This window comes from Sabethes cyaneus, chromosome 1 (genome assembly GCF_943734655.1).
Source record: "Sabethes cyaneus chromosome 1, idSabCyanKW18_F2, whole genome shotgun sequence".
In the NCBI taxonomy this organism is placed as follows: Eukaryota; Metazoa; Arthropoda; class Insecta; order Diptera; family Culicidae; genus Sabethes; species Sabethes cyaneus.
This window is the reverse complement of record NC_071353.1, coordinates 68,141,153-68,285,331: the sequence shown is the minus strand read 5'-3', so window position 1 is coordinate 68,285,331 and position 144,179 is coordinate 68,141,153. Positions and strand designations below refer to the sequence as shown.

Sequence of the window (144,179 nt, the reverse complement as noted above, 5' to 3'; positions counted from 1 at the left end):
GAGCTGAAAAGAGGTTTTCATTTCTAAACCTAAACCATAGATCAGCCACAGGTTGAATAAAATCAGCTATAAAAGCGTTTGATTAGCCTGAAATTGTTACTTGGGTGTCTACCCTCCAGTCTCCTTTCAGACCAAGACTGCCGAATGTCACGTCGATGATCGACCCCGCACCGTTCCTACTGGAGGTACTTGTGGTGCCGACATTGGGCAGATGTACATTGAGCTTTGCCAGAACTTTAAGCGGAATGGTAAATAGTTGAATAATGCGCTCCAGAACCTCACGGCTTATTTTATACATGCAGCTATAAAATAGATACCACGAAGGTCCACAGCCTCTTATTCGGCAACTTCTCTCCCTATCTCCTCGTGGTACCATCCGGGATACGTTCCTTAGTGGAAATCGGACAACCGGTCGAAATTAGGGTCGTATGCGGACAGGGAAGGAGGCACTCATGCGAATACTGAGTGTAAATTTTCCGCCAGCAAATGATGGATCTCGGTACGAACAGGTTCGAATGAATCTATAAATACTAGGAACCAGGGCAGAGGGTCCAAAGCCCCAAAACGAGGATGGTTTTTATAGCTATTATTCATGGCTATAATGTAAAACGTGAATGTATAAACCCCTAATCTAAGGTGTCATGCGACGTCGCGGCACGTCAGGTCGCGGCAATTTCTCCAAGGATCTGAAGTAGAGCTTGCTCATGCTTCGGAGAGCCTTGAATGCAGCGACCAAAACGCACAACGACCTCATGGCGCGTGCAGGAGAGGCGAAGAAGGTGACCGTGAAGACGTCGAAAACAGTACAAATGAACGCCTGCCCGTTGACGGAGTATTGCAACGTGGCCCAGGAGGCCACGGAAAGCGCTACCAGCAGCGGTAAGGCGTCCGCCAAGCGTTTGAGACAGTCCCCGGGGGATAGCACCCCTGGTGGACCGAAAAAACACCTGATCGATAAAAGATCTCAAGCTAGCGGGTTGGCATGAACCAGCGGAAAGCTCAAAGACAGGTGGCCCGTGGACCAAGGTTAAGGCCAAGAGGAAAGGCACAGGAGGCTGCAGTAACACACAGCTCCACCTAAACCGGCAAAGAAGCGAGCGAAGAAGGGCGACGTTTTTATCCTGAAAATCGACGGGTCGAAATACTCGGAGGTTCTGAAGGCCATGAGAGGAGACGCCCTACTTAAGGATCTGGGCGCGGACGTGCGGAGCATGCGCCGCTCTCGCACGGGAGATATGATCCTCGAGTTAAAGAGGGACGCCACCAAGAAGAGTTTCGCATACAAGTCCAAAGCGGAAGGAGAGCTCGGGAACGCAGTCCAGGTTCTTAAGCTGGAGAGTCACACCAGAAGAGACCAGAAGCTTTCAAAGAGCAAAGTGGAGTGGTGGTGGCAGCCGAGGCGGTTCGCCTACGCAAGGGCCCCGCCGGGATCCAGGTAGCCACCATAGACTTCCGCTGACTGACGGAAACGAAACCCTGAAAGATGCTAGGCTAAAAGTGGGGTGGTCGGTATGCCTACTGAGCGTGCTTAAGCAGACGGAAGCTTGCTGATGCTTCGAGCACAGACATAAAGCCTGGAACTGCAAGGGGCCAGATAGGGAGCCAGTTGTGCAGGAGATGTGGCAGTGCTGGCCTTAAAGCAAAGGACTACGCGGAGTCTCCCAAGTGCCTGATCTGTACCGGTCCACAGGACGCAAAGCACGTAACGGGAGGTTCAAGGTGCGCGGCCGGTGTGCCGGCGACTAAGCCACGTTCATAGTACAAGTGACACTACTCAACCTGAACCACTGCAGCACGGCTCAGCAGCTGTTACACCAAGCATTTTCTGAGTCAGCAATGGACATTGCCATAATCTCATCTCGCGTCCCTGCCGGAAACGGTAACTGGGTCTCGGATAGGTCTGGGGCGGCGGCTATATGGACGACAAGCAGGTTCCCGGTTCAGGAGGTTGTGTCAACTGCAGACGAGGGATTTGCGGTTTCCAAAGTGGGTGGAGTGTTCTACTGCAGCTGTTATGCTCCGCCGAATTGGTCTATCGAGCAGTTTACGCGGATGGTGGACCAAGTATTAGTTGTGCTGACTGGATTAAGGCCGGTGGTTGTGGCGGGCGACTTTAACGCTTGGGCGGTAGAGTGGTGAAGTCGTCGCACGAACCATAGGGGTCGGATTCTGCTTGAGGTTCTGGCAAAGCTTAACGTAGATTTGGCCAACGTCGGCAACACAATTACCTTCAGTAGAAACGGTGCGCAGTTTATCATCGACATGAAATTCGGCAGTTCTGCTCTGATAGGAGACTGGATGATAGACAATGGCTACACTCTGGTCACTGTGACATCAGGCGGTTCACTATGGTGTCGGTTAGATAACGAGGCGGTCATCCATAGTAACGTGGGCGACGGCGGTTTAGAAGTCGGGGAGAAAGCGACGGTTACGAACGAGGAACTCATTGGGATCACTAAATCCCTAAACGTGAGCAAGGCACCGGGACCAGACGGAATCCCTAATTTGGCCATTAAAGCGGCTATTTTGGAGGCTCCTGAATTATTCGGAACAGTAATGAGTAGATGCCTGGAAGCTGGCCACTTCCCGGACAGATGGAAGCGACAAAACCTGGTCCTATTGCAGAAGCCGGGAAAACCTCCGGGTGTCCCCTCGTCATACAGGCCGATCTGTCTGCTCGATACTGCCGGCAAGGTGCTGAAGAGGGTTATCCTTAACAAACTCGTACAGTACACGGAGGGTACAAACGATCTGTCAAGGAACCAATTCGGCTTCCGAAAAGGCAAATCTATGGTGGATGCCATCTTGTCTGTCACTAAGACAGCCGAGGTGGCAATCCAGCGTAAGAGGACGGGTATCCGCTGTTGTGCAGTTGTCACGCTCGACGTGAGAATCTGGAAAATTATTTCCAGAATCGGGTGCTATACTACAACGCGGAAGAGTGTCAGAAGTGCGTTCCAATCACCGTAGGGGTTCCGCAAGGCTCCATACCGGGCCCGGTGTTGTGGAATGTCATGTATGACGAGGTGTTGAAGCTGAAGTTCCCGGTAGGGGTGGTGATTGTCGGCTTTGCGGACGATATCACCTTGGCAAGTCTACGGTGAATCTATCAGAGAGGTTGAGTTGACGGCTGCCCACTCTATAAGCATTGTCGAAGATTGGATGCGCTCCAGGAAACTGGACTAGCGCATCATAAAACGGAGGTTATCGTGATGAACAACCGCAAGTCGGTGCAGCAAGCACATATCAGCGTTGGGGATTGCACTATTTCTTTAACGCGGTTCTTAAAACTCCTGGGAGTCATGGTCGACGACAAGCTCAAGTTCGGGAGCCACGTCGACTATGCCTTTAAGAAGGCTTCCACGGCTATTTCGGCATTGTCTCGTATGATGTCTAATAGCTCTGCGGTATATGAGAGCAAGCGAAGGCTTTTAGCCAACGTGGTCCAGTCCATACTTAGGCATGGCGGACCGGTGTGGTCATCGGCGTTAGGAACCAAAAGCTACCTAGGTAAGCTGGAAAGTACCTATCGTCTCATGTGCTTGAGAGTGGCGTGAGCGTATCGCAATCTGCGTCTTAGCGGGTATGATGCCTATTGGCATCATCATCAGTGAGGACGTTGAGTGCTTCATCTAACGTGGAACTAGAGGCATACGGAGTACCACAAGATCGGCCTCGATGACCACATGGCAGCGGGCAGGGTTTGATTCCACAAAGGGTCGGTGGACACACCGACTTATTCCGGAAGTATCCGGGTGGGTCGGCAGGCGCCACGGCGAAGTCATCTCCCACCTGACACAGAAACTGTCAAGGCATGGTTGTTTTAGACAGTATCTGCACAAGTTTAGGCATGCGGAGTCCCCCGCGTGTCCCGAATGCGTGGATGTAGAAGAAACTGCAGAACATGTTTTCTTTATATGCCCTAGTTTCGTGGGCGCGAGAAGCAGCATGCAGGCAGTGAGCGGACTGGACACTACTCCGGACAACTTAGTCCAAAGGATGTGTTCTAGCTCGGAGTCTGGGGAGCGGTCAATGCGGCTGCTACCCAGATTGTACTTGAGCTACAAAACCGCTGAAGAGCCGATCAACGCCGAGTAAATAGCCTAACTCCCATAACTCAGTAGTTATCTAAGAGGGTGCGTTAAGCACAATAGCCCCTCCTTGAAGTAATACCGATAAGCTGGTACCAGGGGGATTGAGGGTGGAGACTCGAGTAGGGTTTTAGTGAGTCTGGGTCCTCACGCCCCATTAGGGGGGTCCAAACCCCACTCCCTCAGTTGTCTTCTCAGGTGACTGATACTCGGTCTACCATCCGCGTAAACTGCTCGATTGACCAACTCGGCGGAGCATAACAACTGCAGTAGAACACTCCACCCACTTTGGCAACCACAAATCCCTCGTCTGCAGTTGACACAACCTCTTGAACCGGGAACCTGCTTGTCGTCCATATAGCCGCCATCCCGGACCTATCCGAAACCCGGTTACCGTTTCCGGCAGGGATGCGGTATGTTTTTTTTTGTATTGTTTATGCAGGGAGAAAATCTTCATGGACAGCGCCTTCACAATGCCGAATAGGATTCACATGGTGCCAACATGCACCTACCTACTAAAAACTAACCTGCTGCCCGTTCCTGAACGCTTCCCGGAACTACCATTAGGTTTTACTTCAAGAGGGAGGACGTGCCTAAGTACTCCGACTTATCCGAGGCGTGTGTGGGTTCACACAACACCCTTGTCACTTCATACCGCCAGTACCCTTCACCTAGGGCCTGGGCTGCCCAATCAGCCCATTACTGACCCTAGCTAAGCAACGTCAGGCCCTGTTGTTGCAAACGTTCTAGCCGTTGCAACTCCATTATCACCTCCGTTGCCGCCCTATCGACGGCACCCCATGCGCGCTGCTCACCGCACATTCTCCGCACGACGTTGTCGGCGTTGATGTCTTCCCCAACGACCGCCAGCATCACCGGTCGAGTGGTCGTGAAACGCGGGCAGTGAAACATCACATGCTCCGCCGTTTCCTCGGCTACCGTGCAAACGGGGCAAAAGGGTGAGCCTACCCGCCCACGCGTATGTAGATACTTCCTCAAGAAACAAGATGCACCGTACCGCAGCACCGACATGGCAACGCTGGCCATCAGGCGTCTCTTACTGCTGCTACGACCGTAGCCGTTCGGCATGATCTTGGACAGCGCAGTAACCGCCGTTGACGCTTTACCACAAGCATAATCCACGTGGCTGGTGAAGTTCAGCCTGTTGTCTGCCACAACACCCAGGTACTTCACACTTCGTTTGGAGACAATCACCTGTCCTCTAACGATTATTTTGGCCTCTAAGGCCGACTTGCGGTTACTGATCATCATTGCTTCCGTCTTGTGGTGGGCCAATCGTAGATTGACGCCCACCATCCAACCCTCTATTATGCTTATGGCGTCCGATGCCAGCATTTCCACCTCCTCTAGGAACTCGCCTACCACTGTAAGAACGTTATCATCGGCGAAGCCAGTGATCTCGACCCCAGCGGGTAGTTCGAGCCTCAGCACCCCATCGTACATGGCATTTCAGAGCGTGTGGCCGAGAATCGAACTCTGTGGAACACCCGCTGTCACTTTGTACTTATTCGCCCCATCCGCCGTGTCGTCCGGTTCTCGAAGTAACTTTTAAGCAACCTGCATAGATGATCCGGTACCCTCATCCTATGCAGCGCTAACGCAATTGCACCCCAGTTAGCGCTGTTAAAGGCGTTTTTGACATCGATTGTGACTATGGCATAATACCTGTCGCCTCGCCTTTTCCGTTTCTTAGGCTTCTCGGCCCTTTCCACCACGGACTTTATGACCTCTACAGTGGACTTCTCCTTACGGAAACCAAACTGCGTGCTTGCCAGTCCGACATCACTTTGCACCACAGGCGTCAGCCTGTTTAGGATTACCCGCTCTAGCAATTTGCCTAATGTGTCCAATAGGCAAATTGGCCTGTACGACGAGGGATCACCAGGCGGTTTCCCCGGCTTTGGCAGTAGTACCAATCTTTGGACTTTCCATTTGTCCATTTGTCGCATACCTCTAGGCAATTCTGAAGCGTCTCTCTAAACATATCGGGATATGCTTGGATCACAACTTTGAGTGCCTCGTTCGGAATCCCGTCAGGACCGGGCGCTTTCTTCGTTTTTAAACCCCTAGCAATTACGATGAGTACCCTATTCGACAGCCCAAGCATTGAAGTCTCCTCTAATGACAACGGGCTTGCGGCCCGTGAGTTCGTCGGTGAGCACGTCTAACATCCGGTCAAACTGCTCCGGCAACCACCTAGGTGCCGTTTCATAGTGGTTTAGGTTAATCTGCACCATTATCGTTGCAATGCCCTCCTATAAGCCGCACACAGTGGGCCACCTGTGGCATGCTTATTTCCCGCTTCGGTTGTGCAGAGTAAGCACCTGGGGGGATTGCTACATCCCCTGGCGCTTAGACCGATCGGGGGCCTTACACTCGCCTGTGGTATGCGGTATGGGTAAAGGTAACTGTTAGGTACAACAGCTGCTGGGCCGCGTAACAGTGATTCAAGTTTAGTTGCGTTACTTGCACTACGCCCGTGTTTTAATCTCCGGCGCTCCTGCCGGTCAGTTTGGGCCTCCTGTTGTGTGCTTAGCGTCCCGTTGGTCAGTACATATCATGCACTTGGGCGGCGCAGTACCGTCCCTCGCTATATGGCCCGTACCGCCACCTCTCCTACCACCGGCACCTCTCCTACACAGGTGACTTCGGTCTGGCCCCTCTCTCAAAGCACCGGAAGCAGTGGCCATCTTCGCCGCACCGCCTGCACAGCTTAGACCGATCGGGGGCCTTACACTTGCCTGTGGTATGCGGTATGGGTAACGGTAACTGCTAGGTACAACAGCTGCTGGGTCGCGGAACAGTGATTCAAGTTTAGTTGCGTTACCTGCACTACGCCCGTGTTTTAGTCGCCGGCGCTCCTGCCGGTCGCTTTGGGCCTCCTGTTGTGTGCTTAGCGTCCCGTTGGTCAGTACATATCATGCACTTGGGCGGCGCAGTACCGTCCCTCGCAATATGGCCTGTACCGCCACCTCTCATACACAGGTGACTTCGGTCTGGCCCCTCTCTCAAAGCACCGGAAGCAGGCCTCCGGCTGCTGGAACACACTCAGTTGGCATATGAACCATTCTAGTTTATTAAAGCATTGTATACTACTGTCACTTTAAAAATAACTTTTATGTCCGTTATTTTTAGAGGTGCGAATTAAGCGAAGGAAGGTCGTTCATTTCGATTTTTTCCCGATTTTGGGCTTTCGCGAACACAACGTATATTCGCTATGAGTCAGGTAAGATACTTTATTAGTCCCATATTTAAATACGCCCTTTTGAAAAAAACAGTAGAGATCTTAAAAAAATGATAACTGATATCATAAAATGACATCTATGCACATTTATCCAAAGTTTCAGCTAAATCGAAAATGACAAATAAATGAAAAGAAATATTTTATTTTCACCATTTACCATGGAATAATTCACCACAATGTAAGTAAATATTGATTTTTCATATGCAACGGTGTCTAATAAATGCATTATGGTGTCTAATAAATACATTGTAATAAAAACACCATGTTCCCTCAAAGCATGTACTAAAAGACGATATAAAACAGGTTTGCTTGGAGATAGCAACGATATCAGTGCGTGATGGAAACCTTATCAGTACTGATGGCCACGGATTATTGGCTCAAAGCAGCAAAAAACACAGCATGAATCATTTTCGTTTGCCTTAGACAAGCAGTTTCATTGTGAATTCATAGGGAACAGTTTAGTTTATGGGGGTCCACTCTGGAGACACCTTTTTTCGGCTGGCTATTTTTAAAAGTTATATGTAAAACATGGCAGATATTGAGCCAAGAATTGATTTTATAAAGTTAAAATGCTTTCCCGAAATAGACAGCCAGAATAATAACAGCCAAATCGTCACAGCGGCATTTCTTGAATCGGCCAATGAAGTCATCGATGGCATCGGTAAGTCATCATTACGATTGCGAATGAAACATCGATTAATACTTTGTGTAAGTATGAAATTATTTTACAGCTGCTTGTTATTTTTTACTTGCAGAATCATTTGGAAGACTTTTTGTGCCAATTGTCAGAGATATGCGTGGTAACGTAAAGGTTTGTACACGTTATTGATAAAAAATCTCGCGTTTCTGTTACTAAATTTATTCACAGAGGCTGGAAGCCAAATATAATGAAAATGATCGAGCTTTCTATTATTTGGAAGACCTTATTCTTTTCGATAAAAATGGAAAAACAAACTCTTACGATACCGTAACCGACGCGTTACTTTGGCTAAAACGAGCACTTGAGATGATAGAAATGTTTTTTAGAAACATGTTAGAAGATGTCTCATGTAGCGACAATGTAAAACAACATCTCAAGAAAGCATACGATGACGCACTTCTACCTTATCATGGCTTCTTGGCTCAAAAAGGTTTTCAGGTGAGTAATTCTGTGAATGAATTTTTATTATGATTTTTAAAATAACGTATTTTTTACACCGTACGTATCCCACGTGTTAAAAATGAGGTGTATCAAATTTATTACTCGAGTAATTTATTATTAGGTACATCTTTTAACAATATATAGGGTAAAAGCTTTATTTAATAAAATAATATTACCTAGTATTATTGAGATCATGAAATTCAATTTCATTAAATATATTTACCTCTAGCGCAATTGGTTTAAAAATTTGTAGATTATCTACTGAATAAATAAAAAATTGAATTTCCGGAACGTTGACGTATTTAAACCTTGAGGCATTCTAAACGTTCGACCAATTTGCACGCCTGGCATTGTTGATAGACACTATATGATTCCGAATTATAAATTAGTGATTTTTTACATTCAATTTTATGTAGAAGTCAGTATGTACGTCAAAACCAGCTGTTCTTCCACTAGAACTAGGCCATAGGTCGAAAAAATAGATGCCATCGCTTAATGGGGTGAAAATACCCTTCCGTGCCCTATATTGCGAAATCACGCTCTTTAGTTTAAATGTGTACCTATATTTTTGCGACAGCAATGTCCGATTTTTCTGGAATGTCTCTTACAGAATTAGTCGAAGTAATGAAGATTTTTATGAAATTTTCATTACAGCTCTACCGATAATTGTTATCAATATATAAACAGATAAGGCAAAGTCTTCGATGCAATTTCCAGCTTTTTATTCTTTACAATTATAAATTTTTATACATACACATTTATTTATCTTTTCAGATTCTTAATCATTACGTACCGTCGCGCACAACGTTGCTGGGCTCTGCAAAAACAAACCAGCAAAATATGGACGCATTAAATAAGTTCCTATCAACGTTTCGAGCCAACATTGATTACTTGAACAAATTTTTTGAAACACATGATTTTAATAAAACATATAAAGTATAATGTTAAAATGGCGTTTCACATTTCACATTTCAATTATATGTACGTTCTCTACGAATGGATATTTCCGGTCTGAAATTGCTCTCGGCGAAAAAATGATGCTCGACGAATAGCTGAAAAGCTGCATAGTATTTGTAAAAATAATAAGCAGCATTGAACCGCTTGGATGACAGTGCTGATTATATATTTCAGTATGGCTTCATTGATGATCATGTAAAACTGCAACGGTACTTGAATGAATACAGACAATATCCAGAAACCAGCAAAGTCGGGTATCTGTAACAAAAAACTTTAGTTGGAATAATGAAATATCTAAATTGTTATATTTTACACACTTTATCCAAAAGATTTCCAGAATAACCAAGAAACAGACGAATACATTCAACTGGAGCTGCTATAGCCAATGCTATACTTGATAATATTCGAGAAATGCTTGAAAGACTATAATACTAGACATAAAATAGTAACGATGGATTACTTTTAACATTTCTTTAAAAATTAATACCGAAAGTGTAACTAACTTCGTAATACAATATAATTATGCCAGAAGCGAACCAAATTCCACTAAAATAAACATTAATTACCAATAGCAGTTGTACACAAACATTGGCAAAATATCTTTCCTCTGTAAAGAAAACAATAACATGTGAGCAACACCGGTAAATATGTAACAATTAAAACTAACCATGAAAATCAGATAAATGTTTATGCTTGTTATTTTGATTATTATCGTTATTCACGATTATGACACTAGAAAACTTCTGTTCATTCAATTCGCTCATTTTTTAACTATTAAAACTCAAAAAGGTCGATTTACTTCATCGTGATAGTAACTATGTATGATTCTATTACCTCATTAGCTACGACTGTAACCATGGTTACCGGTGTCAACAAACCAACTGAACTATCACTAAATGAATATAAGGAAGAAATGAGATTACTCACCTTGACTTGTCAAGCTCTTCAAGCTTCAAGCTGATTGTGCGAAAACTCATCCATATGATCCATGTACCTATAGGTAAATTTTTCCATTCCAGATTACGTGAAACTTATTGAACCCATTTTGTACCAGCGAACATAAAAACGTCCTCGTATAAAGCAATATTACTTCAACAATAATTTTATATTTTTGCACATACTTGGATGTGTTTTTGTAGTTTATTGTCAATATTTTTTTGACGTAGGGCTACATCTTACGGCAAGGTTTGAGATAGGGTGTCATTCCAAAGAATAAAAAAATACGAACTTCACGAAAAAATGAAAGATTTTGAGCGCTAATAGCTTAGCGGTTTCCAAATCAATTTACAATATTTTTGCATCATCGATCGCAAAATCTTCTACGCATCAACCCCAATAAAGAAACCTATTGATTTCAAAGTATGCACTATTGAAAAACTGAAAATAATGAAGCATTGCCTAACCGGAAATCCCCGCTTCGTGATTGGTTGGATGTTGGAAAAGACGCCTTCATAGTTTTAACGTGATTTTAGAAAAAAATCAAAGGAGTTGTGCACAAGACACTACCGCATGGTTGACGTAGGACTACCCAGTCCAAAAACATCCCATCAAGAAGACTGGCATCTCTTCCTCGCGCCCAAGCAACAGCAACAGCAAGTGACAAGCAACAGCGCACCCCTCGTAACAAAAGTTGAAGCTGTGTGTACATGTATTAGTGGGATGCATGCGAGCGTGGCAATGCATTGAATACGTGTTTGTGTACATCCATATTTTGATTTACACACACTAGTGTGTATTAGTTCAACTTTAACTCGGCAGATAGCATTGCTGCCTCTCGACTTTTGGCAGAGTTGCCGGTCTTCGCGATGGAATATTTTTGGCAAGTCTCTTTGTTGCATGATGGTCCATCGTTGGACCAAAAATGTTCTTCCACATCAATTCTCTACCAGAGCAGCTTCCATAGAAGCATAAACGCAAACTAAATACTAAATATGTGAAACTAGCTGATTGCCCGATCTTACTCGGGACCCCTTCACTCAATCACATGTACATCTGTTTTTGTAACGAAAACTCTCATAATGCAAGAAACAATACCCTTTTTCTCATTTGGATATGTCTACTCCCTTTCTCAGTTCCTCTCACGTTGTCCTCCAACCACTTATCTGTCTTCTTCTCGGTAATCCCTATAAAACGACACAAAGCCTTTTTTACGTTTTTGGACCTTCTCCTTTTTAATGGCCACCCTATTCACCCTTTCAGAAATAAAACTACAAGGTATACAGCCCTAAGGGTTGTACGAATGGGTGACGTAGTATAGTAACGTAGTATAGTATAGTCATATCATTACATCAAGGATTAATGGAAACTGCATTTCTGGCATATGTGTTTATAAAAATCTGTGAGTGCCATTGTTTAAGTGACTGTTTAAAAGAGAAGAGCGAAATATTCAGATGCAATTCTTCCCCACCACAGTCGAGCCCATGCAGCCAGCGTTCATCAGTCATCCTGGTCCTGTGTGTGGGAGTGGTGACGGGGTCTTCCAGCCTGCTACGTCCGGCAAGTATACTCACTATCCTGAACTTCCGATACCTGATGTCGCTTTACGTCCTAGCAGTTCGGCTTCATGGCCCGACACGAGCATCACGGGTAGCGGTTCACATCTCACGCCGGCCAGCAGTGTCACAACGCAGTCTGGTGTGCCAATCGTAAGGACGCCTGCATCCGATCGCGTGCCTTCTGTGTACTACCAGAACGTCAGAGGATTACGGACTAAAATTGCTCGGCTGCGCTTAATGTTATCAAGTTGTGAGTATGACATAATTGTCTTCACGGAGACGTGGCTGCGGACAGATATCGGCAGCCATGAAATTTCGCCTGACTATGCTATATTCCGTTGCGACCGTAATGAACTGACCAGCAATCACTCACAAGGTGGTGGAGTGCTGATTGCTGTCAATAACTCTCTGGATTGTGACTCCATAACTCTTCCTAACTGTGACGAGCTCGAACAAATTGCAGTCCGTATTAAGTTGCAGCATCGTTTACTCTACATAGTTGCTGTATATCTTCCTCCCAATTCGCGTACCGAGCTATACTCAGCTCACGTAAGAGCAACACAGGGTATCTTGGATTGTCTTTCAGAATCGGACATAATCTTATCAATAGGCGATTTCAATTTACCTGACTTAAGGTGGAAGGCTGACGATGATATTAATGGGTATATTCCTTCGAGTGCCTCAGCTGAAATTGAGTTACACTTTACAGACGCAATGTTTTCCAATGGCTTGAGACAAATTAATCATATTGTCAACACGAATGGTAGGCTCTTGGACCTGGTATTTACCAATACTCCAGAATATCTTGATATAGTAGCACCGCCCTCTCCACTGTTGCCTGTCGACTATCATCACGAACCATTCATTTTACTACTTGACGAGATGGACGCGACAATACCTGACGACCAAGTTGATCAGATCAGATTTGACTACTCTGCATGTGACTATGATCTGTTGAACTCTATTTTTGCGGACATGGAGTGGGACAATCAATTTTTTAACACTGACTCAGTTGACCAGATGCTACTTGCTGTCTATGATTCACTTTTAGGTGTTATCACTAGTCATGTGCCCAAAAAAAGACAAGCGTTGGTCTCCAACTTCAAGCAACCGTGGTGGACCCCTCAGCTCCGAAACCTTCGTAACAACCTCCGTAAAATGCGCAACCAATATTTCATTACTAAAAGCGAATCTGATAGAGCTAAACTTCGGGAGCGTGAGGATGAGTATAAAGCTGTCCTTACCGCAACATATGACAACTATTTGCAAAGGATTCAGTCTGCTGTTAAACAGGACCCCTCCTGTTTCTGGAATTTTGTTAAGAAACGCAAAACTGGCAACAATATTCCTACGTCGGTCAACTTCGAAGGAACAACTTCTCATTCGAGCTCAGAATCAGCTAATCTTTTCGCTACGTTTTTCGAGGGCGTATTTGGTAAAGCATCACCCGTCCAACGACACAACTGCTTCGAGCATATACCGTTCCGTGATATTAATCTACCACTAGTGCAGTTTTCTATAGACGAGGTTCGGAAAGCTCTTGAAGATCTCGATTCAACGAAAGGACCCGGAACAGACAGTCTACCACCAGTATTTTTAAAAAAACTGCGCCGTTTCGCTTGCATCGCCGATTACCGCTATTTTTAACCGCTCAATCAGTAGTGGATCGTTCCCAATTGCATGGAAAATGGCGTCCATCGTGCCGATCCATAAGTCCGGAAGTTACAAATCGGTCACCAATTACCGTGGCATATCCATACTTTGCAGCCTCAGCAAGGTATTCGAAAAACTACTCCATACAACTATATACAGATCAGTCGCACCGATCATCTCTAACAGCCAGCATGGATTTATGAAGCATCGTTCGACAACATCAAATCTTATGTGCTACGTCACGGCGATTTCACGTGAGCTAGAAGCTAAGCGGCAAGTGGATACTATCTATTTTGATTTTGCGAAAGCTTTTGATACTGTACCACACAATCTCATTATTGAAAAACTGAACTACATCGGATTTTCCTCATGGTTTACCGAATGGCTTTACTCATACTTATCCGATCGCAAAGCATTCGTTACAGTAAACTCCGTGCGCTCCAGAACATTTGACATATCGTCTGGTGTCCCTCAAGGCAGTGTGCTTGGCCCGCTCATCTTTATAATTTATACTAGCTGACCCGACAAACTTCGTATTGCCACAAATTAATCTGTGTTGTACATAAATCATGAATCTCGGATGATCTTTGTCACAATCTCGAGTTTTGCAAGCCCCCCAGTGGGCGGCGCTTCCGACGGCGGGTCACCGGCAACACTCGCGACCGTCTCGTCCTGAATGATCTAGTGTTACTATAGATAGTTTTTGTGGTCTTGTATTGACTAATGTTTTATGGAAGAGTCTCGAATTTCTCGAGTTCGATTAGTTTTTGAGTTTCGCAAAAATTTCTGTTTTATTTGTATGAGAGTCCATATCCCCCTACCACAGGGGTGAGAGGTTTCTAACTATCGTAAAATAAATTCAAGACTCCAAAATCTCCCACATGCCAAATTTGGTTCCATTTGCTTGATTAGTTCTCAAGTTATAAGGAAATTTGAATTTAATTTGTATGGGAGCTCCCCTCTTAAAAGGGGCGCTGGTCGTAATTCACCATAGAAAAAATTTCTGCCATCTAAAACTCCCACATGCCAAATTTGGTTCCATTTGATTGATTAGTTCTCGAGATAAGAGGAAATTTGCATTTCATTTGTATGGAAGCCCACCCTCTTAAAGGGGAGATGGGCCTTAACTCGCTTTCTAAAGAAGAGAGGGGTCTCAATTCACCATAGAAAAAAATCTTGCGTCCAAAACCACTTACATGTCAAATTTGGTTCCATTTGCTTGATTAGTTCTCGAGTTATGAGGAAATTTGTTTTTCATATGTATAGGAGCCCCCCCCCCCCTCTTAAAGTGGGGAAATCCATAGAAAATATACCATAGAAAATGTTCTTGCCTACAAAAACACCCACATGATAAATTTGGTTCCATTTGCTTGATTAGTTCTAGAGTTATGTGGAAATTAGTATTTCGTTTGTATGAGAGCCCCCCCTCTTAAAAAGGTAAGGGGTCATAATTCATCATAGAAAAAATGGTTGCCTCCAAAAACACCCACATGCCAAATATGGTTCCATTTGCTTGATTAGTTATCGAATTATGAGAAAATTTGTATTTCATTTGTGTAGAAGCACCCCCTCTTAAAGTTGGGAGGGGTCCTAATTCACCATAGAAAATATTGTTGCCTCCAGAAACCTCCACATGCCAAATTTGGTTCCATTTGCTTGATTAGTTCTCGAGTTATGAGGAAATTTGAATTTCATTTGTATAGGAGCCCCCCCTCCTAAAGTGGGTAGGGGTCCCAATTCATCATAGAAAATATTCTTGCCCTCGAAAACTCTCACATGCCAATTTTGGTTTCATTTGCTTGATTACCTCTCGAGTTATGAGGAAATTTGAATTTCATTTGTATAGGAGCCCCCCCTCCTAAAGTGAGGAGGGGTCCCCGTTCATCATAGAAAAAAATTTTGTCTCCAAAAACACCCACGTGTCAAATTTGGTTCCATTTGCTTGATTAGTTCTCGAGTTATGAGGAAATTTGTATTTCGTTTGTATAGGAGCCCCCCCTCTTAAAGTGGGGAGGGGTTCTAATTCACCATAGAAAATATTCTTGCTCTCGAAAACTTTCACATGCCAAATTTTGTTCCATTTACTTGAATAGTTCTTCAGTTATGATGAAATTTGTCTTTCATGTGTATAGGATCCCCCCCTCCTAAAACGGGGAGGGATCCCAATTCATCATAGAAAAAATTTTTGTTTCCAAAAACACCCACATGCCAAATTTGGTTCCATTTGCTTAATTACTTCTCAAGTTATGAGGAAAATTGTGTTTCTTTGGTACAGGAGCCCCCCCTCTTAAAGTGGGGAGGGGTCCTAATTTACTATAGAAAATATACTTGCCCTCGAAAACCTTCACATGCCAAATTTGGTTCGATTTGCTTGATTAGTTCTCGAGTTATGAGGAAATTTGTATGGAAGCCCCCCCTTTTAAAGAGGAGAGGAGTTATAATTCCCCTTATAAAGAGGGGAGGGGTCTCAATTTACCATAGAAAAAATTCTTGTCACCGAAAACACCCACATGCCAAAATTTGTTCTATTTGCTTGATTAGTTGTCGAGTTATGCAGAAATTTGTGTTTCATTTGTATGGGAGCCCCCCCCCCTCTTAGTGGGGGGAGGGGTTTCTAACCATCACTAAAACCTTTCCTGGCCCCAGAAAACCTCTACATGCATATTTTCATGCCGATTGGTTCAGTAGTTTTCGATTCTATAAGGAACATACGGACAGACAGACAGACAGACAGACAGACAGACAGACAGACAGAAATCCTTCTTTATAGGTATAGATTACTGACCTGGTCGAGCTGCTGTCATCATCGAAATTATCGTTTGCCGACGATCTAAAAATCTTTCGGGTGATTGGTGCCCCTGCCGATTGTGTCGCATTGCTAGTCTGGTGCAGTGACAACGGCATGCGTGTTAACAGCAGTAAGTGTAAAGTAATATCATACAGTCGCCGTAACACCGTTTTTCTTCATCAATACAGCATGGGACCGGATTGTCTGGAACGTGTTAACTCTATGCTCGACCTAGGCGTTACTATTGACTCTAAATTGAGGTTCGACGAGCATATAAGTAGAGTCACTGCTAAAGCATACACCGTGCTTGGTTTTATGCGACGCCATGCGTCTGGATTCACTGACGTTTATTGCCTCAAGACGCTATATTGCTCTCTCGTACGCAGCATTTTGGAGTATGCTTCCCCGGTTTGGGCTCCTGCACACGTAACACAGATCCTTGCGATTGAGCGGATTCAGAAGAAATTTGTGCGATTCGCCTTGCGTCAGCTACCGTGGAATGATCCAGTCAATCTTCCCAGTTACATAGACCGTTGTCAACTGATTAGCCTGGATACACTCGCAGTCCGGCGCGTCAAACAGCAGCGTCTGTTTATATTCGACCTAATAACAGGCAATGTGGATTGCCCGGAACTCCTGTACCAGATACCGTGGAATGTACCTCCTCGTCGGCTTCGCAATCCACCGTTATTGGCCATCCAATTCCACAGAACAAATTATGGTGTGAATAATTGTTTTAATGTCTGCTTGCGTTCCTTCAACGATGTTTGTAATGTGTTCGATTTTACTCTGTCTAGAAATGTGTTTAGTAGTAGAATCCGAGGCTTAAGTTAGTTATTAAGTAAACAATCTGTACGACGTAGTCGAAGATGGTGAAATAAATTAAATTAAATTCATTGAATGCAATGGTGACTTTGAAAATACGTGGATGGGGGCTCATAAGTATAACGCCTGCAACCATTGAGACATAGCGGTTTCTTTTAAGGGGGGACCCTACTCTGGAGGACCGAAAAATGATAGATTTTCGCAAATTTTTTTCAGATGCTAGAATTATAGTTAACTGTTGGGTATTTTGATTATTGGTTAAGGTATATTTGAAGATATATTTTGTATTTTTTGGGTACCAGAATAGTGATTATTATGCTAGTGGCAGAAGGCCGCGTGAATGCCCTCTATAAAATAGTTCCTTGCTGGCGGTACGTGCCGGGAACCAACGGAGTATCGTAGAACGGATTTCAAGGATGGTTTTGAAGCTTTATGGTAATATTTAAATTGTTACGTAGTGGTTTTTGAAAATTCGAAAAATTACCAAAATGGCGGCAATCTTTCCAAAAGAAAGATATTTTTCCATCAATAATCGCAAAATAAAAGCTCATAAAAAATTGAACAGTTGAGATATCAAAAAACGGCTACGTAAGAATTTAGATAATTCATTTTTACGTGCTGAAAAAAAATTTCAGCCAAATCGGTCCACTACATTCTGAGTTACACGTACCACCAGCTAAAAAAGCGTGGTTTTGGGGAAAACGCGTTCAAAGTTTCGTACAGCAATGGACTTCGTTTGAGGTGACTCCACAATATTCGCCGTAAGTTTTCAACGAGATCAGATCAGATCAGATCAGATATTAAAAAATCCTTTTGGCATGACATTTTTGAAGGTGTAAGCGTCTCGAAAATGCAAAAAAATCAGAGGGGTTGTGTACAAGACACGACCGCATATATAGGTGACGCAGGACTACGTAAGTCTCTTTGTAGTGATAGTAGCATGTATTCTTGCTTGTAATCATTCGATTCTTCATGTATACATGCTATATGCAACATATATACATGCTACAAGCGTTGTATGTAACATTTATCAAAGTAGTAACATTGAATACGTTCAATTCTCAAAAGATTGTGCATTTGAAAACAATTTAATAAAATCAAGAACACAAACTATTGATTTGCTGCTACCTTACTGAAATTAAAGATTGTTTTTATTATCCGTGGTTTCCCACGTTGAAAGGATTTTACCAATTCAATCCTATTTTATCAACAGCACATCTTTTCACTACACTTCTAATGAAACGGCAAGCATGTGTATTCATACAGAGACGTATTATAACCGAACACTACAGCTGTAGCACATTTTTCCAGCACAGATATCAAATTCGCCGAGGTTTAATCGTCACGCAGTAAAGAATTTGCGATCTGTTGGGACAACGAACTTGTGTCATTTTTTCTGGCACACTTCCCTAACACAGACATCATATTGGACTAGGTTTAATCGCGTTCGTAAGAAATCTGTTGGCACGAGGGGGCTTTGTCGCTCTCTCTGGCGTACTTCCCAAGCAAGGACATCAAAATGGTCTAGGTTGAACCGCGGTGTTAAGAAATCTTGTTGAAATGAGGAAACTTTGTCACTTGTTTTGGCTTACTTCCCAAGCACAGATATCAAATTGGTATAGGTTTAGATCATCGTAAAGAATCTTCCAACCAATCACGAAGCGAGAATTCTGGTAAAACATAGGTTCATTATTTTCAATTTTTCAATAGTTCAGCATCAAGAATCCATACTTTTCTTCATTTGGGTCAATTCTTAGAAGATTTTCCGATCGATTGGTGTAAGAATATTGAAAATCGATCGGAAAACCGCTGAGCTATTAGCGCTCAAAACCTTTCATTTTTCGTGACGCTCGCATTTTTTCATTTTTTGGAATGACACCCTATCTCAAAACTTGCCGTAAGACGTAGTCCTACGTCAAAATAAAATTCGATTTTTCCGACTTCCCAGAGTAGGGTCCCCCCTTAAAATTCACCTGTGTGCATCACAAAGGTTTAAATAATAATGAATGACCAGCCCACAGATTATTGTATGAAATATGATTATGCGTAGCTTGATATGTTTCAATAATCTTGCTTTAACTCGCTTGTGACCCTTGAAAGGACCATTGGTTATAAATAACATTAAAGCCAAAGCACGTTCAACGTAAATATGACGTGCCATTCGAATATCCTTCTCTTTTGACATGAATGGCAACATGCACGTAAGTTATCGGCGTCGATTCACTGTCTCTTGCTCCGAGAAGGTTTTACTAATTTACTTTCACAGTTTACCGCTTGTTACATAGCAGAAAATATGGCACATATGCGAAATTTCTATCTAATCTAATTTGTTTTATTTGTACGAGAGTCCTTATCGTCCAACCACAGGGGTGAGGGGTATCAAACCATCATAAAGTAAATTCATGCTTCCAAAACCCCCACATGCCAAATTTGGTTTCATTTGCTTGATTAGTCCTGAGTTATGAAGAAATTTGTATTTCACTTGTAAGGAAGCCCCCCGCCCCTCTTAGAAGGGGAAGGGAACTCAGTACACCATAGAAAAAATTCTTAACTCCGCAAACCTCTACATGCCAAAATTGGTTCCTTTTGCTTGATTAATTCTCGAGATATGAGGTTTGTATATTGTTTGTATAGGAGCCCCCTCTCCTGAAGAGGGGAGGAGTCTCAATTCACCATATAAAAAATTCGTGCCTTCTGAAACCATCACATGCCAAATTTGGTTTCATTTGCTTGATCAGTTCAAGATTTATGAGAAAATTTGTATTTTACTTGTATGGGAACCTCTTAGAAGGGGAAGTGGTCTCAGTATATCACTTTAAAAAATCCTGCTTTCTAAAACTTTCACATGCCAAATTTGGTTCATTGCTTGATTAGTTCTCAAGTTTTGAGGAAATTTGTGTATCATTTGTATGAGAGCCCCCCCTCTTACGCCCTCCATAAAATTGCTCTCTTACCCCCTTCAGGAAATTGCTGATCGTTTTATCTATCCAACGACATATAAATTGTTCAGTTTCGTTCAGTATTTTAGTAGTTATTAGCATTTGAAATCTTTCATTCAAACGTTACACTTCTATTTTCGTTTTTACGAAGTGCACCCCGGTCCCAGTATAGTAAACAAAGACGCCAAAACAACTTGTATAACTGCTATCGTCCCAAATGCCAGAGAAACGCACCCCTTTACCCATTTGAGACCGTCTCCCTCTTTTGCCAACCCCCCAGTGCTTTTTCTTTTATGCCAAAAACATGTGTTTGACAAACGACGTTTGATGAAGAACAGTCCACAAGTTCCAATCCAGAAGAGCTATGACGAAACATACATTCATACTCACGTTCTTCATCCCCCTGCTTGTCGATTCTTTCCCAGTCAGTTCCGTCTTCTGTTACGTAGCTAATTATGCATTGGTTTGCTCTATGAAAATCACCAATGTTGCTATTCATCGATAAAAGTACTGATTCGGTTCGAAACACACTCAAAGGTGATTCCATAACGTCAAATTCTTTGGCAATGCTTTTCTAGCTGAGAATTATTAAATGCGAATGAGAGAAAAGCGAATTACCACTCACTCTTTTTCATGGAATGATTTGATCGCTAGTGATACCAATCAAAAACGAATACCTCGCGTTTTGACTCATCGCGATGAGTAGCTTTGATTTATCAATTTTGGAAAACAGTCAAAAGCGCTATCGGGTATTGAATTATACCGTCAAAAAAACATGTACCTAACATTTTTGTTGGGTTTTCGACTATTAGCACCTGAGATACTTGCAACATACATTTTTGCGGCAAAATACATAAATGCACTTCAAAACATCAACGTTCTTCTACACCCAGAAGACTTTTAATCTCATAAACTTATTTTAACATGCTATTCATATTTTTTCAACATTCACGTTGAGTGCACCAGGATCAAATTTTGAACATAGCCGACGATATTTTTATTATCAGCCTTCATCGTTAGTCACACAAGAAGTAGATGTATTATTTTTCTTAGCTTCGAACTTTCGAGGCACCAATTAATATTAATAATATTGCACCAGGTTTGCATTTCATTGAAACTAAATCTTGAAACCATCTTGTTTGCCCGTGTGTCGCTTGAAGTTACTGGTTGTGTATGGCGTTGCAAGTATATGTTGACGTTTGACAAGTTCATAATTATTATATGTGACACGAATAACGTTTTATATTTGAACAAGCAATATTTCTTTTGTAATTTGCCAAAAAATATGTTTGTTTACGTTTCATCGCAAAATACATTCTCGGTTGGATGACAGCGATTAACGATGATTATAGCGATGAGTGTGAGACAGAGATACCGAGCGAGAATTTTCGAGCGTAATCAATTCATATTTTGCTCACCAGTTTTTGCGTCGGCGATTCATCGCGAGCAATCAAGACACGATAGAGTTGCCAGTTGATAAGATTTAAATCGCTGATGAGCAGGTGATGAGCCTTCATCGTGATGAAAATTTGCAACATTGAAAATCACTTTAATGGAAATTAAACAAAGGTCTTTTTTATCATATTTTCCTCTTGGGTGGAACCCCCTATTTTCTCAAAGTTATTTGCACAACTGCAATCGGTTTAAATGCAAGAGGAATGCATCCCCTTTTACTTGGCCCCTCGTTAGGGCCCCTTTTGGTAGCCTCCCAGTGCTGATTCCCTTATTTCAAATGTACTAAGTTTGATGAAGAACCATCCAGGCGTTTCGGAGTTAGGGCCTCCCCCATTGTTATGAACCTCCGCCCCCTTATGTAAACCCCCTACGTTCTGAGTCCTTTATGTCAAGGAACATATGTGCCAAGTTTGATGAAGAAGCATCCAGGCGTTTCCGAGTTAAGACCTCCCCCCTTGTACGATCCCCCTCTGTTACGACCCCCCCTGTTATGAATTCCCCATCGTGTTTTCACCCCCGTTTAATTCTAATTCCCTTATGTCAAGGAACATGTGTGCCAAGTTTGATGAAGAACCGTCCAGGCGTTTCGGGGTTAGGGCCTCCCCCCTGTTATGAACCCCCCACCCTTTTGTCAATCCCCTTAGTACTGATTCCCTTATATCAAGGAACATGCATGCCAAGTTTGGTAAAGAACCGTCCAGGCATTTCGGAGTTATGGCCCCTCCTGTTACGAACACCCCCCCCCCCTCTTATCAACCCCCTAGTGCTGATTCCCTTATATCAACGAATATGTGTGCTAAGTTTCGTAGAGATCGGTCAAGGCGTTCTGGAGTTATGGTGGAACATACATACATACAAACAAACTCGCACTCAGTTTCATTATATAAATAAATTTTTCCTTACAGTTTATCCGAATACCATCTACTGATTATACAAAAACGGTAAAAAAAATTTTCACTTTTTCATGTTTAAAAATTAATTTCCTACAACTCACGCTTAGACATCATTTTGGAGTAAACCTTGTTATCCGAGATTTGATTTTTGAAACATAGTACCTAATAATATAAATACACTCTTTTTAAAAGTGATTCTTGAGCCTAAAATTACCCAATGTGTGTGGAAAGTGCATATTTCCTGTTATCAAAAACGTAGGTGACGCTTAGAATAAAAAGTTCAAGTTTTGTCATTCACCCCTTTCACATAAACACATCTGCTAAAATTTGAAAATTACAGAAATGTGTTTTGTTCCGCCTTCATAAAATCGTAAATATCTCAGCGAGATTTAAACAAACGTCCATATTTTCTTCGGAAAAGTTGTTTGTCATAAAATTTTTCATCTATTCAGTATAGCTATGTTGCTCTGAGACACTATTTGATACCCTGCTTTGCCGTTTATTTAAATGAAATTTCGAAAATTTTAAAAGGCGTCGAAAAGCAAAGCGCACAAACCTCCGCTGTACAGCCTCGGTACGATCAACTTTATTTTGGTAATGTGGCTTCCAAATTTGGCAGCAATACTCGAGAGAGACCGCCTACTTAGCTTCGAGGTACGATGCTGGTCTAACAATCCGAACAATCTCGGCTAGACGGTGCTTGCTTGATAGAGTCAGTAGGATCGTTACACTGGCCCCGTAATTTTCCTGTACTCTAAACAGCCGGCTGCGAAGTCTGTCGATAAAGAAGGGTAATGTCTAATGACGGTTTAAGCCCACGACTTTGCTTTTTACTCGAGAGATGAACGCACCAGCGAACAGTATAAGGATTTTAGACAATAGATGTTACTGAAATCCTTAGCGATCCGGAACATGAAACCTAGATTTCTAGAGGCTTTCCCGATTACATATGAAATATGCTGCTGGAACGATAGTTTGCTATCTATTAGCACGCCTAGATCTTTGATGCAGTTAGTCCTTCCAATGCTAGTACCTAAGAGCTTATAGTCGAAAGAGATAGGTTCTTTTGTCTTGAGAAAGTAATGGCGGCACATTTACTCGGATTAACTTTCATATGGTTTGTGCAACACCAGTCTGCAAAGTTGTCTAACTGTTGCTGAAGCACGTGGGCGTCGGCGATAGAGCTGATTCGATAGAAGATTTTCAAATCATCGGCGAAGGACAAACGGGGAACTTTGAGTTTAAAATTCACATCATTGATGCATAGAAGGAATATCAACGGTCCTAGGTGGTTGCCTTGGGGAATTTCCGATGGAGCAGAAAATTCATCAGAATAATTATCACCAATTTTCACTGCTAGCCGACGGCCAGTGAGATACGAACGCAACCTACTGATAACTCAGAATGATTATAGTTATCTGTTATATAGGAAGTAAACGATAAAAAATTGGTCACAGCAGAGCGCTTTGGCATAAACCCGTGCTGGTCCTCAACAATGTATTGTTGGCAAAATCCAAAAATGCAATCCAATACAGCAACCTCAAAAAGTTTACCAACCGAGCTCAGGGCAGATATACCACGATAATTTTCAATGTGCATTTTATCCCCTTTTTTATAGACGGGAAACAAAAACGAAGATTTCCAAAAAGTCGGGAACTTGCCTTTAGCCAAAGACATATTAAAAATACGATGCAGTGGAGTCAGTAAGCTGGCAGTGCATTTTTTCAGCAAAGCAGATGGAATGCCATCAGGGCCAACAGAGTAAGACGCTTTGAGTCTAATTATAGCTGACTTTATCATCGATTCGTCTAACTCGATTTGGGTGAACGAATGACCAAAAAGGGTACAGATTCTGCAGCAAAGTCAATTTGTTCCAGGTTCAAAAACTGCTCCGAAAAAACACTTCTGAATTTAGCGGCAAAGAGAACACTAATCATCTGCGGTTCGGAGCTCCAGCGCCCATTATACATCATTGAGGAAGGTAGTCCAGACTCATTCCTTTGATTATTTACAAACTTCCAGAAAGACTTCGGGTTCGATTTCAGTTTTCGTTGCATAGAGCTGATGTAGGACCGATAGCATAATTGGCTCATACGTCGATATTTATGGTTTAGTCTCACATAATAAGCCCTCAACATCACAGTGCGATGCCTTGAAAAACGACGGAAAGCTGCTCGCTTTGCGATTTTCAATGCGGTTTGTTTCACCTACTTTAACAATTCTAAAAATATTTTTATGCATTTACTTCCGAAAAATGCCATTTTTTCAGAAAACTCAAATGTGCGACCCCTAAATCGCGTCAACCAATGTTGACGAAAGTTTTGTTGAGACACCCTAAGCTATCATTTGAGGGGTGTGCCCCCGGGTTTTCTAATACAGTGCTATTTTGGGACACTCTACTGATGATGTTTTGTGTTGCATTTCAGTGTGACTAAAAGCACTGTGCATAAAACGAAAAGCTGAGGAATTGTAAGTTGAAATAACTAATATTCAATAAAATGGCAGAAGTTAGATCAATTAAATAAATTATTAAAAACGATGGATTTCAGTCCCACAACTACCTGATAAATGCAATAGAAGTCATAAGTTCATACCCGAAAATACTCAAACGTGATTGGCTGGAAACTTATGTATATTCACAAAAATTATTCGACTTTATGTAAAAAATCCAGCAGTTAACTGTAAAGACCCACCTTTATGTGAAACCCACAGGATAGGCACACGTATTGTGAATCGATTGGTATATAATCCAGCAAAATCCGTTTAGAATTGATTGAGCTTTTACCGTTCAAAATCTGTCATCTTTTTGTGTCACGATCATTTTTGTTTTCGTACTTTACGGCAAGACCATTCTAGGCGAATTTGAAATAGGTTACGCGAGGGTATTTCCAGCCCATTAAGCGATAGCCTGAACAATATTTAGAAATTACGTTGAAACTATATTTATTCGATTATTTATTTTATACCAGTTGACAGAATAATATTTACTGAATATCGGCGTGTATTTTGGTCTTAATGAAACGCTACTGAATTTGAGTCATAGTCGCGAGAAATGATGAAGTCGCTGCGGCTAGTGATGTCCGATTTTTACAATTAATCGATTAGCTGATAATCGATGACTTTTTGAGCGGCCAAAAATCGACATCGATTAATCGGCGCTATATAATCGATTAGTCGAAATAATCGATTGGTTATAATCTTTATGTCCCGATACCAGAAATAAGAATACTTGCTTACACTAGTTACACTTTCGGCTCTATCTCCATTGTTGTCCATCCAATCAAAATCGATTTCTATGCAACTGACGTTAAAAGAACTATATTAGATTGGTCGGTAAATAGGTTTTTTTTTCTTGAGCTGTTTTCTTTTCAGTTGGATACCAGGCTTACGACTTGACACCTCTTTATCGACAAACTTCACATTCGTATTATAAGAGGGTTATTAGAGTAGAATGGGACAGTTACGAAGTTACGAACAACTCTACTGATTCTATCTAGCAGCATCGCCTGGCCGAGATTTGAACATACGAATACGACGACCGGTTTGTTAGATCAGCATCGTACCTCGAAACCAACTAAGTGAAACCAACTAACTGGCCAATCGCATGTGGTTAATTTAGTAGCTAAGCGCCAGCCACTGTAATAAATTAAATTTGCTAAAAATTGTTGAATAATAAATTTCAAAAAATCCGGCATAGTCGATCGGCCAGGTAATCGATTATCTAATAATCGGAACATAAAGCAATCGATTAAAAATTAATCGATTATTTTGACAGATAATCGATTAGTTCGATTATTCGAGAAGTTATCGGACATCACTAGCTGCGGCTAAATTGGGCCCATTTTCTAAAGTGGTGTCTGTGTTTTTTAAATCCGACCGGCCGAATAAGCCAGCACAGGGATTAAATGCTTTTTAAAAACAGATCAAAAGAGAGACCGATGGATAACGTGTCGGTATAGCCTATATTCCGGCTCTTTGAAGATAATTAGTTTTGCAGTGACAACAACTTACTGCTGGCGCTACGCGCTAGTGTATCATTGAATCGTAACTGCCTCACACTTTGGTAGTAGTGTAAATAGAGCACTATATGCTGAAATTAAAAACGAAATGCTGCAAGTGCTAGTGAATGAAACATGATTTATATTTTCATATCAGAAGGGAATTTTTGTGTTCTTCCGTGATAAAAAGAAATAGAATTGTTTTGTGAAACCACAGCTGTTTAGTTTCTGGAATAAGTAAACGTCATCATAATTGTGTGTTTTCCAAACCATCATCAAGAACGGATACGCGTAAGCGATTGCTGATGGTGTTTTCAGCCTGATTACGTGCTAGCGGAAAAACAGTGGTTTTGATGTTTATTGAATAAAATTTAACAAATTACTTACATTTTTATGAAAATAGTTATAACACATTAAAGCCTATGAGTGCTACATTCGTTTCAGTATAGTTATACAGTTGGATTCCGATTTTGGCATGCCTCGATTGTGGCAACAAAAGTATTCGTTTTTGGCAACACAAGATATTTCACTTCCTAAAATATGCTTAAATATCTACTAGTTTCTACGTACATGCTTTAAATGACCTTGCTTGAAAAAATGATGCCCTTAGTATGTTCGTGAAAAAAAGTTGTGTGGTTTATGTTTATGATATTTTTATTGCCGTAGGACTACGCTTTACCGCAGGGTGTCAATAACTTATTTGCACCGGACTGATAGCTCTTGGTGGCCTTTTTAAACATAAAATGGTTGCAATCGTTGATTAATGATATTCAGACAATTTCTAACCTTAATTTTTTTCATATCGAAAAAGGGTCTCGATTTTGGCACGGTTTCGATTTTGGCAACATAGGTGACACGCATTTGTTGCCAAATTCGAAATCCTATGGTATAGCGGCAAAGCTTTTATTTGGGAAAGCGCAGCAAATGTATGCCGAATTTTGTAGTGTGCTGGCAATACCCTCCCGTACCCCGTGCCGTTTCATAGGAAGCGTAGCGAAAAGATGTGCTATTGATAAAATGTGATTGAATTGGTAAAATCCCTTCAACGTGGGGGAACCAGTGCAGTGGTAATAAAAACAACTTTAATTTCTTTAAGGTAGCAGGAAAGCAATAGTTTGTGTTCTTGATTTTGTTTAATTGTTTCGAAATGCATATGCAAATAACTCTGAAATCTACTGAGGATTGAACGTATACAATGTTACTACTTTGATAAATGTTACATACAACGCATGTTGAGAGACTCTGATTTTTGATTTATAGAAGAAATATAGGTAGACAAAAAATTTTTTTTTATGCAAGCTTTCAAAGTTGCAAGTTTAGAAGTTTGAAATAGATGTCGTTCTGAAAACTCTTATTTTATTATATTGCCTTTCTACTATCTATATATGGGTCATTCCACGCCAAGTGTCCGAGTGTTCGGATTTTTAACAAATTCGGACAGATTGTTCGTTTTGGTTCAAAAAGTACTAGAGTCCATTGACCAAACTCGTGATTTTAGTCATGACTTTGAAATGCGGTCAGGCATATATTAATATTTTTTTGAAACGATGATTCTACAATTAATGAAGGGACGGTAAGGGAAAGTAATGAAGAAGGATTTTTTGGGAATGGAGGGGAAAGAGTGGAAAGAAAGGGGGGGGGGTAATAGGTAGCTACGCTTAACAAGTTGTCATTGTGACTCCTATCTTTTGTCCAATGCTGGAAGGTGCATGGGTCGAACCAATCTATAACCAGAGATTATAACCGGATTTGAACCCACAACATGCCTAGTGACACGGGCGCGGGCCTGACGTAGGACTACGGATGTAGACCAATTCGTCTCCCAATGCTAAAACCGGTGATTTCTGTTCGAATTTCATATATAGATGCCCAAGTTGCGTATTAAATGATTGTGTTCTTACATGTGAAAAAATCATAATTTCAACTCTTCAGCGAATTTTAATGGTGGACCTGAAAAGGTCCGTTTGTTAATTTCGAATTCTCAAATTTCTGACTCGTGGTGTCCATTGTCTAATTTTATCCATCAGATAAGTTATTGGTGTGTGAATTAATGGTGAAAATACTGTTTACCGGACAAACGCTACTGGTAGGATCTGTAATCAAGATAGACTTTTATGTTTATGATGTTATGTTATGATGATGTTATGCGTCGCAAGCTTGCTGCTTGCCGATGTGTCGCCAACCAAAGCCGCTATCCGAATGACGATGCGAACCGTAAGGCAAGCAATGTTTCAAATAAAACCTTTAAAATGATGTCACGGATGTGACTCGAAAGCTGCCTGTCCGATGTGTTGCCAACCAAAGCCGTTGACCGAATGACGATGCGCACCGTAAGGCAAGCAATGCACATAGGAGTAGGTAGAACAAAAACGTGGCCAAAATTATTTCAATAGGTTTTAAGTCAGTAAATATATGAAATAGCTCAAAAAAGTTATTATTTATTCTTTTTGGTTGATAAAACTTGTAAGTTACAACTTGTCTTCACCTAGCAGTGACTTACGTGCTTTTTGATATACACCTTTGGTGTAATATTCCAATTATAAGTATCAAGTGAAATACCCCTTTGCTAAAAAATTTCATCGTTGTTGTATTTATTCCACCCCATCGGCAGGCAACCATGTTTTCGCCGCCAACATCTCGTGTGTGCGAAAATGAGATAGCATGTTAGCACTGCGTTTCACTTAACTGCCAGCAGTCTGATTAGGGCCCGCTGTCAAATTTTGAGCCCGGGACATCCTCACGCTGTTACTTATTGCAGCTCGATATAGAGATGCCAATAGAGTGATTTATTCAGCAAAATGTAAACCGTAAGTCCTACTTTTACAATTTGGAAACCGCTATGAATTCGAATCAAAACTTCATTTTGATTTTTCCACAAGCGTGAAGCTGTGCGATCTGCTCTGCAAATTTGCCTTAGTATAGGTATTTGTTACTAAAATTTCTTCTTCTGATTGGTAGTAGTTTCGTTTAGCGTTCTTCAAAAATGAAAAACAAGGATAACTTTTCTTGTTTACAGAATATATTATATTGTACTGCTTTTTCGACCTACTGCTTAGCTTCGACGAACTTAGCTAAATCCTATTCTGTAGACTGCTTTTGAACCTCAATCAACCTTGTTTGTCGGACCACTTCACAGTGGTCCAAACAGCGAAATACGTGATCGTTTGATATAGCGCCGAAACGTGAAGTTTTTCGCATATAGTGTCTTTAGGAACATTTCTTGGTATAATAAGCCCCTTCTTGTGAGAGAAACCTTTGGGTGATTAATTCCCTTAAAAGTGAGATACGAAATTTATTTTCTCGTACATTCAAGATACAGGTTTAGTACTTTCGGCAAAGTTGTAGTAAATATTAATACAAACAACTTTGTCAAAGGCACCATACTAGTATCTTTTCATGGAAACTGTCTATGAAGCGTTATTCGTGGACAAATTCTTCAAAACAGTTTTTAAACCCTGGCTTATTCTGGTCAACTTTTATGTGTTCATTGTGTTCTAGAAAGTTGTTTATCTTGCTAAAATCAACGTTTTTGTAGAACATTATTATACGCGATTTTCTGCAATTTCGGAGATTTTGAGCATTTTTGATGAAAAATAGTACTAATTTGAGCCTCAATATTTCCCAAGGTGGCAAATGGTGGCAGACCAAACAACTCCTACTTAAAAGTACAACAAAAAACCTTTAAAAGCAAGTGTCAATTGTCTGTATCCGTTTGTATCCTCAAAAGTTATAGTTGTTTTAAAAATCCATCTCAGTCATGTTTATAGAACAATTAAAATGTACTTCGGATGCAATAAACGCCATTTTGTTTACGTTGACAATCTCTTTCCAACAAGTTGAGTTACCAGTAATTTTTTCGCCTATTTTCGAGTCGAAAATGAATGTAGACTTAAAATTATTTGCCGCAATTAATCAGAGCAAGACTTCCAAATAACTAACTTGAGTCTATTTTGTTCAATACCTTCGATTGGTGTCTTTTCAAAAGATCACACTCATAATAGGCTGGTACCGAATGGCCGAAACACAAATGGTCGAATCATGAATGGCTGAAATCCAAATGACCGAATTTCAACAACGAATTTTCTCGGAATGAATAAATAACTATTTAATTAGAAAACACGAATTAACAAGCAGTTAACAATTAACTTTACTCAAACCAAAAATAAAATAAGCAACACATCTTTTTGTTGTACTTTTAAGTACGAGTTGTTTGATCTGCCACCATTTGCCACCTTGGGAAATATTTGAGCTCAAATTAGTAGTATTTTTCATCAAAAAAGCTCAAAATCTCCGAAACTTCAGAAAATGACGTATAACAATGTTCTACAAAAACATTGATTATAGCAAGATAAACAACTTTCTAGAACACTACGAACACGTAAAATTTGACCAGAATAGGTCAGGGTTTAGAAACTGTTTTGAAGAATTTGTCCACGAATAACGCTTCATAGACAGTTTCCATGAAAAAAGTTGCAAGTTTAGAAGTTTGAAATAGATGTCGTTCTGAAAACTCTTATTTTATTATATTGCCTTTCTACTATCTATATATGGGTCATTCCACGCCAAGTGTCCGAGTGTTCGGATTTTTAACAAATTCGGACAGATTGTTCGTTTTGGTTCAAAAAGTACTAGAGTCCATTGACCAAACTCGTGATTTTAGTCATGACTTTGAAATGCGGTCAGGCATATATTAATATTTTTTTGAAACGATGATTCTACAATTAATGAAGGGACGGTAAGGGAAAGTAATGAAGAAGGATTTTTTGGGAATGGAGGGGAAAGAGTGGAAAGAAAGGGGGGGGGGGTAATAGGTAGCTACGCTTAACAAGTTGTCATTGTGACTCCTATCTTTTGTCCAATGCTGGAAGGTGCATGGGTCGAACCAATCTATAACCAGAGATTATAACCGGATTTGAACCCACAACATGCCTAGTGACACGGGCGCGGGCCTGACGTAGGACTACGGATGTAGACCAATTCGTCTCCCAATGCTAAAACCGGTGATTTCTGTTCGAATTTCATATATAGATGCCCAAGTTGCGTATTAAATGATTGTGTTCTTACATGTGAAAAAATCATAATTTCAACTCTTCAGCGAATTTTAATGGTGGACCTGAAAAGGTCCGTTTGTTAATTTCGAATTCTCAAATTTCTGACTCGTGGTGTCCATTGTCTAATTTTATCCATCAGATAAGTTATTGGTGTGTGAATTAATGGTGAAAATACTGTTTACCGGACAAACGCTACTGGTAGGATCTGTAATCAAGATAGACTTTTATGTTTATGATGTTATGTTATGATGATGTTATGCGTCGCAAGCTTGCTGCTTGCCGATGTGTCGCCAACCAAAGCCGCTATCCGAATGACGATGCGAACCGTAAGGCAAGCAATGTTTCAAATAAAACCTTTAAAATGATGTCACGGATGTGACTCGAAAGCTGCCTGTCCGATGTGTTGCCAACCAAAGCCGTTGACCGAATGACGATGCGCACCGTAAGGCAAGCAATGCACATAGGAGTAGGTAGAACAAAAACGTGGCCAAAATTATTTCAATAGGTTTTAAGTCAGTAAATATATGAAATAGCTCAAAAAAGTTATTATTTATTCTTTTTGGTTGATAAAACTTGTAAGTTACAACTTGTCTTCACCTAGCAGTGACTTACGTGCTTTTTGATATACACCTTTGGTGTAATATTCCAATTATAAGTATCAAGTGAAATACCCCTTTGCTAAAAAATTTCATCGTTGTTGTATTTATTCCACCCCATCGGCAGGCAACCATGTTTTCGCCGCCAACATCTCGTGTGTGCGAAAATGAGATAGCATGTTAGCACTGCGTTTCACTTAACTGCCAGCAGTCTGATTAGGGCCCGCTGTCAAATTTTGAGCCCGGGACATCCTCACGCTGTTACTTATTGCAGCTCGATATAGAGATGCCAATAGAGTGATTTATTCAGCAAAATGTAAACCGTAAGTCCTACTTTTACAATTTGGAAACCGCTATGAATTCGAATCAAAACTTCATTTTGATTTTTCCACAAGCGTGAAGCTGTGCGATCTGCTCTGCAAATTTGCCTTAGTATAGGTATTTGTTACTAAAATTTCTTCTTCTGATTGGTAGTAGTTTCGTTTAGCGTTCTTCAAAAATGAAAAACAAGGATAACTTTTCTTGTTTACAGAATATATTATATTGTACTGCTTTTTCGACCTACTGCTTAGCTTCGACGAACTTAGCTAAATCCTATTCTGTAGACTGCTTTTGAACCTCAATCAACCTTGTTTGTCGGACCACTTCACAGTGGTCCAAACAGCGAAATACGTGATCGTTTGATATAGCGCCGAAACGTGAAGTTTTTCGCATATAGTGTCTTTAGGAACATTTCTTGGTATAATAAGCCCCTTCTTGTGAGAGAAACCTTTGGGTGATTAATTCCCTTAAAAGTGAGATACGAAATTTATTTTCTCGTACATTCAAGATACAGGTTTAGTACTTTCGGCAAAGTTGTAGTAAATATTAATACAAACAACTTTGTCAAAGGCACCATACTAGTATCTTTTCATGGAAACTGTCTATGAAGCGTTATTCGTGGACAAATTCTTCAAAACAGTTTTTAAACCCTGGCTTATTCTGGTCAACTTTTATGTGTTCATTGTGTTCTAGAAAGTTGTTTATCTTGCTAAAATCAACGTTTTTGTAGAACATTATTATACGCGATTTTCTGCAATTTCGGAGATTTTGAGCATTTTTGATGAAAAATAGTACTAATTTGAGCCTCAATATTTCCCAAGGTGGCAAATGGTGGCAGACCAAACAACTCCTACTTAAAAGTACAACAAAAAACCTTTAAAAGCAAGTGTCAATTGTCTGTATCCGTTTGTATCCTCAAAAGTTATAGTTGTTTTAAAAATCCATCTCAGTCATGTTTATAGAACAATTAAAATGTACTTCGGATGCAATAAACGCCATTTTGTTTACGTTGACAATCTCTTTCCAACAAGTTGAGTTACCAGTAATTTTTTCGCCTATTTTCGAGTCGAAAATGAATGTAGACTTAAAATTATTTGCCGCAATTAATCAGAGCAAGACTTCCAAATAACTAACTTGAGTCTATTTTGTTCAATACCTTCGATTGGTGTCTTTTCAAAAGATCACACTCATAATAGGCTGGTACCGAATGGCCGAAACACAAATGGTCGAATCATGAATGGCTGAAATCCAAATGACCGAATTTCAACAACGAATTTTCTCGGAATGAATAAATAACTATTTAATTAGAAAACACGAATTAACAAGCAGTTAACAATTAACTTTACTCAAACCAAAAATAAAATAAGCAACACATCTTTTTGTTGTACTTTTAAGTACGAGTTGTTTGATCTGCCACCATTTGCCACCTTGGGAAATATTTGAGCTCAAATTAGTAGTATTTTTCATCAAAAAAGCTCAAAATCTCCGAAACTTCAGAAAATGACGTATAACAATGTTCTACAAAAACATTGATTATAGCAAGATAAACAACTTTCTAGAACACTACGAACACGTAAAATTTGACCAGAATAGGTCAGGGTTTAGAAACTGTTTCAAAGGGTTTGTCCACGAATAACGCTTCATAGATAATTTCCATGAAAAGATACAAGTATGGTGTCTTTGACAAAGTTATTTGCATTAATATTTACTACAACTTTGCCGAAAGTACCAAACCTGTATCTTGAATGTACGAGAAAATAAATTTCGTATCTCACTTTTAAGGGAATTAATCACCCAAAGATTTCTCTCACAAGAAGGGGCTTATTATAACAAGAAATATTCCTAAAGAAACTATATGCGAAAAACTTCACGTTTTGGCGCAATATCATACGATCACGTATTTCGCTGTTTGGACCACTGTACACTTGCATCATCATCAACATCATCATCATCATCATCATCATCATCATCATCATCATCATCATCATCATCATCATCATCATCATCATCATCATCATCATCATCATCATCATCATCATCATCATCATCATCATCATCATCATCATCATCATCATCATCATCATCATCATCATCATCATCATCATCATCATCATCATCATCATCATCATCATCATCATCATCATCATCATCATCATCATCATCATCATCATCATCATCATCATCATCATCATCATCATCATCATCATCATCATCATCATCATCATCATCATCATCATCATCATCATCATCATCATCATCATCATCATCATCATCATCATCATCATCATCATCATCATCATCATCATCATCATCATCATCATCATCATCATCATCATCATCATCATCATCATCATCATCATCATCATCATCATCATCATCATCATCATCATCATCATCATCATCATCATCATCATCATCATCATCATCATCATCATCATCATCATCATCATCATCATCATCATCATCATCATCATCATCATCATCATCATCATCATCATCATCATCATCATCATCATCATCATCATCATCATCATCATCATCATCATCATCATCATCATCATCATCATCATCATCATCATCATCATCATCATCATCATCATCATCATCATCATCATCATCATCATCATCATCATCATCATCATCATCATCATCATCATCATCATCATCATCATCATCATCATCATCATCATCATCATCATCATCATCATCATCATCATCATCATCATCATCATCATCATCATCATCATCATCATCATCATCATCATCATCATCATCATCATCATCATCATCATCATCATCATCATCATCATCATCATCATCATCATCATCATCATCATCATCATCATCATCATCATCATCATCATCATCATCATCATCATCATCATCATCATCATCATCATCATCATCATCATCATCATCATCATCATCATCATCATCATCATCATCATCATCATCATCATCATCATCATCATCATCATCATCATCATCATCATCATCATCATCATCATCATCATCATCATCATCATCATCATCATCATCATCATCATCATCATCATCATCATCATCATCATCATCATCATCATCATCATCATCATCATCATCATCATCATCATCATCATCATCATCATCATCATCATCATCATCATCATCATCATCATCATCATCATCATCATCATCATCATCATCATCATCATCATCATCATCATCATCATCATCATCATCATCATCATCATCATCATCATCATCATCATCATCATCATCATCATCATCATCATCATCATCATCATCATCATCATCATCATCATCATCATCATCATCATCATCATCATCATCATCATCATCATCATCATCATCATCATCATCATCATCATCATCATCATCATCATCATCATCATCATCATCATCATCATCATCATCATCATCATCATCATCATCATCATCATCATCATCATCATCATCATCATCATCATCATCATCATCATCATCATCATCATCATCATCATCATCATCATCATCATCATCATCATCATCATCATCATCATCATCATCATCATCATCATCATCATCATCATCATCATCATCATCATCATCATCATCATCATCATCATCATCATCATCATCATCATCATCATCATCATCATCATCATCATCATCATCATCATCATCATCATCATCATCATCATTATCATCAAATAAAACTTTTCCTGCCGATGTGTCGCCACCGAATGAAGATGAGCAGCCAAAGGCAGGCAAGCAGACGCAGCAGTAATGTTTCAAATACAACCTTTCCTGCCGATGTATCGCGGCCAAATGACGATGGGCAACAAAAGGCAGGCAAGCAGAAGCAATGTTTTAAATATGTACAACTTTTCCTGCCGATGTGTTGCGACCGAATGACGATGGGCAGCAAAAGGCACGCAAGCAGAAGCAGCAGCAATGTTTCAAATACAATCTTCCCGGCCGATGTGTCGCAACCGAATGACGATGAGCAGCAAAGGCAGGCAGAGTCAAGCAGAAGCGATGTTTCAAATACAACCTTTCCTTCCGATGTGTCGCGATCGAAAATCGAATGACGATGCGCAGCAAAAGGCATAGCAGCCAAAACCACCTTCCACAGAATTTGGCACCATTTAGGCTCAAGAATCACTTTAAAAAAGGGCGTATTTATTTTAATAGGTATTATGTTTGAAAAATCGTATCTCCCGAAACTAGGGTTGCTCCAAAATGATGCCTAAGCGTGAGTTGCAGAAAATTGATTTTTCAACCTGAAAAAATAAACACTGAAATTTTTTTACCCTTTTTATACTATCAGTAGATGGTAGAATCAGCATGGTGTATTCAGACAAATATTAATTCTAGTAATATTTATTCTAGTTGCTAACATGGTAATATAACGCGGATAACATATGAAAACGGCACGTTTATTGTAAAAATATAAAATATATTAAACTTTTTTTTAAATATCTTAAATACGGCTGCATTTAGAAGCTAATTATTATTTTGATCACGTGTTGTCAAGCACATATGAAGTTGTTCTTCAAATTCAAATCACATATATGTATAACGAGAAATATAAGAATAATAATAAGAAATATAATAATAATCTTAGGTTACAAAATATTCATAAAAGTCGTTGTTCTACAAAATCCTTTGATAAATGTTGCACCATTTCAGAAAAAGTCTCAAAATGTATCAAATCACCACTATTTTTCCAAAAAAAAATCGAGGTTACCATTTCCTGTATATTTTAATTTTACATTTTTTCCTGACTTTGGAGCATAGTGAATTTCTTTTGAGTGTTCATTTTTTCATGTTTAAAACTCAATTTTCACAAAACTCACACTTAGGTTTCATTATGGAGCAAACCTAGTTTCAGGAGATACAATTTGTCAAACATAGTATCTATTAAAATAAATACGCCCTTTTTAGAGGTGATTCTTGAGCCTAAATGGTGCCAAATTTTTTGGAAGGTGCATGTTTCCTCTTATCAAAAACGTAAGTGATGTTTAGAGTAAACAGTTCAAGTTTTTTCATTTACCTCTTTCACCTGAAACTGCTAAAATATGAAAATTATAGAAATGTGTTTTGTTCCGCCTTCAGAAAACGGTGAATATCTCAGCGAGATTTACAGATACATCCTTACTTTCTTCGGCAAAGTTGTTCGTCATAAAATTTCCCATCTATACAGTATAGCTACGTTGCTCTAAGACACTGTTCGATACCCTGTTTTGACGTATATTTAAATGAAATTTTTAAAATTTTAAATTTTTCCCGAATTCAATAAATTTTTGTAACCAAATATGACTCCAGACATGCCACCATAACTTGAAAAAATGAAAAAATAATTAGGTACCTTGTTTCATCTATTATAACATTTCTAAAAATATTTTTTTGAATTTACTCCTGAAAAATGCCATTTTTTCATAAAACTCAAATGTGCGACCCCTAAATCGCGGCAACCAATGTTGACGTCATATAAAAGTTTTGTTGTGACATCCTAAGCTATCATTTGAGGGGTGAGCCCCCGGGTTTTCTGACATAATGCTATTTTGGGACACTACTGTTTATTCATCTATGATATGATGTTACAAAAAATTCAAACATGCATCACAATATTATTTTGCCGGTTAGAGCGCATGACCATAACACAAGGTACACTAATAACTTGGCAAAGTCCCGAGCACTCAGTACCCTTGGTCAAACGCGAATATCTTTTTACGGTATAATAAAATTCCAGATCACTTTAAGCTTATCAACAATAGACTGCTATTTAAGAAAAGCTTGAAACAGTATTACAAGTCTAAAGTCAATACATTCATAATTTACTCTCGAATCAATCACAGTTTAATGTTCGTAAATACACTCTATAAATGTTTAGTTAAAAATATTTCTTATTTGCAACCTGTATTGTAAAATCCATTATTTATGTTTATTTAGATTTTTGGGATTCCTTCAAAGGAACAAAGTTCCTATGGGAATCCCCTTTTCGCAGTTATTATGTCTATTCATCACTTCCTAACACACCAATTAATTACACGTTCTATTTTATATTCCAATATATCTTTTTTGTTCGTTGTTTATTTTCGTTTTTCATTAGTTTAAATGAGTCCATTATCAGGGGGTTCGTACTTTAAGCTTTTTGGTGTGGGGGTAGTGGCGGGTTATTAAAAAAAAGGTTTTGTAACTTTTAAAAAAAAAAGTTTTTGTAACTTTAAAAAAAAAAAGTTTTTGTAACTTTTTAAAAAAAAAGTTTTGGAAACTTTTTTTATCCCCTTTGCGTTTTGTTATAAACTTGGTCTCGTTTGTAGTTATCCTAAATATCCTAAATTCCTAAATTGTAACAAAATCCGCACTAGGCATATCACAAATATATCAAATTATGAGTTACAAAACCCAGCATTCTCCTGATTTATAACTAAAATATAACAAAACGTAACAGAATGAGATAGAATCTTTGTAAATTTTATGTGCCGCAAGTTTTCCTATCACATTTATAACACAACTAGCTGACCCGACAAACTTCGTATTGCCACAAATTAACCTGTGTTGTACATAAATCATGAATCTCGGATGATCTTTGTCACAATCTCGAGTTTTGCAAGCCCCCCAGTGGGCGGCGCTTCCGACGGCGGGTCACCGGCAACACTCGCGACCGTCTCGTCCTGAATGATCTAGTGTTACTATAGATAGTTTTTGTGGTCTTGTATTGACTAATGTTTTATGAAAGAGTCTCGAATTTCTCGAATTCGATTAGTTTTTGAGTTTCGCAAAAATTTCTGTTTTATTTGTATGAGAGTACACAGGGGTGAGAGATCTCTAACTATCGTAAAATAAATTCAAGACTCCAAAATCTCCCGCATGCCAAATTTGGTTCCATTTGCTTGATTAGTTCTCAAGTTATAAGAAAATTTGAATTTCATTTGTATGGAAGCTCCCCTCTTAAAAGGGGAAGGGGTTGTAATTCACCATAGAAAAACTTTCTGCCATCTAAAACTCCCACATGCCAAATTTGGTTCCATTTGATTGATTAGTTCTCGAGATAAGAGGAAATTTGCATTTCATTTGTATGGAAGCCCACCCTCTTAAAGGGGAGATGGGCCATAACTCGCTTTCTAAAGAAGAGAGGTCTCAATTCACCATAGAAAAAACTCTTGCGTCCAAAACCACTTACATGTCAAATTTGGATCCATTTGCTTGATTAGTTCTCAAGTTATAAGAAAATTTGAATTTCATTTGTATGGGAGCTCCCCTCTTAAAAGGGGAAGGGGTTGTAATTCACCATAGAAAAAATTTCTGCCATCTAAAACTCCCACATGCCAAATTTGGTTCCATTTGATTGATTAGTTCTCGAGTTATGAGGAAATTTGTTTTTCATTTGTATAGGAGCCCCCCCCCTCCTCTTAAAGTGGGGAAATCCATAGAAAATATACCATAGAAAATATTCTTGCCTACAAAAACACCCACATGATAAATTTGGTTCCATTTAGTTGATTAGTTCTAGAGTTATGAGGAAATTTGTATTTCGTTTGTATGAGAGCCCCCCTCTTAAAAAGGTAAGGGGTCCTAATTCATTATAGAAAAAATGGTTGCCTCCAAAAACACCCACATGCCAAATATGGTTCCATTTGCTTGATTAGTTCTCGAATTATGAGGAAATTTGTATTTCATTTGTGTAGAAGCACCCCCTCTTAAAGTTAGGAGGGGTCCTAATTCACCATAGAAAATATTTTTGCCTCCAGAAACCGCCACATGCCAAATTTGGTTCTATTTGCTTGATTAGTTCTCGAGTTATGAGGAAATTTGAATTTCATTTGTATAGGAGCCCCCCCCCTCCTAAAGTGGGTAGGGGTCCCAATTCATCATAGAAAAAAATTTTGTCTCCAAAAACACCCACGTGCCAAATTTGGTTCCATTTGCTTGATTAGTTCTCGAGTTATGAGGAAATTTGTATTTCGTTTGTATAGGAGCCCCCCCTCTTAAAGTGGGAAGGTGTCCTTATTTACCATAGAAAATATTCTTGCCCTCGAAAACTTTCACATGCCAAATTTGGTTTCATTTGCTTGATTAGCTCTCGAGTTATGAGGAAATTTGTATTTCATTTGTATAGGAGCCCCCTCCTAAAATGAGGAGGGGTCCCAGTTCATCATAGAAAAAATTTTTGTCTCCAAAAACACCCACGTGTCAAATTTGGTTCCATTTGCTTGATTAGTTCTCGAGTTATGAGGAAATTTGTATTTCGTTTGTATAGGAGCCCCCCCTCTTAAAGTGGAGAGGGGTTCTAATTCACCATAGAAAATATTCATGCCCTCGAAAACCTTCACATGCCAAATTTGGTTCCATTTGCTTGATTAATTCTCGAGTTATGAGGAAATTTGTATTGCATTTGTATAGGAACCCCCCTTCCTAAAGTGGGGAGGGATCCCAATTCATCATAGAAAAAAAAATTGTCTCCAAAAACATCCACGTGTCAAATTTGGTTCCATTTGCTTGATTAGTTGTCGAGTTATGAGGAAATTTGTATTTCGTTTGTATAGGAGCCCCCCCTCTTAAAGTGGGAGGGGTCCTTATTTACCATAGAAAATATTCTTGCCCTCGAAAACTTTCACATGCCAAATTTGGTTTCATTTGCTTGATTAGCTCTCGAATTATGAGGAAATTTGTATTTCATTTGTATAGGAGCCCCCCTTCCTAAAGTGGGGAGGGATCCCAATTCGTCATAGAAAAAAATTTTGACTCTAAAAACACCCACGTGCCAAATTTGGTTCCATTTGCTTGATTAGTTTTCGAGTTATGAGAAAATTTGTGTTTCTTTGGTACAGGAGCCCCCCCTCTTAAAGTGGGGAGGGGTCCTAATTTACTATAGAAAATATTCTTGCCCTCGAAAACCTTCACATGCCAAATTTGGTTCCATTTGCTTGATTAGTTCTCGAGTTATGAGGAAATTTGTATGGAAGCCTCCCCTTTTAAAGAGGAGAGGAGTTATAATTCCCCTTATAAAGAGGGGAGGGGTCTCAATTTACCATAGAATAAATTCTTGTCACCGAAAACACCCACATGCCAAATTTTGTTGTATTTGCTTGATTAGTTGTCGAGTTATGCAGAAATTTGTGTTTCATTTGTGTGAGAGCCCCCCCTCTTAGTGGGGGGAGGGGTTTCTAACCATCACTAAAACCTTTCCTGGCCCCAAAAAACCTCTACATGCATATTTTCATGCCGATTGGTTCAGTAGTTTTCGATTCTATAAGGAACATACGGACGGACGGACGGACGGACGGACGGACGGACGGACGGATGGACGGACGGACGGACGGACGGACGGACGGAGGACGGACGGACAGACAGACAGACAGACAGACAGACAGACAGACAGACAGACAGACAGACAGACAGACAGACAGACAGACAGACAGACAGACAGACAGACAGACAGACAGACAGACAGACAGACAGACAGACAGACAGACAGACAGACAGACAGACAGACAGACAGACAGACAGACAGACAGACAGACAGACAGACAGACAGACAGACAGACAGACAGACAGACAGACAGACAGACAGACAGACAGACAGACAGACAGACAGACAGACAGACAGACAGACAGACAGACAGACAGACAGACAGACAGACAGACAGACAGACAGACAGACAGACAGACAGACAGACAGACAGACAGACAGACAGACAGACAGACAGACAGACAGACAGACAGACAGACAGACAGACAGACAGACAGACAGACAGACAGACAGACAGACAGACAGACAGACAGACAGACAGACAGACAGACAGACAGACAGACAGACAGACAGACAGACAGACAGACAGACAGACAGACAGACAGACAGACAGACAGACAGACAGACAGACAGACAGACAGACAGACAGACAGACAGACAGACAGACAGACAGACAGACAGACAGACAGACAGACAGACAGACAGACAGACAGACAGACAGACAGACAGACAGACAGACAGACAGACAGACAGACAGACAGACAGACAGACAGACAGACAGACAGACAGACAGACAGACAGACAGACAGACAGACAGACAGACAGACAGACAGACAGACAGACAGACAGACAGACAGACAGACAGACAGACAGACAGACAGACAGACAGACAGACAGACAGACAGACAGACAGACAGACAGACAGACAGACAGACAGACAGACAGACAGACAGACAGACAGACAGACAGACAGACAGACAGACAGACAGACAGACAGACAGACAGACAGACAGACAGACAGACAGACAGACAGACAGACAGACAGACAGACAGACAGACAGACAGACAGACAGACAGACAGACAGACAGACAGACAGACAGACAGACAGACAGACAGACAGACAGACAGACAGACAGACAGACAGACAGACAGACAGACAGACAGACAGACAGACAGACAGACAGACAGACAGACAGACAGACAGACAGACAGACAGACAGACAGACAGACAGACAGACAGACAGACAGACAGACAGACAGACAGACAGACAGACAGACAGACAGACAGACAGACAGACAGACAGACAGACAGACAGACAGACAGACAGACAGACAGACAGACAGACAGACAGACAGACAGACAGACAGACAGACAGACAGACAGACAGACAGACAGACAGACAGACAGACAGACAGACAGACAGACAGACAGACAGACAGACAGACAGACAGACAGACAGACAGACAGACAGACAGACAGACAGACAGACAGACAGACAGACAGACAGACAGACAGACAGACAGACAGACAGACAGACAGACAGACAGACAGACAGACAGACAGACAGACAGACAGACAGACAGACAGACAGACAGACAGACAGACAGACAGACAGACAGACAGACAGACAGACAGACAGACAGACAGACAGACAGACAGACAGACAGACAGACAGACAGACAGACAGACAGACAGACAGACAGACAGACAGACAGACAGACAGACAGACAGACAGACAGACAGACAGACAGACAGACAGACAGACAGACAGACAGACAGACAGACAGACAGACAGACAGACAGACAGACAGACAGACAGACAGACAGACAGACAGACAGACAGACAGACAGACAGACAGACAGACAGACAGACAGACAGACAGACAGACAGACAGACAGACAGACAGACAGACAGACAGACAGACAGACAGACAGACAGACAGACAGACAGACAGACAGACAGACAGACAGACAGACAGACAGACAGACAGACAGACAGACAGACAGACAGACAGACAGACAGACAGACAGACAGACAGACAGACAGACAGACAGACAGACAGACAGACAGACAGACAGACAGACAGACAGACAGACAGACAGACAGACAGACAGACAGACAGACAGACAGACAGACAGACAGACAGACAGACAGACAGACAGACAGACAGACAGACAGACAGACAGACAGACAGACAGACAGACAGACAGACAGACAGACAGACAGACAGACAGACAGACAGACAGACAGACAGACAGACAGACAGACAGACAGACAGACAGACAGACAGACAGACAGACAGACAGACAGACAGACAGACAGACAGACAGACAGACAGACAGACAGACAGACAGACAGACAGACAGACAGACAGACAGACAGACAGACAGACAGACAGACAGACAGACAGACAGACAGACAGACAGACAGACAGACAGACAGACAGACAGACAGACAGACAGACAGACAGACAGACAGACAGACAGACAGACAGACAGACAGACAGACAGACAGACAGACAGACAGACAGACAGACAGACAGACAGACAGACAGACAGACAGACAGACAGACAGACAGACAGACAGACAGACAGACAGACAGACAGACAGACAGACAGACAGACAGACAGACAGACAGACAGACAGACAGACAGACAGACAGACAGACAGACAGACAGACAGACAGACAGACAGACAGACAGACAGACAGACAGACAGACAGACAGACAGACAGACAGACAGACAGACAGACAGACAGACAGACAGACAGACAGACAGACAGACAGACAGACAGACAGACAGACAGACAGACAGACAGACAGACAGACAGACAGACAGACAGACAGACAGACAGACAGACAGACAGACAGACAGACAGACAGACAGACAGACAGACAGACAGACAGACAGACAGACAGACAGACAGACAGACAGACAGACAGACAGACAGACAGACAGACAGACAGACAGACAGACAGACAGACAGACAGACAGACAGACAGACAGACAGACAGACAGACAGACAGACAGACAGACAGACAGACAGACAGACAGACAGACAGACAGACAGACAGACAGACAGACAGACAGACAGACAGACAGACAGACAGACAGACAGACAGACAGACAGACAGACAGACAGACAGACAGACAGACAGACAGACAGACAGACAGACAGACAGACAGACAGACAGACAGACAGACAGACAGACAGACAGACAGACAGACAGACAGACAGACAGACAGACAGACAGACAGACAGACAGACAGACAGACAGACAGACAGACAGACAGACAGACAGACAGACAGACAGACAGACAGACAGACAGACAGACAGACAGACAGACAGACAGACAGACAGACAGACAGACAGACAGACAGACAGACAGACAGACAGACAGACAGACAGACAGACAGACAGACAGACAGACAGACAGACAGACAGACAGACAGACAGACAGACAGACAGACAGACAGACAGACAGACAGACAGACAGACAGACAGACAGACAGACAGACAGACAGACAGACAGACAGACAGACAGACAGACAGACAGACAGACAGACAGACAGACAGACAGACAGACAGACAGACAGACAGACAGACAGACAGACAGACAGACAGACAGACAGACAGACAGACAGACAGACAGACAGACAGACAGACAGACAGACAGACAGACAGACAGACAGACAGACAGACAGACAGACAGACAGACAGACAGACAGACAGACAGACAGACAGACAGACAGACAGACAGACAGACAGACAGACAGACAGACAGACAGACAGACAGACAGACAGACAGACAGACAGACAGACAGACAGACAGACAGACAGACAGACAGACAGACAGACAGACAGACAGACAGACAGACAGACAGACAGACAGACAGACAGACAGACAGACAGACAGACAGACAGACAGACAGACAGACAGACAGACAGACAGACAGACAGACAGACAGACAGACAGACAGACAGACAGACAGACAGACAGACAGACAGACAGACAGACAGACAGACAGACAGACAGACAGACAGACAGACAGACAGACAGACAGACAGACAGACAGACAGACAGACAGACAGACAGACAGACAGACAGACAGACAGACAGACAGACAGACAGACAGACAGACAGACAGACAGACAGACAGACAGACAGACAGACAGACAGACAGACAGACAGACAGACAGACAGACAGACAGACAGACAGACAGACAGACAGACAGACAGACAGACAGACAGACAGACAGACAGACAGACAGACAGACAGACAGACAGACAGACAGACAGACAGACAGACAGACAGACAGACAGACAGACAGACAGACAGACAGACAGACAGACAGACAGACAGACAGACAGACAGACAGACAGACAGACAGACAGACAGACAGACAGACAGACAGACAGACAGACAGACAGACAGACAGACAGACAGACAGACAGACAGACAGACAGACAGACAGACAGACAGACAGACAGACAGACAGACAGACAGACAGACAGACAGACAGACAGACAGACAGACAGACAGACAGACAGACAGACAGACAGACAGACAGACAGACAGACAGACAGACAGACAGACAGACAGACAGACAGACAGACAGACAGACAGACAGACAGACAGACAGACAGACAGACAGACAGACAGACAGACAGACAGACAGACAGACAGACAGACAGACAGACAGACAGACAGACAGACAGACAGACAGACAGACAGACAGACAGACAGACAGACAGACAGACAGACAGACAGACAGACAGACAGACAGACAGACAGACAGACAGACAGACAGACAGACAGACAGACAGACAGACAGACAGACAGACAGACAGACAGACAGACAGACAGACAGACAGACAGACAGACAGACAGACAGACAGACAGACAGACAGACAGACAGACAGACAGACAGACAGACAGACAGACAGACAGACAGACAGACAGACAGACAGACAGACAGACAGACAGACAGACAGACAGACAGACAGACAGACAGACAGACAGACAGACAGACAGACAGACAGACAGACAGACAGACAGACAGACAGACAGACAGACAGACAGACAGACAGACAGACAGACAGACAGACAGACAGACAGACAGACAGACAGACAGACAGACAGACAGACAGACAGACAGACAGACAGACAGACAGACAGACAGACAGACAGACAGACAGACAGACAGACAGACAGACAGACAGACAGACAGACAGACAGACAGACAGACAGACAGACAGACAGACAGACAGACAGACAGACAGACAGACAGACAGACAGACAGACAGACAGACAGACAGACAGACAGACAGACAGACAGACAGACAGACAGACAGACAGACAGACAGACAGACAGACAGACAGACAGACAGACAGACAGACAGACAGACAGACAGACAGACAGACAGACAGACAGACAGACAGACAGACAGACAGACAGACAGACAGACAGACAGACAGACAGACAGACAGACAGACAGACAGACAGACAGACAGACAGACAGACAGACAGACAGACAGACAGACAGACAGACAGACAGACAGACAGACAGACAGACAGACAGACAGACAGACAGACAGACAGACAGACAGACAGACAGACAGACAGACAGACAGACAGACAGACAGACAGACAGACAGACAGACAGACAGACAGACAGACAGACAGACAGACAGACAGACAGACAGACAGACAGACAGACAGACAGACAGACAGACAGACAGACAGACAGACAGACAGACAGACAGACAGACAGACAGACAGACAGACAGACAGACAGACAGACAGACAGACAGACAGACAGACAGACAGACAGACAGACAGACAGACAGACAGACAGACAGACAGACAGACAGACAGACAGACAGACAGACAGACAGACAGACAGACAGACAGACAGACAGACAGACAGACAGACAGACAGACAGACAGACAGACAGACAGACAGACAGACAGACAGACAGACAGACAGACAGACAGACAGACAGACAGACAGACAGACAGACAGACAGACAGACAGACAGACAGACAGACAGACAGACAGACAGACAGACAGACAGACAGACAGACAGACAGACAGACAGACAGACAGACAGACAGACAGACAGACAGACAGACAGACAGACAGACAGACAGACAGACAGACAGACAGACAGACAGACAGACAGACAGACAGACAGACAGACAGACAGACAGACAGACAGACAGACAGACAGACAGACAGACAGACAGACAGACAGACAGACAGACAGACAGACAGACAGACAGACAGACAGACAGACAGACAGACAGACAGACAGACAGACAGACAGACAGACAGACAGACAGACAGACAGACAGACAGACAGACAGACAGACAGACAGACAGACAGACAGACAGACAGACAGACAGACAGACAGACAGACAGACAGACAGACAGACAGACAGACAGACAGACAGACAGACAGACAGACAGACAGACAGACAGACAGACAGACAGACAGACAGACAGACAGACAGACAGACAGACAGACAGACAGACAGACAGACAGACAGACAGACAGACAGACAGACAGACAGACAGACAGACAGACAGACAGACAGACAGACAGACAGACAGACAGACAGACAGACAGACAGACAGACAGACAGACAGACAGACAGACAGACAGACAGACAGACAGACAGACAGACAGACAGACAGACAGACAGACAGACAGACAGACAGACAGACAGACAGACAGACAGACAGACAGACAGACAGACAGACAGACAGACAGACAGACAGACAGACAGACAGACAGACAGACAGACAGACAGACAGACAGACAGACAGACAGACAGACAGACAGACAGACAGACAGACAGACAGACAGACAGACAGACAGACAGACAGACAGACAGACAGACAGACAGACAGACAGACAGACAGACAGACAGACAGACAGAAATCCTTCTTTTTAGGTATAGATTTATTTATAAATAAATAAATAAATAAATAAATAAATAAATACCACGTGGACAGCTTAGAGGGGGGTAGGGGGTATGAAAATGCCCACGCTTGTCCACGGAAGGGGGGGAGGGGGTATGGAAAATGTCCACGTGGACAAGTTTTTTCATACAAAAAATAGAAATTAGAAACAGCAATATTGAATTAATTCTACATATTAGCATTAGCAACCATTGATTAGTGAATGTTTTTGGGCTCAAACAAAGTTTTGTCTTCTAAGGCATGTTGACCTAAACACCTGAATCTTGTTGAAAAGATTAAGCCTGCGCTAGTACTCATAAATGTTGATTGCCTAGCCTGACATTTGATGTAATGCAATAAAAAAGATATTATTCTTTTTTACAACCCTTGCCTCCATTGGGAAAGGAAGAATCCACGAATATTCACCAGTCACGTGACTCATTTATCATTTAGGTCGCGCTTGTACCAAATGTGGATTGCGTTTAGCATCAATGGGTAACGTATTTCCAAAAGGATTCGTCTTCAGAATATTTTACGAATCATTTCGCGTCGAAAAGGTTTAGTGTTGTGTTGAAGTAGATGGCCAAGCTGAGGTGCTCCGGTTAGACAAAGATAATCTGAACAGAGAAGAATCGTCAAGCGAAAGCAGAGCTGCCACAAATACAGATATTTATGCAGGCATAAATTTGGGACCCATCAATTACTTCAGTTGCTGTGCTTTCTGGCTCTACTAATGTTCCTAAATTTTAAAGTGCTCCATAAACTATTTATGTTATTTAAAACATCAGATCGAGAAAATAAAATACTCCGGAGAAAACGGTAGGGTCCCAAATCCATGCATACACAAATATCTGTATTTATGGCAGCTCTGAGCGAAAGTCGGGCTGAAACGGACTTTCTTGCGGTCGATAATAATAGTAGACAAGATCAAAAGAATTAAGGTAAAACGGTACTGAATCCTAACATGACCGGAAATGTATTGGCGTCCATGTAAGGATATGGGATACTCCGCCAGTGAGGGACCACGCTGATGAACTAGCACGTGTGACTCCATAAAAAGAGTGAACAAGTGATGGGGAAATTGGATCGGGACCCAAACTGTCTGTCACAAGCCAGGATAAAGGAGGAGTGTTGAGATTTGTCTTTCGGTGTGCAGCGCTGGATGGCTCCATGACAAACACGTGATGGATCCATCTAGATCTGCACCGAGTCTCTTCCGCGGCAAATCTTGTAAAAAACCGTTTGCTCCCAATGTAGCAAGCAACATTGGAGCATGCTGCATTCTGAGTAAATTGCGGAGGAGGACCCCAATCCTCGGTGTAACGCGACCCGTGCCTAAGGATGAATGCTTGGGGGGGTCTAATTAAGTCTCCCAAGGTCGAACGGAGCCTGCATGGTACCAGGGCACCCCGTGCAGTAATTTGCTCCCTCTGTTCTAAGCTGGTAACGGACAGCTGATTCTTTCTCCCAGCAAATTAAGACCATTGAGATGGAAACAAATAATAAAACTTTTAATATAAATATAAATAACAAATCAAGTGGGGGATCAGCACTCAGGAGGGACCCTGACATCGATAAGACCCAAGAGGAAACTGGCGATGCTGATATAATCAGTCAAATCCCAGGACCCAGTTGTGTCAACGGTGCAGGACTAAACCCAAAACAGCCCGGTCGTACCACAAATCGTATAAAATTACAAAGAAAAAATGTTAAATTTGTCCAGGTGAATCTTCACCATGCAAAGGGAGCAACTGCTGTACTTTGTAGAAGATTCACAGAAAGCAACCTGGATGTAGCACTGATCCAGGAGCCCTGGACCTATAAAGGTAGGATACAAGGAATTCCTACAAAGTCGTGTAAATTGATTTACGCCGAAGGTGAGCTCACGCCAAGAGCTGCCATTTTGGTAAGTGAAAACATAAAAAGTTTTCCAATTACAGAATTGATTACAAAAGATCTCACAGCAATAATGATGGAGGTTCCAACGACCCATGGCACGACTGAAATTTGCGTAGCATCTGCATATTTTCCAGGAGATTTGGGTGAAGTACCTCCACCAGAAGTGGTAAATTTGGTTTCTTACTGCAAGAAACAAAACAAAGCACTTGTAATTGGATGTGATGCAAACGCCCATCACACTGTTTGGGCCAGCACAGATACCAATAACAGAGGTGAACTCCTTTTAGACTATATATCATCAAATGATATAGATATATGCAATAAAGGGGAAGAGCCAACTTTTGTAAACGCAATAAGGCAAGAAGTACTTGACTTAACACTATGCAGTCCAACGATGACTGATAAAATAAAAAATTGGCACGTATCGGATGAAGAATCTTTGTCCGATCACAAGCAAATCATGTTTGATTACGAAGCTAATCAGCAACTTAAGGAAATTATAAGAGATCCCAGGAAAACAAACTGGGATCAGTATAATTTGAAACTGAAGGTTGGAGTCAAGAACTTGAAAGGCTGCTCAAGGACATGTAAAGAACTTGAGGACAACTCAAAACAACTTTCAAACCTGATCCAACAAGCTTATCACGAAAGCTGTCCTGCAAAGGAACGCTCTACGAATAGAGATGTACCTTGGTGGAACAAAACTTTGGAGAAATTTAGAAAGAAAACTCGGAAATTATTTAACCGGGCAAAAAGAACACAACAGTGGGAGGAGTATAAACAAACTCTCACTGCCTATAATAGGGAAATACGAAGATCAAAGAGGATTCACTGGAGGCACACATGTGAAAACATTGAAAATACTCCAGCAACTGCTAGATTGCAGAAAATCCTCGCTAAAGATCATTCTAATGGGTTAGGTACTTTGAAAAAAGAGGATGGCTCTTTTACTAACTCAACTAAGGAAACGTTAGAGTTAATGATGAGAACACATTTTCCCTGTTCAATCATTAATACATGCGGAGACCAAAGTGCACCGGCATTGAGAACTGTAAATCTTGAAACCAGGACAGACATTCTCGAAATAGCGAGTGAAATGACTGGGTTAGATAGAAACAGGAATGATGCTTGTACTTTGGCCAAAAAAATTTTTACAAGAAGCAAGGTTGAATGGGCGATTGACACTTTTGAACCCTTCAAATCACCGGGTAGGGATGGAATTTTTCCTGTACTACTACAGAAGGGCAAGGCGTTTTTAACACCTATTCTAACAAACCTTTTTCAATCAAGCCTGATACTAGGTCATATACCAGCAGTATGGCGACAAGTACGGGTCACGTTCATTCCGAAGGCTAATAAGAAGGATAAGACTTCACCAAAATCCTTCAGGCCGATAATCTTATCGTCCGTTGTGTTAAAAACAATGGAAAAAATAATTGATGAGCATATAAAATCATCATATTTAGCCAAAGATCCTTTGAGCGAATATCAATTCGCATATCAAGAAGGCAAATCTTCAATAACAGCAGTACAAACTGTTGTAAAAAAACTAGAAAAGTCTTTTGAAGCGAAAGAAATTTCACTAGGTGCCTTCCTTGACATAGAAGGCGCATTTGATAATTCATCTCATAATTCAATGATTACGGCTATGACGAAACGTGGTTTCGATATATCCATTATCGACTGGATTAGCGAAATGTTATCAAAAAGGGAGATATCAGCAAGCCTTGGAAGCTCATCTATAAGCATTAGAGCAGTAAAAGGTTGCCCACAAGGAGGCGTAATATCACCTCTACTGTGGTCTTTAATAGTTGATGATCTTCTTCAAAAGTTGACAGCGCTAGGCTTTGAAATAATTGGCTTCGCAGATGATATAGTCATAATTGTTCGAGGAAAATTTGATTCTATTATCGCTGACCGAATGCAAATGGCTTTAAATTTGATTTCATCATGGTGTGATAGGCAGGGTCTCAGCATAAATGCCAATAAAACTACTATCATACCATTTACGAGAAGGAAAAAATTTACATTAAATAACATCAGATTGAAAGGAACACTTTTAAAACTTTCAGACACTGTTAAATATCTTGGAGTATTTCTTGACAGAAAACTCAATTGGAACACACATCTAGAGCAAGCAGTAAACAAAGCAACAAATGCTCTATGGATATGTAAAAGAACGTTTGGTAAGCAATGGGGACTGAAACCGAAGATGATCCATTGGATCTATTCGGCCATTGTCAGACCCAGGATTACCTATGCTTCGTTGGTCTGGTGGCCAAAAACGAAAGAGAAAACTACCCAAATAAAGCTGGAAAAACTTCAAAGGCTAGCCACTCTCTCAATAACAGGTGCAATGAGAAGTACACCTTCGAAGGCATTGGATGCTTTACTCTATATACTTCCATTGCATCAGTTTATACAATTAGAAGCTGAAAAAAGTGCTCTGAGGATCAAAAGATCAAAGAACCTTTTTGAAGGGGATTTAACAGGTCATCTCAGTATTCTAAAAACTATTAGTATAAATCCTCTTGTAACCAGTAATGAAGATTGGATGGAGAAAAAATACAACTTCAACCGAATATTTCGTGTATTTGAGCCTAGACGTGATTCCTGGGAAGATGGTGGTCCCGATATTCGTCCAGGCTCGACAGTTTTCTATACAGATGGTTCAAAAATGGACAATCAAGTGGGAGCAGGAGTCACTGGCCCAGGAATAGACATGTCAATTTCTATGGGCAGATGGCCAACTGTATTCCAAGCTGAAATACAAGCAATTCTAGAATGTACGACTGTGTGCTTGCGCAGGAACTATAAACATTCAAATATATGCATCATGTCCGACAGCCAAGCAGCTCTAAACGCTCTAAAGTCGGCGACATGCACATCAAAACTTGTCTGGGAATGTATTCAATCACTCCAAAAATTGTCTCGTCGTAACCAAGTCAACTTGTACTGGGTCCCAGGTCACTGTGGAATTGATGGAAATGAGAGAGCTGATGCACTAGCAAGACTCGGATCATCTCATCAATTTGTAGGACCTGAGCCCTTCTGTTGCTTATCTGCTTCTGCTTTAAAAATGGAGCTAAAAGCATGGGAATGTACGAAAGTGGAATCAAATTGGAATAACACTTTCAATGCTAGGCAGTCGAAACGTTTCATCTCTCCAAACGTTTCAATTACTCGCAAAATACTGGAGCTTTCGAAGAAAGATCTAAGCATTTATACTGGTCTTATAACAGGACATTGTCCGAGCCGCTATCATCTGAAGCTAATGGGAAAACTTCATGATGATATATGTCGCTTCTGCGGCATAGAAAAAGAAGACTCGGAACACCTGTTATGCCGATGTCCGGCAATTCTCAATAAAAGATTAAGGTTCTTCGAAAGAGGGCTGTTAGAACCCTCTGATATTTGGAGAACAACTCCCAGCGCAGTAGTGCACTTCATCCGAAGTGCATCACCGGGCTGGACAAATGCTATTAGTCAAACAATGACAATCACTTCTGCTAGTGGTGCGTCATCTTGACAACATAGCTATAATAAAACGGGGAATATATCACAATAGATCAAACAAATGGTCGCAGTGATAAAAATACCCAACATGGAAGGATATGGGTGCCATCGATGCGGCCATGATGGGATTCAGTACCGTTTCACCTTAAGGTCCTAACATTTTGCATACGGATTTTAATACAATGCATGGAATGCATGGGAAAACTCCAATTTCCGCAACGACTAAAAATCCGTATGCATTGTGTCGGGGCCTCCAGATTGGAGTTTCCTTTCACGTAAGTGTTTTCAATAAATACTGCATAAATCAAGTTGAAAACTAATAGCGAATTTGTTTATTCAATCCAGGTTGGAACTGGATGAATTTTTTGTGTTCATTTGCTCCTATCTGACAGATAAAATTCATCCAGTACCAACCCGGATTGAATAAAAAAAGTTCCCTATAAATTTAGCACAATGCATTTCTGTTTTGTTAAATTCGGTATTAGAAAAAAATTGTCCACGTGGACAAACAGGGAGGGGGGTGGTGGTTGAGCCAATATCCACGCTTGTCCACGGAGGGGGGCGGGGGGGTTGAAAATAGGTGTAAATCCCACTTGATACTGCCCTACAAATTCTCTTACTTTTGGGGATAGACGACGCAACAAAATCTGGGAGAGCCTATAGGCGGCGCTGACAAACGTAATGCCGCGGTAGTTACAGCAATCTAGCCGGTCGCCCTTTTTGTAGATGGGACAGACTACACCTTCCATCCACTCCTCTAGTAGTCTTTCCTCCTCCCGAATCCTAGAAATTATCTAATGAAGCGGCGTTGCTAGCGATTCTTGGCCATTTTTGTAGAGCTTTTGTAGATTTTTGTAGTGTGTCGGTCCTTTACGGCGGCTCTATTATTCTTCAGCTGACGGGTTTCTCGCCGGATCTCTTCGAGATCGGCAGCCGTCACGCTGTTATCGTTCATAGGCACTATGAGGTTAACTCCCGTAGCGTCTTCTTCTGCTATATCGCCGTTGAGGTGCTCATCGAAGTACTGCTTCCTCCTGTCGACCACCTCGCGCTCGTTTGTGATTAGATGGCTTCCCTCGTCCCTACACATGTCAGGTATAGGTGTGTAACCCTTATGAGTTTGGTTCACCTTCTCGTAAAACTTGCGCGTGTCGTTAGCCCACAATAGTTGTTCCGGCTCGTCACGATCTTCGTTCTCCTTTTGGCGCTTTTTCCTCTTCAGGACCGTGGTCAACTTATTCCGCGCTTGTCGATACTTGACCAAATTCTCTCTCATGGACATGCTTTGATAATTTTTCCAAGCTTGTTTTATTTCTCTCTATCGCTTGTTGGCATTTCCCGTCAAACCAATCATTTCGTGCACTCGAGGTTTCCATACCTAGCACCGCGGTTGCTGCCTCGTTGACGGCCGAGCGTATCCTACTCCATCCGTTTTCGAGGGTCGAAGCATCTAGCTCCACAGAGGAAGGCAGAGCTTCATCCAGTAGGTGCGCGTAGTTTTCGGCAACTAGCGGGTTGTTTAATTGCCGAATGTTTAACCGAGAAGGGCGTCTTTGTCGCGAGGTATGAACCGTCGATAGTTTTGAGCGCACATGTACTGCTACTGGGTCCGAGTTGATATTCGCACCCCGTAGGGAGCGTACGTTGGTGATGTTCGAGAAAAACCGGCCCTCGATGAGGATATGGTCTATTTGGTTCGTAGTTCGTTGGTCAGGTGATCTTCAGGTGGCTCTGTGGATATCTTTGTGAGGAAGCTGCAAAGTTGATGTATCGCTTGTCGTTATCGTTCGTATCGGTGTGCAGGCTATGGGGCCCGATCACCGATCTATACATTGCTTCCCTGCCGAACTGGGCGTTGACCCGATGCCCGATGACGATCTTGATGTCCCGTCGTGAGCAGCTGTCGCACATTGCCTCCAGCTGCGCATAGAACGCTTCCTTCTCGTCGTCGGGTCTACCTTCGTGTGGACAATGCACATTTATGATGCTGGTTCAGGAAACGGCCTTTTATCCTTAACTCGCACATCCGTAGTACTTATTTTATTTCACTTATATTCTTATGAGTCCGGTAAAACAGTAATCTATTTATATAAGAGGCTTATGTCTGTCGCCAAAACGAGGGGCGCGATATGTATTTTCGTGGTAACAATCGCCCACATTAAGCAAAAACCCAAACCAATCATACCAGATTACATTCAAGACGAGCAAAAATAATGTAGTTGCACCTCATAGAGTTACATAGCGTTAGCGTTACATAGCGTACCTCCAATTTGCTCTCAATGGATGCTCTAAATTCGAATCGGCTGCTCGACTCAACTGCTCAACCTGATTGCTCGATTCAACTGCTCGACTGGACTACACGATTTGATTGCCCGACTCAACTGACAGCTTGATTTAACTGCTCGACTAGACTGCTCGACTTGACTGTTCGACTCGACTGCTCAGTACAACTGCTTGACTCGATTGCTTGATTCGACTGCTAGACTCGCCTGCTCAACTCGATTGCTTGTCGCGATATCATATGGTCGGTGTTAAATCAGACCGAACCAAGTTGCAAAATTTTAAAAAATGAGTGAATGATAGCAAACGATCAAGAATTTTCTAAGCAGCATTTTACTCTATTCAGACTACATAAATGTTGCAAACAGCCAGAAGTTTTTATTCAGTTAAATAAAATCCAATACGACCATAAAAACTATTTGTTTCTGTTTCTGGCTATGACTCTTTTAGGTACAACTTCTTGTTATGCAATGTAAGAACTCAAAGAGCTAATACAAAGATTAAACATCCTCGCAAACATTGGCCAATGGAATGTATTCGCAGTCTTCGAAATTCTGAACAGACATTTATATTTTCCGGATCGTAAGATTCGGGCTCAACTAGTATAATATAATCTTTGTTGTAAAACATGTTGTCTGTCGACGATATACCGACGATCATCTGAGCCGAAGATGTTAAATTTGGACTCATCTGCAAAATTAACATCTTACTGAGAAGATGTTTGGCTCAGATGGTTGTCGTTTTTGATGGAGTCAAACGAAGAACTAGATGTAAAAAACCTGAAAGCAACGGTTTAACACGGCTGGGGCGGAGTGATGGCGAGGGGGTGGATCTATGCTGAAGGTGTTGGCAGTTTAGTCTTCATCGATGGCATAATGGATCGAAATGTCTATTTGGACATTTTAAAGCGAAATTTGAAGCCAAGTGGCAATAAAATGGGATTTAGTCAAAGGTTCAAGCTTTACCAAGGTAATGATCCAAAGCACAAAGCACTACGCACATGGTTACTGTACAACTGTTCAAAAGTTATTGATACTCCACCACAATCTCCAGATATCAATCTCATTGAAACCTTTGAGAAAACCTCGACAAAAAAGTTGGAACCACAATCACAATTTCACAAAACACAATCACATTTCTAACAAAATCGATCTTACAATGCACTTGATGGACAAATGAGACAAAATTCCCACCGAATACACTAAAAAGCATGTTGGTGTAAGAATTCGAGCTTATATCTCAAGCATGTTTGCTTATTTGACTCGTAGCTCTTAAACACTAAGAAAAGACAGAAAATCCCACAAGGTTTATGTTTTGGCTTGAACAATGCCGATACGAATCAGTGCAGGGAAAAATGGTAGACACAAGCAAACCCATGGAATACGATGGAATTCTTTGCTATTGGTACTTATCGCTATCTGGCAATCATGCAATTCAAATTCATAAACAATAATATTTAATGTTTCGTATTTATAAATGATTTCAATCATTTTTCTATTGAATAGAACTTTGATCACCGGTGCATTCCTTCGATGAGTGAACTAGGTGTAGAAATTGTTTGATCAAGGAAATAAACCTTCATACACAGTTATTTTTTTACCGTACTTCGTAATTTTTTGAGAAAATTATAACTACTGAACGTTCGGTAAAAATTTCGGTGGTAGATATCAAGGTTTTCGGATCTTAAGTAATGTTTTTACCGAACGTTTAGCTGTTCGAATTAGCTGTTTAGCTGTTAGAATTTCGTCAAAAAATTACGGTGTTCGGTAAAAAAAATTAAGTGTGTTACGTGTATTTCCAGATAATTCAACATGAGTATGGAAAGTAATAAAAAATCTTAGTACCGTAATCCAGAGGCAACTTGATCACATTTTTCAGAAACCCATTTTTATTTCCGTCATTTTTAGTTTATTTCATTCTGAATTATTTTACTTGTACTGATGCCAAGATAAAAAACTAATGGAAATCTCTGTTGAAATATTTTATTTTAATAGTTTAAAAATGGTTTACCAATAAATTCAAAACTATCGTCTTTAATAGTTTAAAAATGTTTTACCAATAAGTTTAAAACTATCGTCTTGAGGTGACTTTGGTTAATCTATTTTTTCATCATTCTGTAAAGTTATTTGTACTAAAATGCTTATAAAATTATTATTATCTTTGATTATATGGCTATTTAAATGAAAATTGAAAAGTTGTATCCTCATTTTCACATCTATACCTATAAAACCGCATTTCTGTCTATATGTACCTTATAGACTCGAAAACTAATGAACCAATCGGCGTGAAAATTTGTATGCAGGAGTTTTTGGGACTGGAGAATGCTCTTATGATGGTTTGAGACCGCTCCCCCTTCTGGAAGGATGGGCTCCCATAAAAATGAAATACACATTTCTGCATAACTCGAGAACTAATCAAGCAAATGGAACCAAATTTAGCATGTGGGGCTTTTTGGAAGCAGATTTTTTTCTATGATAGTTTGAGACCCCTCCTAGTTAGTCTCGGTACATGATGCTGGCCTAATAGGCCAGTCATCGTTTGTTCGAATTTTGGCTGAGAGAGGCTGTTTTAGAGTCAATAGGATCGTAGTAACTGTCCCTGCAATTGTCCTGTACTCTAGCAGCTGGCTGCGAAGTCTTTCGTACAAAAACAGAAGGTCAAGTTTCGATAACGGAATGTAGCACCTTGGCTTTACTTGGCTTTGCTTTTAGTTTGAGACCCCTTCCCCCTCTAGGAAAGGGCTCTCTCATACAAATGAAACATAAATTTGTGTATAACTCGAGAACTAATCAAGCGTTCATAGCAGCACACAATACAGTTGAACGCGAACAGGTATGGCAGCATACCAAAGCCTTGGGCTTAAACGTCTTTCTAAAGCGGGGTACGCTGCTGAAAAGAAATGGGTTAAAAGATAGATAGAACAAGAAATCGATTTCTCTAATGATTTCTTATGCAGTACCCACCTCGCAAGTAACATTATTTCACGTTCAGATGGCGCAGTTTTACACGCAAGTGAATTAACACGTCACTTTTGCGTACGGAAAAATATCCGGCGCAATTATTACAAGAAAAAAATGACGGGTAGTTGCATGCATTGGAGTTGTCAAAAGTGACGCGTTCCCGCTTAAGACACAAAGTTGACGATGTACAAAACGCTAATCAGATCGGTAGTCCTCTACGGACTTGAGACAGTTACTTTGCTTACTGAAGACATACGTGCACTTGCCGTATTTAAACGAAAGGTGTTGCGGACTATTTTTGGCGGAGTACAAACGGATAGCGGAGAGTAGTATAGGCGTATGAACCACGAATTACAGGTACTACTTGGAGAGATTCCCATCGTACACCTGGCGAAATTTGGGAGACTACGGTGGGCCGTAGTGGGTGTGGGTCGTAGTGGGAGATTGGGGTGGAGTACGTCGCAAGGATACCGGACGACTGTGCAGTGAAATCCGTTCTCGTCAAGAACCCCGCCGGTACCAGGAATAGAGGAGCCCAACGTGCTAGATGGCTCGACCAGGTTGAAGCCGACTTGTGTGTGTCGAGATGCGCAACGAATTGGCGACGAGTAGCCCAGGACTAAGTACAATGGAGAGGAAATCTTGATACAGCAAGAGCCACCCTGGCTCTCGGGGCTAAGTAACGAAATAGTAGTAACGAAAATACATGGTAGATGGACATGTGGTACTTGTCCATCTACCATGCATTTTGAGACTTGTTTCCATATACATTTTAAGCCTGTTGCGCGACCTCTAAATATTCACCGATTTGGCTCATAATTCCAGGTAATAACTGAAGATGAGCCAGAAATTTGGAATAATTAAGCGTTAGAATATAAATGAGTCTCAAGTCAACAAAGGTATAACTCCCTAATTGGTATGAAAAAACCTAGACGCCGACTCCCACACATACTGAATGCTTTGCGATGATAACCTACAAATCCAGCCCATTGAATATATGTATACCATCGTTTACTATTATTTTTTACTTCTAACAAAAGCTATATAGGATACGTGAGGGTATTTTCAGCCTGTTTCTAAATTCAGCCTATTTGCAATTTCTTTCGCCGATATATGATTCTAATATGTTACAACTATTCTCTAAAAAATGTAAGTAATCTACTGCTTTTCATTGAAAGAACATTAAAACCACCTGTTCTTCCACTAAAACTAGGCTTATGCGGAAGAAATAGAAGCAATCACTTAATAGGATGAAAATACTCTCCCTAACCCTACGTATGCAGTGCTGTTTCGATTAAATCACAGTAAAAAATCATGTTATTTTTCGAAATGCGTTGTCTTTAAAACTAATCGAAATGGATTTTTCAAGGCTCTTTATTTTTTCCATAATATCCATAAATACTACGAATGATCGCTTAATTTTCTAACTGTGGTAAAGTCGAAATGTCATGTAAATTTATATATATATATATGGAATATGTACCCATACTTGATGATAGCAACAATTTCGATTTGCTCACTTGGAAAAAGCTCTCACAGAGCAGTTACCTACGGAACAAAACAAATTCATTTACCAATAATACTTGAAGCTAGCCATCCTTGATGGGAACGTGCGAGTTTATTTTTCTTTGATAATAAAAAGGTTACAGAGTGATACCCCTTTGAAGCGGGCATTTTGGACGTGATGATAGGAATCCGGTAGAGCAGCGAAAACCAGAGTAAAAACGTCCTCTTTTGCACTATCAACGTGTTACCAAACAGATTACAATTAAGTTCATTACTTAACCCTCATAGTATCGACATCTTCTTTGGACGGACAATGCGGTTTTGTAATTGATACAGGTTTGTTGAGCTAGAGTTCTAGCGCGGTATTGCGTGCACCATATACAACCATTATTGTAGACGAATTTTATTTTATTTTTTATATGTTTTGGGTCATACCATGTCAAGTGACCACACCGATTGCAAACGACAATCTTCGATTTGAACTGAGATAGACTTACCTAATTGTTCATTCCGACCGCACATTCAATTACCCAGTTTTATATCGATTGATCATTCCTCCTTGCAGTGGCTTTTCACTATTTCTCCTTTCGCACATTCTCCTAATAAATGCTTATTTTTCACATATGAGCAATAGGTACTTCGTGCACAAAATATAGTATATGAATTGATTATACTCAAAATACCTACTTTGAAACACAAAATATTTACTACACAAGTATTTCGCAAATACGTATTTCGTATCACAACCTTTCGCAGTAAAGCTGTGTGAGATCTCGCGAAATTTCGTGTTTACCGAAATCTAACGAAACTGAGCGAAATTTACCATACTGTTAACTGTAGTTTAATGGTGATGTACCATAAAATCAAGGGTAGATTTCGTACGATTTCGCTAAATTTCGGTAAACACAAAATCTCGCACAGCCATATTTCTCGGTGAATTTGCATCAAAATTGGCCTTGAAACACGACACTGGTTTAAACCGTCAGTCATCGTATGTTCGAATCTCGACCGGAAAAAGTTGCAAGACTCAGTGGGATCGTAAAACTAGCCCCACGCGATTATGTTGTACACAAGGGGCAAGACACTGTTGAAAATATATTACTTCTCTCTTTGAAAATATTTTTTCAACTTTAATATATTTATACCGTTCCCTAATATAATATAACATCGGCTGTTGATAGTATTATTTTTCTTCGAGCTTGGCTCATTTGTGTACAATTAACTCCTGCGAATCGTACAATCCTTGTGTAATTTTCTCAAATTTTCTCGGCTTAAACCAAAGTATCTGCAAATATGGGAGAGTCAAGATAAAATAATACCAATATATTTAACATTTTTTAAAACAGTAGTTCTTTTACTATTGACGAAGGGACGGTAGAAGAAAGTAATGAAATTTTTGAGTGAAGGAGATAGAGCGTCCCTTCGTCAATTGTAAAAGAACTAATGTTCCAAAAAGAATTAATTTACATGCCATTTCAAGGTCAAGACTAAAACACGAGGTTGGTCTATCCCATAGGAACGGAGCCTTCAACCCGGAGATCCGCGTTGAGAATCGCGGCTAACACGCTAACGGACAAACAACGTCACGTGCAGTGCCTTGTAAGTGTACGTCACGCGCTTAATAAGAGGGTTGTGCAGTCTCCTTTTGTCCAGCGCCTCTATGGTTCGTTAGGTACATTGGTACCAGAGGTCCTTATTCTTATTTCTTTATTTATTACATCAGCACACTTACATGGTCTTAATGATGGTCTAACTTCTTAAAACTAATGGACATTAAGATCGATTCGCTCTAGAAGTTGAGGGCAATCTATTTTACCTCGAAAAGTATCAGCAACTAGCAGGGCTTTAGATGCATCTCTCCGTGTAAAGAGAGAATCTAGGTTGATCATCAGACATCGATTTTCGTAGCTCGGTAAGTGATACGGATTTCGCCAGGGCAGCCGGCGAAAGACTAAATGCAGAAAGCGGCGCTGGACGGATTCGATTCGTTCAGAACTGTTGTGGTAGTTCGGGTTCCAAACCGCAGAACAGTACTCCAGAATCGATCTGACCAGGGAGCAGTCAAATATTGCTTGCACTGTGAAAAAAGTGACTCCAAGACGATTAGCTCGAACAATTTCGAGATGGCACTCAACGATGTAATTCCTCGGTAATTGTCCACATCTCGCTTGTTGGCTTCTTTGTGCACAGGAAACATATAAGCAGATTTCCAGTAAGACGGAAAAATACCGCTGGAGATGGACTTCTGGAATACAAGCTGTTGTGGTCTAGCCAAACAAGAGGTGTGCTTCTTCAAGAGAGCGGATGTAATTCCATCAAGCCCGGGATTGATGGAGGACTTCAGTTGCGTAACGGCAATGGAGATCATCTCGGTGTTTATCCCCAGATTACTTAAAGCTTAACCGTACGATGGGACGTTCCTTGCAGCGCAGTCGACATCGTCGCTGGTTAAACTTTCATGACTAAACAGGCCAGCAAACTTTTCAGCGAATGAGCTGCATATGTCTGTAAAACTTGAGGCAGTTTCATCGCGATAGATTATAGAGGAGGACATATTCCTTGCGTTACTCGTTCACAAACTTCCAGAAACCTTTGAGGTACGAGCTGAGTTTCCTTTAAATACTACGTTGATATTGATGAAAACAAACACGTCCTAGCAAACATTTTCGTACGTATATCAAACAAATATGATATATGTACCGATATATATCTAGAAAAATCGCATTCGATGCACGGAATCACCATATGCGTACTGTTTTGGAGGCGATATACGTACTGCAAATTATATGAAAACAATTCACATTCATAAGTATTTGTATACGATGAAATCCGACTCAACATGATCAGTTCCATAATGCTATACAATTCTGTGACGAAAATCGTATGTGAATCAGTAACTATCATTTTGTACGAATAAATGTAAACTAGGGTGCGCTTTATTAAGCTTTATGTACGATCTTGAGTTTGTTTAGCGATATTTAAGATGATTTTTACACATTATTATACGATTTGTGGTTTGCTGGGGAGTGACTCGCTTGAACTCGTGATTTACTCTAACGTAGTGATGCTGTAGTGAGAGCGTATGGTGTCTGCAGAACTTTCGTAGAGCGGCTCTTTTCAGTGATTTGAGTTTTTGCCATTCACTCGTTTGCCAAGGAGCACGTGATCCGGAACGACTTACTTTTTTCGGGACATGTCTATCAATGGCATACGACAAAACATTTGAAATGGTTTGGGCGGCAGTATCGGCGTCATGATCGTTATTCATATTATCCCAATCCATTGATGATAGCAAGGCTGCGATGCTGCGATGATCTGCTCTGAAAAAATTGTACGTAACAGCAGCGGTGGTGATGTCAAGATCTCTAGTATAGTTGTCTTCCACAGAGATGATTTAATGGAAGATGATGAGGTACATCTTTAACTAAAGGCAGTGGAGTTGTTGAGAGGAATGGTGCGGCATCTTGTGTTGAAAAGAAACAGAGGTCCAGGCAGCGGTTATGCTCGTGAACCGCTGATTAATTGATTTGTGACTGGGTGGCGGCACTGTAACTGTCGAGAATACAGGTGGCACCAGTATGGAATACAGAAAGAGTTGGGTCATGATATGTACAGGAAACCGCCTTGCGATTGCTTCCACGTTGTGTCAGGCAGATTATAGTCCCCCAGTATCATAATCTGGTCGACTGGAGCAGCCCTGGTCGATCACAGCGAAGACAGATTCGCAGTGCGCATTGATAAGAGCGATGTCACGAGTCCGGTCAGGCGCGATATACACAACGCATAAAAACAAGTTCCGGTCATGTAGCGCAACTGAAATCCAGGTCTGCTCCAAATCTTCATAGTTGGAGCCGAACACTTGACTAAAAAGTGTACGTGAATCGAGCCAGGTCTCGGTTAAGACGATGATATCATAGCTCAGATCGGAAACGGCTATACGATAGTCAGTGACACGAGTGCCGCCTACATTTTGGTAGAAGATCACATGCTGTCTTCGTTCTGGTAACTAGCAGGCGATTACGGTCGTCAAGGAATCGACAGTTCTGCGTCGTCCCTGGAAGGCAGGAGCGTTGGCATCTAACGGCCTAGAAACACAAAGCGGGTCAGTGGTGCGATATGGGCTAGCAAATTTGTACTTGCCTTGAGTGCAATTTTGGAAACCCCGTTCCCCGCAACTGCACGTAGGACCAGGACGACTGTTGAACGCTGGCAGCGAAGGCGCAACTACTGTGGGGAGGTCAGGAGTTTCCATAATGCTAGAATCGGTGCATCCCGGTAGCTGGCGGAATAGTGGTGGAGCTGGTGAAAAGTCGGTAACTGCATGGGTATTTATATTCAGATGAATCCCATTAACGTCGGAGTTCAGTAGGTGCCCCATTAACGTCGCAGGTGGTACGCTGTATAGCGCATCAATGTGCAAACATAGCGCACCACGTGCCACGTAGTTGCGACACACAAAACAAGAATAAAACCGAATGTCGCTCGTCGATTATTACGGTTTTCAACTACAACAACAATATATGTACATACACCTAAAACGAGACCTGGCAGATTTTGTTCCAATATTGTCATTTTTTATTGCAAAATATGTCATATGCACGCAAAAAAAGATGTTAGAAACAACAATATCAGTATCATACTTAGTTTTGGATCGGAAAAAAAATTTAAACTGAATTCATACTCCTTTTGTTTCTACCAGAGGGCTGATATGACGTCACATTCTCGTTGCTCACATGAAAAAGGCGGCAAACGCAAAGCGATTTCACAAAACGAATTTAACTAACCATTTTCACAGGTTCATGTATTTCGCATCAATTGCCTGACTGACATTGGCTATGTGATGCTACAACCTTGGCTAAAATCAAACTAAAACTAACAAAATTTAATAATTTACACATCCGACTCGATTGTCAGCTTGATCCCATCTATGAAGCTGTCAGCTTGGGCCCGCTCTATGTTGGCTACATTTTTTTATACAGGTTGGTTTTGGAAGTGTCATTTCCGTGGTTTCTACTAGATCATTAATAAATAGGGTTGCCAAGTGACCGGTTTTTGACCGGCCTGACCAATTTTTCACTTGCAAAGTCAGTGATCGGTCAATCCTGCAGAAAGGCCGGTTTTCCGACCTTTGAAGCCAGATTTGTACTTTTTGCCTGATTTGTTAAATTTTCTAATGAATTTACTAGCAATCCTGAGCAGTGGATCATTGAAAGTAGCCAGTTTTGCAGTGACAATACTTTGCTTCTGGCGGTAATATAGGGTACGGGAGGGTATTCCCAGCAGAGTTGCCATTTTCGTAGATTTTTCTGTAAAATCACAGATTTTTTCGTCATTTTAAAGCACAGAATCCAGGGGTGTGAAATTGTCAAAATTTTGCGGACTAAACATCCATGGACGGCGACAACTTGGAACCAGCCAGTATACCGAAAATAACAGCTAATATTAGTTGAATTATAGTTAAAAGGCTGTGTTTAACTGCTTCTAATTAGTTCCAGTAGTCTTAAAATGAATAAACCTTTAAGTAGGCACCAGAACCAAAAGTACCAAAACCATTGAGTGGGACATGGACAATGTATGTAGTTTGACAGCCACACCACCCCGCTGACAGAATCTGTGATCACAGATGACAGATATTTTTGAAAATCACAGATTTTCACAGATATGCTACATGTTGAAGAAAAGTTTATCAATTTTATCACTGGAAGCAAAATGGCACAAAAAATCGGGAGGTAAAGTTACAAAACCGAAATTACTGCACATCAAAAACAAAATTTACGAAGAGTATGGATGATATTGAATGAACCATATTGTTCAAAAACATTAAAATGCTAATTTTTCTTCATGGGAGCATAATTATGTAACACAGATTTAGTAACAGATTTTTTTCGATAGTTTTACAGATTTTCACAGATTTTTAAACAAGAAACACAGATTTCAAAATGGCAACTCTGACCCAGCACGCTACTAATTTCGGCATACATTACCTTTTTTGGCTACACTAAAAACTACAATAAAAACTTTGCCGATATATAACAATACTGAAACGAATGTAGCACTCATAGGCTTTAGAACTATTTTCATAAAAATGTAAGTAATTTGCTAAATTTTATTCAATAAACATCAAAACCGCTGTTTTTCCACTAGCACGTAACCAGGATGAAAAAAAACTACAAGGTATACAACCCTAAGGGTTGTACGAAAGGGTGACGTAGGACTATATCAGATCATTAGATCAAAGACTAATGTAAACTGTATTTCTGGCATATATATGTGTCGTGTCCGTCGGTTAATTCCAACCGAGCCCTCCGGAATACGGAACAACGTCCGTCAAAGTCTACGTTCGTCCAAAAACTGACTCTTGTTTAGAGTATGCTATATCTTGCCACAGTATGCGTAACGATATATTTCTCTCCTTGTCTCTTACCGTTCGTATGACGGTATTCTTCCTATGCAAGGGATTTCAGTTACACTCAAGTAAATAATTCAGTTTCATTAGATTTGCTTAACGCTGATTCATCTAACTCGGCTCGTTCCCTACAATATGTTTATAAAAATCTGTGAGTAACAATGTTTAAGTGAATGTTTAAAAGAGAAGAGCGAAATATTTAGATTCAATTCTTCATTGAATGCAATGGTGGCTTTGAATTGAGACAGAGAACTCTTTTAAAAATCACTTGTGTGCATCATAAAGGTTGAAATAGTAATGATGTGAATGACCAGGCCACAGATTATTGTACTAAATATGCTTATGAGCAGCCTTTAAAAGTGGCCTTTAAAAGAACCATTGGTTACAAATAACATTAAAGCCAAAGCACGTTCTTCGCAAATATGCCGTGTCATTCAAATGTCCTTCTCCTTTGACATGAATGGCAACAGGCACGTAAGTTAGCGGCGTCGATTCACTGCCACTTGCGCCGAGAAGATTTTACTAGTTTACTTTCACAGCTTACCGCTTGTTACATAGCAGAAAATACGGCACTTACGCAAAAATTTCTGTTTTATTTGTATGAGAGTCTTTATCCTCCTACCACTGGGGTGAGGGGTCTCAAACCATCAAAAAAATATAGTCATGCCTCCAAAAAACCCCACATGCCAAATTTGGTCCCATTTGCTTGATTAGTTCTCGAATTATGACGAAATAAGTATCCCATTTGTATGGGATCCCCCCTTCTTAAAGAAGGCAAAGGGCCAAATTCACTATAGAAAAAATTCCTGCCTCCAAAAACCCCCATATGACAAAACTTTGCTTTCATTTGCTCAATTAGTTTTTGAGTTATGAGGAAATTTGTGTTTCATTTGTATAGGAGCCCCCCCCCCCCTGTTAAATGACGGATGGATCTCAGTGCACCATAGAAAAAATTCCTGTCTTCTTAAAGCCCCACATGCCATATTGGGTTTCTTTTGCTTGATTAGTTCTCGAGTTATGAGGAAATTTGAATATTATTTGTATGGGAGCCCCCGCTCCCCTCTTATAGAAGGAATGGGTCTCAATTCACCATAGAAAGAATCTTGCCTTCTGAAACCCCCACATGCCAAATTTGGTTTCATTTGCTTGATTAGTTCTAGAGTTATGAGGAAATTTGTATTTCATTTGTGTGGAAGCCCCCACCCCCTCTTGAAAGGGGGAGGGGTCTCAGTACACCATAGAAAAAATCCTGCCTTCTGAAACCCCTACATGCTAAATTTGGTTCAATATGCTTGACTAGTTCTCGAGTTTTGAGGAAATTTGTGTTTCATTTGTATAGGAGCCCCCCCCCCCCTCTTACGCCCTCCATAAAATTGCTTGTTTATCCCTCCATAAAATTGCTGATCATTTTATCTATCCAACGACACATAAATTATTCAGTTTCGTTTAGTAGTTATTGGCATTTGAAATCTTTCATTCAAACGTTACACTTCTATTTTCGTTTTCACAAAGTGCTACCAAGTCCCAGTATAGTAAACAAAGACGTAGTTCTACGTCAAAACAGCAGCAATCGCTTACGCGTATCCGCTCTTGATGATGGGTTGGAAAACACACAATTATGATCACGTTTACTTATTCTAGAAACTAAACAGCTGTGAATATGCTATCACAGAATAATTCTACTTCTTTTTATCACGGAAGAACACAAAAATTCCCCATTGATATGAAAATATAAATCAATTTTCATTCACTAGCCATTAGCAGCATTTTGTTTTTAATTCCAGCATATGGTGCGTTATTTACACTACTACCAATATGTAAGGCCTAAACGCCTGAAACGCTTCTATCGTGTTGACATAGCTGTGTAGTATTTGAGTGACAACCACTTGCTTCTGGCGCTAATGTATATTAACGATACAACGATCCATTAGGGATCCATTAGATCCATCCATTAGCGACTTCATCATTTCTCGCGACTATAACTCAAATTCAGTAGCGTTTCATTAAAACCAAAATACACGCCGATATTCAGAAATAATATTCTATCAACTGGTATAAAAATCTTGTCTCGAATAAATATAGTTTCAACGTAATTCCTGAATATTGTTCAGGCTACCGCTTAACGGGCTGGAAATACCCTCCCGTACCCTACATTAAATCACAGACTAATAGACGTAACACTGAAGCCTCATTCCATCGCCAATAAAAACGATCATTTCAAATGTTCACTTAAGCCAAGACTCAAACAACAGTCGCTGCGCGAGAACGCCGCTCGCTTGCACTGGCGCTGTTGTCAGATAATATACAAGGAAATTTATAGTATTGCTAAATTTATAGCAAGCTGCTTTGCGTAGCGCAAAGACTGCACTAGGTGATGCTAGTGTTTTTTCCAAGTTTTAGAGGTGTCATTGAAACGATGTTTTGATAGAAAATTTGTTCGAAGTGTTACGTCTGTTAGTCTGTGATTAAATTGTCCACTAGCACCAGAAGCAAGTAGTTGTTAATTTGAAACTAGCTATTTTCAATAATCCTTTCAATGTACGTTGTGGTTTCGACTGCGATGTCCTACCATTTGCTTCTCCACTACTGACTGATCATTCCATTTACACGAGAAACTGTCAACCGACTTACGGCGGCTTACACCCCCCCCCCCCCCAGACTTGGTAACCCTACCTATATTCAATAATTTACACGGGAAACTATCAACCCACTCCCACTTTCTCTCTATGCCGGTTACATGCTACCGGCGACTGTCTAACGCACATTTTACATTACAGACAGATCCAGACAGAAAATATGCTGCCACAATTCCCTGCATTTTTTGAAGGCAACCCTAAATGTATGTGTTATGTATGTGTATGTATGCATACATGTGTGTATGTATGCATACATGTATGTATGTATGCATGCATGTATTATGAATATATGTATGTATGTGTGTATGTGTGTATGTGTCTATGTATGTATATGCGATTTGGGATTTTAAAATTTGCATAGAAATACAAGAAGAGTGAGAAACATTTCAATTGTCATTTTCTTTACTTGCTGTTATTCGCAATCGCACGAGCAAAGCAAAAAGCGAAGAAAAATATTTGATTTGACCATACTGCTGGTATAGCGGTGTATAGGATTGAAAATGCTAATGTGTTGATTTTCCCAAATAAATTTATACCAATTTCAAACAAATTTTGCGCATCAATAGTTGCTTTTCCAATCAATAGATGCTAGAGCTTAGAAATTTTATAAAGATGTCAGTGCGTTTTTTTCGTCCCAGGTTTGACAGTGTTGTGGGGTTTGTTTTGATTACTTATTCGCAAGACCCAGAAGCAAAAAACTGCAAAAATGACAAAAATATATGTTGTACAGAACTGCTATCATTTTCCTGCTTCGGAAAAGTCGGGCATTTCCGGTTTCCGCAAACAACTGGTACAAATTACGAGTAATAAACCCACTAGCAATAAAATTAGGTTACAACTGGAATCAAAACAAAACACACAAAAACGTCAAACCAGAGTTGAGGTTAGGCACCGTGCAAAGGTTTATAGGTTGATAGCACATAATCTTCGGTGTCGGTAAACTGAATTCTCGTAGTTTTTTCTTTTATCAATATTTCGGTTTTCCTAAAATTGAAAATCATAACCACTCCAAGTATTAAAAAACGAGAATAGAAAGCATCTAAAAGTTAATCCATAACTATAATCCAATAATACTCAATTATAACACAACAACATGATAAAAAAGAGCATATAATATTACTTATAACCCAATAATTGCCACGACAGAAGTAATTAAAAAAGAGCACTTAACCAAATCAAATTTTTAAAGTACACAAAAACAATAACATCAATGAATGGGAGGGTCCAATAGGGCACTTGTTTGAAGCAGTGTGCTTAGGGGAGTGAAGTGGTCAACTTCCTAAGGTTAACCTTGGCCCGGCTAACAACACATTGTGGATGATGAGCGGACCCTTCTCCCCACCTATTGGGGTCATTCTGCATTGGGAGGGCTTACTTAACGATTGACTCATGCGATCTAGTTTCTGGAAGGACATTCCTAAACACCCCTGGTACGTGCAAGCGATGTTGGTTGCCGACCGATTCGCTTTTAGCCCTTCATACAGGACCTGGTGAACGTGACCAATGGTTATGTTTGTACAATTCCCCTTGTCAGATAAGCCCATTGCTATGAACAGTTGTTTTGCTACGATAGGTGGTAGTCCCCATACATACATACATACATATATGTTTCTATAAATCACGTAAATATTATAAAACTAAATAAGGTGTTCATAATGTAAATTAAATGACGCTTACAAGTATTTACACACCCTAGGAAAGAAAATATAATTTTTGTACGCAATATGTTGCGAATTTTACTGGTAAATAAGGATTTTGAAAAATAAGGAACGGATATTTAACCTTTCATTACGTCGATTTATAGGCATGTTAAAACCTAACAGAATTCACTCGCATTAGTATGCCACTTGATGAAAAACTTATGAAACTTTTTCCATCGTTTGAAAGATCTTTGCTGAAAAACCGGCGTTAATTCGAAAAATGATGTAAAAAAACCGCGTTAATTCCAAAATCGTCATAAAAAACCATGTTAATTCAAAAATCGTCATAAAAAACCGCGTTAATTCAAAAATCGTAAAAATAAACCGTGTAAAAAAAGACTTGAGTGTAATAAACATTTCGCCGAATACCATTTTGCGGAACACCACGTCTCGGTTGACCATACCATATAGAACGCGTAATATAGAATTAAGCGCAATACCATTTCACGATAAACCTTGCGAGGGATGTACCATTTCACGGAAAATCTTTTCGCTGAAAGTACCATTTCGCAGGGGGTTCCTCTCCTCGCTACTCGCTGTCCTCATTCGGACCCAACTGAAGGAAAGTAATAGAGGTTAGTAGACCTAGGAAAATAAATAAACCAAGATAGAGGTGATCTCTGCGAGGGGGCCGCCTCCCCACAGTGGTCGTCCTTAGAGTGACTATATACAGAGTGGCGACAAATCACGCCAAATGTATGCAATGCGATTTTTCCAAGGTTTTTCTTTCTCTTTCCGGCATACGCGTTGGATAGGCCGTCTGCTCGATTGGAATGACACTGACAGATAATTATCATTCCAATTTTGACATTGTCGCCACTCTGTATATAGTCACTATAGTCGTCCTCAATACTCGCGGCCAGTGCTGAAAACTGTTGACAGAAAACGAACAGAAACGACAGAAAAAGAAAAAAACATCTGTTCATTATGTATTCCCTCTATGGTAGCACAAATATCAAATCATAGCACTCAGAGATATTTGTTACCTACATATATTAAAAGGTTGATTTTGAATTTGCGCGCACTATACTGTCCCTATGCAGTCTTGTGAACTACATTCAGTTATTGAAAAAATCAGCATTTACCAAAAGGAATGATTTTTTCACTAATGCCACTGGACACACAGGCAATTGACATGCATTGAGTTATGTACGCAAAAATCAAGTTTTAGGATTTTCAACTTCAATTAATACGTTAACTGTAATCAGAATTCAGAATAATGGTACAACTAAGAAAAACTCTTATTGCATATACCTAAAAAAATTAAATTCTAATAGTGTTGAACTTAAGGCACGGTCCTGCTACGCAGCCATGTTCTTGGAGTCAACATCTAACCATTTGCGTAAATGAAACAGCATGACACCGCTATACGTTCTGTTCGTTTCACACTGCAAAGCCGGTATGCTGGCAGACGGGTAGTATTTTCAAATTTTAGCCAGATTTTTGCAAATAATACCCACGCCGGCAGTAGATGTTGGCTACTGTCAAACATATTGAGTAGGGATAGGGTTGCCAGTCCCTTGACTTAAGGTGAAGGTCGTCAGAAGCCAGCTGCATTTTTACTTATTTCAGTACTTTTTCCAGGAGTAGTTGCTAGTAGTAGGTAATAATCTGTTTTGAACAATTATGAAACGTAGAATCGCGTATCTATTTTTGCTGTTGAACTAGATCCGACAGTAATTCTATCACATAATATGTTGTCCTATACGATGAATTTTATTATCAAAGTATTTTATAAGTAATAGTAAGAGCTGACCCGACAAACTTCGTATTGCCACAAATTAACCTGTGTTGTACATAAATCATGAATCTCGGATGATCTTTGTCACAATCTCGAGTTTTAGAAGTTTCTGAGGAGTTCAACCTTAGATGATTCATTTTGGCAGTTACGTAACTATGAAAGCATCCCAGGTAACCAATAAGCATCACCAATACTATTCAAATGTAGGCCAATAAGCATTTAAGTCGCCTTAAATGCTACTTAAAAGCTTTTTTGGCAAAATATACAGCTACTTTACTGATAACCTTCTTATAGTGCTGACAATGCTAATTTACAGCTAATTACCGACACGAAGAATTGGAATACAATTTTAGATGACAATTTACAACACCTATGCAGTCAAAAAGCTAATATACAACAACGTGCAGTATAAAATGCCAGATACGCCGATTTCCTGCTTATGTTAATGTTTATTAGTTACCAGTACCATGCCATACCATGGGTAGTTTAATATACAAATTAATAATTTTTCCTCACAGTAAAGTAGAAAACAACTCCCCTGCCCCCTCATTGCATAGCCAGAAAGCGGATAGTAATAGTCGCCATGATTGTACAACATTTCGCCGAATATCATTTTGCGAAAAACCTTAAGCGGAATGTACCATTTCACGGAAAACTTTTTTGTGGAAAGTTTCGCGATCCTCTCCTTACTCACTGTTGCTCGTTCCAGGAAACCCAGGTAGACCTAGGAAAACAAATAAACCTAGACAGTAGTGATTTCTGCGGGGAGTTACCTCCCCCCAGTAGGCGGCGCTTCCGACGGCGGGTCGCTGGCAACACTCGCGGCCGTCTCGTCCTGAGTGATCTAGTGTTACTATAGATAGTTTTTATGGTCTTGTTATTGACTAATGTTTTATGGAAGAGTCTCGAATTTCTCGAGTTCGATTAGTTTTTGAGTTTCGCAAAAATTCCTGTTTTATTTGTATGAGAGTCCATATCCCCCTACCACAGGGGTAAGAGGTGTCTAACTATCATAAAATAAATTCAAGACTCCAAAATCTCCCACATGCCAAATTTTGTTCCATTTGCTTGATTAGTTCTCAAGTTATAAGGAAATCTGAATATCATTTGTATGGGAGCCCCCCTCCTAAACAGGGGAGGGGTCTTAATTCATCATAGAAAAAATTTCTGCCCTCTAAAAGCCTCACATGCCAAATTTGGTTCCATTTGCTTGATTAGTACTCAAATTATAAGGAAATCCGTATTTCATTTGTATGGGAGCCCCCCTTTTAAAAGGAGAAGGGGTCGTAATTCACCATAGAAAAAATTTTTGCCTCCAAACACCTCCACATGTCAAATTTGGTTCTATTTGTTTGGTTAGTTCTCGAGTTATGAGGAAATTTGTATTTCATTTGAATAGGAGCCCCCCTTCCTAAAGTGGGGAGGGGTCCCAATTCATCATAAAAAAAAAATTTGTCTCCAAAAACACCTACCTGCCAAATTTGTTCCATTTACTTGATTAGTTCTCGAGTTATGAGGAAATTTGTATTTCGTTTGTATAGGAGTCCCCCCTCTTAAAGTGGGGAGATTTTGCCGAATACCATTTTGCGGAACACCAATTCTCGGTTGACCATATTCGGTTGACGCGGAATATAGAATTTCGCAGAATACCATTTCGCGAAAAACCTTACGCGGGATGTACCATTTCACGGAAAATCTTTTCGTAGAAAGTACCATCGCACAGGGGTGACCCAACTGAAGGAAAGTAATAGAGGTCAGTAGATCTGGAAAAATAAATAAACCTAGATAGAGGTGATCTCTACGGGGGGCTGCCCCCAGCAGTGGCCGGCGCTTCCGACGGCAGGTCGCCGACAACACTCGTGGCCTGTGGCCGACTCGCGCTGAATTATCTAATGTTGCTATTGATAGTTTTTGGTGGTCTTGTTATTGATTAATGTTTTATGAGTCTAAAATTTCTCGATTTTGATTAGTTTTTGAGTTACGCAAAAATTTCTGTTTTATCTGTATGAGAGTCCTAGAACCTTAGAAAAAATTCTTGTCTCCAAAAACACCCACATGTCAAATTTCAAATTTGGTTTCATTTGCTTGATTAGTTCTCGAGTTATGAGGAAATTTGCATTTCATTTGTGTGAAAACCCCCGTCTTAAAAGGGAGAGGGGTCATTTTTCCCCTCCTTTAGAGGGGAGAAATCTCAATTCACCATAGAAAAAATCTGCCTACAAAAACACCCACATGCTAAATTTGGTTCCATTCCCTTGATTAGTTCTGGAGTTATGAGGAAATTTATTTTTCTTTTGTATGGGAGCCCCCCTCCTAAAAAGGTAAGGGGTCCTAATTCATCATAGAAAAAATTCATGCCTCAAAAACACCCACATGCCAAATATGGTGCCATTTGATTAATTAGTTTTCGAGTTATGAGGAAATTTGTATTTCACTTGTATTGGAACCCCCCCCCCTCCTAAAGTGGGGAGAGGTTTCAATTTACCATAGAAAAAATTCTTGTTTCCAAAAGCACCCACATGTCAAATTTGGTTCCATTTGCTTGATTAGTTTTAGAGTTTATGAGGAAATGTGTATTTCATTTGTATGGAAGCCCCCCCCTATTAAAAGGGAGAGGGATCATAATTCCCCTCCTAAAGAGGGGAGGGGTCTCAATTCACCATAGAAAAAATTCATGCCTCCAAAAACACCCTCATGCCAAATATGGTTCCATTTGATTAATTAGTTCTCGAGTTATGAGGAAATTTGTATTTCATTTGTATAGGAGCCCCTTCTCCTAAAGTGGGGAGAGATTTCAATTTACCATAGAAAAATTCTTGTTTCCAAAAACACCTACAGTCACCCCAGTATTATGAGCCACCCAGTATTATGGGCCAGTCTATGCTTTACGTTAGTTTTATACATAGCAAACTAATATTTAACCATCGATTATGAGTTGAATAGACAGAAGCAACATTCCGCTACATGCTTGACAGCAATACACTTAGTTCCAATGCGTTAATTTGCCTAATTTTCCGAAAGTTGTCAGTTGGCTCCAATCGACCGTCGATTTGTTGTTATTTTTGCGGTTGTTATAAAAAGTCGGTTGCGAATTATAAGCTGAATAGCGGCGTAAATTTTTGTGCCTGGGCTCAAAATGGTTGGAAATCGAGGGAATAGGTATGTATTCATTGAATTACGGTGAAACCACCTAGAAAAATTTATTTCCTGCTTTAGTATATCAAGTTAAACAATGGCCGATAATACTGGGAGCAAAATTGACTTTTCCCAGTATTATGGGTCAAGCATATAGATCAACAGTACTCGCTGGTTTTGACTAAAATTGTAATTTGTTTTCAGTAAAACGAAAAAACGTGCAAGGAAAATCAGAAAATTGAAAAAGAAAAGGAAAATACAAAGATCGAAGCACTATGATCCTGATATATTGCATCACGCTCTTGATCCAGCAAGACAATCCGAAAAAGTTCAGGAAGTTACAAGGGATCACAATCTACCGTATAGTACAGTTCCGCGTTATTTTTGGAAACCACCCAAAACTAGTAAGCCAGGACCAAATACTTTTCCTCTTCCTGAACTTACTTTACTTAGTTGGCTTGCCGTCCTAAGACAAAGCCTGATGAACAAAGTTTCTCCAATGCATTCGGTTGTGGGCTAACGCTCTCCAATTCCTCGGACACCGTGTACTCTCCGACAGGTCTCGCTTCACCTAGTCTAACCATCTTGCTCGCTGCGCCCCTGTTTATCTTATTCCTACCGGATTTGAGGTAAATGCCATCTTTACAGGATAGTTGTCCGGCATTCTTGCTACTTGCCCTGCCTATCGTATCAATTTAGCTTAAGTCGCCTTTTGTATATTTGGTTTGCTATAGAGACCATCACCTTGATAAAGCCCTCTGTGTGATTCGAATGAACTTGACAATCCATTCGAAATCCGAATACAGCACTGACTACCATCCATCAGAGATTGAATCAGTTTGATGAGCTTCTTGAAGAAGAAGTACAACAAGATCCCTAAACCGCGAGAACTACACACACACACACACACACACACACACACACACACACACACACACATACACACACACACATACACACACACACATACACACACACATACACACACACGCACACACACACACACACACACACACACACACACACACACACACACACACACACACACACACATACACACACACACGCACGCACACACACGAGCGCGCGCGCGTTTTTCTCGAAATAAAACCAATTTTGTTTTACTGACCCATAATACTGGGAACATTGACCCATAATTCTGACCAGGTTTAAAAGTGGCCCATAATACTGGGAATGGAATATACTTATTGGATTGTGATTTTGGAACAAGATTGCCTACAGGACATCAAATTATGATACATTTATAACCAATTAAGTTATAAATAAACTGTAAATTATTTAAATCTGTGTTTCTTCCAATAATTTTGTAGCATCATCATGCTTAACTGGCCCATAATACTGGGATGACTGTACATGTCAAATTTTGTTCCATTTGCTTGATTAGTTCTGGAGTTATGAGGAAATTTGCATTTCATTTGTATGGGAGCCCCCCTTCTAAAGTGGGGAGGGGTCTCATTTCACCATAGAAAAAATTCTTGTCTCCAAAAACACCCACATGTAATATTTTATTCCATTTGCTTGATTAGTTCTCGCGTTATGCAGAAATTTGTGTTTCATTTGTATGGGAGCCCCCCCTCTTAGTGGGGGGAGGGCTCTCTAACCATCATAAAAACCTTCCCTGGCACCAAAAACCCCTATATGCAAATTTTCACTCCGATCGGTTCAGTAGTTTTCGATTCTACAAGGAACATAGAGCAGACAGAAATCCATTTTTATAGGCATAGATTTGTATGGGAGCCCCCCTCTTAGTGGGGGAGGGATCTTTTGCCATCGAGAGAACCTTCCCTATCCCCAAAAACCCCTACATGCAAATTTTCACGCCGATCGATTCAGCAGTAGTTTTCGATTCTAAAAGGAACATAGGGACAGACAGAAATCCTTTTTTTATAGGTATAGATTATCGACACTCTGCGACCGTTAATTTAATAGCATAAATAATTGTCAATTTCATGCTCAAATGTTTACGTTGACATCACTCCTATAGGTATACAGCCGTTTCCTTGGTAACGTACAACAACGACGGTCGTGAATTCAAAATTTCAATCGAAATAAAGTGAAGTTTTTCATATCAATTCAAGAAAACAGTTTGGGCAAAATCATTACCATATCTAACTAAATAACTGTTCGGGTGGTTTTCTGTGCATAAAGTTAAGTTTCGCGAATGATGTGATGAATGGACCGACCGAAAAAATTAATGAAAAATCGATGGGGAAAAAGAGCAAATATAGTGATGAATTTAAATCGGACAGAAATCTCAATATTTAGTGTAATTTATCACCCAAAAAGTAATAGAACCTATAGAATGCTATGTTTAGTGCTTTGAGTTGCAAGATCTTATTACGGCTAACAGGTCAGTTGAACTAATTTTATTTTTTGTGATCTATGTCTATGGAAGCATGTTGGTACACCGAAGAAGGGAAAATAAGGGTGATATTCAGTGCCATACTGACTGCCATAATTGTACTCTGACGACCTTGTCGTTAACCATTTGTGATCGGGCACACAATGTACAACATACCATAAGCACTTTTATATGCATCCAGACACGCACAAGCGCTCCCAGAAAAAATCATTCAGTTGAAATTTTGTTTTGTTTAAAGTTGAGACTCAGTAGAGCAAGTAAAAGGTGACTGCCACGATCGCTACAGTAAAATCAAAGTTCACATATTGGACGGCGGCGTTCACTATAGTTTCCTTAAATCATTTATCAAGTAGCACGAATCATAGGTTGCTGATCTCTGATGAATCATCTGGTGTTACTATTGATAGCTTTTGGTGGTCTTGTTAATGACTAATGTTTTATGGAAAAGTCCGGAATTCCTCTAGTTCGATTAGTTTTTGAGTTACGCAAAAATTTCTGTTTTATTTGTATGAGAGTCCTTATCCCCCTACCACAGGGGTCCGGGGTATCAAACCATCATAAAAAAATGGCTGCCACCAAAACCCCCACATGACAAATTTGGTTCCATTTGCTTCACTAGTTCTCTAGTTATGAGAAAATTCGTATTTCATTTGCATAGAAGCCCCCCCCTCCTATAGGGGGAGAGGTTATAGTTCCCGTTCGAAAGAGGGGAGGGGTCACAATTCACCATAGAAAAGAAATTGCCCCCAAAAACACCCACATACCAAATTTAGTTACATTTGCTTCATTAATTCTGGAGTTAGAGGAAATTTGTATTTCATTTGTATGGAAGGCCTCCCTCTTAAAAGGGAGAAAGGTCATAATTCCCTTTCTAAAGAGGGAATCGGTCTCAATTCACCATGCATTGCCGCGGAAAAAATTTGAAATTTCTAATAAAGGTGGTCACTTAATTGATATTGTTTTCAAAAACTAAACCAAGAAAATTTTAAGGAACCAAACTAAATAAAAATGCATTACTAATAGAAATCGGTTGTTTTGACTTAAGGTGAAATTAGTGATCATTAAGATATCATCATTTTATATTTGTATTGTTTTGCGAATAGAATAGAAACTGTAAGCGACAAATAACCAAACGCATTGTGTGTGTACATGCAGTTTGACGAGAAATGTTATTAAAAAACGGGAGTATTGTATAACATATGATGAACATTTCAGCTAAAGTCACGCGAGAGCTTAACACAAAATTCGCCTGTATTCTTTACCCAACGTAATGTTGCCATGTCTTCCGTTAGATTTCTTTACTACATGTCGAAAAAGCCTCAATCTTAGTATTTTGTATGGCACCACTGTGTTACTACGAGCAAGAGACAAAAGAAAGAATACAAGAATCCCCCTGCCGCATGAAATAGATGCACGCTGAAAAATCGATACGCTCATTTACCGGAATGATTTTGGAATCATCTGGTTTGCAGTCGGCATGCATTTCGTCTTATGTTTAAGAATAAAGTAAATAAAACTTGCCAGATTTTTATATGGAATGGCTTATATGAGTAAAAGTCGTTAAAATGCAAATTTTTGGTGAAAAGTTCGGTGGATGAAAACTGCGCAAGTTTTTACGCCAGTTGTACATACATATTTTTCATAGTGCATGCAGAGTGTCTTTTGCATGCGCAAATGTAGATTAGCTGCTCGTGTGCTTTTATATTTTGTAAATTTTTGCCAGCTGCGGAGATATATTGACAGAAAGTGAGCCAGATATTGATGTGCTACAATTAAATGTTTCCAACTACTGCTTTTCAAGTGAAGTGAAGGGCCGGTTTTGTTTAAAATATGCAAGGAAAATGCGATACGCGATGAGGCTAGTGTTGTGTGTGTGTTTTATGCTTTATGTTTTATGCTGAGATGATGTTGAAGGGCATGTGCTCATAAGCAGTTTTTTCATCAGAAAAGCATTTTTGTCGATAGAACTATATTAAAGATTATCGATAATGTGAGACAAATAAACATTTATCCTAGCGAATCTACTGTACTACATTTAAAAAATTGCAACTAAAGAGCCATTAAGACCTATTTACCAACACACTCAAAGCAATCAGGGTAGTCATGAATACATGATGAGGGCTAATTTCTCGTTAAAGTTATTCAATGTTTTCATACCGACATAAAAGGTGGAGCACCCTGTATATATGTATATATATATATATATATATATATATATATATATATATATATATATATATATATATATATATATATATATATATATATATATATATATATATATATATATATATATATATATATATATATATATATATATATATACTAGCTGTCCCGACAAACTTCGTATTGCCACAAATTAACCTGTGTTGTACATAAATCATAAATCATGAATCTCGGATGATCTTTGTCACAATCTCGAGTTTTGCAAGCCCCCCAGTGGGCGGCGCTTCTGACGGCAGGTCACCGGCAACACTCGCGACCGTCTCGTCCTGAATGATCTAGTGTTACTATAGATAGTTTTTGTGGTCTTGTATTGACTAATGTTTTATGGAAGAGTCGAATTTCTCGAGTTCGATTAGTTTTTGAGTTTCGCAAAAATTTCTGTTTTATTTGTATGAGAGTCCATATCCCCCTACCACAGGGGTGAGAGGTCTCTAACTATCGTAAAATAAATTCAAGACTCCAAAATCTCCCACATGCCAAATTTGGTTCCATTTGCTTGATTAGTTCTCAAGTTATAAGGAAATTTGAATTTCATTTGTATGGGAGCTCCCCTCTTAAAAGGGGAAGGGGTCGTAATTCACCTTAGAAAAAATTTCTGCCATCTAAATCTCCCACCTGCTAAATTTGGTTCCATTTGATTGATTAGTTCTCGAGATAAGAGGAAATTTGCATTTCATTTGTATGGAAGCCCACCCTCTTAAAGGGGAGATAGGCCATAACTCGCTTTCTAAAGAAGAGAGGGGTCTCAATTCACCATAGAAAAAAATCTTGCGTCCAAAACCACTTACATGTCAAATTTGGTTCCATTTGCTTGATTAGTTCTCGAGTTATGAGGAAATTGTTTTTCATTTGTATAGGAGCCCCCCCCCCTCTTAAAGTGGGGAAATCCATAGAAAATATACCATAGAAAATATTCTTGTCCACAAAAACACCCACATGATCAGTTTGGTTCCATTTGCTTGATTAGTTCTAGAGTTATGAGGAAATTTGTATTTCGTTTGTATGAGAGCCCCCCTCTTTAAAAGGTAAGGGGTCCTAATTCATCATAGAAAAAATGGTTGCCTCCAAAAACACCCACATGCCAAATATGGTTCCATTTGCTTGATTAGTTCTCGAATTATGAGGAAATTTGTATTTCATTTGTGTAGAAGCACCCCCTCTTAAAGTTGGGAGGGGTCCTAATTCACCATAGAAAATATTTTTGCCTCCAGAAACCTCCACATGGCAAATTTGGTTCTATTTGCTTGATTAGTTCTTGAGTTATGAGGAAATTTGAATTTCATTTGTATAGGAGCCCCCCCTCCTAAAGTGGGTAGGGGTCCCAATTCATCATAGAAAAAAATTTTGTCTCCAAAAAAACCCACGTGCCAAATTTGGTTCCATTTGCTTGATTAGTTCTCGAGTTATGAGGAAATTTGTATTTCGTTTGTATAGGAGCCCCCCCTCTTAAAGTTGGGAGGGGTCCTAATTCACCATAGAAAATATTCTTGCCCTCGAAAATTTTCACATGCCAAATTTGGTTTCATTTGCTTGATTAGCTCTCGAGTTATGAGGAAATTTGTATTTCATTTGTATAGGAGCCCCCCTTCCTAAAGTGGGGAGGGGTCCCAATTCATCATAGAAAAAAATTTTGTCTCCAAAAACCCACGTGCCAAATTTTGTTCCATTTGCTTGATTAGTTCTCGAGTTATGAGGAAATTTGTATTTAGTTTGTATAGGAGCCCCCCTCTTAAAGTGAGGAGAGGTCCTTATTCACCATAGAAAATATTCTTGCCCTCGAAAACTTTTACATGCCAAATTTTGTTCCATTTCCTTGATTGGTTCTTCAGTTATGAGGAAATTTGTATTTCATGTGTATAGGATCCCCCCTTCCTAAAACGGGGAGGGGTCCCAATTCATCATAGAAAAAAAATTTGTCTCCAAAAACACCCACATGCCAAATTTGGTTCCATTTGCTTAATTACTTCTCGAGTTATGAGGAAAATTGGAACCAAATGGAACCAAATTTGGCATGTGGGTGTTTTTGGAGACAAATTTTTTTTCTATGATGAATTGGGACCCCTCCCCGTTTTAGGAAGGGGGGATCCTATACACATGAAATACAAATTTCCTCATAACTGAAGAACTAATCAAGCAAATGGAACAAAATTTGGCATGTAAAAGTTTTCGAGGGCAAGAATATTTTCTATAGTAAATTACTATAGAAAATATTCTTGCTCTCGAAAACCTTCACATGCCAAATTTGGTTCCATTTGCTTGATTAGTTCTCGAGTTACGAGGAAATTTGTATGGAAGCCCCCCCTTTTAAAGAGGAGAGGAGCTATAATTCCCTTTATAAAGAGGGGAGGAGTCTCAATTTACCATAGAATAAATTCTTGTCACCGAAAACACCCACATGCCGAATTTTGTTCTATTTGCTTGATTAGTTGTCGAGTTATGCAGAAATTTGTGTTTCATTTGTGTGGGAGCCCCCCCTCTTAGTGGGGGAAGGGGTTTCTAACCATCACTAAAACCTTTCCTGGCCCCAAAAAACCTCTACATGCTTATTTTCATGCCGATTGGTTCAGTAGTTTTCGATTCTATAAGGAACATACGGACAGACAGACAGACAGACAGAAATCCTTCTTTATAGGTATAGATTTGTATGGGAGCCCCCCCTCGTAGTGGGGGGAGGGGTCTTTTGCCATCGAGAGAACCTTCCGTAGCCCCAAAAACCCCTACATGCAAATTTTCACGCTGATCGGTTCAGTAGTTTTCGATTCTAAAAGACAGACAGAAATCCTTTTTTATAGGTATAGATTATATATAGAATGCCAGTGTCGCTACAGTGCGCCTAATTGTCTTTAAATTGTCTATTGTTTGAGCACTGGATAGTTACATTGCTATGATCCTACTGACTCTATCTCACCGCCTAGCCGAGACTCGAACATACGACGGATGGCTTGTTAAACCAGTATTGTACTCTAAGCTATCTGAGAAGTCTATTAGGTAGTTACATATCGTAGAGTAACCGACGCCTGATTTGCGATGATTTGCGCTATAGTGAACAAATCGAAACACTTCGGAAAATATAGAAGCAACTCAAAGCGATTATGCCAGTTTGTCTACTCTTTGAATTATCCGTGTTCGAAGACCACATGCAGATTTATTACCAGTTATTTGCCGGACACCGGATGAGCACATTTTAATCAGTACTCGCTCTACTCCTCATAGCTACGGCTGGTGTTTAATTGCCTGTGATATGTATAAAAATGTCAGGCCGTAAAAGAACATCTTTAATTTCATCCGCATTTTTAGCCGGTTTAGATCTTGTGTAAAAAGATTCAAATGTAATTTAGTGAAAAGTGTATATTGGTTTATAATGTATCTAAAGAATGATGAAAGATAACACGTGTTTTTACTATAAATTAAAAGTATGGCAATGAACCACTAAATTCAAGTATTAGTGTGATTGTTACGGTGGTATTTTTTTGAAAGCAATCAAGTTTATTTTGTATGTAGGCTGATACATCTTCACACCGCACAGAACTACGATCATGAAATTGGTATGTGATATTTGAGACTTTATCACGAATATTTTAGAGAATACACATATACAATATAGTGGGATGTCAACATATACAAAACATAACAATTGTATTCATAACAAAACAATGCAAGCTCGTTATTGAGGAAGATGCAGTTAATGAATAAGTAGAAGCTCCGAGCTAGTGATCAAGTCCGGAAAGTCAATAGCGAAATTCGATCGGATCGGAACACAATCTGAAAGAACGAAGTGTTCTGGAACCGATATTGGACCAGATAATCCCCTTAAGTTCGGAAAAGCTTCGAACTATTTTGAGAGCAAAACTGACCATGGCGAAAGCTATGATTCTAAATTACTGTAAATTGCAAAACAAAGTCGATTTGATTGCTCGTGGTTTCATTTGAAAAGGGTTCAGCGCTTAGTTGTTCATCAATAAATATTTCTTTAAGGTTCAAACAGGAGTCATTGAATTTTTGGATGTCAAAAGCAGTTTCTACGCTCAAAATAAAAGCTATTTTAACGAAAATACATTCATTGTGTTCTGATAGACTGAAAGAATAAAGTGAAAATAGTTTCAACAATTCAACAATTCGTGCTTGAACCTCGATTAAGCATAAGCATACAGTGTGGCACAAATATATTCGAACAAAACCAAAGTCATATATTTTTGTAAGTAAAGGCTTAATTTCGAATTTTAGGTTTAGAAGTTGTTTACCCATAGATATAGAACGCAAAAAACAATCATTGCTCTATAGTCTATTGAATCGCCGTTTGCCTGGATAAAGCGCTTCAAACGCTTTTTGAAGTCGTTACATGCGGCACGCACTACTTCCATCGGAATGTCATCCCAACAGCGCTGTCCTGCACTCAGTGCACCTATTTTGCTTGTTTAACTGTAAAACCACAAGCAAGCAAAATTTGAAAATGTTGGGGTTTGAAGAGCAAACAATTTCTCATCAGAAAAGATCACTTTGGAATCACCGTGCCGACGGAGCAGCAGTTTGCATCTTTCCTGCCGTTTTTATTTTGTTGCTTCCGTTGAACCAGGGATTTTACGTTTTTAGAATGCTTGCACACCCAGATCCATTTTCAAAATCCGACGAAGAGATCCCCTGTTGATATTCAGCTCAACTGCCATTTTCCGTGCGGACCGGTCGCAAATGCGGCGAACTCGCTCTCGTACAACCTTTTTGACCTCTGCAGTTCTAACGCTTCGTTTTCTTCCGAGTTTTTTGACGTAGGACTACGTCTTTCAGGAAGGTTGCTGGTATAGGGTGTCATTTCAAAAAATCTTTCTCGAAAAGTGGTCAGGTTTTGAACGCTAATAGCTTAGTGGTTTTCCTATCGATTTTCAATATTCTTACACCAATCGATTGGAAAATCTTCTAAGAATTGACCCAAATGAAGAAAAGTATGGATTCTTGATGTTGAACTATTGAAAAATTGAAATTGAAATGTTTTATCAGAATTCCTGCTTCGTGATTGGTTAGAAGATTCTTTACGATGATCTAAACCTATACCTATTTGATATCTGTGCTTGGGAAGTAAGCCAAAACAAGTGACCAAATTTCCTCATTTCAACATGATTTCTTAAAACCGCGATTAAACCTAGACCATTTTGATGTCCTTGCTTGGGAAGTACGCCAGAAAGAGTGACAATGCCCCCTCGTGCCAACAGATTTCTTACGAACACGATTAAACCTAGTTGAACCAATTTGATGACTGTGTTAAGGAAGTGTGCCAGAAAAAAATGACACAAGTTCGTTGTCCGGTTGTCCCAACAGATCGCAAATTCTTTACTGCGAGACGATTAAACCTAGGCGAATTTGATATCTGTGTTGGAAAAATGTGCTACAGCTGTAGCACTGACGAACTGACATGACACATAGAAAAAAATCCTTCAAAAACCATCGTTCTACACATTTTGCTTGCGGAGTTACGGAGTAGCTTGGTTGGTTTTTTGGAAAATAAGTGGTTTTTTAATGGACGATGGAGTTAACGCGAGTGTCTCGTCTGTTTGTCTGTGGCTGTAGTGTTCGGTTATAACATGACTCTGTATGAATACGCATGCTTGCCGTTTCATTAGAAGTGTAGTGAAAAGATGTACTGTTCATAAAATAGGATTGAATTGGTAAAATCCCTTCAATGTGGTGAACCATGGGTAATAAAAACAATCTTTAATTTCTGTAAGGTAGCAGGAAAGCAATAGTTTGTGTTCATGATTTTGTCAAATTGTTTCCAAATGCACACAGAAACAACTCTGAAATCTTTTGAGGAATAAAAGTATGCAATGTTACTACTTTGATAAATGCTACATACAACGCATGTAGCATGTATATATGTTGCATATAGCATGTATACATGAAGAATCGAATGATTACAAGCATGGAAACATGCTACTATCACTACAAAGAGACTTACGTAGTCCTGTGCAGACCTTCCTTTTTTGCTACCGCAGTCACACCAACGCGCATTCAAGTTCACACCGTCCGTTTAGTGGTGGAATACGAACGCTATGCATAACACAACTGGCAGTTTGCTCAGTCAAACGCCGATTGCACGCAGTAGAACGAACGCGTTCTAAAGTTTTTTAACATTTTCGTTTCGATCAAGTTGCCTTTACCGTTTGGAGCAGCGAATGACTGCAAAACAGTCAAATGACTGGCAGTCACCACACTAACGAAAAGCAACCGCACAATCGTATGATTCAATACTACAAAAAACAACCACTATATGTGTATGGAAGAAGTCGGTCGGACTCCGTCTAATACAAACGAATATTTTGCTTACGTCGGACCGACGCGTCGCGACGTCCAGGTGACAAGCTATTACTGTGAGCAGCCGATTTGGAGACAAAAAGAGAAACGAAAAAATACGTCACCGTATGCTTCCAGTCAGTTTGCATTTTATATTCTCAAAGCGCAAAGCAAAACGGGAGATTGACTGTTTGCTTTTGCTGAGATGCCGCATGAATGCGGGTAGCATACGCATTCACGGCAGTCACATTCAACTTGCGATCCCTTTTCAAGTCCTGGTCCTGTGTCACCTATATATGCGGTCGTGTCTTGTACACAACCCCTCTGATTTTTTTACGGTTTTGAACAGATCCTGTCTCGACAAATCTTTTCTGTATAGTATGCAAACCTTCTTTTTATGCCGTGATGTTTGAGGTCACGAAAAATAGTGCTGCATTTATTTATTTATTTATTATCAATGACCGTAACTCGAACATTGGTACGTGTACGCCGAACGAGACACAATACGAAAATGAAACTACGTCAAGTAAGACTTAAGTCGTGATGATACACACGTTTTCTGATTCACCATTGTGTGGAAGTGTTTCTGTAAAAGTTTACTCTCTGCTAAAACAATTAGGGTTTATTTCTAATTCTCGTCGTAAGCAGTAAAGCTAATTCTAATTCTAATTTTTATCATTTGTTGGATGGATTTAATGAATAATCCAAAAGTTCTTGTGCTGATTTGACTAAAACACGCTTTCCTTCCGATCAGTGAACTTTGAAATCATTGAAAAGCGATTATTAAAGCATATTATTGAAATTACACAACTGACTTTATTTCTTAAATTCGTCGTACCGTTTTAAAATTCATCCATCAACATTTTTCATCGCCCGAACTAAAAATCACTACAATGTTTAAGAAGCTAACGCGCATATATTTGTGTAGGACGGCATGACAAATATTATTCTACAACATTTCTGCAGATCAGGTAAGTTTTCCTGGCTGTAGAATAACGACAATGCCTTGCGCGAGTTATTTTCGTTTATGAATGACGGAATTTAGAACGATTAGTCGACATTTTCTTCTTCGTCGCACGAAAAAACGTAGGAAATTCAGCTGCTGTAACTTCTTTAATGATAAAAAGCATTTAAATAGATCTCAGCTCACTTTGATTGATCGCGTATGATAGACAACATAGTAAAATATTAGGGAATGACTAGTTTTGCATTGTGTGTCATAAAAATGCTGATAATTTTAATAATTTGTGTGGGATAGAACGGGAATAGGCAATTACGACGAAGCAGCAACATACCCTAAATAGATAGAAAACGACGCCGGTCCGGATGACCGTGCAGTGAATCTGTTCTCTTCTACACTCAAAAAACTCAGCACGTCAAGTTTACGTGAAAATATAGGTATTTCTCATCCATCACACTTTTCATGTAATATTCACGTGAATTGTTGGTAACTCGCACTGATACTAACCTGTTTACGTGCGATCCCGGTAAGTTGTATCTAGTGATGTCCGATTTTTTCAGTTAATCGATTAGTTAATAATCGATTACTTTTTAAGCGGCCAATAATCGACATCGATTAATCGAAATAATCGATTGGTTATAACCTTTACGTCCTGTAACGGGGCGGGATGGGTTTTGGGGCAGCGAGCAGTGACAACTTCACTTAAGCGCCAGGCAAGGATTAACTTGCTGTGAATGAGCGTGTTTAGCGATACAATCCCGGTCCGGCTAGAATACCTCAGGGCAGGTCCAGCAAACGCTCAACTAACGAACGAAATGCCGACGAACCTAACATCGGTTGAATCCGTTCGGCCGACTCAACAGAGGGCAAGAGCAACCATCGGCTACTGCAGTGTCCCCTAGGCGTCCTACACTAACCTACCGGGGGCTAACTCGCGAACCAATCTGGGGGGGGGGGCACATTTGGAGACTCATACTTCCCGAGGACACATATCGTAACAAACACCATTTCGAGGGTAACAGATCTTCATTTACACGTTTGGCTTAATCTAGTGGTTAGTTTTCTTCAGTTACGGCCTGCTGCTTCTTGTCGACGAAAGGTCTCTGATGTTCCGATGAACAGGTGACTGTGATAGACTAGCGGTTTCGTAGACCGCTAACAGATAGCGCGTACCAGATACGGGGTGGGTGACAAATGGTGAATCGAATGTTTTAGTAACGATTGCTAATGTGGTGGGTATAGCATACGGTTGGCTCTTCGGCGATCGGTTCTTACGATCGATGGTGTATAGGGCCACGGATGGTAGCAACTGCCTGCTCGCTCGGTGTGTTGCTCGGAGAATCGGATCACGCAGTCATGGTCGACACGTGTTGAGGCCGACTGACGACGGTCGCGCTCTCAAGCCCTAAGGGAAGACCTCCGTTTGAAGGAGGGTGCTGTTGGTTTGCTTCGTTCACACTAAGTAATCTAACCTCGCTTTAGCGCCTATATTTTCAACCAGTGTTTTTTCCCACTTTACTTCTACTTATTGTATCTTTTTCGAATACTAGTTTACTTCACTTTTCGTCTTCTCATGTATCACTTTGCGACTTCTAACTTCTAGCTCTTTACAATCTTGCGTGTCGTCTCTTAGGTGTTTGTCTTTAAAATCGCTCATTCCCCAGACTGATTTGTCTGTCAAGCACAGGACTTTACGACGGGACCGACGATTCAGCTTCGGCTAGTTTCGCCAGGTTCCATCCGATGGGCATTAGCAGGGTTTGATTACTATCGCGGTACCCTAACCTTTTTTCGGGGATAACGGTAGGTAACGCGAACAGGCTTTTAGTGAAGGTTGTGTGTGGGATTGGACAATAGGGTTTGTTACCTTATTTATTTTGTAACCTCGTTACAGTCCCCGACACTAAAAAATAGCTTTGCGTCCCGTAGTACTGTCCACGAGTGTTTTGGAATGTGCAGTCAGACTTAGGCTAGTTACATAGAAATCGAGGAGACCGCATTTTTTGGTTTTTGTATAGAAAAAGACGAAGGGCATTACCCAGTTTTCTAAAAATTCCTTACAAAATTCCGTGTCTGACAGACTGACAAATTTCGAACTATCTTTTGACGGTGGCACGGTTAATATCTAGATTAAGTTTAGTTTGGTTTTCAGGCTTCAGCGTGGTATTTAAACCGGCCTACCGCGTGCAAACTGGATGATTAAAAGCAAAACCTTGGGGTTAAACATCCTTTCTAAGATTTGACCTATCTTTATCGACAGACTTCACAGCCAGCTATTAGAGTATAAGACAGTTACGGGGCTATTGCAACAATCCTACTGACTCTATCTAGGAGCACCGCCTAGCTGAGATTTGAACATACGACTACTGGTTTCTTAGATCAGCATCGTACCTCGAAACCAACGAACTGGCTGATTGCGTGTGGTTAATTTAGGAGGTAAGCGCCCGCCACTGTAATAATTAAATTTGTTAGAAATTGTCAAACAATAAAATTTTAAATAATCCGGCATAATCGATCGGCCAGTTAATCGATTATATAATAATCGGAACGTAAAGCAATCGATTAAAAATTAATCGATTATTTTAGCTGATAATCGATTAGTACGATTAATCGAGAAGTAATCGGACATCACTACCTGTGAGTGTGGTGAATAACTCGAAATGATAACATTGCACGAAATTTCATGCAATACGCGTGCAAATTTTGTCTTTCAGTATACTATTTAGAAACTATTGTTTCACTCAAGACCGTGAAAAAATGTCGGCATGGACCGACATTTCCAAAATCATCGTCGTAAATGCTTATTGCAACAAAGTTAATCTACCTTTTCATTCTACCTTTTTCGTTGAAATCTGCGTAAACAGATACAGAACGTTTGAAGCATGAACCTAACAATAAGGCATTTGTGCAAACGAAAACCAAAACAAGTAAAAGATTGTTTTTCTACATATGCTGGTTGGTACTGCAAGAAATTTCCACTCGGTTTGTTTACGTTTGTATATTTGCCGTGTTATGGATTAAGTAAATCATATTTGCTTGCGACTTTCATCTTAATTACATAATTATAAACAAATACAACAAAGAATAAAAGCTATCGATTTACAATCAGCAAGATGAATGTGCAATTTTGTAATACGCGCATTTCAAATGTAACGCAAGATGAGCTTTTGCTTCCATAATTGATGCTACATAAGTGAACGTTTTCCTATAAAAATAATGCATCACTTATTATGGACGGCCCGAAAATGCGATTGCTGCGCCGCCCACAACACTGGTAGCAGTTACGGGAAACATGCTCTGAACTATCATTATAATAGGGGGTAGCTTCTAGCTTCTTATTCCTCTTCTGTTGGGTACTCTTACCCCATACACGTACACTTATGTTGGGTTGGAAACGAATAAAATGTTGGCGGGTCATTCAGGTCGAGCGACAAGCCCAATATCTTCTTTTGCCTGCTTGGTTCGTGGCGCTCACACACAGGCAAGAATGTTGAACAAACATGAATTCTGGCCTGAATTTTATATAGGTCATAACTGCAAATGAGAGATTCTCTTTGCGTCGCCTCTCTTACGTCTATCACGACGCTGTAAACACACTTGACGGCATCTTTTTCGCACGATATGATTCTTGGGGTCACATGCTAGCTATTTGTTAAGAAAAATTGTATTGAAATGCTTTCGTGCATCCGCAATAGACGTAAGAGAGGAGACGCAAAGAGAATCTCTCATTTGCAGTTATGACCTATTCAAAATTCAGGCGGGCCGGGAATTCTCCAACATTTTCGGCCAACATGTTCGTACGTGTATGAGGGCCTTTAGGAATAGAGAGACCCAACTTACTAGATGACTCGACCAGGTTGAAGCCGATTTGCTTGTGTCGAGATGGTCAACGAATTGGCGGCAAATAGCCCAGGACCCAATACAGCGGAGAGTTACTCTAGATAAACCAATTGCCATCCCAGTTTTATGCTGCTAAAGGAGAAGGAAGAAAGTTTTACATTAATCACTTATTTATTTAATGCTACAGTTTTTTTTAATGTAGGCGAAATGGCGCCCCCTCGAAGTGGCGCTCCAAGCAGCTGCTTGTTTTGCTTAAGGGAAGCGCCGGCCCTTTGTGTACCTTGAAGTATTTACTAAACTTTTGACCTAAATTTGCAAATAAAGAAATATTTATTGATTTCTAGTCAATAAAACATTCTGGATTCTGGTCAAAACGAAGTAGTACCATACGGCGATATTCTACAATATGACACATAAATATTCGAACAAAAATCATTTTATGCTTGCAACGGCATATACAATTAATACAATCAAACTAATACCATGTGCGGCCGTCCGGGTTCACATCGACAATGTTGACCTGAATTGAAGCGTGGTCCTTAGCATGGATGATCCGGTTACTGGAAGAGCACTTCCTTGGGCAATACAAATCAACGAATTCTCCGCTGATCCGGTATTCTTGTGACGTGACCGACCCATCGTACTCTTCCTACTTTCGAGTGTACTTTGAGAATCATTGCAGTGCATGGTTCAAACGCCTACGCCATTCTTCGCTTTCCGTTTACGCTCCACCTCCTCCTGATGAAAATCTATTCACAACAAAACACAACAATCAAAACACTCAGATAAACGTGGTGGGAAAGTGGCATTGATGATATTTTTTTTTTGTTTAGATTATAGTCACTTTAACCAGTTTTGGGTCATTCGTGACTTCTGCGGGGTTGGTATTTGAACCCGGGTCCTCGGCGTGAGAGGCGTGTATGCTAACCACTACGCCGGGACTGACCCCTGTTGATGATATTAAATTAATTAGAAATTTTTCGGGAGAGATTTTCGAATCTCTTCAGAATCCGCAATCAGCAGATTCATCTTCGATGAAGTAGCAAGGTATGAAGACGAAGTTTCTGAAGTATATGGGAATATGAACCGAACTTTTGACGTAGGACTACGTCTTACGGCAAGTTTTGAGATAGGGTGTCATTCCAAAAAATCGAAAAATGCGAGCGTCACGAAAAATGAAAGGTTTTGAGCGCTAATAGCTCAGCGGTTTTCCTATCGATTTTCAATATTCTTACACCAATCGATCGGAAAATCTTCTAAGAATTGACCCAAATGAAGAAAAGTATGGATTCTTGATGTTGAACTATTGAAAAATTGAAAATAATGAACCTATGTTTTACCAGAATTCTCGCTTCGTGATTGGTTGGAAGATTCTTTGCGATGATCTAACCTATACCAATTTGATATCTGTGCTTGGGAAGTAAGCCAAAACAAGTGACCAAGTTTCCTCATTTCAACAAGATTTCTTAACACCGCGGTTAAACCTAGATCATTTTGATGTCCTTGCTTGGGAAGTACGCCAGAAAGAGTGACAAAGCCCCCCCGTGCCAACAGATTTCTTACGAACGCGATTAAACCTAGTCTAATTTGATGTCTGTGTTAGGGAAGTGTGCTAGAATAAATGACACAAGTTCGTTGTCCCAATAGATCGCAAATTCTTTACTGCGAGACGATCAAACCTCGGCGAATTTGATATCTGTGTTGGAAAAATGTGCTACAGTTGTAGTGTTCGGTTATAATACGACTCTGTATGAAGGTGAAATTAGTCATCATCGATTCCGCCAATTTCAAAAGCAGTTTTTTTGTTTGAAACCAAAATTCGGTTTATGAAAATATATTCGCTGTGTTCAGATTGGCAAGAAGAATGCAGTATATACATTTTTATAAACACAATCCCGCTTTTGGGCCGAAAAGCTGCTTCCGAAATTGGGCTTTCCGACGAAAAGTCAATGACTGCTAGTTTCCCGTGAATACGCATGCTTACCGTTTCATTAGAAGTGTATTGAAAAGATGTACTGTTGATAAAATAGGATTGAATTGGTAAAATCTCTTCAACGTGGGGAACCATGGGTAATAAAAACAATCTTTAATTTCAGTAAGGTAGCAGAAAAGCAATAGTTTGTGTTCTTGATTTTGTTAAATTGTTTTCAAATGCACAATCTTTTGTGAATTGAACGTATGCAATGTTACTACTTTGATAAATGCTACATACAACGCATGTGGCATGTATATATGTTGCATATAGCATGTATACATGAAAAATCGAATGATTACAAGCATGAATACATGCTACTATCACTACAAAGAGACTTACGTAGTCCTGCGTCGCCTATATATGCGGTCGTGTCTTGTACACAACCCCACTGATTTTTTCGTTTTTGAAGGTTTATCATTCTAATAATGGGTTTCAAGAAACCGACAATTATTCAAAAGAAATGGCGGTTGACTGTAACTTGCGTTGTAATTTTCTCACACACGCGTACTCGTTCTAATGAATAGGCCGACATAAGCATTCCTTTCGGACTCCCGCTCTTGTTTATTCATGCACTGCAACGAATTTGCGAATTAGCTAACAGCCACGGTCGTCGCTCTCGCACGTCATTGCAGCCTGAGCAACTGATACCGATCACTCGCGAGGACTCGCACTCCCGCCCGCGTGTAAAATCTAGGGCGTAAGATGAAAAAGAAAACAAAAAGTAATGCAACTTCTGTATCCCAGTGTGCCGCTAGCCCTCACGAACAGCTGGCTGCTCATGTTGTTTGCCTCGTGAGTGGTTATGCAGAAAGACGCTACGAAACAGTGCGTTTGCGAGTGTGTAGGTAGTAAAATGTCTGCCGGCGTTGCTGGCTGTTTTTCGTTTATTCTGGGGGGCCATTTTGAGAATTTGCGTGGAGCGACAAATTGGCAACCGCCGGTCCTGGGTACACATCTACATGTACAAAATGGTGACATAGGAGATAATATTCAGTTTTGTGAGATACATACATGTGTGGTGCATACAGGACTCTATATTTGAGCATTCCTTCCCCCTTAACAATGAAAGTGTTGGCAACGCTGTCATGTGAAGCTTGTACAGTGCGCAATTATCATTGGCAACATTGCTCGTCTGTCTTCCCCCTTTCCAGCAGACTCTTGGACAGGTAAGGTAAGACGTGCTTTGTTCGCGCAGCTCTTCTCAGCGTCGAGTGATTCCTACGGTGTGATATATAATAGCACCTGGAATGAAACCGACCATATCATCGGGTATTCACAAGTTTTAAATTTTCAGTCTATTTTATTATTGTTTGAAGGCACGAACATTATGTAATACTGTTCAGTATGATCTGTTGTTCCGGATCGTCGTTAGGGGGGCCGATTACCAACGGGACTGGACGTCTTCACACTAAAATAAAACGCTATATTTATCTTACGGCAACCATCCGCCAACAGCGGTGGTTGCTAGTGCACTGTATTGATTGCTATTTATTATTCGCCTTTTATACACTTGCGGTAGATTTATTACATGGTCAGAATAATAGCCTTTGTGCATCACGTTCAGTTGAACGGACAATAGCGTTTTGTGACTAGCTTCGGCTGGACAATAGACGCTAACTGCGATGGATTACAATGCGGCTTTCTGCCGCAACATCTGTAGTTTTGATTAATTAAACAGAAACAAAATAATAACTCATAAAACTCCGATATGTATCCACCAATTCTTTCGGTAAAAGTAAATTAAAAGAATTCAAGTTGGATATATAGCAAAGTTTTGAAAGAGAGATCCATTGACAAAATAATTTGAAAAACCATTGGGGCGAACCAACCACCGGTTGAAAGCCCCATTATGTAAATCTATCTATGCATAAAAAAGTGAGCGTGAGTATGTTTGTACGTTCCACCATAACTCCAGAACGCTTTGACCGATCTCCACCAAACATGGTACACATAATCCTTGATATAAGGAAATCGGCCTGGGGCGGTTTGATAAGAATGGGGGGAAGTGTCGTAACAGGGGGAAGGGCCATGACTCCGAAATGCCTGGACGGTTCTTCACCAAATTAGGCATTCGCTATGACGGCACCGCACGACCTCTTTTCCACCTACAGAACTGCCCGTAGCTGAATGCGTGAAAATTATTTTCGATATATTCTGTCTTTTGCCCTCTTTAACAAATCACTATTCTGCTTCACGCAAACTCGAAACTAATGTAGGTGTCTCCACTGCGGCGCCGTCATAGCGAATGCATGTTCCTTGACATAAGGGAATCAGCACTGAAGGGTTGATAAGAAGAGGAGGGGAAGTTGGGGTTCAGAACAGGGGGAGGCCATAACTGTGAAACACCTGGACGATTCTTCATCAAACTTGGTTCACATGTTCCTTGGCATAAAGGAATCAGAACTCAGGGGGTTGACAAAAAGGGGGGATCATAACAGAGATTGGTGGGTTTATTAAAGGGGGGGGCGCCATAACTCCGAAATGCCTTCATCACACTTGGCACAAATGTTAATTGACATTAGGGAATCAGCACTGGGAAGTTGACAAAAGGGGGGGAATCCCTAACAAAGGGGGGGGAGATCTAAATAAGTAAAAGGGTTGCGTTTCTCTTGCATTTAAACCGATTGCAGTTGTGCAACAGACGTTGAGAAAAGAAGGGGGTTCCACCGAGGAGGAATATATTTCAAGTTTCGTTCCCATTATAACGATTTTCATTGAGCTAACCGATGCATAATTAGCTACGTGACAGAAGGGAGAGCTGACTGGGAAGGAACCAATATGTATGGGGACAAGGAACGTGAGTATGAATGTACACACTTAAAAACCTCGGCAAAATTTGCCGAGATTAGGACAGCCGAGCGTTCGGTAGAAATTTTCGTGATGCATATTGACGTTTACGAATCTTTACTAACGTTTGGTATCATAAAAATTTTCACCAAACGCTCGGCTGTCCAAATCTGGGCAAAATTGTGTCGACTTCGGTGCTTTTTGACGTAGGACTATGTTTTACGGTAAGGTTTGAGATAGGGTGTCATTCCAAAAAATCTTTCTCGAAAAGTGGTCAGGTTTTGAACGCTAATAGCTTAGCGGTTTCTTGATCGATTTTCAATATTCTTACACCATTCGATCAAAAAATCTTCTAAGAATTGACCCAAATGAAGAAAAGTATGGATTCTTGATGTTGAACTATTTAAAAATTGGAAATAATGAAGCATTGTTCAACTGTAAATCCTCATTTCGTGATTGGTTGCAAAAAACGCCATCAGTTATCGTATTTTTAGAAAAAAAAAAAAGTGACGAAATCTCCCCGTCCCAATAGGTCGAAGATTCTTTGCGACGATTTAACCTATACCAATTTGATATCTGTGCTTGGGAAGTCTGCGCCGGACTGCGAAACCACCCCACTTTTTCAACCGGTGTTACTGTGTTACCTGACTCATAACGAACCCCTATTTCCGAAATTCTAAAATCTCATGCTTTTATTTTAGTAATTGAAGTGGAGTAATTTCTTATGTTATATAGTTGATATTTGTACGCTCTATTCGAATTTATGATCAATTAAAGGAAAAACCACAAAGTTTGTGAGTTACGAGACCCTATCCCGTATATAATGTATATTCGTTATGAGTCAGGTTACACCACTACACCAGTAGCATTTAAACATTAAACCTTGTCCAATTTGATGTCCTGAACGTAAACAATTTTGTTGAAATGTAAAACCACCCCTTTCCTTCAACCGATATCACCTTTAAACATTAAATCTAGTCCAATTTGATACCCTGAAAGTCAAACTTCATAGAAAAGTGAGCGGTCACCCTCTCCTTTTGCCAAATTGCATCCACATGCTGCAAGAGTTTGTTCGGAACTGTTATCTGGCTCGGAAACAGGGCTGAAGGGATATTTCTGCCTTTAGTTTATTCTCAGAAGGTCGCATAATGCATGCAAAAGGGTTGATTATGCGACCTTTTGAAAACTAAAGCCAGATTTGTGCATTTGACGTGACGCAGCAATTCTAAAAGCTAGGAAAATCAGCGACACTCTTATCCGAGAATAGTTTTGAACGTTTCATTTGTTGCTTTGCGTCAGCTAGTTGCTTGCAAGTCTTTACATAGTTTCAATAGTCAAGCCACGGTGCTCCAAATAGCGTTATTATCAAAAAAAATTCTCCATAAAATCCGAGTATACCAATCGATTTGTATTGCTTTCCACCATCTTCAGTCAAAATTTAAAAAAAAATCGTAGGCACAGTTTTGGAGAAACGATAATTTAAAGTTAAAAAGGCATAAATCTCGTAGAAAAAGACAAAATATGTATACAATTGTGCTTACACGGTGCTCCCCAGATCGCTATTATCAAAAAAAATCGCCATGAAATATGAGTACACAGCCGATTTGTAGCACTTACCACTATATTTGGGTGAAATTTAAAAAAATACGTAGGCACGGTTTTGGAGATATGACCTTTTAAAATGAAAAGAGCAAATATCATAAGAAAATTGACACAAAAGCTATACAAATACGCTTGTTTAGTGCGCACAAGAGTACCAAATATCGCTAGAAGTATTTTAATATTTTTGAGATATGCTGCATGCAATATAACGGAAATATGCATGACTTAATGTGTTTTGAATAATAATAATAAATTATTACGTAAAGTCGCTTGCCACTCACTAAAGAAGGCTACATGCCGTTTTAGCTAGAGCTTGTAGCCTTCTTTAGTGAGTGGCAAGTTTTAGAGAGAAAATATTGTAGTATTGAAAGGAGTTTTCCAATTTTTTCTCGTATATTAATGAATTTTGCTTTAATTAACTGCATATTTGTGAATATGTGTAGAGTAAAGAGGGGCAAAAGTGTAATTCAATGGTTTATCAGTGCAGATTGCGCATAATTTGACGACATTAGTATGAATGGTCGAATACTGAGATAGCTTGAATTTATCGTAAACATTTGTTGTTTATGAGGCATAATTGCTGAATTAAGTGTAAATGTTACTTTGGAGCGGTTTTAATGTAATATTTCGTTATATGGCAAATACGGCTCCTGTTGATATGGAGGCTATTGCTTGTTGAAACATTGCAGCAGCGTTTCGCTTCACTCAAACGCCTTTTTACCTTTGTTATACTATAACAAAGGTTTAGGAATTGGTCGAAAAACACGAAATTGATCCGAGGCCCGGAGGGCCGAGCCACATATACCAATCGACAGGGTTCGACGAACTGAGCAATGTCTGTGTGTGTGTGTGTGTGTGTGTGTGTGTGTGTATGTGTGTATGTATGTGCGGGGCGCAACTTTTCTATCGCCTGTTTCTCGAAGATGGCTGAACGGATTTGTTCGCTATTACTTTTGTTTGAAAGGTATTATTGCCTAGTACATCACTATTGAATTGTTTCATGGTCCGACTTTTCGTTTGAAAGTTATAAGCAAAAATGTGAAAATTACGTGACACGATTTTCTCCGGAACCAATTGACCGATTTCAACGATCTTAGTATCGAATTAAAGCTCTTGTTAAGGCTAAATTTTTCGGATAAATTTTATTGAAAACAAACGAGTAGTTTGAAAGTTATGCTTAAAAAACCTGTTTTGACAAAGTAATAATTATCGCCTGTTTCTTAGAGATGGCTAAACCGATTCAGGCGCTATTAGTCTCATTTGAAAGGTAACATAGCCTAATAGATCACTATTGATTTGTTTTTTGATTGGACGTTTAATTTGAAAGTTATGAGCAATTGAAAACAACACATTAAAATTTACAATAATTTATTACGATTTCAGCTAAGATAGTTTATCTAGTTTGAATTATTTTGGCAGCAAATTAGAGATTTTAATGCTGCAAATATATCTGCAAAATTTCAGAAGAATCGGTTTTGCCGATCAAAAGATATTAACCCTCCAACACTCGCGCCAACTTTTGTAATACGGTTACTCGCGCGCACAATGGCCCAAAGCCAAAAAGACATGCGCACTAGAGTTTTGACTGAGAAAACTTGGTTTTAGGTTTATGAAACCTTCGGAAGAATTTCTTGAAATTGAAAGTTCTATCATCTGGTGCAATTTAAATTTTGATAAATCCCCCTAAAAGTGAAATAAAAAAAATATTTTTCTTCAGTTTCAATATAACACATTGATGTGTTCTGCAAAGTTTTAGAACATATTATTACAAGAAATTTTGTTGAACACAGTAACCTTCTATCATTTCAGCGAAGATAGAAAATCTTATTTATTGTTTATGAATTTGTAAAATCAGTATTTTATATTTTAGCTCTTTTTGTAATTGTTGTATGACTTCATGACTTCATGTATTATAAAATTGTACAAATAGTAAAAATACACAACTTTGCTGAATATAGTGTACCTCTATATTTGTTTGTTTAGGTACTGTAGAACTTTTATTATAAATTTGACTCCAAATTACTCGACTACCAACAGATAAATTTTAAACATTTTACATTTGCTGATAGTTTTGCTGCATACAGACACCATTTTTCCATAAGAAGAAACGAGAGAAAATTCCAGTTGGGATCAATTGCGATACACTTCACATGCTGATTGCTTCGTTTCTGTGATGTCAGTTTATGCTGATCTATTTTCCCAACAATTTAAATCATTAATGCATTGAATAATTATGACATTTTCCTCATAACAAGTTAATTGAAGAATATACGTTAGTTAAACAGCGATTTGTAACTTTATAACAATATGGCATTCAAAAACCTACACGTGTTGTACAAAATGCAACAGCGTGAGTAACCGAAGGTTAATAAAAATTGATGAAAATTATTTAAGAAAACTTTATTAATGTCAATCAAAAAGAATGGCATTACAGGAATTTATGCATAGTTCTAAAACCTACAAACTAGACCTATACTAGGCAATGTATATGTTAAATAATAATATTTCCTCTTACAACTTGCTTTTACTTGCACTTACTCAAATTAGTAACAACCAACTTACCCTTACTCAGTAATTTCATGAAAAAAGGATCTATCAAAATTTATAAGTGCTCCTATTTTGTTCAAATTGTGAACACTTATTCAATTTCCAACAATTTTATGAAAACCAACGAACTACGTAACGTTAACCAATAGATGAATTATGTTCCGAAGACGTGTCGATTTCTATCTCAAATAGCAAGTAAGACCGTATAACAAAGGTTCCTTTCGCCACTAGGTGGATTAAATCGGGTTTTTAAAATTGCGGTGAGAGAAATTCTCAAAATATATTTCTATTTCCATAATTTGACCAAATCCCTTAAAACGTCTTGTAGGGCAAAAATGCAATTAACGGACGGAGCAAAAGTGCGATTCATGGACAAGTAAATAATGCGTTGGTAATTATGAATTGGATTCATACGAACTTTTGCCACGCTAGTAGGCATTTTTATTTTTCGTAAAACTTTCCTACGATTTCCTTCGTGATTATCCATTAGAGTAAGGTGGGGCATAAGTGCGACATTTGAAGTTGTCTTCAATTTTCATGAAATGTGGCACAATAGTAAACTATATTTAACATTGACGTAACAACTCAACATCTTCACATTCAGCTATAAGTCGTCTGCAGTCATAGTATTAAAATTCATCATTTTTCTTATCAGGTGCCGAATCGCACTTTTGCCAAATTAGCACGGAAAAACTGCGTTGACCGCGAGGCAAAAGTTCGAAGTTTGAATTTATGAAATTAGTGCACTTGCTAATACACTAATTGAATTGCACTTTTGTTCCTTTGGTGCTTGGCGGGATTTGATTAAATTATATAAAATAGAAACATATTTTGTAAATTTTTCTCACCGCATTTTCAAAAGAGATGCTTAAGTAATGTGAAATGCTGCTTCAACTATGTTTATATTGCGTTTCCCGTATTACGAAATAAAACATCCAAACCGCACTAATTGAACATTTCCATTTAACTCAGCAATTATGATTCGTAAATAGTAAATGTATACGATGGACTTTAAGCTGTCAAAGTATGTCAAGTCCATATCAATGTTGTCAAGTTATGCGGAATCGGCACTGATAAATCATTGAATCGGACTTTCGCCCCACCTTACTCTATCTGAAAAAAAATCTTACATTAACTTTTGTTGTAGTGCAGAACAAGGCCTTCTACGTTCTTTTTATGATATTGATAGCAGTATGATTATTTCAAATCATTGTGTGATAAAATAAGCACAATTGTATATGTATTTTGTCTTTTTCTACGAGATTTATCCCTTTTTGACGTTAAATGGCCGTTTCTCCAAAACTGTGCCTACGATTTTTTTTAAATTTTGACTGAAGATGGTGGGAAGTAATACAAATCGACTGGTATACTCGGATTTTATGGAGAATTTTTTTGATAATAATGCTATTTGGAGCACCGTGCAAGCGTTACATTTCGATTAATTTCGTTCAAAAATGATGGACAAGACATGGCAGTAGAGATCTGTAGTGATGTCACTTTTTATTTGATCGTTAACTCAGTATAAGGTAGTGAAGTACAAAACATTTTCCAAACAACTTCAACTTACTTATATACTAGCTTTCAATCATGAAAATGAGTAAAAACATCAATTACGTAGTCGTGCTAACGTAAGAACTAGAATGACTCTTAAATACCTTTGGACACTTTACTTTTTGTTCTTACAAAGTATAAAAAAAAATCAGAGGGGTTGTGTACAAGACACGACCGCATATATAGGTGACGCAGGACTACGTAAGTCTCTTTGTAGTGATAGTAGCATGTATTCATGCTTGTAATCATTCGATTCTTCATGTATACATGCTATATGCAACATATATACATGCTACATGCGTTGTATGTAACATTTATCAAAGTAGTAACATTGCATACGTTCAATTCTCAAAAGATTGTGCATTTGAAAACAATTTAACAAAATCAAGAACACAAACTATTGCTTTCCTGCTACCATACTGAAATTAAAGATTATTTTTATTACCCATGGTTCCCCACGTTGAAGCAATTTTACCAATTGAATCCCATTTTATCAACAGCACATCTTTTCAATACACTACTAATGAAACGGTAAGTCTGCGTATTCACGGGAAACTAGCAGTCATTGACTTTTCGTCGGAAAGCCCAATTTCGGAAGAAGTTTTTCGGCCCAAAAGCGGGATTGTGTTTATAAAAATGTATATACTGCATTCTTCTTGCCAATCTGAACACAGCGAATATATTTTCATAAACCGAATTCAAACAAAAAACTGCTTTTGAAATTGGCAGAATCGATGATGACTAATTTCACCTTCATATAGAGTTTTTTTTTTTTTTTTTTTTAATATTTAGTGTGTTTTTATTTACATAAAAGAATATTTACAAATTTTTAGTATTCACAGCTTAAATAGAAGGAAATGGCATCAATATCAATTCTATTGCTTACTTCTTTTACAAATGAAATATATAAAATAAATAGTTTCAATATTTTAATTCGATTTGATAGTCCTAGATTCTCAAGTGTAGGTCGCAGCAGTTCTTCAAAGGACAATCTTCGCCATCCGCCGAGTATTGTGGTTATTTTCTGCTGTACGAATGCCCATGCAGGTGCTGTGCGAGGGCATTCCGAGAATTTATGTTTAAGTGTTTCAGTCGCAGCATTGCAGTGTAAACAATTTTCTCCATCCGATCGTTGAATGACCCTCATTAACCTTCGGTGCTCCGTCTTCTCGTTAACCAGCATATACAGGTTGCTTCGATGAATCGATGATAGTTTTGTTGTTGTAATATTTGCCCAAATGCGTTTCCAATTCAGACCAGGGGTTTTCCTTTCAACTCGCGGAGTTTCTGTCCGTTCAAGAAAGAAGCGGTGAATCAGATCACTGGATGGATGTTCTCGCATCAGTTGAGGCAGAAGGGGAATTTGTTGGGAAAGTAATTTTAAACAGGGCAGTTCTGTAGGGGGCGGAGAGGGTTGATTTAGTAAGGATTGGTAATAGGGAAGGAAGTTTCTAGTTTGCAAGTATCGATTAATTAGTAACGCTTTACACTTTAGCGCCGGTAATTGCAGTTTTAATCCGCCGGAGTCTTTGTTGCGTGACATTTGTTCCATTGGAACACGCGCTGGTTGTCCGCGCCATAGGAAGGAGCCCATGGTAGATGTTATTTTTGCCGTGTGAACGCCGTACGGCGGAAGAATTGATGCAACGTACCAAATCTTGGATGTGATAAAAGTATTCAAAAGCACTACTTTTTGTTGCAAGTTAAGATTTCTAAGTGAATGCAGCCACACTTGTTGAGCAAATTTTGTTACCAGAGCATCCCAGTTGATTTTCACCATATCGCGTACTGAATTTGTAAAAACAACTCCCAAAATCTTAACATTTTGAGCTGTTTGCAACCATGGCACGTTTAACGGGTCTCCGTCTATGAGACCGACGTCTACAGCAATCGTTTTATGTAGATTTAGTTTAGCGCCTGCAGCCCGTTCGAAATTCCCAAAAAGTTCATTGATGCGTTCAATTACCTGTGTATTGGTAGCTACCACTGATATATCGTCTGCGTAGGCTACCACCAGGTCGGAGCCGATATGTCGCTCCAACTGTTGCAGGAGCGGATGAAGGTAGATCACAAAGAGGAGCATCGAGAGAGGGTCTCCCTGGCGGACCGATCGTTCGATAGAGAAATGTTGTGAGAGATGTCCGTTGACCATCAGCCGAGAACGCGATTGCTCTGCAATTCGTCCGAGCAGTCCAACGAAAGCCGGGTTTATCCCTAATTGTAGCATGGTTCGGTGAAGGAAAGAAAGGGACACTCGATCGAAAGCGTGATCAAGATCGTAGCTTATGAGCTTCCCTTTTTGCTTCCTCACTATCATCTGTGCAACCCGATCTTTCAGAGAAAGAGTGGCTTCAAAAATTGAGTGACCTTCGTTTGAACATTTTTGCGTATCACTTAGCACTCGATGAGTCTGCATTACAAGTTCAAGTCGCGCTTTAAGGATTCTGCTGAGAATTTTGAAATCAGCATTTAGAAGGCTGATCGGGCGATATCCCCGTGCGGTATTTTCTGTTCCTCTCTTCCGCACTAACTCAATCACTCCGTTAGCGAAATCAGAGGGGAGATCCGATGTCAAAGCCTCATTAAATACTAGGTTCAACTCTCGGTGTATGACGTCGAATGTACGTTGGTAGAACTCGATCGGTAGTCCATCGCAGCCTGCTGCCTTTCTCTTTGCCGATGTGCGGATGGATCTTAGTATTTCGGTTGTTGTTATTTCATCCATACAAGCTAAGTTTGCCACATCATTTTCGGGGACAGCTCTCTCGCATTGGAACGAATGCTGTGCTTCGTCGCTTTGCTCTGTCGCTGAGTATAGATCTCTGAAGTATCGAAGGAGATGATTTTCGATTGCTTCAGAAGTGTTTAGAGTCTCGTTGTTATCATCACGCAGCTCTGTGATAACGTTTTTCTTTTTCTGCCTTTCGCCTAACTGAAAAGTACTTATACTTTCACCTGCAATATACGTGTCGTTGATCCGCATAAAATTATGCGAGAATAGGCGCTGGTGAGTGAGCATTTGTGCCTTTACTCGGTTAATGGTGACGAGCATCGCCGGATTTTGGAAGTATCCATCGTATGCCTGCTGAAGCTGACTATATAGTCGTTGGTGTTCTGCATGAAAGGTACTATATGCCTCGCGAGATTTCCATCGGAAGAAAGACTGTATTTTTGGTTTAGCGTAGGATATCCACCACGTCATCCAGTTTGGAAAATATTGTCTTTGTCGGGTCACATATTGCCATTTAATTTGGAATTCCTCGATATTTTCTGCTGTCAGAAGCTGTGGTCGTAATGACCAATAACCACGACCAGGCTCACGACCGAGGTTAGGAAGGCATACTCGCACAGTCAATGCTTTGTGATTTGTAAAAGAGCAGACATGGGTTGTTGCATTTCGCAGTTGGGCGCAGAGTCCGTTGCTGATGTACATTCGATCAAGCCTGGAGACGGAGTTGTGCGTGATATATGTGGGTGCGGGAGTTGTGGGGTGCAATTTTACCCATACATCGCTGAGTTGCAACTGATGTACGGTGGCTTGTAGAGCAGGGCTGTTATTATTGCCTGACGCGTCACACAGTCGTATAACACAATTGAAGTCGCCAGCTAGTAGCATATTCTCGGTGTTGTGTCGAAGATAGAAGGCTATAGTGTTTTTGAAAAAACGCTCTCTTTCAGCACGCATTGCTGAGCCTGACGGTGCGTATATATTCGCTAATGTTGTATTTCCCACTCGGAGAGCAATAAGGCGGCTATCGAGGCTCTTTTCTACATGGGAAAAATGAATGTATTGCTTGAGGGCTATTGCCGTCCCTCTCTTTGATATATCAACGTTTGTGACGAGGTTGTAGCCGGGAATAGAGAGTTGTGCATCTTCCACTTCTTGCAGAAATATGACGTCGAGTTCCATCGTTCTACAAAAAGTTCGGAGAGCATTGAGTTTTGTTTCGTTGGCGATGTTGTTTATATTAATAGTGGCTATGTTGTAACTGGCAGTCTGATCCATGAGTTAATCCTGATCACCCTCACCGTCACTGCCATCTCGTCGTTTTCTCGTTTGTCGGCGTGTACGAGAGCGTGTGCTACTAGTTGACATTACTGATTGGTCTGTCTCATTGCCATCAGATTTACTAGTGGCTGCTACAGTAGGAACTGTGAGGAACATTTCGGCGCTATCGGTGTATTGTTGACTGGAAATATTGGAGAAACAGCTGTTACTGGATGATGATTTTTGTCCTGATATAGGTTTTATAGCTGCAGAGAGTAAAGGAAACTCTTTTTCCGATTGTGTGTCGATCGATATTGTTGTAGATGCTGGAGGTTTCTTTTGTTGAGGTTGATGCTGTTGTTGCTTTTGCTTCTTCGAGGGCGGATACTGTGTATCCGATTGACTCGATAGTGTTGGTTTTGCAACTTGCGGCTTAGCTAGTGGTTTTACGGATACTGCGGCTGGTTGCTTTGTAGCGTCGGCGTAAGATTTTTGCACAAGCAACTTCTTGTTTTGCACGCAGGACACGCCAATATGAACGAATTCTCGACAATGCCGGCAGGTTTGACGCTGACCAAAGTAAGACAGATAAGTCCATTCACCATCAATATGCACCCATGACTCGATATTATATCGCACAATCATTTTTGCAACCCGAACTCCGGTTGAGATGTTTGGAAATTCGTATTTCGGATCAGTACCGCACATCTGCTCACGTACTGAGATTACATCACCGTACGTGGATAAGAATTTAGTTATTGCTTCATCAGATACGTCTTCAGAGAGGTCGAATAATTTGACCTCTACTGCCCCATCTTCCATGGTTATTCTCAGGGGAATCTTCTGACCACCTTCCACTACCACTTCGTGTTTCCCGTCGTGTTCTTCACATATTTTTTGTGCGAGTGCCAGATCGACAACCTTCACAAAGGCACAACCAAGGCTTCGGCTACACTGTATTCTCGTCACTTCACCTTGTTTCAAGCCCAGCACACTTTTTATGAAGGTTTGGACTTTTACAAAGTCTGGCTTTTTGGACATTACCGCATAATCTATGCGGAAAGTATTTTCGCGGCGCGCCATCGCTAGAGCTTTAGTATGCCCGTGGACACACTCCGCGATGATAAACGCGGCAAAACGAAAGAACAAAGCTTTGATCGATTTGCTAAGCTTGGATACTGTGTTAACGCGTCTGCTTGACTCGAGAGTTGAGCAGCTACTATAGAGTCGTATTATAACCGAACACTACAGCTAGCACATTTTTCCAACACAGATATCAAATTCGCCGAGGTTTATTCGTCTCGCAGTAAAGAATTTGCGATCTGTTGGGACAACGAACTTGTGTCATTTTTTCTGGCACACTTCCCTAACACAGACATCAAATTGGACTAGGTTTAATCGCGTTCGTAAGAAATCTGTTGGCATGAGGGGGCTTTGTCACTCTCTCTGGCGTACTTCCCAAGCAAGGACATCAAAATGGTCTAGGTTTAACTGCGGTGTTAAGAAATCTTGTTGAAATGAGGAAACTTGGTCACTTGTTTTGGCTTACTTCCCAAGCACAGATATTAAATGGTATAAGTTTAGATCATCGCAAAGAATCTTCCAACCAATCACGAAGCGAGAATTCTGGTAAAAAATAGGTTCATTATTTTCAATTTTTCAATAGTTCAACATCAAGAATCCATACTTTTCTTCATTTGGGTCAATTCTTAGAAGATTTTCCGATTGATTGGTGTAAGAATATTGAAAATCGATAGGAAAACCGCTGAGCTATTAGCGTTCAAAACCTTTCATTTTTCGTGACGCTCGCATTTTTCGATTTTTTGGAATGACACCCTATTTCAGACGTAGTAAGACGTAGTCCTACGTCAACAAAATTGATTAAAAAATATGATACAATATCAGACATTGTTGTTTCTAATTATCATCACTTTTCTGCGTGTACACTATTATAGTCTTTGTATTGCCTTCTCATTTTACACAACTGTTAGTGACATGATATAGTCAAACGTGTGAGAAGAGAATGCTTTACGAACACTATGACAGCTTAGTAAACCCGCTTGCCGTCTAATGTGATATATACAGGTGTGGCAATGTTGATAAAGTGGTGTTAGTGCCGTGAAGAAATTTCATAATGGTGTGGGTGAAACCGTAAATCGACGAATCACGATCAAGCGTGACGTCAAACTCCAAAAACAAACACCATTGTTCGGCGCGGTTTGTTTTTGTAGTTTGACGTCGTTTTCTGATTTTTCGCTACTAATATCATCAATAGAGTGACTACATACAGAGTGGCGACATGTCATCCCAAAAGTATGCAATGCTCTAGCAAAGCTTATTTTCTTTCTATTTCCTGCATACGCGTTAGATTGGCCGTCTGCTCGATTGGAATGACATTGACAGATAATTATCATTCCAATTTTGACATTGTCGCCACTCTATATATAGTCACTCTAACCATCAAATGTCTTCTTCTTCCTCACCTATTTAAACCACATTGCTTGCTGTCAGGACTCAGGAACCATTTTACTGATGATTGAATCGGCGAAGCGTGGTGTATCTATGTTCTTTAAGGGGAAACCGAAAATGGCTCAAAGATGGCTGGATAAATGGCTACCGTTCGATGCATGTATTGTTTTGTGCCTTAAAAATGCATATGTATTGGCAGAGCACGTAATCAGTGCTCCCAGTGCTGTTAGATTTCCTAAATCTTGTCATTCCATTTGTCGACCCGGTATATATCAACAAACGCTCAGCAAAACATAGTTGCTAATGGAAAATAAATTCAACGGATCATATAGATCATTACGTGTTCATAAAACGTATAATCTGGAATTGGTTAATAGATATTTGGTTGCGCACATATTTCGTTGTACTAGCGCTTTTCGAAAAAACAGCACCACGATCTCAAAGTTTCGCCACATCAATGAGCTTTTAAAGAGCTTTCTGCTTTTGCCGCATCGATAAGCTTAGAGAATGTAAACAAAGAACTCGCCTTCAATGCAAACGGAATAATTAGCCATCCTATTGAATGCATAGGATCAATAGGATTGCTGCTGCAAATCTTAGATGAATCGGAATGTCTTGATAAAGAAAATAAACCATATTTCGGGATTTTAGTAGTCGGTGCGGTTGGCTGCGGATCAGCTGTGTTTTTGTTCGCAAGCTCTGCCATTTGACATATAGTACCAATGCTAATGCAACATTCAAATAAACGTTTAGGTTTTTAACGAACACATGAGATGTACAGTACAGTGTGTGTCGCTCTAACACAATAACGTTAGCCACTTTCGGTGTCTCCTTAAGAATCTGAGCTATAGAAGTGAGAGAACAATAAACAATACATTCCCTCCACAATTATGGATCACCCACAATTATGGATCACTTTTGTGTTTCAAGTTAAATAACTCATTTAAACAAACCGTTTTAAGGTATGAAGCATTTTTGCAACAAAATATACCCTATTAACTAGCTTTTAACACATAAAACATCCTTTAAATTCCGACATAGATGCTTTTTCAATGAGCGTACAAAGTTGTTATCGAGAATCTATCAAAATGTCTGTCGTTTTTTCAATCAGCATAAGCAGTACGTTCCTCATTCATAAGGTTGCTATGTGACATAATCACCAATTTTCGAGCAAAAAATGTCTCGTACATAAAGATTAAGCTAAGTTCTTTACGATTCAGCGAAATATTGGTGGCTGCCAATGATTTTCCTGTAAAAATAAGTAATTTTCAAAGTGATCCATAATAGTGACCAAAACAAGGTAATTTTTCACAATTATGGATCACTTTGATTCCAATGTAATTTTTACAAATTCAAACAGTTAAGGGGACATGAACGACTAAAAATTTTGAAAAAATCTTAATTTTTTTATTTCAGATTTTGATTCTGCAGTCTTTTCCGCTTATTTAGATACTAATTTTGTAATGATCCGACCACGGGAAGTAGCCGAAAAACGATCATACACATACACATACACATCATACACATTCAGCCACTGCCCGTGGTCGGATCATTACAAATTTAGTATCAAAATAAGCAGAAAAGACTATTATAGAATCAAAATCTGAAATAAAGCTGTAATGATTTTTTCAAAATCATTCATGTCCCGTTAAGTGAATGTTAGCTCTCATGTAATAATCTAAAACGTTATTTTTTCCTTAACTTTTTAGAGAGTTTGAATTTACTGGTTTTTAGAGCTATCGGTCACATACGCGCGATTTCCTTCTATGTTTATTTTTCATTTTTTCGGTTTATTGTCGCCTTTCCACTGTTTCATACAGAGTCGCATCATAGCAGTGATTAAATTAAACTCTTGCATCGATTAACTTTTCCGAGATCCACTGTACCTACATCGTTAATAACAATCCGGAAAAAAGAAAACTTCATCCTATACTAGTCTTTTCGGAGCCAACGCAGCTGGTGAGCCTAAGATTCTTTTTCCAGGACAAAAAATCAGTCGTGAAATCTCGAAAAGCATTCCCAAAGGTTGATCGGTAGGTGTCTTCGAAGAAGGACGTCAGGCATCTAAAGACAGACCAAAAGCCACAGAAGGTTTGAAACATGTTATTTTTATGTTATTACATGATTTGAATAAAGTTCATTGAATGAACTCGCTGTAAAAAGTGCATTTTTAGTTTGATCCATAATATGATGAAAATTGTTTCATAATTGTGACCGCTTCCAAAAGTGATCCATAATTGTGTATTTGATCAGTCATAATATAAGCTTAATTTCCGTGGAAAACTTGCACTAAATGGGTTTAATAACTGAATCAACTGAAAGATTACATATTTCTGTAACTAAAAACATTTATAAACTGCTTTTAAACAATAGTATGCACTACAATTGATTGTTTTAAAATCACACTTCTGCTTAAATGGTCCATAATTGTGGGGGAACTGTATTACGAGTTAACAACCTTTTTGATATTGCTACATATTGCTTTCCCGTGGAGCAACTGCGTTTTGTCACAGTATCAGCACACGTTAGCGCAATATTTATATTAGCAAGTCACCATGTCTCTTGTCACATAAAATGCTCTAGCTATTTTTAAAAGGAAAAGGCCGGGTTACACGTTCACTCACTTCTTTCTGGGGTGAATTTCTAATATTGTGAACATTTAGAAAATATCTAAAAGATTATATATTGACGCTTTGTTGATACGATTTTCGATTCAAATCCATTTGACACTATCGATATAATTTAAAATTATAAAAAACATTTTTACTATATATTCTAGGAACTAACATTTGCTATTCTCGTGTTTTTGTCGCCCAACAACTACGTACATGGTAGAGCAGTGCGCAGATCCTGTGGAAAATATCTAGCAGATCGAATTTCGGATATTTGCAAAGTTAGAGGCGGTTACACACAGCTAAGTTCCTCCTTTATTCAGCATCAAAGTCACCGTCGGAAGAAACGTGGAGTGGTAGAAGAATGCTGTAAACGCAGTTGCACAGACGATACATTAATCCAGTACTGTATGGAACTTAGCAGTGCAGAAGCGGCACCAGCGGAACAAGCGGCAATCCAAAATACTCATAGAACCACAACACCGTATGCAACAGAATATGTTGCTCCTCAGGAAGTAAACATAGTGTTATCTTTCGAAAAGCTATTTTCTATAACAAAAAAACATACATCTTTTCAGCAACTTACCACAAAATTTCCACTCAACAGCATTCCAATCGAAGTGGGTACTGTACGCCCAGAGTTTGCTAACATCAACGCAAAATATATGGCTAATAAACGAAAACACTATCTATATTACTTTTGGCCAAGTAATGATGTACATGTGATATAAAAGTGCTCTGAAGCAATTAAGAAAACTGACTGATGTCTGGTTCATATAGGCTGTGATAAAAATTAAGTAATATACAAAATCTAGTCGCTTAAATAAAAAACTGAAATTCGTGCATTTTTCTATAAATTTACATATAATCTCACCACATTGAAATTCCAGTTGTGGATTTTGTTTGCTTCGATCTTTTAACCTTTTATGTCATTCTGTTTTGGGCAAATTTCTTGGTAAATCTTATATGTGTTAGGCCCCGTACAGAGTAAACGCGACACGACTTCGCTCTCATGTTGTTAAATGCACAGTCCTGCTTCGGGCGAAAAAGGGCTGCGCGTATAACTACAGCAAGAAATGTCGCGTCGCGTCGCATGTCGCTTGCACTCTGGCGGTACCCTTAGGGTACCGCCAGAGTAAACGCGACAGCGACGCGACGCGACTTCGCTCACATTCATTTAAATACGCAGCTCTTTTTCGCCGGAAGCAGGGCTACGCATTTAAAACAATGTGAGCGATGTCGTGTCGCGTCGCTGTAGCGTTTACTCTGCACGGGGCCTTAGGGTACCGCCAGAGTAAACGCGACAGAGATGCGACGCGGCTTCGCTCACATTCGTTTAAATACGCAGCACCCCGCTTAGGCGCATTCGGCAGAGATCGAACAAAAACCTGGCAGCGAAAAACTTTTTCTGCCAGACATTCTGCCGGATTTCTGGCCGCCGTCACCCGTGAAAACTAGCAGAAATGACACATCCGATTCGGGCAGAAATGTCGCCCTACGGGTTTTCTGCCGGATTTCTGCCAGAGGTTTCGAATAAAAACCGGCTTTGTACCGATTCAGCTTTCCCTCCTTTTTTGGAGGGTAGCAGCAGCGGATTGTAGAAGCAAGAACGGTGCAATAAACAGGTTAACAATTAAATTATACCTGCTTTGTCATGTTCCATATTATTCTCTTACCTTTTGCCCGAAAGTGCAAAACCGATGAACCACTTTTTTCCTGCCTCAAAATGTCACATTTGACATAAAGAGAATCGAGCGAAAAATGAAGACTGGTTCTGTTCGTTTTTTGCCAGGCATCCGACTTTTTCGTAAGCGGGACTTTTTCGCCAGAAGCAGGGCCTAAGGGTACCGCCAGAGTGCAAGCTACATGCGACGCGACGCGACATTTCTTGCTGTAGTTATACGCGCAGCCCTTTTTCGCCCGACTGTGCATTTAGCAACATGAGAGCGAAGTCGTGTCGCGTCTCAGTCGCGGTTACTCAGTACGGGGCCTTAGGGTACCGCCAGAGTGCAAGCGACATGCGACGCGACGCGACTTCGCTCACATTCGTTTAAATGCGCAGCACTTTTTCGCCAGAAGCAGGGCTGCCTATTTAAACGAATGTGAGCGAAGTCGTGTCGCGTGTACTCTGTACGGGGCCTTAGGCACGCGACAGCGACGCAACGCGACTTCGCTCATATTGTTTTGAATGCGTAGCCCTGCTTCCGGTGAAAAAGAGCTGCGTATTTAAATGAATGTGCACGAAGTCGCGTCGCGTCGCTGTCGCGTTTACTCTGGCTGTACCCTAAGCGTACCGCCAGAGTGCAAGCGACATGCAACGCGACGCGACTTCGCTCACATGTCAGATGTCACTAAATGCACAGTCCTACTTCGGGCGAAAAATTGCTGCGCGTATAACTGCAGCAAGAAAAGTCGCGTTGTGTCGCAGGTCACTTGCACTTTGGCGGTACCCTTATATGTAAGGTACCCCGGGGCAAGTGGTAATACGGGGTATATGGGAACGGAGCTCATATTGCGGAGATTTCACCTATTTAGACTCCCACGTGAATCTTATTAGCGTGGTTATTTTCTGCGTGTCCCACACATGTTTGCAATTTAGTAATTTGAACCATCAGTTTCTCATTATTGCCTCCCCACTGTACCCCTCCTTGCTTGACAAGCATATTTTCAATGCATTTGGTAAGTACAGGACAGTTATTAATAAAATATGAATTTGCGTAGGATTCGTAAAATTGCGGCAAGGCACAATAACTCGCGTCAGCCTCATTTCCTCCAACTGAACCTTTCGAGAAATTTATTTATTTATTTATTTATTTATTTATTTATTTATATTTGCAATTCATCTGACTAATGTCTACATGAAGTCTAATTACTATAACAGATTAGAGGCTTTGATCTTCTGCAAAAATTTATGCGAAGGCTCATCGAACTCAAATAATTCTTCAACTTTCAAAAAGTTTCTAATACATGCGGTAACTGGTTCATTATATCCAAAAACAGTACGATGGAATGGAACTTGTAGTAGGCCAATAGAACGTAGAGTCCGTTGTGAAGCACGAAAATCCAGTAGTGACAAAAGCCTGGGAGAATCGATTTCACCATGGATGACTTTGGCTACGAATACAGCTTGCTGGGTTTTTCGTCGGTAGTCTAATGAGTCAAGATCAAGTAAACGGCATCGATCAGAGTATGGCGGGAGATTCTCGGGATTGCGCCAAGGTAGATGTCGCAAGGCAAGCCGGATGAATTTTCTTTGCACTCGTTCGATGCGCAGGATCCATGTTAATTGCTGAGGACACCAAACTGTACTACAATTTTCAAGCAGCGGTCGAACCAGGGCACAGTATAACGATTTTAGGCAATGAGGATCGTTGAAGTTCCGACCAATTTTCGAAATAAAGCCGAGCTGACGCATTGCCTTCGGAATTATCGATTCACGGTGCAGGTCGAATGTTAGTTTAGTATCAAGTAACACACCAAGGTCGCTAACGTAGTCTACTCTGCGCAGCTCAGACCCCTCAATCTGATAGTTGAATACAATCGGCTTTTTAATGCGGTAGAAACTGATCACCTCACATTTTGCCACACTTAGTGTGAGCCAGTTTCGTTTACACCAGTCAACAAATGTATCAAGTAACGCTTGTAGGCGGCAACAATCGGCAGTTTTTCCAACAGGTAGAAACAGTTTCAAGTCGTCAGCGTACACAAGTCTGCATCCGATATCCAAGAGCAACGTAACGTCGTTAAAAAACAGTGAAAAAAGCAGTGGTCCCATATTGCTACCTTGCGGAACACCTGAGGTATTGGTGAATTGCGCGGAGATACACGAGCCAAGCTTCATGCGCAATACCCTGTCACGCAAGTACGAGCTGAGCCATTGCACTAATTGTTGAGATGCACCGAGTCGAATAAGTTTATGCAATAATATTATATGGTCAATTCGATCAAAAGCTGCTTTCAAGTCCGTGTAGATTACGTCCACTTGCTTCTTATTCTCTATTTGCGAAACACAGGTAGAGGTAAACTCCATTGAATTCGTACAAACGGAACGGCCAGGCATGAAGCCATGCTGAGCTGGAGATATGTAGTTTTTTGTACGAGACAACATCATACTGCTAACAATTATTTCGAACAATTTTGACGCGGCAGACAAATTAGTAATTCCGCGATAGTTCCTAACATTCAGACTTTTTGTTTAACCGTCCGACCGAACGGACGTTCTTTTTTGACTCGCGTCGTAGTACCGCGTATTTTAACTTTTAGTAATATTGACAAACGTGCATGCAGGCACTTTTTTATTTACAAACATATTTATTTTCGTCGCTTAAACTGTACCGCCGCGCGTGTAATCATGAAGTGTGGCATCAAAAATTGCATCGCCAACGACAGTCGTGACCTGTGGAAGTGCGAAGGAAATTGCAATCGCTTTTCCCACGGAATTTGCGTAGGCGCAGCTAGAAATAAGGAAGAATTGCTGTGGTCATTCATGCTGCTCTTATGTGCTGACTGTCAAACGCAGTTCAATGCTGAACTCAACTTTAAAGCAATCACACAATCGTTGTCACAAATTTCAGACAACATAGGAAAAACATTGGAAGCAAATCACAAATTGCTTACCAACTTAAAAAATTTGAGCGCCACCCACGACGAAACTCTAGAGCACTTTGAAAAAGTACTTCTAGACATCTACAGCAAATTATCGACCGTCGAAAAAACCAACAAATCCAGCGCATCAGAAATCAAAAACAGAATATCATCACTTTTGGACGTCCAGCCTATAGACCCGCTTGCAGTAGAAGCAGTTGCTAAATCTGCAGCGACAGCAGCAGTAACAGCAATAACAAAAACAGCTTTAGTTGACCCACTTCCAGAATTATTTACTGCTCTTAGAACTGACCTGACAGACTCGCATACCATTCTGGCCTGCGAAGTCAAATCGCAAATTGGGTCCTAAAATTTGTGATAAAAAGATGATTTTTTTAGAAGGAACGATAACGCTCCCCATTATGACTACCAGAGTATAGTTTTTTCTTTTTTAAAAAGATGCAGAGCACTAAAAAATTAAAAAACAAAAATATTGTAATTTATTCTCCCTTGACATTAGAGATCTTCCTTGACATAACGAAAATAACACGTTTCTGGCAACAATGATAACTTTTTCTCACTGGCAACTCTGGTTTGACATTAGAGCAGCTGATCGTTTTGACAGTTACAGCTTCGCAGTTGTCTCTTGTGCTTGTCTGCGTTTTGCTGGTCGTGAGGAAGTGGAACATCAAATTTGTACTAGTTATCGGATAAAAGTTTTGATTCGGGCAATGTATTCCAATCCATCGATTCACGGTGCTAGACTTTGTCCAAATCTAGTTTGCGCTAAGAATGACTAAACGATGTCAAACTGATGGCCAACAGTATAATCTCGGTACAATCGACCCCGCAGAACAGTATGAAAAAAAAACGCCAAACGAAACTGGCACCGTATTATCAATCAGATTGGTATGTTCTGCTACTCCGATGTGAATCAGCAGTAGGGCGAACGGCAGACCAAAAATTTCTGTGCGTTTCTAACCCAACACGGTCGCATCTCGATGGCGGGTGTTGCATCCGAAAACTGAAGCCATCCACACTGTGACCAAGTGCAGTCACTACGCTTATTGCTGATTTTGACCAGGGCCTTAATTAAACTGAGATGTTATAACCAATAGTTTAAACGTTGTTCATGTCATCTCTTGGTTTTATCAGATTATGCTAACTAACGAACGTCTTTCTCAAAATCCGGAAACCGGAAAATGAGCTGTAAACTCAGAAAATGTTTCAGGTCGCGATTGCCAAGCCATTTCCTGACTTTGCAACTTTTGACTTTTTGACACACTATCACATGAACGTGAAGGTAAACAAAAAGTTTTCCGTGACATTTCAAGACACACTATGGTTTCTTTTTATAATTCGTGTTGTCTAGACACCGCTTGACACAACCATGCACAACTATAGTTTGTCTATATAAGGTTGCCCAAATGTTTATTTTTTGTTCAAAATTTCACAAAATTAAAAAAAAAGGTTTTTAACGGCAATAGCCTAAAAATATAAAATTGAATATCAAAATATGTGTTCCTAACCCTAACCTCATCGATTCAAGCTAAAAACGACATAGGGCTTTAGGACCCAATTGACGAAATAGCAAAGACAATCGCTACTTCGCCTACCCAAATCACTGAAAAAACTACCTGCGTCATAATTCCGGACGAAATCAAGGAATCAAATAACAAAGAACCAAACTCCGGCTGGCGCTTTATTGGAAACAAAAGACACTGGAGGCCGGATTGGAGTTCATACGATTCCAAGCAGCGCTCCCGTCGTCTACAGGAAAAAAGGAAGACAAAGCTAGACGCAGGCGTAAACAACGGAAAAGGAACCAGCAGAAGACCTTGTCGGTCAATAGCACACAAAGGCCCAGAAGTAATACACACACGGTAGACAGTTATAACTGTAACTCTAGACCCGGCAACAGCAACAACAACAATAACATCGTCAACAGTAGCAGCAGCAGCTCCAATGCAAACATATTCAAAACGAACGTCAAAGCGAATTCAGCACTTTTACATTTGGACAAAGACCTTTCGGCAGCTGGTTCGGATAAACAGTTACTGGCCACCGCGAAATTACAATTTGCTGGTCCACCATCAACCACAGACCACCCAATTGCAGGCCTTTCAGTACGAAAGTTCATTGACTTTCAAAAGGGTGAAACCCTAAATCCTTGCCGCACAGGCCACCACACATTACACACTGAAACTGAGTCATCACCAGCGGAAAATAGCACTGCACCACCTTTGCAAGCGCACCCAACACGTACCTGGACACTCGACCCAATGCGCCCACCTATCGTCAGCTTAACGCAACAATCAGCTGGCGGAGACGGACGGTTCCTGAAGGCGCGACTGCGAGATCCGAAAATTATGTATCTCGTTCGCCTTTACCTGGCTTACATGTACGACAAGGAACCAGTGTTCTGCTACGAAGGTATGACGAACACCAGCATAAAAATGAATTTAGCATCTGAAGGACTACCCGTCGCAGCGCAGGATCTCCTGAAAATCTTTATAGAGGTGCATGAGGAACTTGGAGTACCGAAACAGGTGGCATCTGACGACTTGGAATCTTACCGGCGGCATCTCCAGAACCAGCGAATTCAGTATCTGCAACGCGCAAGGGAAAGCGCCGACAAATTCAACAATCCGGTACGAATTTCCAGACAAAATTTTCGGAAGTAACGACTCCTTTCGATGAGAAAGAGGTAACTAATTTAATTATTTCTTCAACCGACCCAGACCCACTTCCATTCATTTCTTCACTAAGACAGGATACGACTGAAATTTTAATTTATTGTCAAAATTTCAATCGCATGAAAAGTCCAGCAAAAATGAAAGAAATCTATAAAAATTTACAAAGTTCATTCTTTTCTATTATTCTGGCAACTGAAACAAGCTGGGACGCAAGCGTAAAAAGTGAAGAAATTTTCGGAAGTGCCTTTAACGTATTCAGAGACGACAGAAATTTTCTTGAGTCTCAAAAGAAGTCGGGTGGCGGGGTCCTCATAGCTTTGTCGTCTAATTTCAATTCTGAAATTATAATGACAACAAAATTTAAAGAATTTGAGCATGTCTGGGTGAAATCACGTATAGCAGGTGAAACACATGTATTTGCCTCAGTGTATTTTCCTCCAGAGCATGCTCATAAATCATCTTACGAAGCAGTTTTACAAATTGCCGAACAAATCTTATCACAACCAGGGTTGCCACATGCACAGATTATTCTGTGTTTAACAGATATAAAAAAGAAATCGCCTGTACAGAATCTGTATGCATAGAATACTGATTTTCGCCAAATTACACAGAATAAACAGATTTTTGAGCTTTTATATGAGAGTGAAAGAGTCGTAAATAGCCAGCAAAATGACTCTCTATCTCTTTCACTCTCATTGTTTTGGATTGGACAGATTTTTGCACAGATATTTTTCCTCGCCGTACAGATTGTCAGATTTTTCCAACAAAAAACACAGAATTATATGTGGCATCCCTGATCACAACTGCCTCCTGAGGTTAAAGTTCACATCTATGGAGACTTCAATCAACGCCATGCAGACTTCATTCCGGACTCTGAAAATGAATGTATCTTACTTCCAATCGTTGGGGAAAACGAAACCTTGCAGTTCATTTTTGACAAAACTGCTAATTTGGGTCTGAACCAAATTAATAAAATTAAAAACCAACAAAATTGCTATCTAGACTTTTTGTTCACAAACATTTACGAAGACTTCTGTGTGACTGAATCATTAAACCCACTTTGGAAAAATGAGGCATTTCACACAGCAATTGAATATTCTTTATTTATACACCAATACCAAAGACCCAACGATTGCGAATATGAAGAAGTTTTTGAATACGATAAAGCTAACTATGAAAGTATTAGAGGTAGATTAAACTGTGTTAATTGGCAACATATTCTCAAGAATGAAGAAAATGTCGACACTGCTGTAGACATATTTTATAAAATTTTGTTAGAAATAATGATACAGAACATACCGTCAAAGAAAAGAAGACGTCACAAAAATTCAAAAAGCCCAGTCTGGTATAACAGCCAAATTAAGAATCTAAAAAATCGCAAACAGCCCATAAAACTTATAAAAAACACGCCAATAGTGAAAATTTAGCAATATACTTGGACATATGCAACCAGCTTAATTTAGCAATCAGCAATGCATTTGAAGAGTACAACTCAAAAATTGAACTTGAAATAAAGTCCAGTCCTAAAAACTTCTTTAATTACGTGAAAACCAAACTAAAATCTGACAACTTTCCATCCATAATGCATCTTGATGAAAGTGTTGGGGATAACTCGGAAAAGAGTTGTAATCTGTTTGCAAAATTTTTTCAAGAAATCTATACAACATTTTCTGAAGAAGATCGCGATCGCGACTATTTTGCATTTTATCCGGAATTTTCAGTGGACATAGGTGTCAACCAACTTCATGCCCAGGACATTTTGCAGGCCTTAAAAAATTTAGATGCCTCAAAAGGCCCTGGACCCGACGGAATCCCTCCAGTTTTCATAAAAAATCTTGCAATGGAGTTTACAGCTCCTTTGTTTTGGCTTTTTAACTTATCACTGGAATCCGGAATCTTTCCAAAAATATGGAAAAGCTCTTTTCTAGTACCTGTCTTTAAATCAGGTAGGAAATCTGACGTACGTAATTATCGTGGTATTGCCATAATCTCTTGCATTCCAAAACTTTTCGAAGCAATTATTAATGAAAAATTATTCCTGCAAATTAAAAACAGAATTACAGAAATGCAACACGGTTTCTTCAAAGGACGCTCGACTACGACAAATTTACTGGAATTTATTGACTATTCATTGAATGCAATGGATAATGGAAACCATGTAGAAGCACTTTATACGGACTTCAACCAGGGCTCCTGAAATGGCTTGAATCGTATTTATCTAATCGCCAACAAATAATTAAACTTAACGGAAAGAACTCGAATCCAATTCAAGTCACTTCTGGGGTCCCTCAAGGCTCTCATTTGGGACCTCTTCTTTTCATTTTGTATGTAAACGACATTTCCTTCATTCTCAAGAAACTTAAAGTGCTAATATATGCCGATGACATGAAGCTCTTTTTGGAAGTAAAAAATGAGGAAGACATCAATGTATTCCAGAACGAAATACACATATTCTACACATGGTGTAAAAAAAACCTATTAGAACTCAATGTAAAAAAATGCAATCTAATAACATTTACCAGAAAAAGAACTACACCAGAACTCTCAATCAGATTAGGAAATCAAACAGTAGAAAAATGTGAAAAAGTTAGGGATTTAGGAATTATCTTAGACTCCAAGCTAAATTTTATCGACCATTATAACGCAATAATACACAAGGCAAATAACATGCTAGGTTTCATTAAACGTTTTAGCTACAATTTTTTGGATCCATACACAATCAAAACATTATACATTGCCTATGTAAGGTCAATACTGGAATACTTCAGCATTGTATGGTCACCGTTTTCCATCAAGCACGAAGAGAGAATAGAATCAGTACAAAAACAATTTCTCTTATATGCCCTTCGTAAATTAGGTTGGACAACATTTCCTCTTCCATCATACGAAGCACGCTGCATGCTTATAAATATACAATCATTAAAAGAGCGTCGTAAATATGCAATGGTCTTATTTGTAAACGATATCGTTTCGCAGCATATTGACTCAGCAACACTTTTATCAAAACTGAACTTTTATACACCTACTCGGCAACTTCGTAATCGAAATTTATTTGCCATAAGCCATTATCGCACGAATTATGCAAAATTCGGTCCATTAAATCGTATGATGGCCTCGTACAATCAATACTGCGAAACCATTGACTTTACAATGTCTCGGCATAGACTTAAACATCACTTTCAGTCAACACGTAATCGTAACGCGTAGCGAACGATACAAAAGAATAAGTACACTTTTTCACATTACTTAGTAGAATAGTTTCTAAATAACCAAAGTAACAAGTTCGCTTGAGCTAATAATTAATTTAGTCATTTGCACTCGGTCTTAATAAAGACGCTATCAAAATGTCGTTTTTCACTCCTCACTATAAAGATTATTTATTTTGGAAATGAGCTTTTATGAATATAGTGGAAATTTATGTTTAATTCGTATCATTAAACATACAAAATTATTATTTGTCAATAGTTTCGCCTTTCTACTATATAAATATACTAGCTGACCCGACAAACTTCGTATTGCCACAAATTAACCTGTGTTGTACATAAATCATGAATCTCGGATGATCTTTGTCACTATCTCGAGTTTTGCAAGCCCCCCAGTGGGCGGCGCTTCCGACGGCGGGTCACCGGCAACACTCGCGACCGGCTCGTCCTGAATGATCTAGTGTTACTATAGATAGTTTTTGTGGTCTTGTTATTGATTAATGTTTTATGGAAGAGTCTCGAATTTCTCGAGTTGGATTAGTTTTTGAGTTTCGCAAAAATTTCTGTTTTATTTGTATGAGAGTCCATATCCCCCTACCACAGGGGTGAGAGGTCTCTAACTATCATAAAATAAATTCAAGACTCAAAAATCTCCTACATGCTAAATTTGGTTCCATTTGCTTGATTAGTACTCAAATTATAAGGAAATTTGTATTTCATTTGTATGGGAGCCCACCCTCTTAAAAGGGAAAGGGGTCGTAATACACCACAGAAAAAAAATTCTGCCATCGAAAACTCTCACATGCCAAATTTGGTTCCATTTGCTTGATTAGTTCTCGAATTATGAGGAAATTTGTATTTCATTTGTGTAGAAGCCCCCCCTCTTGAAGTGTGGAAGGATCCTAATTCACCGTAGAAAATATTTTTGCCTCCAAAAACCTCCACATGCCGAATTTGGTTCTATTTGCTTGATTAGTTCTCGAGTTATGGGGAAATTTGTATTTCATTTGTATGGGAGCCCCCCTCCTAATGTGGGAAGAGGTCCTAATTCATCACAGAAAAAATTCTTGCCTCCAAAAACACCTACACGCCTAATTTGGTTCCATTTGCTGGATTAGTTCTCGAGTTATGAGGAAATTTGTATTTCGTTTGTATAGGACCCCCCCTCCTAAAGTGGGGAGGGGTCCCAATTCATCATTGAAAAAAAAATTGTCTCCAAAAACACACATATGCCAAATTTGGTTCAATTCGCTTGATTAGTTCTCGAGTTATGAGGAAATTTGTATTTCATTTGTACAGTCCTAACGGGTCCTAATTCACCATAGAAAATTTTCTTGCTCTCGAAAACCTTCACATGCCAAATTTGGTTGCATTTGCTTGATTAGTTCTCGAGTTATGAGGAAATTTGTATGGAAGCCCCCCCTCTTAAAGGGGAGAGGAGTTATAATTCCTCTTATAAAGAGGGAGGGGTCTCAATTTACCATAGAATAAATTCTTGTCACCGAAAACACCCACATGCCAAATTTGGTTCTATTTGCATGATTAGTTCTCGAGTTATGAGGAAATTTGTATTTCATTTGTATAGGAGCCCCCCCTCCTAAAGTGGGGAGAGGTTCTTATTCATCATAGAAAAAATTCTTCCCTCCAAAAACACCTACTTGCCAAATTTGGTTCCATTTGCTGGATTAGCTCTCGAGTTATAAGGAAATTTGTATTTCGTTTGTATAGGAGCCCCCCCCCCACTTAAAGTGGGGAGGGGTCCCAATTCATCATAGAAAAAAATTTTGTCTCCAAAAACACACACATGCCAAATTTGGTTCCATTTGCTTGATTAGTTCTCGAATTATGAGGAAATTGGTATTTCATTTGTACAGGAGCCCCCCCTCTTAAAGTGAGGAGGGGTCCTAATTCAACATAGAAAATTTTCTTGCCCTCGAAAACTTTCACATGCCAAATTTGGTTCCATTTGCTTGATTAGTTCTCGAGTTATGAGGAAATTTGTATGGAAACCCCCCCTCTTAAAGGGGAGGGGAGTTATAATTCCCCTTATAAAGAGGGGAGGGGTCTCAAATTACCCTAGAATAAATTCTTGTCACCGAAAACACCCACATGCCAAATTTGGTTCTATTTGCTTGATTAGTTCTCGAGTTATGCAGAAATTTGTGTTTCATTTGTATGGGAGCCCCCCCTCTTAGTGGGGGGAGGGGTCTATAACCATCACTAAAACCTTTCCTGGCCCCAAAAACCTCTACATGCAAATTTTCACGCCGATTGGTTCAGTAGTTTTTGATTCTATAAGGAACACAGGACAGACAGACAGACAGACAGACAGAAATCCTTCTTTATAGGTATAGATAGTATAAAGGTATAGAAATCACTCGGAAAACTGAAAATGGAAAGAAGGTCCTGCGGGCCGAATGTCAGATACCATTCGACTCAGTTTCGAAACCTGAGCATTTTCTGTGTGTGTATGTGTGTGTATGTATGTATGTGTGTATGTGTGTGACGCTTTTGATTGAGCCAACTTTTGTCAGAGATGGCTGCACCGATTTTAATGAACTTATTGTCAAATGAAAGGTCTTGGTGTCCCATTGTTCGCTATTTCATACTAAGCGGACCTTTAGTTCAAAAGTTATGTAAAAAATACGAAATATATGGTACTTCATTTTCTCAGGGGTGCCTTAACCGATTTGAATAAAATTGATTGCATAGGAAAGAGGAGCCTTTCAAACTCTTAACTTTTAAATTTCGTGACAGTTGGGCTTTTGGTTTAATAGTTACATAAAGAAATGTGAAAAAATAGTATTTAAACCATATTTTTGTAACATATAAGCAGTAATTTAATGAAAAACATTCTATAATTTATTATTATTTGAAAACAACTGTTGAGATCAATCAAAGGAAATCGAGTTATTGAAAATCGGACGATTCATTCAAAAGTTATTCAAACTTTAACACTTAAGCACCGTTTATTAAACCGTTAAAACGTGGAAAATCAAAATATATCAATCAAATGTCAATTGTATTCAATGTATGTGTGATGTATGTGTGTATGTATGTATTTTGCAATTTTGAAATTTGCGCTGAAATTCAAGAAAAGCAAGAAACATTTCAATTGTTCGAAGTTTTTTGGAGCGACTTATTGAAATACGAAACCTGAAATTAAAGAGAAGAAAACACTTTCCGATTAAATTCCACTATTAATATTTATTTGCGACGGATTCGTATTTCGCCTACGACTTGCACGCCTCGAGAACAGACACTAATGAAGCCTGCAAGTCGTAGTCGAAAATATTAATAGTGGAATTTAATCAGAAAGTGTTTTCTTTTCTTTAATTTCAGATTTTAATTGTCATTATCTTCACTCGCTGTTACTCGCAATTGGACAAGAATACCAAAAAGCGAAGAAAAGCAGTTAATTTAAACATTTAGACTGTCTGTCTGTCTGTCTGTCTGTCTGTCTGTCTGTCTGTCTGTCTGTCTGTCTGTCTGTCTGTCTGTCTGTCTGTCTGTCTGTCTGTCTGTCTGTCTGTCTGTCTGTCTGTCTGTCTGTCTGTCTGTCTGTCTGTCTGTCTGTCTGTCTGTCTGTCTGTCTGTCTGTCTGTCTGTCTGTCTGTCTGTCTGTCTGTCTGTCTGTCTGTCTGTCTGTCTGTCTGTCTGTCTGTCTGTCTGTCTGTCTGTCTGTCTGTCTGTCTGTCTGTCTGTCTGTCTGTCTGTCTGTCTGTCTGTCTGTCTGTCTGTCTGTCTGTCTGTCTGTCTGTCTGTCTGTCTGTCTGTCTGTCTGTCTGTCTGTCTGTCTGTCTGTCTGTCTGTCTGTCTGTCTGTCTGTCTGTCTGTCTGTCTGTCTGTCTGTCTGTCTGTCTGTCTGTCTGTCTGTCTGTCTGTCTGTCTGTCTGTCTGTCTGTCTGTCTGTCTGTCTGTCTGTCTGTCTGTCTGTCTGTCTGTCTGTCTGTCTGTCTGTCTGTCTGTCTGTCTGTCTGTCTGTCTGTCTGTCTGTCTGTCTGTCTGTCTGTCTGTCTGTCTGTCTGTCTGTCTGTCTGTCTGTCTGTCTGTCTGTCTGTCTGTCTGTCTGTCTGTCTGTCTGTCTGTCTGTCTGTCTGTCTGTCTGTCTGTCTGTCTGTCTGTCTGTCTGTCTGTCTGTCTGTCTGTCTGTCTGTCTGTCTGTCTGTCTGTCTGTCTGTCTGTCTGTCTGTCTGTCTGTCTGTCTGTCTGTCTGTCTGTCTGTCTGTCTGTCTGTCTGTCTGTCTGTCTGTCTGTCTGTCTGTCTGTCTGTCTGTCTGTCTGTCTGTCTGTCTGTCTGTCTGTCTGTCTGTCTGTCTGTCTGTCTGTCTGTCTGTCTGTCTGTCTGTCTGTCTGTCTGTCTGTCTGTCTGTCTGTCTGTCTGTCTGTCTGTCTGTCTGTCTGTCTGTCTGTCTGTCTGTCTGTCTGTCTGTCTGTCTGTCTGTCTGTCTGTCTGTCTGTCTGTCTGTCTGTCTGTCTGTCTGTCTGTCTGTCTGTCTGTCTGTCTGTCTGTCTGTCTGTCTGTCTGTCTGTCTGTCTGTCTGTCTGTCTGTCTGTCTGTCTGTCTGTCTGTCTGTCTGTCTGTCTGTCTGTCTGTCTGTCTGTCTGTCTGTCTGTCTGTCTGTCTGTCTGTCTGTCTGTCTGTCTGTCTGTCTGTCTGTCTGTCTGTCTGTCTGTCTGTCTGTCTGTCTGTCTGTCTGTCTGTCTGTCTGTCTGTCTGTCTGTCTGTCTGTCTGTCTGTCTGTCTGTCTGTCTGTCTGTCTGTCTGTCTGTCTGTCTGTCTGTCTGTCTGTCTGTCTGTCTGTCTGTCTGTCTGTCTGTCTGTCTGTCTGTCTGTCTGTCTGTCTGTCTGTCTGTCTGTCTGTCTGTCTGTCTGTCTGTCTGTCTGTCTGTCTGTCTGTCTGTCTGTCTGTCTGTCTGTCTGTCTGTCTGTCTGTCTGTCTGTCTGTCTGTCTGTCTGTCTGTCTGTCTGTCTGTCTGTCTGTCTGTCTGTCTGTCTGTCTGTCTGTCTGTCTGTCTGTCTGTCTGTCTGTCTGTCTGTCTGTCTGTCTGTCTGTCTGTCTGTCTGTCTGTCTGTCTGTCTGTCTGTCTGTCTGTCTGTCTGTCTGTCTGTCTGTCTGTCTGTCTGTCTGTCTGTCTGTCTGTCTGTCTGTCTGTCTGTCTGTCTGTCTGTCTGTCTGTCTGTCTGTCTGTCTGTCTGTCTGTCTGTCTGTCTGTCTGTCTGTCTGTCTGTCTGTCTGTCTGTCTGTCTGTCTGTCTGTCTGTCTGTCTGTCTGTCTGTCTGTCTGTCTGTCTGTCTGTCTGTCTGTCTGTCTGTCTGTCTGTCTGTCTGTCTGTCTGTCTGTCTGTCTGTCTGTCTGTCTGTCTGTCTGTCTGTCTGTCTGTCTGTCTGTCTGTCTGTCTGTCTGTCTGTCTGTCTGTCTGTCTGTCTGTCTGTCTGTCTGTCTGTCTGTCTGTCTGTCTGTCTGTCTGTCTGTCTGTCTGTCTGTCTGTCTGTCTGTCTGTCTGTCTGTCTGTCTGTCTGTCTGTCTGTCTGTCTGTCTGTCTGTCTGTCTGTCTGTCTGTCTGTCTGTCTGTCTGTCTGTCTGTCTGTCTGTCTGTCTGTCTGTCTGTCTGTCTGTCTGTCTGTCTGTCTGTCTGTCTGTCTGTCTGTCTGTCTGTCTGTCTGTCTGTCTGTCTGTCTGTCTGTCTGTCTGTCTGTCTGTCTGTCTGTCTGTCTGTCTGTCTGTCTGTCTGTCTGTCTGTCTGTCTGTCTGTCTGTCTGTCTGTCTGTCTGTCTGTCTGTCTGTCTGTCTGTCTGTCTGTCTGTCTGTCTGTCTGTCTGTCTGTCTGTCTGTCTGTCTGTCTGTCTGTCTGTCTGTCTGTCTGTCTGTCTGTCTGTCTGTCTGTCTGTCTGTCTGTCTGTCTGTCTGTCTGTCTGTCTGTCTGTCTGTCTGTCTGTCTGTCTGTCTGTCTGTCTGTCTGTCTGTCTGTCTGTCTGTCTGTCTGTCTGTCTGTCTGTCTGTCTGTCTGTCTGTCTGTCTGTCTGTCTGTCTGTCTGTCTGTCTGTCTGTCTGTCTGTCTGTCTGTCTGTCTGTCTGTCTGTCTGTCTGTCTGTCTGTCTGTCTGTCTGTCTGTCTGTCTGTCTGTCTGTCTGTCTGTCTGTCTGTCTGTCTGTCTGTCTGTCTGTCTGTCTGTCTGTCTGTCTGTCTGTCTGTCTGTCTGTCTGTCTGTCTGTCTGTCTGTCTGTCTGTCTGTCTGTCTGTCTGTCTGTCTGTCTGTCTGTCTGTCTGTCTGTCTGTCTGTCTGTCTGTCTGTCTGTCTGTCTGTCTGTCTGTCTGTCTGTCTGTCTGTCTGTCTGTCTGTCTGTCTGTCTGTCTGTCTGTCTGTCTGTCTGTCTGTCTGTCTGTCTGTCTGTCTGTCTGTCTGTCTGTCTGTCTGTCTGTCTGTCTGTCTGTCTGTCTGTCTGTCTGTCTGTCTGTCTGTCTGTCTGTCTGTCTGTCTGTCTGTCTGTCTGTCTGTCTGTCTGTCTGTCTGTCTGTCTGTCTGTCTGTCTGTCTGTCTGTCTGTCTGTCTGTCTGTCTGTCTGTCTGTCTGTCTGTCTGTCTGTCTGTCTGTCTGTCTGTCTGTCTGTCTGTCTGTCTGTCTGTCTGTCTGTCTGTCTGTCTGTCTGTCTGTCTGTCTGTCTGTCTGTCTGTCTGTCTGTCTGTCTGTCTGTCTGTCTGTCTGTCTGTCTGTCTGTCTGTCTGTCTGTCTGTCTGTCTGTCTGTCTGTCTGTCTGTCTGTCTGTCTGTCTGTCTGTCTGTCTGTCTGTCTGTCTGTCTGTCTGTCTGTCTGTCTGTCTGTCTGTCTGTCTGTCTGTCTGTCTGTCTGTCTGTCTGTCTGTCTGTCTGTCTGTCTGTCTGTCTGTCTGTCTGTCTGTCTGTCTGTCTGTCTGTCTGTCTGTCTGTCTGTCTGTCTGTCTGTCTGTCTGTCTGTCTGTCTGTCTGTCTGTCTGTCTGTCTGTCTGTCTGTCTGTCTGTCTGTCTGTCTGTCTGTCTGTCTGTCTGTCTGTCTGTCTGTCTGTCTGTCTGTCTGTCTGTCTGTCTGTCTGTCTGTCTGTCTGTCTGTCTGTCTGTCTGTCTGTCTGTCTGTCTGTCTGTCTGTCTGTCTGTCTGTCTGTCTGTCTGTCTGTCTGTCTGTCTGTCTGTCTGTCTGTCTGTCTGTCTGTCTGTCTGTCTGTCTGTCTGTCTGTCTGTCTGTCTGTCTGTCTGTCTGTCTGTCTGTCTGTCTGTCTGTCTGTCTGTCTGTCTGTCTGTCTGTCTGTCTGTCTGTCTGTCTGTCTGTCTGTCTGTCTGTCTGTCTGTCTGTCTGTCTGTCTGTCTGTCTGTCTGTCTGTCTGTCTGTCTGTCTGTCTGTCTGTCTGTCTGTCTGTCTGTCTGTCTGTCTGTCTGTCTGTCTGTCTGTCTGTCTGTCTGTCTGTCTGTCTGTCTGTCTGTCTGTCTGTCTGTCTGTCTGTCTGTCTGTCTGTCTGTCTGTCTGTCTGTCTGTCTGTCTGTCTGTCTGTCTGTCTGTCTGTCTGTCTGTCTGTCTGTCTGTCTGTCTGTCTGTCTGTCTGTCTGTCTGTCTGTCTGTCTGTCTGTCTGTCTGTCTGTCTGTCTGTCTGTCTGTCTGTCTGTCTGTCTGTCTGTCTGTCTGTCTGTCTGTCTGTCTGTCTGTCTGTCTGTCTGTCTGTCTGTCTGTCTGTCTGTCTGTCTGTCTGTCTGTCTGTCTGTCTGTCTGTCTGTCTGTCTGTCTGTCTGTCTGTCTGTCTGTCTGTCTGTCTGTCTGTCTGTCTGTCTGTCTGTCTGTCTGTCTGTCTGTCTGTCTGTCTGTCTGTCTGTCTGTCTGTCTGTCTGTCTGTCTGTCTGTCTGTCTGTCTGTCTGTCTGTCTGTCTGTCTGTCTGTCTGTCTGTCTGTCTGTCTGTCTGTCTGTCTGTCTGTCTGTCTGTCTGTCTGTCTGTCTGTCTGTCTGTCTGTCTGTCTGTCTGTCTGTCTGTCTGTCTGTCTGTCTGTCTGTCTGTCTGTCTGTCTGTCTGTCTGTCTGTCTGTCTGTCTGTCTGTCTGTCTGTCTGTCTGTCTGTCTGTCTGTCTGTCTGTCTGTCTGTCTGTCTGTCTGTCTGTCTGTCTGTCTGTCTGTCTGTCTGTCTGTCTGTCTGTCTGTCTGTCTGTCTGTCTGTCTGTCTGTCTGTCTGTCTGTCTGTCTGTCTGTCTGTCTGTCTGTCTGTCTGTCTGTCTGTCTGTCTGTCTGTCTGTCTGTCTGTCTGTCTGTCTGTCTGTCTGTCTGTCTGTCTGTCTGTCTGTCTGTCTGTCTGTCTGTCTGTCTGTCTGTCTGTCTGTCTGTCTGTCTGTCTGTCTGTCTGTCTGTCTGTCTGTCTGTCTGTCTGTCTGTCTGTCTGTCTGTCTGTCTGTCTGTCTGTCTGTCTGTCTGTCTGTCTGTCTGTCTGTCTGTCTGTCTGTCTGTCTGTCTGTCTGTCTGTCTGTCTGTCTGTCTGTCTGTCTGTCTGTCTGTCTGTCTGTCTGTCTGTCTGTCTGTCTGTCTGTCTGTCTGTCTGTCTGTCTGTCTGTCTGTCTGTCTGTCTGTCTGTCTGTCTGTCTGTCTGTCTGTCTGTCTGTCTGTCTGTCTGTCTGTCTGTCTGTCTGTCTGTCTGTCTGTCTGTCTGTCTGTCTGTCTGTCTGTCTGTCTGTCTGTCTGTCTGTCTGTCTGTCTGTCTGTCTGTCTGTCTGTCTGTCTGTCTGTCTGTCTGTCTGTCTGTCTGTCTGTCTGTCTGTCTGTCTGTCTGTCTGTCTGTCTGTCTGTCTGTCTGTCTGTCTGTCTGTCTGTCTGTCTGTCTGTCTGTCTGTCTGTCTGTCTGTCTGTCTGTCTGTCTGTCTGTCTGTCTGTCTGTCTGTCTGTCTGTCTGTCTGTCTGTCTGTCTGTCTGTCTGTCTGTCTGTCTGTCTGTCTGTCTGTCTGTCTGTCTGTCTGTCTGTCTGTCTGTCTGTCTGTCTGTCTGTCTGTCTGTCTGTCTGTCTGTCTGTCTGTCTGTCTGTCTGTCTGTCTGTCTGTCTGTCTGTCTGTCTGTCTGTCTGTCTGTCTGTCTGTCTGTCTGTCTGTCTGTCTGTCTGTCTGTCTGTCTGTCTGTCTGTCTGTCTGTCTGTCTGTCTGTCTGTCTGTCTGTCTGTCTGTCTGTCTGTCTGTCTGTCTGTCTGTCTGTCTGTCTGTCTGTCTGTCTGTCTGTCTGTCTGTCTGTCTGTCTGTCTGTCTGTCTGTCTGTCTGTCTGTCTGTCTGTCTGTCTGTCTGTCTGTCTGTCTGTCTGTCTGTCTGTCTGTCTGTCTGTCTGTCTGTCTGTCTGTCTGTCTGTCTGTCTGTCTGTCTGTCTGTCTGTCTGTCTGTCTGTCTGTCTGTCTGTCTGTCTGTCTGTCTGTCTGTCTGTCTGTCTGTCTGTCTGTCTGTCTGTCTGTCTGTCTGTCTGTCTGTCTGTCTGTCTGTCTGTCTGTCTGTCTGTCTGTCTGTCTGTCTGTCTGTCTGTCTGTCTGTCTGTCTGTCTGTCTGTCTGTCTGTCTGTCTGTCTGTCTGTCTGTCTGTCTGTCTGTCTGTCTGTCTGTCTGTCTGTCTGTCTGTCTGTCTGTCTGTCTGTCTGTCTGTCTGTCTGTCTGTCTGTCTGTCTGTCTGTCTGTCTGTCTGTCTGTCTGTCTGTCTGTCTGTCTGTCTGTCTGTCTGTCTGTCTGTCTGTCTGTCTGTCTGTCTGTCTGTCTGTCTGTCTGTCTGTCTGTCTGTCTGTCTGTCTGTCTGTCTGTCTGTCTGTCTGTCTGTCTGTCTGTCTGTCTGTCTGTCTGTCTGTCTGTCTGTCTGTCTGTCTGTCTGTCTGTCTGTCTGTCTGTCTGTCTGTCTGTCTGTCTGTCTGTCTGTCTGTCTGTCTGTCTGTCTGTCTGTCTGTCTGTCTGTCTGTCTGTCTGTCTGTCTGTCTGTCTGTCTGTCTGTCTGTCTGTCTGTCTGTCTGTCTGTCTGTCTGTCTGTCTGTCTGTCTGTCTGTCTGTCTGTCTGTCTGTCTGTCTGTCTGTCTGTCTGTCTGTCTGTCTGTCTGTCTGTCTGTCTGTCTGTCTGTCTGTCTGTCTGTCTGTCTGTCTGTCTGTCTGTCTGTCTGTCTGTCTGTCTGTCTGTCTGTCTGTCTGTCTGTCTGTCTGTCTGTCTGTCTGTCTGTCTGTCTGTCTGTCTGTCTGTCTGTCTGTCTGTCTGTCTGTCTGTCTGTCTGTCTGTCTGTCTGTCTGTCTGTCTGTCTGTCTGTCTGTCTGTCTGTCTGTCTGTCTGTCTGTCTGTCTGTCTGTCTGTCTGTCTGTCTGTCTGTCTGTCTGTCTGTCTGTCTGTCTGTCTGTCTGTCTGTCTGTCTGTCTGTCTGTCTGTCTGTCTGTCTGTCTGTCTGTCTGTCTGTCTGTCTGTCTGTCTGTCTGTCTGTCTGTCTGTCTGTCTGTCTGTCTGTCTGTCTGTCTGTCTGTCTGTCTGTCTGTCTGTCTGTCTGTCTGTCTGTCTGTCTGTCTGTCTGTCTGTCTGTCTGTCTGTCTGTCTGTCTGTCTGTCTGTCTGTCTGTCTGTCTGTCTGTCTGTCTGTCTGTCTGTCTGTCTGTCTGTCTGTCTGTCTGTCTGTCTGTCTGTCTGTCTGTCTGTCTGTCTGTCTGTCTGTCTGTCTGTCTGTCTGTCTGTCTGTCTGTCTGTCTGTCTGTCTGTCTGTCTGTCTGTCTGTCTGTCTGTCTGTCTGTCTGTCTGTCTGTCTGTCTGTCTGTCTGTCTGTCTGTCTGTCTGTCTGTCTGTCTGTCTGTCTGTCTGTCTGTCTGTCTGTCTGTCTGTCTGTCTGTCTGTCTGTCTGTCTGTCTGTCTGTCTGTCTGTCTGTCTGTCTGTCTGTCTGTCTGTCTGTCTGTCTGTCTGTCTGTCTGTCTGTCTGTCTGTCTGTCTGTCTGTCTGTCTGTCTGTCTGTCTGTCTGTCTGTCTGTCTGTCTGTCTGTCTGTCTGTCTGTCTGTCTGTCTGTCTGTCTGTCTGTCTGTCTGTCTGTCTGTCTGTCTGTCTGTCTGTCTGTCTGTCTGTCTGTCTGTCTGTCTGTCTGTCTGTCTGTCTGTCTGTCTGTCTGTCTGTCTGTCTGTCTGTCTGTCTGTCTGTCTGTCTGTCTGTCTGTCTGTCTGTCTGTCTGTCTGTCTGTCTGTCTGTCTGTCTGTCTGTCTGTCTGTCTGTCTGTCTGTCTGTCTGTCTGTCTGTCTGTCTGTCTGTCTGTCTGTCTGTCTGTCTGTCTGTCTGTCTGTCTGTCTGTCTGTCTGTCTGTCTGTCTGTCTGTCTGTCTGTCTGTCTGTCTGTCTGTCTGTCTGTCTGTCTGTCTGTCTGTCTGTCTGTCTGTCTGTCTGTCTGTCTGTCTGTCTGTCTGTCTGTCTGTCTGTCTGTCTGTCTGTCTGTCTGTCTGTCTGTCTGTCTGTCTGTCTGTCTGTCTGTCTGTCTGTCTGTCTGTCTGTCTGTCTGTCTGTCTGTCTGTCTGTCTGTCTGTCTGTCTGTCTGTCTGTCTGTCTGTCTGTCTGTCTGTCTGTCTGTCTGTCTGTCTGTCTGTCTGTCTGTCCTGTGTTCCTTATAGAATCTAAAACTACTGAACCAATCGGCGTGAAAATTTGCATGTAGAGGTTTTTGGGGCCAGGAAAGGTTTTAGTGATGGTTAGAGACCCCTCCCCCCACTAAGAGGGGGGGCTCCCATACAAATGAAACAAATTTCTGCATAACTCGAGAACTAATCAAGCAAATAGAACCAAATTTGGCATGTGGGTGTTTTCGGTGATAAGAATTTATTCTAGGGTAATTTGAGACCCCTCCCCTCTCTATAAGGGGAATTATAACTCCTCTCCCCTTTAAGAGGGGGGGGTTCCATACAAATTTCCTCATAACTCGAGAACTAATCAAGCAAATGGAACCAAATTTGGCATGTGTGTGGTTTTGGAGACAAAATTTTTTTCTATGATGAATTGGGACCCCTCCCCACTTTAAGTGGGGGGGGGGCTCCTATACAAACGAAATACAAATTTCCTTATAACTCGAGAGCTAATCCAGCAAATGGAACCAAATTTGGCATGTAGGTGTTTTTTGAGGCAAGAATTTTTTCTATGATGAATAAGAACCTCTCCCCACTTTAGGAGGGGGGGCTCCTATACAAATGAAATACAAATTTCCTCATAACTCGAGAACTAATCAAGCAAATAGAACCAAATTTGGCATGTGGGTGTTTTCGGTGACAAGAATTTATTCTATGGTAAATTGAGACCCCTCCCTCTTTATAAGGGGAATTGTAACTCCTCTCCCCTTTAAGAGGGGGGGCTTCCATACAAATTTCCTCATAACTCGAGAACTAATCAAGCAAATGGAACCAAATTTGGCATGTGAAGGTTTTCGAGGGCAGGAAAATTTTCTACGGTGAATTAGGACCCCTCCCCACTCTAAGAGGGGGGCTCCTGTACAAATGAAATACAAATTTCCTCCTAACTCGAGAACTAATCAAGCAAATAGAACAACATTTGGCATGTGGGTGTTTTTTTTGGAGACAAGAATTTATTCTATGGTGAATTGAGACCCCTCCCCTCTTTATAAGAGGAATTATAACTCCTCTCCCCTTTAAGAGGGGGGGCTTCCATACAAATTTCCTCATAACTCGAGAACTAATCAAGCAAATGCAACCAAATTTGGCATATGTGTGTTTTTGGAGACAATTTTTTTTTTCAATGATGAATTGGGACCCCTCCCCACTTTAGGAGGGGGGTCCTATACAAACGAAATACAAATTTCCTCATAACTCGAGAACTAATCCAGCAAATGGAACCAAATTTGGCGTGTAGGTGTTTTTGGAGGCAAAATTTTTTTCTGTGATGAATTAGGACCCCTCCCCACTTTAGGAGGGGGGTCCTATACAAACGAAATACAAATTTCCTCATAACTCGAGAACTAATCCAGCAAATGGAACCAAATTTGGCGTGTAGGTGTTTTTGGAGGCAAAATTTTTTTCTGTGATGAATTAGGACCTCTTCCCACATTAGGAGGGGGGGCTCCAATACAAATGAAATACAAATTTCCCCATAACTCGAGAACTAATCAAGCAAATAGAACCAAATTCGGCATGTGGAGGTTTTTGGAGGCAAAAATATTTTCTACGGTGAATTAGGATCCTTCCACACTTCAAGAGGGGGGGCTTCTACACAAATGAAATACAAATTTCCTCATAATTCGAGAACTAATCAAGCAAATGGAACCATATTTGGCATGTGGGTGTTTTTGGAGGCAACCATTTTTCCCATTATGAATTAGGACTTCTTACTTTTTTAGGAGGGGGGGGGGGGCTCCCATTCAAACGAAATACAAATTTGCTCATAACTTTAGAACTAATCAAGCAAATGGAACCAAATTTGGCATGTGAGAGTTTTAGATGGCAGAATTTTTTTTCTGTGGTGTATTACGACCCCTTTCCCTTTTAAGAGGGTGGGCTCCCATACAAATGAAATACAAATTTCCTTATAATTTGAGTACTAATCAAGCAAATGGAACCAAATTTAGCATGTAGGAGATTTTTGAGTCTTGAATTTCTTTTATGATAGTTAGAGACCTCTCACCCCTGTGGTAGGGGGATATGGACTCTCATACAAATAAAACAGAAATTTTTGCGAAACTCAAAAACTAATCCAACTCGAGAAATTCGAGACTCTTCCATAAAACATTAATCAATAACAAGACCACAAAAACTATCTATAGTAACACTAGATCATTCAGGACGAGCCGGTCGCGAGTGTTGCCGGTGACCCGCCGTCGGAAGCGCCGCCCACTGGGGGGCTTGCAAAACTCGAGATAGTGACAAAGATCATCCGAGATTCATTGATCTCATCTCGTTTTCTTTACCCTTTAACGGGCTACATAGTAAAAACGATGCGATCATGCTTTTCATGAAAGTACATTCAAAAGAAGCTCAGGTGTTGATTTTCATGCAAAAATAATTATCTGAAGGAGCGTAAACTAAAAAAAAATTCAATTTCTCTTTTTCGTTTTTCAAATCTAATTAGGGTAGATGATCCATTAGTTGCGCTACTAAGCGCAATATAACTTCATTTTGCTTGTTTATTGAGGTATATGCTAAATCTAATTAGGGTAGATGATCCATTAGTTGCGCTACTAAGCGCAATATAACTTCATTTTGCTTGTTTATTGAGGTATATGCTTCAATTAATGCTTGTGGGATTTAAATTTATCAAATACAAGGTATTTGTCACAAGGCAAGACAGTTGCTTTCGTTGTACGAGAAGCTTTATAAAGAAAAAATGAATTTTCCGATTCAATTATATTGTACCAACAGTTGCGCTAATGTTTCCTTAATTAAGTTTGATGTTCCTTTAATTGTGTTATTCCATATACATTGCTAGGTTGCTAAGTGAAAAAACATCGCAGCAAAATTATAGATGAGCGCCTATAGTTGTGCGCTCCAACTGCGCGTTAGATTTTGGAAAATTGGCATTTTAGCAAATAATGCTTTAATTTTAAATGGTGTAGTCTAACTACCAATACTTCTAAAAACCTGTTTTATATAATGAATGTAATTGTTTTATCTAAAATGCTATGGTGACGAAAATATGCATTAATAATGAATAGTAACGCAACTATTGGTACTACCACAACTACTGGATCAACTACCCTATTTAGTTATTTTTTCAAATTCAGATATATTGCAAAATTGAAGTCAAGCGAACTCATAATAAAATTTTGAGGTCAACCATTTTGTTTTACAATCTTCAAAATTGAAAAAGGAAATATTCGCACAATAATTTGTTTTGTAATTTTTCTGAATTCTTGTTTTTGAAAGATGCCAATTCTTGAACGCCCCTTGAAAATGGTATTAATTTCAAAATATCAAGAAATCTGTTGTGAACAAATTTTTCTTATTGTTAATTTAATACAAGCTGCGTATTTGGCTTTGAAACCCAAAAGTTAGGCCCGTCTGTAGAACCATTAGAGGGTTAATTTCTTTTCTACATATATATTCATTCAAGTCTGTAAAAATTATGTTTTGTGTTATCATATATGTTGCTATCAATCAAGTAAATATTATAAAACTAAATAAGATGTTCCTAAAGTAAATTAATTAACGCTTACAAGTATTTACGCACCCCAAGAAAGAAAGTATAATTATTGTAAGCAGTACGGTGGAAATTTTACTGGTAAATAAGGAATAAGGAACGCATATTCAAATATATAGTCAATTAATGGACAAACTGGGAAAGCTGCTAGAAAGGATTATCCTGAACAGGCTATCCATATACACGGAGGGCGAGTACGGATTGACACAAAGGCAGTTTGGGTTCCGGAAGGGAAGGTCCACGCTGGATGCGATCCGGACTATCGTCGAGACAGCAGAGAAGGTGTCCAAGCAGAAACGCAGAGGAAACCGCTACTGCGCAGTGGTCACTATCGACGTTTAGAGTGCATTCAACTGCGCCAGCTGAGAAGCCATCGCAGCAGCGCTCCATAGAATGAGAGTCCCCGACTATCTGTGCCGAGTTCTGAAGAGTTACTTCACGAATCGCGTGCTAGTATACCGGACGAAGCTCAGAAAGAAAACGGCCGTGATCACGGCGGGCGTTCCACAAGGGTCAATGTTGTAAGAGTGATACGTGTTTGTGTCTTGTCCATCAATTTTCGTATTGTGGTGCTCTTACGGTGGCACGAAAGCAAGAAAAAGGTCAATACTCTTTTCATCCCTCTGGAACGGTATGTACGACCGCGTGCTAACCCTAGAGCTACCAACGGGAGTGGAAATCGTCGGCTTCGCGGATGACATCGTGATGACGGTTACAGGCGAATCGCTAGAGGAAGTGGAGGGGTGGAAAGTTGGATGCAGAACGCGAAACTGCAAATAGCGCACCATAAACGGAGATACTACTGGTGAGTAATCGGAGAGCGGTCCAACACATCGGGATTACCGTCACAGAACATAACATAACCTCAAAACGCGAGTTGAAGCACCTGGGTGTGATGATCGACAATCGGCTAAAATTCAACGGTCACGTTGACTACGCATGCGAAAAGGATGCGAAAGCCATCAGTGCACTGTCTAGTATCATGCCGAATAACTTTGAACCAAGCAGTAGCAAGAGGCGCCTCTTAGCCAGTGTATCATCGTCGATACTGCGGTATGGCGGGCCAGCCTGGATTACAGCGCTCCAAATCCAGCGCAACAGAGCAAAGCTGAGAAGTACAGCCCGACTCATGGCCATTCGAGTCGTGAGCGCATATAGGACTATCTCATCGGAAGCTGCATGTGACATCACCCTGATGGAGGACTACGAGTGCTATAGGCAAAGGGAGGTCAGAAGAATTAGAAAGCTGATGAGAGCAGAATCAATGGCTAAGTGGCAACAGGAGTGTAACATGACACAGAAAGGCAGATGGACCCACAAGCTCATATCGATTCTTTCGGTTTGGGTGAATAGGAAGCACGGGGAGGTTAACTTTTACCTAACGCAGTTCCTGTCTGGTCATGGTTGTTTCAGGCAATACCTTGATCGGCTTGGGCACGCCAGGTCACCCTTATGCCTGGAATGTGGGAACGTGGAACAAACAGCAGAGCACGTGTTTTTTACTGTCCCAGATTTGCTGCATGGCGGGAAGAATTGCCGTCCGGTCTTACCGTCGGAAATATGGTGGAGGAAATGTTTCGCTACAAGAGCATTTGAAATGCCGTCAATAGCGCAATTGCACGCATCATGTCTGATCTGCAGCGTAAGGGGAGAGCGAAACAGCGAACTAGCATCGTCAATTAAGTTTTTATTGGATGAAAGGTGGCCTAGGGAACAAACGTCTCTGAGCCGCATATGACGCCCCAAAGCAACACGATCCGGAGCGCGGTAAAACCCTAGACTGGATTCATATGTGTGGGGTTGGGATTTATCCCGAAATAATCCCAATACTCAGATCGGTCCTTGTTGAAATAGGCATAGCAAAGAAACCCTGCGAGGGTGGCTGTGACGGAGTGCGCGTCATGTTGGAGGGCACTTCCCAATCGGCACACGTCTTGTCAGGTCAAGAAATCCCGCGAGGGTTGCTGTGACCGGGTGCACGTTATGAATGTCTGCACCTTCTAAGCGGTACACGTCTCGATGGGTACTGCGAGCTAGCTGCGCAAATGACCAGCAACGTTAGCCTTCGTTGATAACTGCAAAGTGCATGAGCACGGCATACCCTCGATATTCCTGAAGGAGTAACGCTAGAAAGCGTGATAACTGTAAAAGTGCAAGAGCGCAACCTCCCCCTGAAGTAATACTTCATTGTGATACCGGGGGGATCCCGCCAGAGGGCAAAGATGAGGTTGTGGTGGGCGAAAGTGCCACACAACATCCGGGTTGGCTCCGGATAAGAACATTAGTTTTCCGAAAGCTTGTAAAAACACACACACACACAGAAAATGCTCAGTTTTCGAAACTGAGTCGATGGGTACCTGACATTCGTCCCGCTGGGCTTTCTTTCGATTTTCGGTTTTTCGAGTGATTCCAATACATTTATACTATACTAGCTGACCCGACAAACTTCGTATTGCCACAAATTAACCTGTGTTGTACATAAATCATGAATCTCGGATGCTCTTTGTCACAATCTCGAGTTTTGCAAGCCCCCAGTGGGCGGCGCTTCCGACGGCGGGTCACCGGCAACACTCGCGACCGTCTCGTCCTGAATGATCTAGTGTTACTATAGATAGTTTTTGTGGTCTTGTATTGACTAATGTTTTATGGAAGAGTCTCGAATTTCTCGAGTTCGATTAGTTTTTGAGTTTCGCAAAAATTTCTGTTTTATTTGTATGAGAGTCCATATCCCCCTACCACAGGGGTGAGAGGTCTCTAACTATCGTAAAATAAATTCAAGACTCCAAAATCTCCCACATGCCGAATTTGGTTCCATTTGCTTGATTAGTTCTAGATTAGATTCTCAAGTTACAAGGAAATTTGAATTTCATTTGTATGGGAGCTCCCCTCTTAAAAGGGGAAGGGGTCGTAATTCACCATAGAAAAAATTTCTGCCATCTAAAACTCCCACATGCCAAATTTGGTTCCATTTGATTGATTAGTTCTCGAGATAAGAGGAAATTTGCATTTCATTTGTATGGAAGCCCACCCTCTTAAAGGGGAGATGGGCCATAACTCGCTTTCTAAAGAAGAGAGGGGTCTCAATTCATCATAGAAAAAAATCTTGCGTCCAAAACAACTTACATGTCAAATTTGGTTCCATTTGCTTGATTAGTTCTCGAGTTATGAGGAAATTTGTATTTCGTTTGTATAGGAGCCCCTTCCTCGTAAAGTTGGGAGGGGTCCTAATTCACCATAGAAAATATTCTTACCCTCGAAAACTTTCACATGCCAAATTTGGTTTCATTTGCTTGATTAGCTCTCGAATTCTGAGGAAATTTGTATTTCATTTGTATAGGAGCCCCCCCTCCTAAAGTGAGGAGGGGTCCTAGTTCATCATAGAAAAAATTTTTGTCTCCAAAAACACCTACGTGTCAAATTTGGTTCCATTTGCTTGATTAGTTCTCGAGTTATGAGGAAATTTGTATTTCGTTTGTATAGGAGCACCTCTTCTTAAAATTGGGAGGGGTTATTATTCACCATAGAAAATATGCATGCCCTAGAAAACTTTCACATGCCAAATTTGGTTCCATTTGCTTGATTAATTCTCGAGTTATGAGGAAATTTGCATTTCATTTGTATAGGAGCCCCCCTTCCTAAAGTGGGGAGGGGTCCCAATTCATCATAGAAAAAAATTTTGTCTCCAAAACACCCACGTGCCAAATTTTGTTCCATTTGCTTGATTAGTTCTCGAGTTATGAGGAAATTTGTATTTCGTTTGTATAGGAGCCCCCCCTCTTAAAGTGGAAGGGGTCCTTATTTACCATAGAAAATATTCTTGCCCTCGAAAACTTTCACATGCCAAATTTTGTTCCATTTGCTTGATTAGTTCTTCAGTTATGAGGAAATTTGTATTTCATGTGTATAGGATCCCCCCCTCCTAAAACGGGTAGGGGTCCCAATTCATCATAGAAAAAATTTTTGTCGCCAAAAACACCCACATGCCAAATTTGGTTCCATTTGCTTAATCACTTCTCGAGTTATGAGGAAAATTGTGTTTCTTTGGTACAGGAGCCCCCCTCTTAAAGTGGGGAGGGATCCTAATTTACTATAGAAAATATTCTTGCCCTCGAAAACCTTCACATGCCAAATTTGGTTCCATTTGCTTGATTAGTTCTCGAGTTATGAGGAAATTTGTATGGAAGCCCCCCCTTTTAAAGAGGAGAGGAGTTATAATTCCCCTTATAAATAGGGGAGGGGTCTCAATTTACCATAGAATAAATTCTTGTCACCGAAAACATCCACATGCCAAATTTTGTTCTATTTGCTTGATTAGTTGTCGAGTTATGCAGAAATTTGTGTTTCATTTGTATGGGAGCCCCCCCTCTTAGTGGGGGGAGGGGTTTCTAACCATCACTAAAACCTTTCCTGGCCCCAAAAAACCTCTACATGCATATTTTCATGCCGATTGGTTCAGTAGTTTTCGATTTTATAAGGAACATACGGACAGACAGACAGACAGAAATCCTTCTTTATAGGTATAGATTTTCATATAGTAAAAAGGCAAAAAGAAATGGGTATACTTGCCATGATAGATTTTTCTAAAGCTTTTGATCGGGTAACTCATAACAGACGTTGGCAAAAATTGTTCACTAATTTTGACTTCAGTCGGAGTGCCGTTAAACTCATTGAGTCTTATCTGTCTAATCGTTCTCAATTTGCGTATAACGTAGCGTATAACATTCCTTATTTGAAACGATGATTCTACAATTGATGAAAGGACGGTAAGGGAAAGTAATGAAGAAGGATTTTTTGAGAATGGTGGGGAAGAGTGGAAAGGAAGGGGGGGGGGTATAGGTAGCTACGCTTAACAAGTTGTCGTTGTGACTCCTATCTTTTGTCCAATGCTGGAAGGTGCATGGGTCGAACCAAGTTATAATCAGAGAAAAAATAAGAATTACGCTTTTGATACCTCGAAATAGTGGACCCCTCGTGCGCCAGGGGTCTAACAGGTTAAAAAAAAATGAATTTTGAGCAAACCTTGAGATTTATATCATGTGATATTTCATAAATTTGCCATGAAACAACTAACAATTGGCCCGGTTCTGTAAAGAAGAAGAACAATCACTCTTTCTTTTTACAGCCACCATTGGAAAGCTGAGAAAAAATGCTATAAGAAACATTCATCTAGTTAGGTGTGCAATGGCAGTAACTAAATAAAACAATTAATTTCCTGTAGCAAAATATTCCATTATATGAGAGTTGTAAACCTTGATACTGATAATAAATTGTTTCGTTTATTTAATGCCACTCATATGTAATTTGATGAATGTATCTGATAGAATTTTTTCTCAGCTTTCCGATGGTGGTCTTAAAATCAAAATCGGCTGGGGGGATCGTGGCGAAAACGGCGATTTTTTGATAAAATCCAACATAGCGGCCAAATCCAAGATGGCCGTCGATTTTTTTCTCACTTCGTTTATGAACGCTACCTCGCTCTCCTTACAAAACCGTGTCGTTTATAGTTTGTTTCATAGCTAATTTTGGAAATATCACAATTATATGAAAATTGTGAACCTTGCTACAAATAACTGGTTGTTTTATTCAGTTAATGCTATTGCACACCTAATTTTATGAATGTTTCTTGTAGCATTTTTCCTCAGCTTTCCAATGGTGGTCTTAAAATGAAAATCGGTTTGGGGGCTCATGGTGAAAACGGCGATTTTTTTACAAAATCTAATATGGCATCCAAATCCAAGATGGCCGTCAAAAATGTTTTACTCTATTTGAAAGCCCTGTTCTTCTTCACAGAACCGGGCTATTTGTTACTTGTTTCATGGCAAATTTATGAAATATCACATGATATAGATTTCAAGATTTGCCCAATATTCAACTTTTTTTGAACCTGTTAGACCCCTTGGCGAACGAGGGGTCGACTATATCGAGGTATCAAAAGCGTAATTCTTATTTTTTAACCATTTTCAACCAATTAGGTGTAAAAGTTGAAGAGCTCGTGTCAGTAGTGGACCCGTTTCAGCGAGAATTAATCCTGTCTGTCTGTAGGTTCCTTATAGAATCGAAAACTACTGGACAGATCGGCGTGAACACTTGCATGTAGGGGTTTTTGAGACCGGGGAAGGTTCTGATGATAGTATGAGACCCCTCCCCCCCTAGGACGGGGAGGGGGGCTCCCATACAAATGAAACACAAATTTCTGCATAACTAGAGAACTAATCAACCAAATGGTATGTGGGTGCTTTTGGAGGTAAGAATTTTTTCTATGGTGAATTGAGGATGGAACCAAATTTGGCATGCTGGGGTTTTTGGAGGCAAATTTTTTTTTGATGAATTAGGATCCCTCCCCTGTTTATGATTGGGGGGCCCGGTAGCCGCAAGGTTACCAAGTCTTCCTTGACAAACGAGTGGTCGTGGGTTCGAATCTTAGTAGAATCAGGCCATTCGATGTTAAGTGACTTTAGCATGGGTTTATTCTCAGGCCCCACCACATCCTTCCTACTGCATTCTGCATTTACTAACAATGAAACTCTCTTGCCAGGGCAAATTATAGCTTGTTCCGCTTCCTGGTTCTAGGAACGAGATTGGTAATGCATAAGTAGTAAGGAACACATACATACACACATACACACCCTCACTCTGTGCTGCACTCTGTTTTACCGACCATGAAGCCTTTAGCCGGGACTGGTTATAAGAATGATACTTGCTCGAGGTGCGAATGAAGCTTCTTGTCCAAGGACAATTTGTAACTAGTCTCCGCACTTCCCGGCTCTAAAGCTAGATTGGTTGAAAAGTAGTAAGAAGCGTAGAGGGTAAAAGGGGTGAAAAACACACCGACACTTTGAGCACGGATAATAAGCAGTTCGCTCACTCTATAGCGATACTGCAATAACAACGAAG

General features: G+C 40.6%; 2 protein-coding genes across 2 annotated transcripts; both read left to right on the top strand.

Annotated features, from left to right (window-relative positions):
* The first annotated feature begins 7,844 nt into the window (after positions 1 to 7,844).
* Positions 7,845 to 9,439, top strand: LOC128745340 (glycolipid transfer protein B). The gene is made up of 4 exons (XM_053842383.1): positions 7,845 to 8,017; positions 8,112 to 8,167; positions 8,225 to 8,494; positions 9,272 to 9,439. The coding sequence occupies exons 1-4, from the start codon at positions 7,885 to 7,887 to the stop codon at positions 9,437 to 9,439; spliced, it is 627 nt and encodes a 208-aa protein (XP_053698358.1). The 5' UTR covers positions 7,845 to 7,884.
* A 74,836-nt stretch (positions 9,440 to 84,275) lies between these two features.
* Positions 84,276 to 112,496, top strand: LOC128744583 (insulin-like growth factor I). The gene is made up of 3 exons (XM_053841709.1): positions 84,276 to 84,618; positions 111,855 to 112,202; positions 112,266 to 112,496. Exons 1-3 carry the CDS (start codon positions 84,610 to 84,612, stop codon positions 112,416 to 112,418), a joined length of 510 nt encoding a protein of 169 aa, XP_053697684.1. The 5' UTR covers positions 84,276 to 84,609; the 3' UTR covers positions 112,419 to 112,496.
* Positions 112,497 to 144,179: the final 31,683 nt, after the last annotated feature.

What these genes read in the sequence shown, in the direction of transcription:
- LOC128745340 (XM_053842383.1), top strand. Translation starts at nt 7,885, where the DNA reads ATGGCAGATATTGAGCCAAGAATTGATTTTATAAAGTTAAAATGCTTT. An exon ending in TGAAGTCATCGATGGCATCG is followed by an intron (nt 8,018 to 8,111) that starts GTAAGTCATCAT and finishes TTTTACTTGCAG; the next exon opens with AATCATTTGGAAGACTTTTT. An exon ending in ATATGCGTGGTAACGTAAAG is followed by an intron (nt 8,168 to 8,224) that starts GTTTGTACACGT and finishes ATTTATTCACAG; the next exon opens with AGGCTGGAAGCCAAATATAA.
- LOC128744583 (XM_053841709.1), top strand. An exon ending in AATATGTTGCTCCTCAGGAA is followed by an intron (nt 112,203 to 112,265) that starts GTAAACATAGTG and finishes ACATCTTTTCAG; the next exon opens with CAACTTACCACAAAATTTCC.